This window comes from Coregonus lavaretus (genome assembly GCF_964263955.1).
Source record: "Coregonus lavaretus genome assembly, chromosome: 34".
Taxonomy (NCBI): domain Eukaryota; kingdom Metazoa; phylum Chordata; class Actinopteri; order Salmoniformes; family Salmonidae; genus Coregonus; species Coregonus lavaretus.
Window position 1 is genome coordinate 22,829,780 of NC_140021.1, and position 107,616 is coordinate 22,937,395.

The 107,616-nt window shown below is 43.6% G+C and overlaps 1 protein-coding gene across 3 annotated transcripts; it reads right to left on the reverse strand.

Annotated features, from left to right (window-relative positions):
- Positions 1 to 24,510: 24,510 nt before the first annotated feature.
- On the reverse strand, positions 24,511 to 77,192 carry LOC311109184 (enhancer of polycomb homolog 1-like). 3 transcript variants are annotated; one of them, XM_084152022.1, is made up of 14 exons: positions 77,110 to 77,192; positions 56,312 to 56,471; positions 55,314 to 55,459; positions 54,846 to 55,052; positions 54,479 to 54,627; positions 51,437 to 51,593; positions 50,826 to 50,984; positions 50,414 to 50,503; positions 49,937 to 50,085; positions 48,056 to 48,486; positions 28,453 to 28,610; positions 27,148 to 27,289; positions 26,460 to 26,892; positions 24,511 to 26,175 (listed from the first exon to the last, which is right to left on the reverse strand). In XM_084152022.1, the coding sequence occupies exons 2-14, from the start codon at positions 56,409 to 56,411 to the stop codon at positions 26,103 to 26,105; spliced, it is 2,394 nt and encodes a 797-aa protein (XP_084008148.1). In that variant the 5' UTR covers positions 56,412 to 56,471; positions 77,110 to 77,192; the 3' UTR covers positions 24,511 to 26,102. The 3 variants fall into 3 exon arrangements, with proteins under 3 accessions (XP_084008148.1, XP_084008147.1, XP_084008149.1); XM_084152021.1 differs by lacking the exon at positions 77,110 to 77,192 and adding an exon at positions 72,972 to 73,352; XM_084152023.1 differs by lacking the exon at positions 77,110 to 77,192 and adding an exon at positions 57,232 to 57,297.
- Between the last annotated feature and the right edge of the window lie 30,424 nt (positions 77,193 to 107,616).

Genomic DNA, 107,616 nt, shown 5'->3' on the forward strand with positions numbered 1-107,616 from the left:
AAAGCCACTGAAGCCTATTCTGAGAGGGGGCCTGTTTTGTGGGTGGTAGAGGGAAGGGAGGGATGGAGGGAGGAGAAGCAGGTGCTGAGGAACAGGGACTCTATTGTGGGTCCTCTCAGTCTCTTCACTCACCCTCCACTCTCATCCCTCTCTGTCTCCAACTCACACCATCACTAGGAAACAGGTGTATGTGTGAATCCCTGCCTCCCTGCCTGCCAACTCTCTTCCTCTATCCCTCCATCTCCCGCTCTTCTTTTCTCTCTCTCTCTCTCTCTCTCTCTCTCTCTACGTCCTGCTTCAGCTGTCTCGCCCGTGCTGTTCTAAAATGCAGTGTATTGACCAGTTTAAATATTGATGTTATTGCCATCATCATCAAGGTTTCTTTCTGTCACACGCAACTCCTGAATCCCCCAAGTCATACCATCCTGGTTGCATCACAAATGGCACCCTAGTGCTCTACTTGTTAACAGATTCCCCACTATATAGGGAACAGGGTGTCATTTGTGGCGCAGCCCCAAGCTCCTGTGTTTCACCTGACCATGAGCTCAATAATCCTTTTGGACCCTGCGGGCGTGAGAACATTGTCAAGGTGATAATATTGTCATGACTGCATTGTCAAGGGTAATGTGTTCTGATTGGGGGCAATAAAAGCCTATGAAAGAGCAATCAAACTTCCATTTGGGTTGGCGTTGATGAAGAGCACATGACGATAACGCTGTATGGATTCATTCACAACACTCTGCTGCGGTCAGCACACCACAGAGGCCAAGTACAATCCACCAATAACAAGTCAACACATTTAGAATATAATGCATCATTAAATTCTATCTCAATATTTATTTGTGTTATCAGTTCAGTTCATCAATTTGAAGTAGGCCTAGTGTATGTCCCAAATGCCACCCTACTCCCTATATAGTGCACTACTTATGACCAGAGCCCCATTACATAAACAATAGATTGCATTTGAGTGCATTGGAGAATGGACACAATGGAATCAGCAATGTATAGAGTCGTATTACTGCATACGGCAAGACGTGTTCCACCAACAATGAAGACATGGGCTGCATCACCAATGGTACCCTATTCCCTATATAGTGCACTACATTTGACCAGGGCCCATAGGGATTTGGTCAAAAGTAGTGCAGTATATAGGGAATAGGGCACCATTTGGGAAGTATCTCTAGTCTTTGATTGCCATCCTCACATTGCCTTTGACTGCTGGATGTATGAGTCAGATATAATAATGGCTGGGCTGTCTATTGACACATATCAACTGTGACAATTGGCTGCTGTCGTGACATGATGTGTATAGCCATGTTCTTACTGTTTGTGCATCCCAAATAGCACCCTATTCCCAATGTAGTGCACTATATAGGGAATAGGGTGCCATTTGGGATGCATCCTTAGCCTTTGCTACCAGCTCTCATGTCTTCTAAAAAGCTATGTTACAACCATGGTTACAAAATGTTTACAAAGTCATGCAGTCAACATACAGTACAAGCCTCTACATCACTGATTCCATTGTGTCCATTCTCAAATGCACTGAAATGCAATCTATTTTTAATTTGTCTTTTATTGTTGAGACACTGTCACCGTGAGGCCTTGCTGCCTAGCAACAGAAGCCTACCGGCTGCCGTTTATCAATCTTTTGTCAGGGAAATATCCTCCTCTTCCTGTCCCCAGGGGCAGATGGAAAGGTCACATCACTCTTCCACTTGTCTATCCACAGAAGATACGGAAGGAAGGTTTACCTCTGTCTGTCTCTCTGTCTGTGGGCACAAAACATCCACTTGGGGACAATGGGAAGGGCAGCCATAGTCTGGAACCCACATTGAATATTGCTCTGTTAAACTATTGTTTGACTTCGCAGTGGGGTTGTAAAATTCCAGTACCTTTCTGGATTTTTGAAAAACTTCCGGTAACTTTCCAAGCCTACCAGTGTCCAGTGGACCTCTCAATCTTGAGTCAAGGAGATGTCCTGCCTCTTCTGAACTGCTTTTACGCACAGTATTCTCTCCCAAAGAAACATAGCTTGATATACTTTATTTATCCCAGAATGGAAATAAACCTAACATCTTTTTGGAAAAAAGGCATCTAATTTGGCATTTGAGGGATGAAAGCTTCTGTTCTATCATCACCTCATTGGGATTCCTCTCACACAACACACAGCTATACATTTGTGCATTCTCCCAGATTAAGCAATCAGGACCGAGATGGATTTCCATCCCTCTCACTTTAGTGAATGCAACGTTTTATCAATAAAGCAGCTCATTTAAAGCAGGCTGAACACACACTGCAGAAGCCAAGAGTGTGAACGTGAAAGCCTGGCTATGTCCAAAATGGCACCCTATTCCCTACATAGGTCCTATGGGCCCTGGTCAAAAGTAGCGCACTATATAAGGAATAGGGCACCATTTGGGACACAACCCTGTTGAAATCTGAATTAGCATTCCATTCGCTGTTAGTCATTCTGAAGAGCCTTTTTCCATTAAAGGCATTATTGACAGAGTCGTGAACAGAAAAGTGTCTAATAATTCTAGGGCTTTTGTGCCAAATGATAACCCACTGGGCACACACTGGTTGAATCAATGTTGTTCCAATGTAATTTGTCATCATATTGTGACGTGGAATCAACGTGGAAAATACATTGGATTTGAAAAAAGTAATCAACCAGTACTATTTTCATATAATTTCAACCAGCGTTGTAAACATGGAAATTAGGGTAAAACTTAAATACATTGACTTAACCTGACTAACAGGTTGTTACATCAATCTAATTTCAAGATAATCATCAGAGCTATGTTGAAATTGCATAGAAAATTCCACATAGAAACTAAAAAAACATTCAATATTCAATATATATTGGGTGGTTGAAATCACATTTAATTTTTGATTTGATTAGACATATTTTATTTGACCTTGTTTCAATGTTGATAGTAAAATTGTATGTTTGAATCAACGTCATTGTTTCAACGTCATGCTATCAACCTAAATAAAGAGGTACTGTATATTGAAATGTGTGCCCAGTGTGTGCTAAAGTGGGAAGTGACGTGATAGATAAAATGATGAAATGGGAGTGCATCCCAAATAGCACCCTATCCCCTATAAAGTGCACTATAGGGAATAGGATGTAATTTGAGACATAGCGGGGGAGTTGGCCTGAGGGGGCTGTATTGTGAGAGGCTGTACAGTACAATACTGTAGGTTGTTATTCAATCACACACACGACAAACCAACCAACCAATTGACCTACCACCTCTCTCCCAGTTAGTCAGTACCTCTTCTGAAGTGACAGGACAGGGCAGCATCTCCCCTCTCTCTGCTTCACGAGAGAGCTGACTGTCTGACTGACTGACACATAAACACACACACACTCAAACACACACAGACACAGACAGACAAACATAAACACACTCTAATTACACAGCCACGTATTATACCGTAAACCCTATCTGAACATTCGGTACCAGTCCTACTCATAAAGCTCTCAGCTGCTCTATACAAACATACATAAATGTACTGTATTCAAACCCTCCTTATTTATTTCTAAGAAGACTGAATCGGAAAAGTAGGATCTAAATGATGAGCGTAAAAGGTTGCTGTGGCAACTGCACTTAAACAGCAGTATAAACTGAATAACACAGTAATTAAATTGTTATCCCTGTCAACTCTTATGTGCAAGAGTAAACAAGCATTTGTAATCTTCCTCACTAGTACACAATGATTGGAAAATTGACCATCTAATCATCCAGAAAGTATAAAGTTGGAGTACCTTACCTTACTCTGTCCTCTCTCTCCCTCTCTCTCTCTCTCTCTCTCTCTCTCTCTCTCTCTCTCTCTCTCTCTCTCTCGCTCTCTCTCTCACACTCACACTCACACTCACACACACACACACACACACACACACACACACACACACACACACACACACACACACACAAGCAGCAGCTACTCTTCCTGGGGTCCACATAAAACATAAAACATGACATAATATAGAACAGTAATAGACAAGAACAGCTCAATGGCAGAGCTTCAAATATTTTAAATAAATATAGAAATATAAACGGTCCTGTGCTGACAAAACCCTTAGGAAAAACGGTCCCGATTTAAATGACGTGCAGCTTATAAAGCCTTCATAAAGCCTTCATAAACACTACATACATTTGTTACAAATCATCTATAACCATATGTCATGCTTTATAAAGGGTTAATAAATGTGGCCTAACTGTGTGACATAACCACCAAAGTCAAATGTGACATAACCCACTATGTCAAACATGACATAGACCTGTGCTTTATAAAGGGTGGCATAAGCATCGCTTAATAAAGGCCATATCAATCATATTAAATTGAGGCTTCACTAAGCATTTATAACCCTGTTATGCATCTAGGTAGAGCATTGCAACACCAGGATATTGGGTTCGATTCCCGGGACCATCCATACGTAAAAATTTATTCACGCATGACTGTAAGTCGCTTTGAATAAAAGTGTCTGCTAAATGTTATATATTATATTATATTTCACTAAAACATTTCTAGGATGGCCCAACCTCTTTCCCTCTTGGGTGCATAGTCAATATTGGACCTGATCTCAACTTCCCCCAAAATGCTGTGCTGCAGGATGACACAAACTCTAAAGTGTAAAAAGCAAAAAACTGTATGTATTTTTTGACTACTTCTGTTTTTTCCACAAATTCCGTTTTCTTGGTTTTTATTTTTCCAGGTTTCGGATTTCCCCCAGTTTTTTCTGGTTTACCCCAGTAGCAGCCAACAAGTGCTCAGCATATGTGGGAACTCCTTCAAGACTGTTGGAAAAGCATTCCAGGTGAAGCTGGTTGAGAGAATGCCAAGAGTGTGCAAAGCTGTCATCAAGGCAAAGGGTTGCCAGTTGAAGAATCTCACATTTAAAATATATTTTGATTTGTTTAACCTTTTTTTGTTTACTACATGATTCCATATGTGTTATTTCATAGTTTTGAAGTCTTCAGTATTATTCTACAATGTAGAAAATAGTAAAAAATTAAGAAAAACCCTGGAATGAGTAGGTGTGTCCAAACTTTTAAACTTGGTGCTGAAAAAATGTATGCACTCAGTAACTGTAAGTCGCTCTGGATAAGAGTGTCTGCTAAATGACTAAAATGTAAAATGTAAATGACCGCTTTACACACGCTTGGCATTCTCTCAACCAGCTTCATGAGGTAGTTACCTGGAATGCATTTCAATTAACAGGTGTGCCTTAAAAGTTATTTTGTGGAATTTCTTTCCTTCTTAATGTGTTTGAGCCAATCAGTTGTGTTGTGACAAGGTAGGGGGAGGTATACAGAAGATAGCCCTATTTGGTAAAATATCAAGTCCATATTATGGCAAGAACAGCTCAAATAAGAAAAGAGAAACGACAGTCCCATCATTAATTGAAGACATGAAGGTCAGTCAATACGGAACATTTCAAGAACTTTGAAAGTTTATTCAAGTGCAGTCGCAAAATCCATCAAGCGCTATGATGAAACTGGCTCTCATGAGGACCGCAACAGGAATGGAAGACCCAGAGTTAACTCTGCTGCAGAGGATATGTTCATTACAGTTACCAGCCTCAGAAATTGCAGCCCAAATAAATGCTTCACAGAGTTCAAGTAACAGACACATTTCAACATCAACTGTTCAAAGGGGACTGTGTGAATCAGGCCTTCATGGTCAAATTGCTGCAAAGAAACCACTACTAAAGGACACCAATAAGAAGAAGAGACCTGCTTGGGCCAAGAAACACAAGCAATGGACATTAGACCGGTGGAAATATGTCCTTTGGTCTGGAGTCCAAATTGGAGATTTTTGGTTCCAACTGCCGTGTCTTTGTGAGACGCGGTGTGGGTGAACGGATGATCTCCGCATGTGTATTTCCCACCGTAAAGCATGGAGGAGATGGTGTTATGGTGTGGGGGTGCTTTGCTGGTGTGACACTGTCTGTGATTTATTTAGAATTCAAGGCACACTTAACCAGCATGGCTAAAACAGCATTGTACAGCGATACGCCATCACTTATGGTTTGGGCTTAGTGGGACTATCATTTGTTTTTCAACAGGACAACGACCCAACACACCTTCAGGCTGTGTAAGGGCTATTTTACGAAGAAGGAGAGTGATGGAGTGATGCATCAGATGACCTGGCCTCCACAATCACCCGACCTCAACCCAATTGAGATGGTTTGGGATGAGTCGGACCGCAGAGTGAAGGAAAAGCAGCCAACAAGTGCTCAGCATATGTGGGAACTCCTTCAAGACTGTTGGAAAAGCATTCCAGGTGAAGCTGGTTGACAGAATACCAAAAGTGTGCAAAGCTGTCATAAAGGCAAAGAGTGGCTATTGGAAGATTCTCAAATATAAAATATACTTTGATTTGTTTAACACTTTTTTGTTTACTACATGATTCCATATGTGGTATTTCATAGTTTTGATGTCTTCACTATTATTCTACAATGTAAAAAATAATAAAAAAGAAAAACCCTTGAATGAGTAGGTGTGTCTAAGCTTTTGACTGGTAGTGTCACGGTTTCGGCCGAGGCTGCTCCTCCTCCTGGTTCGGGCAGGCATCGGCGGTCGTCGTCCCCGGAGTACTAGCTACCACCGATCTATGTTTCATGTTTGTTTGGTTTGGTCTTGATGTTGTACACCTGTGTCTAGTTAGTCCTCATTTAGTGTTCTATTTAAGTCTCGTTGGGTGTGTCTGTGTTTTGTGTGTGATTATTTCTGTCGTGTGTTGTGCTTGTATTTGCTTATTCGCTCGGTTGAGCTTCACTCCACTGTGTTGGAGCGTTTACGCACATGTTTAGTGCGCCTTTTGTTTTGTGTCGCCTTCGTGCGTAGTTTCGCCTTCGGGCAAGTTTTGTTCGTATTTTCCTTGTTGGAATTTGAACTAAAGTCTTTTGGACTATACTTCGGTGTCCTGCGCTTGATTCCACCACTACACCCACCTACAGCATTCTTGACAGAATCACACACCATCAAGAATGGAATCAGCAGGAGCCGCAGCAGCCCAGGCGACGCTGGAGGACAAGGTCCGTGAACAAAGTGACCAGATCCTGCAGATGGGGTCCGCACTGCAGGAGGTGATCACCACCATCCGAGGCTGGGGGACTCCTCCACCGCCATCCTCCCTGCCAGAACCATCGGCCAGTCAGCCCATTCCCGTTCCGGAACCCCGAGGAGTTCGACTCTCGCTCCCGAGGGCCTACGATGGGACCGCGGCCGGGTGTCAGGGATTCCTTCTCCAGGTGGAGCTGTACCTGGCCACCGTGCACCCGGCGCCCTCGGGACATGAGAGCGTGTCCGCCCTGATCTCCTGCCTTTCCGGGAAGGCGTTGGAATGGGCCAACGCGGAGTGGAGGAGGATCGACGCGGATACCATCACCTACGACGAGTTCTCCCGCCGCTTCAGGGCGGTGTTTGACCATCCCCCGGAGGGGAAAGGGGCGGGGGAGCGTCTGGTCTTCCTCCGGCAGGGGAGGAGGAGTGCTCAGGAGTTCGCCCTAGAATTCCGTACTCTAGCGGCAGATGCAGGGTGGAATGAGCGGGCTCTCGTCGATCACTACAGATGTGGTCTTCGCGAGGACGTCCGTCGGGAGCTGGCCTGTAGGGACACCAGCCTCTCGTTCGACCAGTTGGTCGACATGTCCATCAGGCTGGATAACCTGCTAGCTACCCGCGGACGTTCCGAGGGGGGTCCGTCCATTTCACCCTCCAGCGCCTCCGAGCCGTGCCCCATGGAGCTCGGGGGCGCTGGCGCTAGAGAGCGGAGGAGGAGGAGCCCGAGGGGGCCTGTCTCCTGCACCAAGTGCGGTCGTGGAGGGCACACTGCGGCCAGGTGCTGGGGAGGGTTCTCCGAGGGAGAGGACAACAGGCCACGCACTGGGGGGGCCTCCCAGGTGAGTAGATGCCCCGCTTACCCAGAGCTTTCTGTTGCGCACTTTTGTATACCTGTTGGTTTTCCACAGGTTGCACCTCATTCCCAGCATAAGGCGCTAGTAGATTCAGGCGCAGCTGGGAATTTTGTTGATCGAAAGTTTTGTTTAGAGTTAGGGATCCCTCTCCTGCCTGTTGACAAACCTTTTCCCGTACATGCCTTAGATAGCCGCCCGTTGGGGTCGGGGTTGATCAGGGAGGTCACAGCGCCACTTAGGATGTGTGCGCAGGGGGGTCATGAAGAGACTATACAGCTGTATCTGATCGACTCTCCTGCGTACCCAGTGGTGCTGGGGATTCCCTGGTTAAGCACCCATAACCCTGCTATTTCGTGGCAACAGAGGGCTCTCGATGGGTGGTCTGCTCAGTGTGAGGGGCGATGTCTGGGTGTTTCCGTGGGGGCGACTTCGGTGGAAAGTCCAAACCAAGTGCCCGCACTGCACATTCCGCCTGAATATGGGGATTTAGCTCTTGTGTTTAGCAAAACTAGGGCGACGCAGTTGCCTCCCCATAGACAGGGGGATTGTGCGATTGATCTCCAGGCAGGAGCAGCGCTCCCACGGAGCCATGTGTATCCTTTGTCTCAAGAGGAGAGGAAAGCTATGGAGACTTACATAGCCGAATCTTTGAGACAGGGATACATTCGGCCTTCCATTTCCCCCGCCTCTTCGAGTTTCTTTTTTGTGAAAAAGAAAGATGGAGGGTTGCGCCCGTGCATTGATTACCGTGGTCTCAATCAGATTACTGTGAAATACAGTTATCCACTCCCTCTGATTGCGACCATGACGGAGTCATTGCATGGGGCGCGGTTTTTCACGAAATTGGATCTCAGGAGCGCGTATAACTTGGTGCGCATTAGGGAGGGCGATGAATGGAAAACGGCGTTTAGTACCACGTCAGGTCATTTCGAGTATCTTGTCATGCCATATGGGTTGATGAATGCTCCATCAGTCTTCCAATCCTTCGTAGATGACATTTTCCGGGATATGCAGGGACAAGGGGTGGTCGTGTACATTGATGATATTCTGGTGTACTCGTCTACCCGAGCCGAGCATATAACCCTGGTGCGACGTGTATTGAGGAGGCTGTTGGAGCAGGACCTATATGTCAAGGCAGAGAAATGTCTGTTTTTCCAGGAGTCGGTCTCCTTTTTGGGTTATCGGTTGTCCGCGTCAGGGGTGAGAATGGAGGTGGATCGTGTGTCCGCTGTGCGTAATTGGCAAACTCCAACCACTGTAAAAGAGGTGCAGCAGTTCTTGGGCTTTGCGAATTACTACCGGAGGTTTATCCGGGGTTTTGGACAGGTGGCAGCTCCCATCACGTCCCTTCTGAAGGGGGGTCCGGTGCACCTGCAGTGGTCAGCTGATGCGGACAGGGCCTTTGGGAGACTGAAGGACCTGTTTACGTCGGCTCCGGTGCTGGCGCATCCGGATCCCACTATTCCATTTCAGGTTGAGGTGGACGCGTCTGAGGCTGGTATAGGGGCCGTTCTCTCTCAACGGTCCGGCTCGCCACCTAAACTCCGCCCCTGTGCTTTTTACTCCAAAAAGCTCAGCCCGGCGGAGCGTAACTATGACGTTGGGGACAGGGAGCTGTTAGCTGTAGTTCAAGCCCTTAAGGTGTGGAGGCATTGGCTTGAGGGGGCTCAACACCCTTTCCTCATTTTGACTGACCATCGGAACCTGGAGTACATCCGGGCAGCGAGGAGACTGAACCCTCGCCAGGCTCGATGGAGTATGTTTCTCACCAGGTTCGTATTTAAAATCACGTACATCCCTGGGTCCCAGAATGGTAAGGCAGATGCACTGTCCCGGCGGTATGACACGGAGGAGAGGTCCGTTGAGCCTACTCCCATACTACCGGAGTCTTGCCTTGTGGCACCGGTGGTGTGGGAGGTCGATGCCGAGATCGAGCGAGCGTTGCGTACAGACCCCAGCCCTCCACAATGTCCTGAGGGTCGGAGGTACGTTCCGCTCGAGATTCGGGATCGACTCATCTACTGGGCTCACACGTCACCCTCCTCTGGACATCCGGGTATTGGCCGGACAGTGCATTGCCTTAGCACTCAATACTGGTGGCCTACTTTGGCTAGGGATGTGAGGGTTTACGTCTCCTCCTGCTCGGTGTGCGCCCAGTGTAAGGCGCCCCGACATCTGCCCAGGGGTAAGTTACAGCCCCTACCCGTTCCACAACGACCATGGTCCCACCTCTCGGTGGATTTTGTAACAGACCTTCCCCTCTCTCAGGGGAATACCACCATCCTGGTCGTTGTGGACCGGTTCTCTAAGGCCTGTCGTCTTCTCCCTATGTCGGGTCTTCCTACTGCCCTACAGACCGCTGAGGCCCTATTTACCCACGTCTTCCGGCATTACGGGGTCCCCGAGGATATAGTGTCTGATCGAGGCCCTCAGTTTACCTCCCGTGTGTGGAGAGCGTTTATGGAGCGTTTGGGGGTCTCGGTTAGCCTTACCTCGGGGTACCACCCGGAGAGTAACGGGCAGGTAGAACGTGTTAACCAGGATGTGGGTAGGTTTCTGAGGTCGTATTGCCAGGACCGGCCTGAGGAGTGGGCGCGTTACATTCCCTGGGCCGAGATGGCCCAGAACTCTCTCCGCCACTCCTCTACTAACCTAACCCCTTTCCAATGTGTATTGGGTTACCAGCCGGTTCTGGCACCATGGCAGCAGAGCCAGATCGAGGCCCCTGCGGTGGATGATTGGATGAGGCGCTCGGAAGAGACGTGGAACGCTGCCCACGTCCACCTGCAGCGGGCCGTCCTTCGTCACAAGGCGAGCGCCGATCTCCACCGCAGTGAGGGGCCGGTGTACGCACCCGGAGATCGAGTCTGGCTCTCTACCAGAAACCTGCCCCTCCGCCTGCCCTGCCGGAAGCTGGGTCGGCGGTTTGTGGGGCCCTTTAAAGTCCTGAGAAGATTGAACGAGGTGTGTTATAGGTTACATCTACCTGTGGAATATAAGAATATTAACCCCTCGTTCCATGTGTCTCTTCTCAGGCCGGTGGTAGCTGGTCCACTCCAGGACAATGAGATAGGAGAGACTCCTCCGCCCCCATTGGACATCGAGGGGGCTCCGGCGTACACCGTTCGGTCCATCTTGGACTCCAGACGCCGGATGGGGGGTCTCCAGTATCTCGTGGAGTGGGAGGGGTACGGCCCGGAGGAGCGGTGCTGGGTGCCGCGGAGGGACATCCTAGACCCATCTCTCCTGTCGGAGTTCCACCGGGACCATCCCGCGCGCCCTGCTCCGCGTCCTCCTGGTCGTCCCCGAGGCCGGGGTCGGCGCACGGCTGGAGCCGCGCGTCAAGGGGGGGGTACTGTCATGGTTTCGGCCGAGGCTGCTCCTCCTCCTGGTTCGGGCAGGCATCGGCGGTCGTCGTCCCCGGAGTACTAGCTGCCACCGATCTATGTTTCATGTTCGTTTGGTTTGGTCTTGATGTTGTACACCTGTGTCTAGTTAGTCCTCATTTAGTGTTCTATTTAAGTCTCGTTGGGTGTGTCTGTGTTTTGTGTGTGATTATTTCTGTCGTGTGTTGTGCTTGTATTTGCTTATTCGCTCGGTTGAGCTTCACTCCACTGTGTTGGAGCGTTTACGCACATGTTTAGTGCGCCTTTTGTTTTGTGTCGCCTTCGTGCGTAGTTTCGCCTTCGGGCAAGTTTTGTTCGTATTTTCCTTGTTGGAATTTGAACTAAAGTCTTTTGGACTATACTTCGGTGTCCTGCGCTTGATTCCACCACTACACCCACCTACAGCATTCTTGACAGGTAGTGTACATCACAGAAGACTGAAATATAACAAAACTGTTTGACATAAAAACACCAGATTTTCATCATAAAAAAAACAACCTTTATTAATGATGACATGATGAAAAATATGAATAACATTCTACCCATGAGGCCAAAGAGGGGCTTTTGATCATTGACTGTAGGAAAGGCTTGTTTCAAATGATCATCATCAAATAAAATAAAATAAATGTGTATTTGTCACATGCTCCGAATACAACAGTGAAATGCTTACTTACAAGCCCTTAACCAACAATGCAGTTTTAGGAAAAAATAACTGTTAAGTAAAAAATATATAAGTAAAAAATAAATAATAATAATAATAATAATAATAATTAAAGAGCAGCAGTAAAATAACAGTAGCGAGGCTATATACAGGGGGTACCGTTACAGAGTCAATGTACCGGGTACACAGGTTAGTCGAGGTAATTGAGGTAATATGTACATGTAGGTAGAGTTAAAGTGACTATGCATAGATAATAAACAGAGTAGCAGCAGCGTAAAAGAGGGGGTGGGTGGGGGGGGACAATACAAATAGTCTGGATAGCCATTTGATTAGCTGTTCAGGAGTCTTATGGCTTGGGGGAAGAAGCTGTTAAGAAGCCTTTTGGACCTAGACTTGGCGCTCCGGTACCGCTTGCCGTGCGGTAGCAGAGAGAACAGTCTGACTAGGGTGGCTGGAGTCTTTGACAATTTTTAGGGCCTTCCTCTGACATCGCTTGGTATAGAGGTCCTGGATGGCAGGAAGCTTGGCCCCTGTGATGTACTGGGCCGTATGCATTACCCTCTGTAGTGCCTTGCGGTCGGAGGCCGAGCAGTTGCCATACCAGGCAGTGATGCAACCAGTCAGGATGCGCTCGATGGTGCAGCTGTATAACTTTTTGAGGATCTGAGGACCCATGCCATTACAGACTCAGTCATGCCGAATCTTTTCAGTTCCCTGAGGGGGAATAGGCTTTGTCGTCCCCACTTCACGACTGTCTTGGTGTGTTTGGACCATGATAGTTTGTTGGTGATGTGGACACCAAGGAACTTGAAGCTCTCAACCTGCTCCACTACAGCCCCGTCGATGAGAATGGTGGCGTGCTCGGTCCTCCTTTTCCTGTAGTCCACAATCATCTCCTTTGTCTTGATTACGTTGAGGGAGAGGTTGTTATCCCGGCACCACACGGCCAGGTCTCTGACCTCCTCCCTATAGGCTGTCTCATCGTTGTCGGTGATCAGGCCTACCACTGTTGTGTCTTCGGCAAACTTAATGATGGTGTTGGAGTCGTGCCTGGCCATGCAGTCATGGGTGAACAGGGAATACAGGAGGGGACTGAGCACGCACCCCTGAGGGGCCCCCCTGTTGAGGATAAAGTGTGACAGATGTGTTGCTACCTACCCTTACCACCTGGGAGCGGCCCGTCAGGAAGTCTAGGATCCAGTTGCAGAGGGAGGTGTTTAGTCCCAGGGTCCTTAGCTTAGTGATGACCTTTGAGGGCACTATGGTGTTGAACGCTGACCTGTAATCAATTAATAGCATTCTCACGTAGGTGTTCCTTTTTTCCAGGTGGGAAAGGGCAGTGTGGAGTGCAATAGAGATTGCATCATATGTGGATCTGTTGGGGCGTTATGCAAATTGGAGTGGGTCTTGGGTTTCTGGATAATGGTGTTGATGTGAGCCATGACCAGCCTTTCAAAGCACTTCATGGCTACAGACGTGAGTGCTAAGGGTCTGTAATCATTTAGGCAGGTTACCTTAGTGTTCTTGGGTACAGGGACTATGGTGGTCTGCTTGAAACATGTTGGTATTACAGACTCAGTCAGGGACAGGTTGAAAATGTCAGTGAAGACACTTGCCAGTTGGTCAGCGCATGCTCGGAGTACACGTCCTGGTAATCTGTCTGGCCCTGCGGCCTTGTGAATGTTGACCTGTTTAAAGGTCTTACTCACATCAGCTACGGAGAGCGTGATCGCACAGTCTTCCGGAACAGCTGATGCTCTCATGCATGTTTCAGTGTTGCTTGCCTCGAAGCGAGCATAGAAGTAATTTAGTTAATCTGGTAGGCTCGTGTCACTGGGCTGCTAGTGGCTGTGCTTCCCTTTGTAGTCTGTAATAGTTTGCAGGCCCTGCCATATCCGACGAGCATCGGAGCCGGTGTAGTACGATTCAATCTTAGTCCTGTATTGACGCTTTGCCTGTTTGATGGTTCTTCGGAGGGCATAGCCGGATTTCTTATAAGCGTCAGGGTTAGAGTCCCTCTACCCTTTAGCTCAGGGCGGATGTTGCCTGTAATCCATGGCTTCTGGTTGGGATATGTAGATACGGTCACTGTGGGGACGACGTCATCGATGCACTTATTGATGAAGCCAGTGACTGATGTGGTGTACTCCTCAATGCCATCGGAAGAATCCCGCAACATATTCCAGTCTGTGCTAGCAAAACAGTCCTGTATCTTAGCATCTGCATCATCTGACCACTTATTTATTGACCGAGTCACTGGTGCTTCCTGCTTTAGTTTTTGCTTGTAAGCAGGAATCAGGAGGATAGAATTATGGTCAGATTTGCCAAAGGGAGGGCGAGGGAGAGCTTTGTACGCGTCTCTGTGTGTGGAGTAAAGGTGGTCTAAAGTTTTTTCCCTCTAGTTGCACATTTAACATGCTGGTAGAAATGAAGTAAAACAGATTTAAGTTTCCCTGCATTAAAGTCCCCGGCCACTAGGAGCGCCGCCTCTGGATGAGCGTTTTCCTGTTTGCTTATGGCCTTATACAGCTCATTCAGTGCGGTCTTAGTGCCAGCAATCTGTTTGTGGTGGTAAATAGACAGCTACGAAAAATATAGATGAAAACTCTCTTGGTAAATAGTGTGGTCTACAGTTTATCACTCTACCTCAGGCGAGCAAAACCTAGAGACTTCCTTAATATTAGATTTCGTGCACCAGTTGTTGTTTACAAATATACACAGACCGCCACCCCTTGTGTTACCGGAGGCAGCTGTTCTATCTTGCCGATGCAGCGTAAACCCTGCCAGCTGTATGTTATCCATGTCGTCGTTCAGCCACGACTCTGTGAAACATAAGATATTTCAGTTTTTAAAGTCCTGTTGGTAGGATATTCGTGATCGTAGCTCATCTATTTTGTTATCCAATGATTATACGTTGGCTTATAGGACTGATGGTAGAGGCAGATTACCCACTCGCCGTCGGATCCTTACAAGGAACCCCGACCTACGTCCCCGATATCTCTGTCTCTTTCTCCTGCGAATGACGGGATTTGGGCCTTGTCGGGTGTCTGAAATAAATCCTTTGCACCTGACTCTTTAAAGAAAAAATCTGTGTCCAGTACGAGGTGAGTAATCGCTGTCCTGATATCCAGAAGCTCTTTTTGATCACCTCCACTACACTACTTTGATAAGTATCAGTGGGGATTAAGAAGTGAGTATACGCAATGGCCACTGAAAAAATGTGGGTATATGGCGAATACATGCATATAGCCTCCACTGTCTACACCATTTGCCCTTTGTGTTTTACAAAAAGTGCACTCTCCTACATGAGTGCGCTGGTATTACCATTGCTGTCCTTTCCAGTGGCGTGTATTCATGGATGCCAAGGGAAGACAGGCTTCCCCAAAAAATTGACCAAGAAAAAAACGTTCCTCTCTCTGTGTTTTCATAATTGTTTTTCAATTCAGAAGAGGCTGAATGTATCTCCCCAGAGAAAGCATCCGATCGATAGAAACAGCGCCCCTCTGTCTCTGTATGTCTAGGCCATCTATCTGATGCTGTCTGGTCATAAAGAGTATGACATTGTTGCTGCCTGTAGCATTGAATGCAAGGGAAGCCAGCGAGCATTTGGCCACCCTTGAAAACAAAAGTATAAAATAATAGCCAATCAGTGTTGAGCTAAACTGAGTGAGCTATAATAATAATAATAATAATAATAATAATAATAATAATTAATAATAATTAATAATAATAATTAATCATTTAGCAGACGCTCTTATCCAGAGCGACTTACAGGAGCAATTAGGGTTAAGTGCCTTGCTCAAGGGCACATCGACAGATTTTTCACCTAGTCGGCTCGGAGATTAGAACCAGCGACCTTTCGGTTAGTGGCACAACGCTCTTAACCACTAAGCTACCTGCCGCCCTCAACTGCTCAACTGTGAATGGTCCTGGTGCATCAAAAAAAAGTGTCATGGGAAGCCAGTTTGGATTTGGCTTCACTCCTATCACAGAGAAATATGTCATTGGTAGAAACAATTTGAATTGCTGCATCTCGTTGTGTTCTTGTCCTTAGGTGGGAAGCTAGCTAGCTAGCTAAAATTGTCCCTTTCCTAAATTAGCCATGTATGGAGATAGGGATTTGGACTTGTGGTTTTACTTAATTCTCTGTACTGGCCAATGATTATAATGCAGATTCTGATCCAACCATAAAATACATTGTGCCCTTGGACTGAGAGGACGGAAGTTCAATATGTAGCTAGATGTAGAAGGCTAATGTTAACTAGCTAACGTTACCCATGAAAGGAAGTAAGGCTAGCGAGCAAGCATTTTAGCCAGGTACCCTAGGACAACAAAAAATAAAAGTGTGTACTGTATGACAGAGTCATAGACTGTCTCGTCAATATGAAAGAGAGGAGGATGGCATTGAAGTTTCTCTACAAGTAGGGTGATTCAACAATGTTTTTTCTACTTGCACAAATGCACACACACACAAATCAGAACCATAGACAGGCACATCATATTTAGCTTACGTTGATTGGACTAAATTGTTTATGGTATATTTTAGTTGTCACTGTATTCGACTAAGCATAGGTCATTTGATGATGTTGAAATGTTGAAGTTGAAATTGTGCTGGAATAGTGGAGGCAGCTCCAGTTTTCTTTGGGACTTGCAGTAACTCTCCATGGTTCGAAATCAACAGTTGTTTAGAAGTCCAGTTTTGTGATGAAACAAAGGTGTGGTTTAATTTGTTCTGCCACTGTATCTTCTTATTGTCTCGGCCTTAGGCATACATCCCGGTCACAAGGCATATGAACTAACAGGTTATAGAGCAAACAACGCAATTATCACAACACATATGTTGTAATATGGCTTTTTTTTCTGGCTTCCCAAGTGATTTTCCCACACACCGCTACTGGTCCTTTCAGCATCAGGAACCTGGTACACACTGGTCCAATAGGCCTAGGTCCAATAGGTTCACCACTGCGCAAACGTGTCTATAATAGATATAAAGACTGTTCAGGTATTAATGTTTCAAGAAAGGAGTGTATATATTTGACTTGGCGAAGCAGTTTTATGTGCTTATTGAATGGAAGCTGATAATTATGAGTTTTCTACTCCACTGGTCGTGAAGAAATTAAGAGTCCTCACCAGTGCTTAATTTGAACCGGATCCGGTACCTGTCTCGGCATGATTTATTAACTGTTTCACTGTTCGCACTGTAGACATTCTAATAAAAGCGATCAACGTTAAATCAAGTTGCCTCCTCGTTATTTCTCCAGCCTCCCAGAAAGACCATCATGGAAAAGCGTGGTGATCCTTCTGTGTAATCATGCTATCCTGCTACGCTGATTCCAGACCTGCTCTCTTATTTGTACATAGCGGTTATGGGGAGGGCCGGTGTTGTAAGTAACTGATATCGACACAGGTCTTGATAGTGGTGGTCAGCTAGTGAAGAGGCCCCTACGTAATCACGTCACGTATCGTCTTCCTACTGAATTTCAATCGTGGGAAAGCCTAATAAAAAATGGATAAGAAAAGGCAATCGAGTTTGACATTTTTCAAGTCCAAAAATCCAGAGAAAGTTGGTGAATCGAACCCAGAACGAGCCAGACAACTGTCATTGCCGGATGAGAGGAGTGAGGGGCAAACTGTTCCTGATTGCGATGCCTTAGCTAGCAGCGCTGCTAATCCTGCCAGTTCAGCATCACCACCGGCACCTCCACTAGCTAGTAGGTCTACTAGCGAGTCAGAAGCTAGTCAGACTCAGCAGGAGACCGGGAGCTGATGGTGGAGGGGGGCAGTGCGTCGGCCGATGAAGTGCTCGGAGCAGGTGCAATTAGCATTTCAAGAACAAGCAAACGTATAAGCCCTGGCTTGTCATGCAGAATTGGGCTGCACAACATGGAACAAGGTAGGGCGCTTGGGTCTAGAAACGACTGGAGGGATTAAACTAGCAAAAGAGTGGGTGGAATGTACAGTAAATTAACATCCTATGTAAAAAAAAACAAAAAAAACAAAAAAAACAAAGAGCCCCCCAGAAAAAAGGTTTTTGAACATGCCCGAACCAAGGCGCATTTGGTGGCAGCAAGCCTTGTAGACAAGGCTAAAGAGGACACCCAGGTTATAGTTAACACTCAAAATGAAAACATTCTACAGCTAGTCTTCAGAACAGCCTTAGGAGGCTAAACGTCACAGCCACAGGCCCGCTCATGGCTTTGAGCAAGAAATGGACTCTCAGGAGTTAAATGGACTTGACATGGGGGGAGTCGTTGTGGGAGGTTTTGAAAACTAGGATAGGTAATTTTTAAAAATAATAATAAAAAAAAACTGGTTCTGTACTGTGAAGTTAATCTGAATATGTACTTCATATTATCACAAAGGCAGGAGGCCTATATATTCTCATATCTGTGTTCTGCTGTAGCCTACATTGATTTATTTTATTTGAAGTTATATTCCGATATTGTGATATTTGTTCTACTGCTACATTGATGTCTTGAAAATTATATGAAATTCGGGTCTTGTAAGCCCCACAGCTGAGGTATGTATGTATGGCGGGTGTTCTGCAGTGTCGTCTAAGAATGTTGCTCTACATTGACGTCTAGAAAATTAGGCTATATGAAATTCGGACGTGTGCAAGCCCCGGAGCTATACTCAAGTATGTGGGCATACTGCAGTGACGTCTAAAATGCTTTGAATTAATCAGTACCTTGGAGAGTGCTGTCCGTTTCACCACCATAGATAGTAGGCTACTTGGCTGTTTACTCTGTCTGCTGCACTGCTACGTTGTGTTTGACACATTTTTTCTCGCAATGTGTTCCGGTACCTCAGAGCCCCCCTGATAACCGCGCTTCTCGCGGTCACTATGTGTTCCGGCAACACTGCACATAGCACATACAGTATAAGCCTGGGATATCAACCATTCAAAGTTGGCCTTAGTGGGATTCTATAGGAGTGACCTTACTGAGTAAAGTATTTGTCATCGTCACTACTTAACACAGTCAAAAAGTCATAATTATTGCTAAACCCTGCCCATTTCCACAATTTAACTTCTTAAAATTGGATTTAAACCTAACCCTAACTAATGAAGGCCAAGTTTGATGCGTTGGTCCAACAGACCTTCCGCACATTACATTTACATTTACGTCATTTAGCAGACGCTCTTATCCAGAGCGACTTACAGTTAGTGAATACATTTTTTATTTAAATACTGGCCCCCATGGGAATCGAACCCACAACCCTGGCGTTGCAAACGCCATGCTCTACCAACTGAGCTACATCCCTGCCGGCCATTCCCTCCCCTACCCTGGACAACGCTAGGCCAATTGTGCGTCGCCCATGAGTCTCCCGGTCGCGGCCGGCTGCAACAGAGCCTGGATTCGAACCAGGATCTCTAGTGGCACAGTTAGCACTGCGATGCAGTGCCTTAGACCACTGCGCCACTCAGGCACATTTGGGTGGAAGTGTTTGAGATTAGGTGTAATGTGATTAACATGACATCACTTTAGAGGGTATGCCATCCTTCAGCACAACAGGTCACCCTTTACAGTGGGGAAAAAAAGTATTTAGTCAGCCACCAATTGTGCAAGTTCTCCCACTTAAAAAGATGAGAGAGGCCTGTAATTTTCATCATAGGTACACGTCAACTATGACAGACAAAATGAGGAAAAAAATTCCAGAAAATCACATTGTAGGATTTTTAATGAATTTATTTGCAAATTATATGTATTAATAAGTATTTGGTCAATAACAAACAAGCAAGATTTCTGGCTCTCACAGACCTGTAACTTCTTCTTTAAGAGGCTCCTCTGTCCTCCACTCGTTACCTGTATTAATGGCACCTGTTTGAACTTGTTATCAGTATAAAAGACACCTGTCCACAACCTCAAACAGTCACACTCCAAACTCCACTATGGCCAAGACCAAAGAGCTGTCAAAGGACACCAGAAACAAAATTGTAGACCTGCACCAGGCTGGGAAGACTGAATCTGCAATAGGTAAGCAGCTTGGTTTGAAGAAATCAACTGTGGGAGCAATTATTAGGAAATGGAAGACATACAAGACCACTGATAATCTCCCTCGATCTGGGGCTCCACGCAAGATCTCACACCGTGGGGTCAAAATGATCACAAGAACGGTGAGCAAAAATCCCAGAACCACACGGGGGGACCTAGTGAATGACCTGCAGAGAGCTGGGACCAAAGTAACAAAGCCTACCATCAGTAACACACTACGCCGCCAGGGACTCAAATCCTGCAGTGAAAGACGTGTCCCCCTGCTTAAGCCAGTACATGTCCAGGCCCGTCTGAAGTTTGCTAGAGTGCATTTGGATGATCCAGAAGAGGATTGGGAGAATGTCATATGGTCAGATGAAACCAAAATAGAACTTTTTGGTAAAAACTCAACTCGTCGTGTTTGGAGGACAAAGAATGCTGAGTTGCATCCAAAGAACATCATACCTACTGTGAAGCATGGGGGTGGAAACATCATACTTTGGGGCTGTTTTTCTGCAAAGGGACCAGGACGACTGATCCGTGTAAAGGAAAGAATGAATGGGGCCATGTATCGTGAGATTTTGAGTGAAAACCTCCTTCCATCAGCAAGGGCATTGAAGATGAAACGTGGCTGGGTCTTTCAGCATGACAATGATCCCAAACACACCGCCCGGGCAACGAAGGAGTGGCTTCGTAAGAAGCATTTCAAGGTCCTGGAGTGGCCTAGCCAGTCTCCAGCTCTCAACCCCATAGAAAATCTTTGGAGGGAGTTGAAAGTCCGTGTTGCCCAGCGACAGCCCCAAAACATCACTGCTCTAGAGGAGATCTGCATGGAGGAATGGGCCAAAATACCAGCAACAGTGTGTGAAAACCTTGTGAAGACTTACAGAAAATGTTTGACCTGTGTCATTGCCAACAAAGGGTAATTAAAAATCCTACAATGTGATTTTCTGGATTTTTTTCCCTCATTTTGTCTGTCATAGTTGATGTGTACCTATGATGAAAATTACAGGCCTCTCATCTTTTTAAGTGGGAGAACTTGCACAATTGGTGGCTGACTAAATACTTTTTTTCCCCACTGTATAAAGCACATGTTTATATCATATTCGACAGTGGGTTATGTCATATTTGACATTGGTGATCATGTCACACATTTATGCCAAATTTATGAACCCTTTATAAAGCATGACATACAGTTATAGATGCTTTGTAACACATTGATGTAGTGCTTATGAAGGCATTATGAAGGCTTTATGAAGCCTTTATAAGCTGAATGTCGTTTAAAGCGGGACAGGTAAAACATATTACTTGCTAAGGGAGAGGCATTGTGCTGTAAGGTGTTGTTTTGAAGCTGAATTTGCTGTTTACTTGGGTAATTTGAGATGGAAGGGCGTTCCATCTAACCATGGCTCTATACAATACTGTGTGTTGCCTTAAATTTGTTTTGGACTTGGGGACTGTGAAGAGACCACTGGTAACATGCCTGGTGGGGTATGTATGTCTGTCAGCCCTGTATGTTATTTGATTATTCAGACAATTTTTAATTTTCATCACAGTAATATTTCTCATAATAACAAGACGTGATACAATCAATCTTTCTTCTACTTTAAGCCAAGTGAGACTGGCATGCGTCTTGTTGATATTAGCCCTCTGTTAACAGTGAAGGGCAAGACGTGCCGCTCTGTTCCGGGCCAGCTGCAGCTTTCCTAGGTCCTTTTTTGCAGCTCCTGACCATATAACCGGGCAGTAGTCAAGATGTGACAAAACCAGAGCCTGCAGGACTTGTTTGGTTGAACGTGGTGTTAAAAATGCAGAGCATCTCTTCAACACAGACAGACCTCTCCCAAACTTTACATCAATTGAATCAATATGTCTTGACCATGACAATTTGCAATCTAATGTAACATCAATAAGTTTAGTTTCCTCAACTTGTGAAATCATGTGTTTTTGGAACACTTCACGTGATATTTAACATGATGTTTCACGTGTTTTTGGAATACACACACAAACAGCACTTTTAACATTGTGTTTTCAATTTACAGATTCAACACACTTGATAACATTGTGTATGTTTATTTATACAGTAATTATAATTCATCATGTCCTCACCTGGGATTTGAACTCACAACCTCTTTGTTCACACCATTCCGATCTTCCTGCCACGCCACCATGTCTGTCAGTGACTGAGTTTCATATGTGAAATAGGCACTTAACCCTAATTAATTGCTCCTGTAAGTCGCTCTGGATAAGAGCGTCTGCTAAATGACTAAAATGTAAAAAAATGTAATGTTTTCACATGTTGAGCTGAAATGTTCAGTTGTTCACGTGAAACCATCAGTGGAGGCTGCTGAGGGGAGGACGGCTCATAATAAAGGCTGGAATGGAGTCAATGGAGCGGTATCAACCACATGGGAACCATATATTTGATGTGGTTGATACCATTCCATTGACTCCATTCCAGCCATTATTATGAGCCGTCCTCCCCTCAGCAGCCTCCATTGGAAACCATATGTTCACATGTATTATGTTTAGAGTTCACATGTTAACACCACCTTTTTACATGTGAGAATAACGTTTCACCTCACGTGTGAATTGCAGATTCACATGTGAAATTTGCACTTTCACATGTGAAAAACATTGTTGAAATTTTGCATCCCCATGTTGTCACATTTATTTCAGGGGATCATGTTTTCACGTGCTCAGATTTGTAGTTTCATGGTATCACGTTGACATTTTGCATCCCTGTTTTCACATTAGATCACGTTTTCACATGTAGTTTTATGTTGTCACGTTATCACTTTAACTTCACATGTGATCACGTGATCTCGCTAGGCAGGTAGCTGCTGGTTCGAATCCCCGAGACGACTAGGTGAAAAATCTGTGGATGTGCCCTTGAGCAAGGCACTTAACCCGAATTGCTCCTGTAAGTTGCTCTGGATAATGGAAACGTGAAATTCATGTGGTTTTTCTGTAAGGGCTTACTCTGTTTGGTGTCCCCAAGCTCAGCCCAGACTAGTGACTTATTCCCTAGTGTGTCACACTGTCACTGCAGGCCATCTGTATCAGGTTGACATGACACTGCAAAAACTCAACAGAAGCTCACAAACTTCCAAACATACAGACATACTTAGATTAGGGAAAAAATGCAGTATACATAAAGAAACATACATCACATAAATCACTGGTTGAGCTCTCTTGCTGAAATACAAACAGAACATCCAACAGTCAACACTGAGATCAGCCAATAAAACCCCAATGTTCCTGTTAAAAACCCACTCTTACTGAGAGCTCTGCAAAAGGCTGCCAGAGTAGTGTTTTCATAAGTGTGTTCTCCACTTAAGCACAGACAGAGGAACACTCATAGTACCATCTAAAGAGAATGGCCACTCTATTGAGTGCAATCTTCTCTCAAGGACTGCACAAGCACAACAAGTTCAACAACACCTGCTATATCTAACCTGGCTTGAAGCTCCTCAGATGGAGTTTGTTTCAGTCCAGCATAGGTGACTGAGTGTTGCAATGTGTGTGTGTGTCTGTGTGTGTCTGTGTATGTCTGTGTGTGTCCGTTGAAGAGTAGACACCCGGTGAAATAGAAAAACTCAGCACAGATTGATTTCACACCAAAACTGTGTCCACAGTGACAGCAGGGGAAAGTAGTTTTGGTCCTGAATGGTTCTGTGGCTACACCAAAAATGGCACCCGTTTCCCTATATATTGCACTACTTTTTACCAGAGCCATATGGACCCTAGTCAAAAGTAGTGCTCTTTAAAGGAAATAGGGTGTCATTTGGGACGCAGTCTGTTTACCACAGCTTCACACAATGCACTTTATTCTGCTCACATGTCAAAGTGAAGACATAACCAGCTTGAAAACAGACCCGAGTCTGACTACATCACCTCACTGGAATGAAATAGGCTGTGCCCCAAATGGCACCCTATTCCCTACATGGTGCACTATTTTGGACCAGGCCCAAAGTAGTGCACTTTGTCAGGAATAGGGTGTCATTTGGGACACATACTTAGTAATTTGGGCAAGAAAGGGGGATAATTCCCATTGCATGTAATGCTAAGTATTTGTGTTCCCAATAACAATAAAATAATGAGGTTATACTTGGACAAAAAATGCTTGGTATTTTCTTTCAGTATCTCATTGTTCCTTTCAAACAGGGTGCTAATAGTTTAGGTAATGTCACACCTGCAAGGCATGCACTCTGACTCAGGCACGCACACTAAGTTATATCCCTTTGAATAATCCGTTTTAAATGAGAAACCGGATGGCTTTCAGAGAGTGGTACTGGTGCATTTATTAGAGCTTTAAAATGTGATAATGTAAACATGATGCAACAATGCAGTATAAACCATCTTAAAATCCCCCGAACATTGCTCTCTCGCTCTCTTACACACACAGCCACCCAATTGAAACATCCATAAGCCTACACAAACCCTGTATGGCATGATGAGTTACATTATTCAAAAACGACTCGTTCTTAAAAGATTTTCATTTTGAGCTTACACACACAACCATGACATTCACCCAACAGAACACAAAGAGCCACATAATCCACATAATGACCTGGGCTTTATTGTCTTATATTATCGTAGAGTTCGGTCACTTAAAAAAAAAAAAAATGTATTATTCTTTTCAGCTTCCAGGTGGGACAAGAAAACCTCAAGGATAAATCCTGCCATTGGACTGGGCATTCAGATTCTGACAACATAGAGAATAAGTACTACTAGTAGTAGCACTGTCTTTGTGCCTTACTCTTCACAGAAGAGAGCACATGTTTTTCCCCAAGGGAAGGCACCCGATACTTGTGGTTGTTGGCCTTGCAGCCGTCTGGAGTTTGAAACGGTGAGATAAGAGGAGAAAAGCAGCCTTTCTCCATAGCTACCCCCTATTAGCATTTTTTTTCTTCTGGTCAGAAATTGGAATGATACACATACAGCAATTCTAACTGCCATTCACCTCCCTTATTACCTATGCATCAACAAGTAACAAAATAATGAAGTCTTTCAATACGAAGAAGCTTACAATCATCTTTTAACCACAAGAACAGGAGAAAAATACAAAAATAACAAATCTGTTTTACAAAAATGTGTGTGGGGTTAAAATAATTAAGGGGTGGTCTCATTGCATGAAAACAAGGGACCAAAATTATACAAAAGCAGCATTAATATTGATTTAAAAAAAAGAAAAACTAACAAAAATCAATAGTGCTTTGAATCAGAAGCATCAGATAGATGCTTCTAGGAAGAGACTTCCCTAGTTTTGTTACTTGTATCGGGATAACAATGTAAATGGAAGATCCCAGGAAGAGCTTTAACCCCGCGAAGTGAAGTGAACCAAAGCCGGCCACCACCTCCTCCACCTCTGGCTCCCCTCCCCAAAGAGTCTATCTGTATATTACCATTGAATTCCACATGATCCAAAGAGAAGTGCAGGGACCCAAATGGGGGAAAACCTGCATTGTGTTCACAATATACAAAATACCCAGGAGTCCGTAGCTACCTAACATTTACTACAGCACAGGAACCAATGAAGGTACAGTGCACAAATAAAAAAGGAAACTGTAAACACAGCACAATAAATAGATAAAACAGCAGGCTCTGCACCATGCACATGTGATGAAATTTCTCTTTGTCTATACAACTCTCACATCTCACGCTCACAAGTTTATCGCTTTTTCTTTTTATTCCCAAGTGCAAAACATCACAAATAAACAAGTTTCTGTATTCAAGTAACGTATATACAAGGGGGTATTACAAATATTTAGTTACTGTACATATACCAATTTGCCATATTCATAATTTACACAATGTCAATGTTTACTCTTATTAACAGTAACGAATACAAAAACAAAACAAACATTTAAAAAGCACGAGATGAGAATTGCAACCCATGTAGTCCCCAGAGTTGCCATGGAAACATGTCTCCGTACTCAGTATGTAGTCCGTTGTGGTGTGTGGAGTCCCGCCGACCACCCGCCTGCAGTCCCTTTTGCATTCCCAATGCTACGATGCACAGCACCTAAAGAGTGGATTCAGAGAGTAGCAGCAGACTCTCAGCAGAGGACTGGTTGGCCAGCAGAGGGTTGGGTAGCGCTGGGCCTGGCTGGTCTGTCATGGTAGCTAGCAGCACCACCACAACTCTGCTACGTCACCTCCATGGCCACTGTGTTGTCCGCTATACTGTTCAGAGCTGGCTTGTCTTGATCGTGATTGTCCCTGGAAAAATACAAGACAAACACCATGTCAAAAACTGCTTCCACTAGACCCCTATTAACTTAATGTTATCAACATACAGAGTTAAAGTCAAGGCATGGCTTAACCAATTCATTTAAAAAAAAAGAACAGATTCATCACAACCCCTAACCCTATCATTTGTGAATAGCCTAGGTCTGTGTCAAGAGTATGTTTTCATAATAGCCTTCAGTTATAGTCAGGGCATGCCTTAAACAGTATGTTATTCAATGTGAGTTTGTTAGTCTGAGTATGTTGAATCATCTCACCTGGGTCCTATGTCCATGGTAGAAGCCCCGGTGACCTTGTTGGGCATCTGACAGTTGGTGTTGGCAGCCATCTTTAAGGCAGAGGAGGGCAAGGCTCCCAGGGCCCTGGGTATGTGGCGCGTAGTGGTGCCACCCAGACTGGGGAGGGCAGGGGAGGAGGGTACACTCATACGGATGTTGTTCCCAATCAGGACCTGAGTGGTGGTGGGGGAGGGGGTGGAGTTGGCAGCGTTGCTACACAGGTGGAGGGGATTCCCGTGGGCGTTGGGTGGGGAGGTGAGGGAGGAGGCGGTGACGGGAGATGTAGTGGTGGAGGAGTGGTTGGAGGAGGGCTTGAGGAAAGTGGGGGCTGATGGAGGAGGAGTGGGAGTCTGGTTGGTGTTGGGGTGGTGGGTGTGGGTGGTGCTGGCGAGGTGTAAGCCCTTGTACACTCCTGAGGGAGGGAGACATGTACACATTAGACTATACAATACATGTAATTCATCAGTAATATGCTGTGAGGAGATAGATTAAGAAAATACATTGATTAGACTAAAGCATTTCCTCAGCTCTCCAGTCCTGTGTCTCTATTCAATTATATTTATTTGCAAATCTGGTCTGCGTCCTACAATGGTACTCTCTCTCTATATAGTGCACTACTTTCGACCAGGGCCCATAGGGCTCAGATCCCATTGGCGCTGCTGCTCACCTGAGCCTGGAAAGACCCCGTTGACTCCACTTCCCAGAACCCCCTCCTCCTTGCCCTTGAAGGCCATCAGCTGGTCCGTGGTCACCAGGGCAGAGGCAGCAAACTGGGCGCTGGCAGAGTCTAACGTCTTAGATATTATACACTGGAGGGAGGACAGACGGAGTGATCAGATTGTAAAACCACTGAGCATATTAAACATGGAAGAGTCAGTGAAACCAGTCATTCCTCTAGATAATTTCTCAGGCAGGATGCAAAGCTCCCTCAAAGCAACACCAAGGCTCTCTGGCTTCTAGGGCTGTGCAAGGGATACGAAGTAAATAAGGTGTTTTATGACGTGTCCACTGGATCAGAGCATTACATGTTTCCCTTTCATGCTGAGTGGTTATCAAAAGGGAGAGACCTGGAAATATTTTTCAAATACATTGAGGAACTATTGTCACGTTTTACATTTACATTTTAGTCATTTAGCAGGCACTATTTTCCAGAGCGACTTACAGGAGCAATTAGGGTTAAGTGCCTTGCTCAAGGGCACAGAGATTTTTCACCTAGTCGGCTCGTGGAATTGAACCCTGGCCCAGCGCGCTTAACCGCTAGGCTACCTGCCGCACAAATTGACGAAACTCGTACATGGAATGAAATAAACCAAAACGTGTTTCTCACAAGTATAGCATAGGTTGGGAACTCTGTAAACAACGTGTCCACTCCGACAACAAGAACGGTAAAGGACTGTAATAATATATTGAATGCATTGACTGAAATTACTGTAAACATTGTAGTTTTGAAATTATGGGAATTAACAGTAAATTTTGGCTACTGCTGGTCATATACAGTATGTAATGAGGAATTGATACACTCAAAGGGCAAACAATTCACACAAAGAAGTTATGAAACAATGAATGCGCACAAATTGGCAGGAGAGCGTATTCTGGAGAGAGATGTGCCTTGTGCATCTTAGCCACACTCCCCTTCTTGGACTGTGGCACCCCCACAGCTTCCTCAATGGATTAGTCCACTAGACAGGCATCTCGTGTGCCATGAATTTTTTTTTCTATTTGCGACTGCTCGACTAAGAAAATCTTGGTCGACCAACAGCCTATCGACCAGTCGACTAAATGGGGTCAGCCCTACTGGCTTCTATAGGTTTCACCATTTGTGTCAAACTCTTTTAGGGGGGCCTGCCCAGCCTATATAATGGTAGAGGAAAAACAATGAAACAAATATACACAAAGCTGTTTTGGAAAATAGTGACTTGGGTATAGTAGAGGTGAGTGGCTGGTTTGTGTATAGCAGAGGAGTGCTACTGACCTGTGTGTTGGGTGGTGGTGCTGTGGATGTTGTAGTAGATGATGGGTCTGTGTTGACCTGCTGCTGTGCCTGTTGCTGCTGTTGGATCTGCTCAAGCTGCTGTTTCTGCATCAGGGACAGCTGCTCCTGGTGCTGTTGGTACTGCTCTGCGGTGAACGCTACAGAGACAGGATAACAATGTTATACACACACACACACACACACACACACACACACACACACTGGTCACAGGAGAATGAATGAAGAGTCAGGGTTCATAAAACTGACAGATGTCATGAAATTCCTTTTCCATGACATAAGCAAATTTCCATGACCAACAATTGGCGGTGTCTATGTACTTCTAAAAAAGCAAGCACAATGTGGTATCGACACTGGGAGTCTGCTCTCTGATCCCATGTACCATCTCCTGTCGTTAACTCCCCACAAAGTAGAATACATCAAAGTAGAATACCTGTTAGGCAACTGTATAAAATGCAATTGTGTTTGTTGTCCATAGCTTATGCCTGCCCATACCATAACCCCACAGTCACCATGGGGCACTCTGTTCACAACGTTGACATCAGCAAACTGCTTGCCCACATGACGCCATACACGGTCTGCGGTTGTGAGGCCAGTTGGACGTACTGCCAAATACTCTAAAATGACGTTGAGGCGGCTTATGGTAGAGAAATTAACATTACATTATCTGGCAACAGCTCTGGTGGACATTCTTGCAGTCAGCATGCCATTTGCACGCTCCCTCAAAGCACTTTTTTAACCAGGTAAGCCAGTTGAGAACAAGTTCTCATTTACAACTGCGACCTGGCCAAGATAAAGCAAAGCAGTGCGGAAAAAACAACACAGTTACATATGGAATAAACAAAACGTACAGTCAATAACACAATAGAAAATCTATATACAGTGTGTGCAAATGTAGTAAGTTATGGAGGTAAGGCAATAAATAGGCCATAGTGCAAAATAATTACAATTTAGTATTAACACTGGAGTGATAGATGTGCAGAAGATGATGTGCAAATAGAAATACTGGGGTGCAAATGAGCAAAATAAATAATGTAAATAACAATATGGGGATGAGGTAGTTGGGTGGTGCAGTGATCGGTAAGCTGCTCTGACAAGCTGCTCTGACAACTGATGCTTAAAGTTAGTGAGGGAGATAAGTGTCTCCAGCTTCAGAGATTTTTGCAGTTCATTCCAGTCATTTGCAGCAGAGAACTGGAAGGAATGGCGACCAAAGGAGGTGTTGGCTTTGGGGATGACCAGTGAGATATACCTGCTGGAGCGCATACTACGGGTGGGTGTTGCTATGGTGACTTGCTTTGGTGACAAAACGGATGGCACTGTGATAGACTACATCCAATTTGCTGAGTAGAGTGTTGGAAGCTATTTTGTAAATGACATCGCCGAAGTCAAGGATCGGTAGGATAGTCAGTTTTACAAGGGCATGTTTAGCAGCATGAGTGAAGGAGGCTTTGTTGCGAAATAGGAAGCCGATTCTAGATTTAACTTTGGATTGGAGATGCTTAATGTGAGTCTGGAAGGAGAGTTTAGTCTAACCAGACACCTAGGTATTTGTAGTTGTCCACATATTCTAAGTCAGAGCTGCCGAGAGTAGTGATTCTAGTCGGGCAGGTGGGTGCAAGCAGCGTTCGATTGAAGAGTATGCATTTAGTTTTACTAGCTTTTAAGAGCAGTTAGAGGCCACGGAAGGAGTGTTGTACAGTGGGGAGAACAAGTATTTGATACACTGCCGATTTTGCAGGTTTTCCTACTTACAAAGCATGTAGAGGTCTGTAATTTTTATCACAGGTACACTTCAACTGAGAGAGACGGAATTTTAAACAAAAATCCAGAAAATCACATTGTATGATTTTTAAGTAATTAATTTGCATTTTATTGCATGACATAAGTATTTGATCACCTACCAACCAGTAAGAATTCCGGCTCTCACAGACCTGTTAGTTTTTCTTTAAGAAGCCCTCCTGTTCTCCACTCATTACCTGTATTAACTGCACCTGTTTGAACTCGTTACCTGTATAAAAGACAACTGTCCACACACTCAATCAAACAGACTCCAACCTCTCCACAATGGCCAAGACCAGAGAGCTGTGTAAAGACATCAGGGATAAAATTGTAGACCTGCACAAGGCTGGGATGGGCTACAGGACAATAGGCAAGCAGCTTGGTGAGAAGGCAACAACTGTTGGCGCAATTATTAGAAAATGGAAGAAGTTCAAGATGACGGTCAATCACCCTCGGTCTGGGGCTCCATGCAAGATCTCACCTCGTGGGGCATCAATGATCATGAGGAAGGTGAGGGATCAGCCCAGAACTACACGGCAGGACCTGGTCAATGACCTGAAGAGAGCTGGGACCACAGTCTCAAAGAAAACCATTAGTAACACACTACGCCGTCATGGATTAAAATCCTGCAGCGCACGCAAGGTCCCCCTGCTCAAGCCAGCGCATGTCCAGGCCCGTCTGAAGTTTGCCAATGACCATCTGGATGATCCAGAGGAGGAATGGGAGAAGGTCATGTGGTCTGATGAGACAAAAATAGAGCTTTTTGGTCTAAACTCCACTCGCCGTGTTTGGAGGAAGAAGAAGGATGAGTACAACCCCAAGAACACCATCCCAAACGTGAAGCATGGAGGTGGAAACATCATTCTTTGGGGATGCTTTTCTGCAAAGGGGACAGGACGACTGCACCGTATTGAGGGGAGGATGGATGGGGCCATGTATCGCGAGATCTTGGCCAACAACCTCCTTCCCTCAGTAAGAGCATTGAAGATGGGTCGTGGCTGGGTCTTCCAGCATGACAACGACCCGAAACACACAGCCAGGGCAACTAAGGAGTGGCTCCGTAAGAAGCATCTCAAGGTCCTGGAGTGGCCTAGCCAGTCTCCAGACCTGAACCCAATAGAAAATCTTTGGAGGGAGCTGAATGTCCGTATTGCCCAGCGACAGCCCCAAAACCTGAAGGATCTGGAGAAGGTCTGTATGGAGGAGTGGGCCAAAATCCCTGCTGCAGTGTGTGCAAACCTGGTCAAGACCTACAGGAAACGTATGATCTCTAATTGCAAACAAAGGTTTCTGTACCAAATATTAAGTTCTGCTTTTCTGATGTATCAAATACTTATGTCATGCAATAATATGCAAATTAATTACTTAAAAATCATACAATGTGATTTTCTGGATTTTTGTTTTAGATTCTGTCTCTCACAGTTGAAGTGTACCTATGATAAAAATTACAGACTTCTACATGCTTTGTAAGTAGGAAAACCTGAAAAATCGGCAGTGTATAAAATACTTGTTCACCCCACTGTATATAATAAATTATCAACCCTGTAAGCAATTCAAGACTCTATTATTATGGTGGGAGATTAAAATACCGTTTTAAATAGCTCAATGGACCGTAAAGGAAATCACACTACAAACAATCACCCTCTTAAGGAAATCATGAATGTCATGGATACATTAGAACTAGTAGAGATATGGAGGCTTAAATATCCTGATCTAGTGAGATCTACATGGCGGAGACTCAATCAAGCTAGTCGTCTTAACTTCTTATGTCATTCTCATTGGCACCAAAAGTTGAAAAAGTGTTGATAGGGGACAGAATGCAGTCGGACCATCATATAATTGGCATATACATTACTCTTACTGAATTTCCACGTGGGCGAGGATATTGGAAATGTTATCAAAGCCTATTGGATGATAACTTGTTTTTAACGAGGACAGAGGAATTCATGTCGGGAAAAATCAGTTATAACATAGGTACAGCAAATCCCCTTATTGTATGGGACACCTTTAAAATGTGCCTTTAGAGGCCATGCAATTCAGTACTCATCACGAAAACAAAAGCAATTTAGGTCAAAAGAGTCCATACTAACGAAAGAAATAGGTCTAACAGAACAGATAGATAGCAATAAAAACTGTAACAGAGGCTCTGAATAAATTAGAGGAAAAACTAAAAGAAATGGAGAAACCTATTCAAGAAAGATCAAGTGTAATATTATAAAAATAAAGCAAACTGGATGGGATACGGGGAAAAATGCACCAAATTCTTTTTAAATCTTCAGCATAGGACTGCTACCAAAAATAATTTACTGAAACTGGTTACAAATGACGGAGTCACCCATGATTCACCAAATTATATTTTGAAGGAGGAAACAAAGTACTTTAAGCATATGTTTTCGTTTCAGTCGCCTCCATCTCCTCTAACTGAAGCTAATTGTAGAGATTTTTTTCTATTGATAATGTAAAATTAACAGCCATACAGAAAGACTCATGTGAAGGTGAAATTAGAGGAAGAACTTCTGGATGCAATTAAAGACTAAGTCCGGGTTAGTCGAGGTATACCAAACCTTTTTTGATATACTCAGAGGACCATTATTAGCATGTTTTAACCACTCCTATGTAAATGGTAGATTATCTGACACTCAAGAAGAAGGTCTGATCTCATTATTACTGAAACAGGATACAAGTGGAAAATACAAAGATCCAGTCCATTAAAAAAATTGGAGGCCCCTTACACTTCAGTGTTGTGATGCAAAAATTCTAGCAAAATGTATAGCTCATAGAATTAAAAAGGTATTGTCGGACATTATTCATTCTAATCAGACAGGTTTTTTACATGGAAGATACATTGGAGATAATATAAGGCAAGTACTGGACACAATAGAACACTATAAAAAATCTGTGAAACCAGGCCTGCTATTCATAGCAGACTTCGAAAAGGCATTTGATAAAGTACGACTGGGGTTTATATATACCGTATTTTCCGCACTATAAGGCGCACTTAAAAGCCTTTAATTTTCTCAAAAAACGACAGTGCGCCTTATAATCCGGAGCGCCTTATATATGGATCAATTGGTTAATTGGTTGATCCATACTGGTTGTACACGGCGCTCAAGGTGCTCTGTCAAAATGTTTCAGTATGAAAAACCAATAAAAACAATTTAATAATAATGAAATGTTTCAGTACGACTGGTAAACTACAAAGCCGCACCACTTGCAGCATTACGGTAGCCAGTACACACCGGTATTGTGCTTACTCACAGTCCCACACCACTTGTGTGTGTATAAAGACCCCAAAATGGCACCTTTCAAGAGACACGCTTACGACGCAGAGTTCAAGCTCAAGGCTGTCGGTCATGCAGTAGAATATGGGAATAGAGCAGCAGCGAGAGAATTCAACATTAATGAATCAATGGTACGGAAGTGGAGGAAGCAAGAAGATGACCTGCGCCAAGTAAAGAAGACTAAACAGAGTTTCCGCGGGAACAAAGCGAGATGGCCACAGTTAGAGGACAAACTCGAACAGTGGGTTGTTGAACAGAGAGCAGCAAGTAGAAGCGTCTCTACAGTCACTATTCGAATGAAGGCAACAGCGCTAGCACGGGACATGACAATCGATGAATTTCGAGGCGGTCCTTCTTGGTGCTTTCGTTTTATGAAAAGACGTAATCTCTCCATCCGCACACGAACTACCGTCTCGCAGCAACTGCCAAAAGATTACCAAGAAAAGCTGGTCACTTTCCGCGCATACTGCAAAAAGAAGATCACTGAAAAGAAGATCCGGCCAGAGCACATCACCAACATGGACGAGGTTCCACTCACCTTTGATATTCCCGTGAACCGCACTGTGGAGAAAACGGGGACCAGTACGGTGTCTGTACGTACCACAGGGAATGAGAAGTCATCCTTCACTGTAGTTCTCGCCTGCCAGGCTAATGGCCAGAAACTTCCACCCATGATTATTTTCAAGAGGAAGACCTTGCCAAAAGAGAACTTTCCAGCCGGCGTCGTCATCAAAGCTAGCCCGAAGGGATGGATGGATGAGGAAAAGATGAGTGAGTGGCTGAGAGAAATTTACGTCAAGAGACCGGGTGGCTTTTTCCACACAGCTCCGTCCCTATTGATCTACGACTCAATGCGCGCCCATATCACCGATGCTGTCAAAAAACAAGTGAAGCAAACTAATTCGGAGCTTGCCGTCATTGCGGGTGGATTAACTAAAGAACTCCAGCCGCTAGATATTGGTGTCAACAGGGCGTTCAAAGCTAGACTGCGAGCTGCGTGGGAGCAGTGGATGACAGAAGGCGAACACACGTTCACCAAGACGGGGAGACAGCGCTGGGCGACTTACGCCACTATCTGCCAATGGATCGTGGATGCCTGGGCTGATATATCGGTCTCAACTGTGGTCAAAGCTTTCACGAAGGCAGGAATAATCTCTGAACTGCCAGGCAACAGCAGCGACACTGACTCGGATAATGACGAGAGGGAGCCGGGCAGGTTGGATGCCGTAGTCGCCCAACTGTTCAATTCGGACACTGAAGAAGAAGAATTCGAGGGGTTCGTGGATGGGGAACAGGGGCGGTGTGTTCAATAGGGCGATATGGGCGACGCACTGCCAAACGGGAAAAGGAAGGGATTTTTTTTCTAATCTATTATATCACGGCAACAGTAGTTATCAGTGTTGTAATCTAGACGTCTGGTCTGATCTGCCACTAAATGTCCAATCAGGCTAAAGTCGTGCTTCAAATGGCCACCCCCCCTTTTGGGGCGATTTCAGTCAGGTTGAAAATCGCCCAGAAGTCTGTCATAGACTCCCATGTAAAATCTATTTTTTTCAAATATCAGAGCTTTCAATACAATCTCTATGGGTGTCTGAGGGCTTGCACTTACGCGCTTTCGTCATACGTAACATAACCATGAACGTAACTAAGAAAAGAGCGGGTAGCCTCATCAATCAATTCACTATTACTGTCAAAATGGCAGTGCAACTCGATTGTCTCTTTGAAAGAAGTTCCTTTTTGTCGGCGAACAAATCAAGATAAATTGGCAACGAAACAATTAGGACCTCCCAGACCAAATTTAATAATTCAACAGGTTTCTACTAAAGGCGGAAAGTCCTACACCCGAGGATTTTCCAAAAATTGGTACGAACGAAAAAAGAACATTGCCACTCAACTGGATGAGGGATACAGGCTAGCTGTCCGCCGCCACAACGATGAGGTTAGTGTTGATAATCACAAGTTTACTGGAGAACTGAGACCAAGTAGAGACTTTGGACAGGGTGGATATGGTATAATAAAGGCAGTTTATTCAGAGGTAAAGATATCTGGAATCGCGTGCACGGACCCGTTCGTCAAACTCTTAGGGAGCTATACATTAAGCCCCATTACTTACCATATCAGATAAGAGAAATTGCTGCAGCTACATATATTTTACATCCTGGCCCTACATAGTTCACTATTTGCATCACTTACCAAAATATTACATGTGGTCATATATGCTTGGAAAGTGGAGATGCCATAGAACGTCAAAAAAGTAAACATTGCTGGAGACACATTGCCGTTTTGGAGAAGACATCGCGTTTGCTAGCGAAGAGATTTGTTGTGGCAAATGAACTTGGGCTGGGAATTGCCAGGAACCTCACGATAAGATATATGCATTGCGAGTCTCATGATTCTATACGTATTGCGATTCGATACTGTGATTTTATTGCGCACCATATGTCTGTTGCAGAGGGATCAGAAAGCCATGAGAACGAGTTTTGATCAGTCATGGAAATAAAAGTGCTGAAAACAAATTGGCTCCCAATGTGAAAAGATTGAGAACAAGCTATGAAGGAACAATAATGGTGTTTTGGTGCAGGTACAGCCAACTAGCGCTAAAATATTGCGATATTGTCAATACAGTATATCGTAAAGTATCACTATGTAACTCGATTTCTTTCACCCCAATCCCTCAAATTAACGGTAAATAACTGAATTGTTTGCCCCACATTTAGCTAAGATGATTAGCTAGCCAGCTAAAATGTTTTATTTAGTTAGCAGTCGCATCTACAATAGTTTACTGTCAATAACATGTCTCCAAAAATGACGTGGTGTCTCCAATTGTGTTGACATTTTACAATTGCGATGCGCATCCATGAGTATCCACTTTCTGTAGCTCAGCTGGTAGAGCACGGCGCTTGTAACGCCAAGGTAGTGGGTTCGATCCCCGGGACCACCCATACACAAAAATGTATGCACGCATGACTGTAAGTCGCTTTGGATAAAAGCGTCTGCTAAATGGCATATTATTATTATTATTATTATTATTATCTGAAGAGAGCCCCGAAACATTGTGTGCAGACATTTTATGCAATAAATGAAGTAGGTTGAATCTAGTAGTTCTGATCTTCTGATTGGTCCTGATGAGTTGGGCGAGGTCCCCTCCAGGCTACTGTCACTGTTGCATTGGCTCTGAGTCGGGTTCTCTGTCTTCAAATGTTCAGCCTAAGAGAGGGGATTTTTGTGTGTGTGTGTGTGTGTGTGTGTTTAACAGTGATGTGTGTGTGTGTGTGTGTGTGTGTGTGTGTGTGTGTGTGTGTGTGTGTGTGTGTTTAACAGTGATGATGTGTGTGTGTGTGTGTTTGTGTGTGTGTGTGTGTGTGTGTCCTCAGAGCAAGAACTCGTGAGTTGGAAGAACTGAGAGGCCTATGGCGTGGGTGTTGTCCTTGGCCACCTGCTGACAAGGCTGACAAGATAGGACCCTTTTGTCCATTGTTATTGGATAGGAACAGAACTTATAACCAGCTCCTGACCTAAATAGATCTTAGCACAACATTTTACTCAACATATCATATTCCATATTCACTATAACAAATATATTTACTACGACATTAGCAAGAACCGCCACATCCTCAGCCGGCTAATCCAGTGTGTGAAGTTTTGCGGAGTGTTTGAGTTAGCTTTGCGAGGCAAAGATGAAACTGAGGGCTCCACCAACCCTGGTAAGCCAACACTTTTGAGATCAGTCAATAAATGCTTCTGGTATTGACTTATATGCTGCCCCTGTCTTCATGTTGTTGCTGGACATATCTTTTTTAAAATGTGTGTAGGTCACCTAAATCATCAGAAAAATTGCCCCCCCTGAGAATTTTTTCAGGAGCCGCCACTGATGGGGAATGAACTGAAAAAGTGAGCTTTACGTGTTATATGTAACTGAACAATGTTGAGTTATGCACTAACGTTTGATTTAGTGGTATCAGACTGTTTCTTTTACTACGTGTTTACTGAATCAGGGAAAGGTTCCTCTCCACGTTTGGGAGAAGAGTGAGCAAGGCTGGGAGATATTGTTAATATGCACATTAACGTTTGAACAACATTACCATGGGAGTGAACGGAGTTGTCAGAACGCTTAATAAAGTTTGACTTTATCTGACTGTTTTGTTGACATTCCTTTTAGCACAGCTCCATCTAGTGGATGCATAACGCAACCCCAGTCAATTCGTTTGACTACAGTATCTTCTATTCTATGCGCCTTATAATCCGGTGCGCCCTATATATGAAAACAGTTCTAAAATAGGCCATTCATTGAAGGTGCGCCTTATAATCCGGTGCGCCTTAGTGCGGAAAATACGGTAAATGCCTGGAGCGTTTCAATTTTGGAGAATCTCTTATAAAATGGATTAAAATCATGTATAGTAACCCTAGGTGTAAAATAGTAAATAATGGCTATGAAAATTAAAATATACACATCGCAAGATATTTGGCGAAATAGACAGACATACCTATATTTCCCCTATAGGAAACAATGGGACGACCCCAGAGTTCAATTAGTAATTTTTTGTTGTTGACGTTTTAACTACCAGCAATTGGTTCGACCTGGGCAGGTCTCATTGCCAACAAAAGCGAAGCAGGCATTGTGACCTAGAACAATGGGCTGGGAATAGAACATTAGGATGGCGAGTTGGTGCCACGGTGCTCAATAGAACTAATATGAGCTGGCAGGGTGAAAAATGCCCTAAAATAAAGGCCTGTTTTTTCGTGATTACTTCAAAACTACGGCAAGCGGCTGGGACATATGGTAATATTATGAAACTGGGCTCCATGGCGGAAGCAATAAACTAGTTTTCATCAGAAAAAAAGCGTTGTTAAAAATTGCATGTGTCCAGCCTAATAATGTGACAAGTGAAATGAAGAACACAATAACAATAATAATAAGCCATTTAGCAGACGCTTTTATCCAAAGCGACTTACAGTCATCTGTGCATACATTTTTACCTATGGGTGGTCCCGGGGATCGAACCCACTACCCTGGAGTTACAAGCGCCATGCTCTACCAATTGAGCTACAGAGGACCACAATATGTTGTCTTCTAACATATTGCACAAGTTGACTGCAGGTATTTACTTAAAAAGTAGCTACAAATATTAAAATGTATAGAATAACTTCAAAGTAATAGTTTCAATGGTATTAACGGTATGAAAAACCATCCCTAGGCTATTTCCAAATACCCCGGTATACCGCACAAGCCTAATGTTAGACTGTCTTTTTATTCAGCTGAAGCAAGCCCAAACATTTTATTCTGGAAATTCACAATTTCTAGTTTTGTCATATTTATTTTAGCTACCATAGAAGTGTTTACTTTGCAGGCTGACTAGCATCTACTGAGTTGCAATGTCCCATACATTGGATGGCCAAATCAAACCTGTTTTCAAGTCACACAATCCAAAAGAAAGGCTACATCTAAATATTTTTTCCTAAAATTACTGTTTGCGATTCACAAATAATTTAGATTCACATGATTCGATTCACCACGATTGAACCTAATCCCAACTAATACAATGGCGAAGTGAATCGTTCGTTTTGTCAAAGAGTCATTTAAATGAATCATATGAATTGTTACAAAAAGTAAATCAACTTTGTATGTCCTTATTTGCGAGTGTGTGTACATTTTTCTGGAACATGACGACAACATTAATACATGCTAATAATAGCTAAACCGTTAACTAGAGCGTACAAGATACTGTATGTTTTGAATAGGCTACCTAGTTATTAGTCTGTTCCCTATCATATTTTATATGCTAGGCATACCTGCTGATGCAATGTCCGACTCATCTCTCTCCTTGAGCAACGGCCCACTCGTCTCACACACATGCAGGTGATGCGCGCAAACACAAACGGGCTAAAGTGTAATTCATATCCTGGCTGATATGTTGACAAATTATTACATTAATTTCCATACTTTCCCAAGCCTGGAAAACACCATTTAAAAATTCCATGACTTTTCCAGGATTTTCATGATCGTACGAACCCTGAGAGTTGAGGTAATATGCAGATCCTATATTTCTCCACCAGTCATAATAAAGCAAAGAAAAGCCTGCACAGTGCACACGGTAGGCTATATGCCGCTCCCATGCCTTGTTCTTTCCTGCACCCACATATACACAACGTTTTGGCTGTAATCAGCTCCAAGGCTGACTTTGTACACATGTAGCTTGTCATCTAGATAGATCAACATTCAATATCTTCACCAAGCTGGTGACTCTTCATTTGAGTCATTAGCGTGGCTGACAGAATAGAATAACATCAAAATAGCTAGCTTTCTATGACGTCAGAATTTTGTTCAGTGATAGGTCTACCGTTGTAATCAAATAATCAGACCCAGTATAATCCTCAATCTAAGTCCTAAATTTGACCCTTAGCGTGGCTGACAAAATGCATCACAATACCGTACCCTCTGACATTAGCCAGGAATATAAACCTGTCAGACTCACTCCTGTGATAATGTTTTTTTCAGTTAACTCAGTAGATCAGCCTTGTGTGACTGGTATAACAGGATACACTGCTGCTCTCAAACCATCTAATTCATTTCACACACCAAGACTGCATCCCAAATGGCATCCTATTCCCTATAAATAGTACACATTTGCCTAAATTGAAGACTAACCACGTGTCTGGCACGAGACACTGCCAAAGCAAGTTGACAGACACGTGCTAAAGAACAATTAAGGTCAACCTGAGCATGAGAAAACGAAATAGCTTATTTCCTAATTAAACTACTTTCATATTTACCTTGAATTTGCCAAATGTAATGTTATTGTTACTAGAAAGTAGGAAACAAAGTCTCAAAATAAGTATTTTCAGTCAACCAGATTTCATAGCTTTCGGCAATGGCTCACATAACTTGTTTTGGTACTCACATCCGTCCCTGTGTTTCTGACCAAGTCAGAAGATTAATGAAACAATATCAAACAAATGTTTGTCCATTGAGTGTTAGTATAGAATTGTACAATCTAGTGAAGATAGAACGCTGATTTGGACAGACAGTGTCACATCAGTAACGTTTTTCAGGAAAGGTTATTGTGGATGCGTTTTGAGTATGATGGTATGCAAACTTTCTGTGCAAAGCTAACTTTCATCAAGGGCTTAGGTGATGTATAATTGGTTTCCTTTCTCTTTGTCAGTACTCGTTCTAAGCGTAACGGATGTGACCGTTACGGACGCTTCATAACATGATCAATGACTCGCTAGTCAGCATCACTGCATAATGTGATCATAATAGAATGTTCATGCCCTTCCTACTGCTTCAGAAGTGTGTTTATGATAGCAAACAAGCAAGCGGGCAATATCTCTGTGTGTGATCTATTTCGGGTGTCCTCACGTTCTCATATGAACTGCAACCATGCGCTGTTCTGCTAACTGGAGCATTGGATGTGATCACATGGCATAATAAAGGTCTTAAAGATCCATCAGAAACGTTCACTGGTCATGCTGAGTTTACTTCTTTGTGTAACTACCGGTACCCCCAATGACAATATTGGTCTGTATCTGTGTAGTCTGCCATGCGCATGCTTGTGAACTGCAGCTGTCAAGCCTCAGGTGATTTACGACCTGACAAGAAATGTCTGTGAAAGTGCAAACCTATGCCACTGTTTTTTTTTACCATTTCATGTACCGAAAATGAAGTTCATAAGAAAGACATCAACATAATGACATATGTCAAGATATTGTACCAAAAAAAAAAATGTGTAGAGATGAGGGATGAGTCCAGCTAACTCAAATTAACAAGGGAATGAAATGAGTATCAATCCCTGAGTCTAGGGTTAGAGGTATACACTTAGTCTACAAAACAATAACACATGCTCTTTCCTTGACATACACTGACCAGGTGAATCCAGGTGAAAGCCATGATTCCTTATTGATGTCACTTGTTAAATCCACTTCAAAAATCAGTGTAGATGAAGGGGAGTAGACATGTTAAAGAAGGATTTTTAAGCCTTGAGACATGGATTGGTATGTGTTCCATTCAGAGGGTGAATGGGCAAGACAAAAAATATATAAGTGCCTTTGAATGGGGTATGGTAGAAGGTGCCAGGCGCACCAGTTTGTGTCAAGAACTGCAACGCTGCTGGGTTTCACGCTCAACAGTTTCCTGTGTGTATCAAGAATGATCCACCACCCAAAGGACATCCAGCCAACTTGACAACTGAATCATTGGAGTCAACATGGGCCAGCATCCCTGTGGAACGCTTTCGACACCTTGTAGAGTCCATATGGGTGGGTGCAACTTAATTAGGAAGGTGTTCCTAATATTTGGTATACTCTGCAGTTTGTGGGTCTATTGGGGCGGCAGGTAGCTTAGTGGTTAAGAGCGTTGTGCCAGTAACCGAAAGGTCGCTGGTTCTAATCCCCAAGCCGACTAGGTGAAAAATCTGTCGATATGCCCTTGAGCAAGGCACTTAACCCCAATTGCTCCTGTAAGTCGCTCTGGATAAGAAAGTCTGCTAAATGACTAAAATGTAAAAATGTAAATTTGAAATGGAGTGCAGTGTCATCCTTTTCGGTCTGTCTTTTGGGACCCTGTCACATCCATAACAACATTTACCTCGTGTTATTATGAAAGTGCAAATAGTTATATAATTGTTGACGTATGCAGCACTAATTCGGAATTAAAATAGAGTTTTTCAAACATTTGTGCATTTATGGATGGTTAAGATGGGACCCACGAGTGGACTTTGATAGCCTATGCAATAATTTTTCAAGATACTGGTGATTTCTTGGTTCTTTGAGGTACACTGCATTTTCACATGACAACAAAAGTTATGAACTTTAGGGAAAAAATCTTTACTATATAAAGACTTATTTTGCAGTGTCACATCCATAACGTTACATTTTCCTCTGAAGTATATATGACAATTTGTTGTTAGTGTGTGTAGCCAAGCCTTACTTTCAAAGTGGCTATTAATATTTTACCGTAAGACTTTGAGATTCAGACTTTTTGCTGATGTGTCCATTCTCCAAAAAAATGCCTGTCCATTTCCGTCACATCCAAGTCAAGACATTCTCAATCCACATCCTACACTTAGCCAGCCGCTGTGGTTTGGGTCAATACATCTTTCCAGACTCCAGGTGTGGTTCGAGAAGCGTGTAACCTCTTATTAGGCCACTCTATGCACTGGTCAAACCTTTGTCAGAACATAGGCTACTCAAACACAAATACACTTAGTGACATCAAAAGTCGACTAAGTGAACATACACACCAGTGCCCACAGGAGCACGTGCATGGCAAAATATGCCTCCCCAAAATGGTAATTTTTCCATATATTGACACACCCTGTTTGAGGCTACTGAGCTTGTCTGATGCTTTAAGCACTGCGATTAAAAATTAAGACACAAATTACTAAAGAGAGCTAGAGATCAATATAGCCTAAAAAGAAAATAACTGTTCCGACCCTTCTCCTCCCACTGCCCTTTCTAGATACGCTCCTGAAGTTGCCAGTAATGCCAAGTCGTCTTACCATTTCTACTGATCTGCATGTGTGCCAGTTATGATTTTCTTATGCACATTTTCGTGGAAGTTTCATTTCATTTATAATAAAGTCTTCATATCTCAAAATCAAATCAAAATGATATCTAAATGAAAATGCTACAAATCTAAACATAACTTTATTGCCATTGCTAATATGTATAAATAGCCTTTATAAAGCCAACAAATAAAAATATTGCAGGCAGCAGGTATAAAGAATGTAGTACTGGTGAGCCATCCCCGTGGCCTCCGCAATGGATTAGTTCACTCAGACAGGCATCTCGTGTGCCATATTTTTTTTAATAAAAATACATTTTCATATCGCAAAAAATAAAAAACTGTGCGAAGTTGATGGATATTGGCGGGACCTGGAACATGTTTTCGTACACATAGATCCAGAGCATCGCAAACATGCTCAATGGGTGATCTGTCTGGTGAGTATGCTGGCAATGGAAAAACTGGGACATTTTGTACAGATCCTTACGACATGGGGATGTGCATTATCAAGCTGAAACATGAGGTGATGGCGGCTGATGAATGGCACGACATTGGGCCTCAGGATCTCGTCACGGTGTCGCTGTGCATTGAAATTGCCATCGATAAAATGCAATTGTGTTTGTTGTCCTTAGCTTAAGCCTGCCCATACCATAACCTCACCACTATCCACGGGGCACTCTGTTCACAACATTGACATCAGAAAACCGCTGGCTCACACAACGCCATACGTCTGCCATCTGCAGTTGAAACCAGGATTCATCCATGAAGAGCACACCTTTCGAGCGTGCCAGTGTCCATCGAAGTTGAGCATTTGCCCGCTGAAGTCGCCAAACTGCAGTCAGGTCAAGACCCTTCAGTTGTGCAAACCCACATTTTAATCAGCTGACCAGGTGGCTGGTCTCAGACAATCCCGCAGGTGAAGAAGCCAGATGTGGAGGTCCTGGGCTAGCGTAGTTACACGTGGGGTATGTGGTTGTGAGGCCGGTTGGAACTACTGTCAAATTCTCTAAAACGACGTTGGAAGCAGCTTATGGAAGAGAAGTTAACATAACATTTTCTGGCAACAGGTCTGGTGGACATTCCTGCAGTCAGCATGCCAAGTGCACACTCCCTCAAAACTTGAGACATCTGTGGCACTGTGTTGTGTGACAAAACTGCACATTTTAGAATGTCCTTTTATTGTCCCCAGAACAAGGTGAATCTGTGTACTGATCATGCTACTTAAAATCAGCTTCTTGATAATCCATCCAAATCAAATAAAATGTTATTGGCCACATGCGCCGAATACAACAGGTGCAGACATTACAGTGAAATGCTTACTTACAGCCCTTAACCAACAGTGCATTTATTTTTAATAAAAAAGTACAATAAAACAAAAAAGTGTTGAGAAAAAAAGAGCAGAAGTAAAATAAAATAACAGTAGGGAGGCTATATATACAGGGGGGTACCGGTGCAGAGTCAATGTGCGGGGGCACCGGCTAGTTGAGGTAGTTTAAGTAATATGTACATGTGGGTAGAGTTCAAGTGACTATGCATAAATAATTAACAGAGTAGCAGCAGCGTAAAAATATGGGGTGGGGGGGGGGTGGGGGGCAGTGAAAATAGTCCGGATAGCCATGATTAGCTGTTCAGGAGTCTTATGGCCTGGGGGTAGAAGCTGTTGACTTGAATGTTGAGAAGTCTTTTGGACCTAGACTTGGCACTCCGGTACCGCTTGCCGTGCGGTAGCAGAGAGAACAGTCTATGACTAGGGTGGCTGGAGTCTTTGACAATTTTGAGGGCCTTCCTCTGACACCGCCTGGTATAGAGGTCCTGGATGGTAGAAAGCTTGGCCCAAGTGATGTACTGGGCCATACGCACTACCCTCTGTAGTGCCTTGCGGTCGGAGGCCAAGCAGTTGCCATACCAGGCGGTGATGCAACCAGTCAGGATGCTCTCGATGGTGCAGCTGTATAATTTTTTGAGGAGCTGAGGACCCATGCCAAATCTTTTCAGTCTCCTGTGGGGGAATAGGCTTTGTCGTGCCCTCTTCACGACTGTCTTGGTGTGTTTGGACCATGATAGTTCGTTGGTGATGTCGACGCCAAGGAACTTGAAGCTCTCAACCTGTTCCACTACAGCCCCGTCGATGAGAATGGGGGCGTGCTCAGTCCGCTTTTCTTTTTTCCTGTATTCCACAATCATCTCCTTTGTCTTGGTCACGTTGAGGGAGAGGTTGTCCACCTGACAGGTGTGGCATAACTTGGCAAAGGACAAAATGCTCACTAACTGGAATGTAAACACGTGTACAAAACTTGAGCGAAATAAGCTTTTTGTGCATATGAACATTTTCTGGGATCTTTTATTTCAGCTCATGAAACATGGGACCAACACTTTACATGTTGCGTTTATATTTTTGTTCAGTAGAGTTGCCTACCCGTCTTACACGTTTGTTCTATGAGATAATATCAGTCAGTTAACATGACCTTTATGAATTATGAAGCCTTTATGGGCTTGTTTTGATGAAATAAATGTTTTTGTTTTTTTAAATTCACAGAAAATGACATTCTGATGGAGATGATCTCCTAGAACAAAGCGCATAACATGCGAACCTCATCGGACGTTGCAAAATTGATTAACATGTATGTGTAAATCTATCATTTCACCCACACCGCTCGCGTGCGTGAACAAGCGTCTGCGTATCCAAGCGCTAAAATAGAACTTGGATCTATTTTAAACGCTCCAATAAGGAAGTCCCTTCCTTATTGGATATCAGGAAGATACAAACCCATGTTGATGCTTGAAAGACAAACGAGAGAATAATAAAAGATAACTAAAAACGAACTAGGTTTACCTTATCTGGGGATTAATCGTCTTTGTGTCATGATCACATCTGGTGGGGATAGACAAAATCAACATGTGCCGGTGTAGTGAGCATGTAAGATCTCCTAAGCCTGTGTTTAACAGACCTTATTTTCAGCGTTTATCCAAAAACCCTATTAAAAAATCCATTACTTTCCCCATAGGCTTTGGAATTAGCCTCCGCAAGTGCCTACAAAAAGACACCATTACTATTGCTCTCTATATTCCAGCCTTCAGACACCATAGCATGAAGGGTAGGACTATCAAGGCTAAACTTGAACAAGCCAAGACTCTAGCTTGATACACCATCTAGGTAAGCCTGACAGTGTTTAGCATGCAGCAGACTCCCCTCTACGGCCATCGGTCCTCTTCCGAATGTAATTATACAACACCATTTCTAATTGACTCCCGAGCCGGGAGAACAGGAATTAATGTATTCTTATAAGGAAGCAGTGTATGAATGCAGAATGTTAATTTGGTTTACAGTCAGAAGAGGCGTCGCTTTCTGAAGGAGAAAAATACACCATTAAAACACCTAATCAGGATCAGATACAGAAAAGCTAAACAGTGAGCCTTTAAAAATGCTAATTTCTCTCTCCTTCGCACCCTCCCTCTCACGGGCGTGCGCACGCGAAACAATGGTAGCTCACAATTTCATGCATGGAGACATTTTCCAATTACACCCCTCCCCACATACCACACACACACACTCACTCAAAGCCTGCTCAATTCTCTCATTCTGATTCACACTAAACCTTTATAGCTCTGCCAGAACAGAAAAACTGTATTTTCAAGAAGATAATGCTCCTGTGACGAGGTCAAAACAAACCAACCGCCTTATCTATTTATCTCAGTGTAGGAATGCTGATCTAGGATCAGATCCCCCCTATTAATTATTATTTAACCTCTTCAGGATCGGACCCTTTTTTCAATTTTCGTCTAAAATGACATACCCAAATCGAACTATTGTAGCTCAGGACCTGAAGCAAGGATATGCATATTCTTGATACCATTTGAAAGGAAACACTTTCAAGTTTGTGGAAATGTGAAATTAATGTAGGAGAATATAACACATTAGATCTGGTAAAAGATAAACCTGCGTTTTTTCTCTCTCCATCATCTTTGAAATGCAAGAGAAAGGCCACAATATAATATTGCAGTTTAGGCACAATTTAGATTTGCCACTTGATGGCAGCAGTGTGTGTGCAAAGTTTCAGATTGATCCAGTGAAGCATTGCAATACTGGACTATTTTGTATCAAGTCTGCCCAAATTTGCCAAATTGGTCGATTGATAAATGTTCAAGTACATAACTATAGAGAACATACAAAAATGATATGGTAATACAAAATGTAAGTTTACACACTCCCAGGAATGTCATACATGTAGATGGCCGGGCGGGGTGGGTGTGGAGCCAGAGAAAGCAGGGGTTCAAACTGTAGAACCCAGTACCTACATTTGAAAATAAAAATGGATTTTATAAAAAAAAAAACGATGCTACATTTTATCTCTGGGATCCTTAGGATGACAAATCAGAGCACGATTACTGAATGTAAGTACATTGTTTACTTTCAGAGGTGAATGTATCAAACCAGTTGACATGATACATTTTTGTTGTTGTGCACTCTCCTCAAACAATAGCAAGGTTTTTTTCACTGTAGTAGCTACTGTAAATTTGACAGTGCAGTTAGATTAACAAGAATTTAAGCTTTCTGCCCATATAAGACATGTCTATGTCCTGGAAAGTTTGCTGTTACTTACAGCAGTCATGCTAATCACATTAGCGCACGTTAGCTCAACCGTCCCGTATACGGGACACCGATTCCGTAGAGGTTAAAAGTCAAAACTTATCCTAGATCAGCACTCCTACTCGTAGATGATTTGTGTATACGGGCCAGGTCAAAACTTAAGTAGTGCATTATATAGGGAATCGGGTGCTACGTGGGAAACAGAATAGCAGAAATTCCTCGACTCTGAGGCACAGCAAACTTACAACAAACCAGTACTCAGAAACAGCACATACTACAATGCCTATACCTGCATTGCATAAAGCCCCTAAAGCAAAGTGGTGAGTGACAGAATCAAACACCCTTCAGTACTCTCAAGCAGGACTGTGCAGGTTACCCAATACCTGAATTCTAGCGTAAACAACAAAGCAGGAGGAGCACAACACAACTCACCGGTGACAGGTGTAGCTCCGGGGCCATTGCGGGGGAGGGCGTTAGCTCCACTCCCCAAGAGCCTGCTCTGTCCCGAGGACGTACTCTGGGTAAATCCTCTAAATCCTCTGTAGCGTGAGATGTCACCTCCACCCAGCGGGTGATGGGATAGCGTCCGCGGCCTAAAGTGCCTCCAGCGGCACGACTTAATGTTCAACAGAATCTCACTGAGGTCCCCAGATGGCGACAAAGAGGAGGAAGAAGAGGGGTGGTGGTTGTTGGGAGCATTGGTTCGGTCCGAGGTATTGGTGTCTGAGGTACTGGCAGGCGCTGCGCTGCGGAGTGGAGAGCTTGTGGGAGGAGATGAGGCTTGAAGTGGTTCGGTCTCGGGGTCTGAGTCCAGGCTGTGGAAAACGCTGTCCAGATCTGTGTGTGCTCTGTCCAGCAAAACCCTGAAACAGAACCAGAGAGACTCGTTACAATCACAGCATTGATAACACATGGCACCCTATTCACTACATAGTGCACTATTTTTGACCAGGACCCATAAGGCGCTGGTTAAAAATAGTGCGACCCTGGTCAAAAGTAGTGCATTATATAGGGAACGCATGCTGTGGTTAAAAGTATATAGACAGAATAGGGTTTCATTTGGGACGCATCCACAGACTCCTGTTTACACAACATGAGATAGTAAGTCATGGATATATTCAGAGCAGAGGTCTTCACGGATCCACCTGTACCCGAATACCCGAGACCCGATCCCTGACCGGGAATTCTAAATAATGTCACGGGTCTGGGTCAGATCTGATTGTCACGGGTATGTGTAATTTTAACTGATTATCCGGAAAGGCCCGTACAGATCCGAACGCAACTGCTGCAGTAGAGAGAGATAGACATTGTATCATTTATGCTGCTGCTCTTGCTTTTCACGAGAGTGGCGCGTGGCACGTGTAGCTTGTTGGCCAATCATAAGTCAAAGTTGCAGTAGACGGGTTGGCTGACGTCGTCACAAAAATGACGCGCACGCATCTATGTGGCCGGAAGGCATGCGTTATTATTCTGAACGGTCAGATGGCTAGCAACAATGACAAGAAGCTGCCGTGTTGGGAATCGTAGGTGGCTCCCTTCAGCTCGTTTAATTTTGTTATTGATACCTTGTTTTGACTGATGTCATGTCTATACTTATATGGCTCAAATTCACTAGCTAGCTAACCAACAACTGGAACAATGTATTTGAGAGACAAGAAGTACTTTCCCACCCGGTAACTCTCCCTCGCGCTCTATCAGCTCGGTTAAAATAAATAAATATACTTTTCTGCTGCTTCCCTCACTCTGATTGGACCGGGTCTGGAATCTGCCCAGGTCTATACGTAACGGGTCTAGTTATTCTCGTGTCTGTTTGGAACGGGTCTCTATATTTAAATACATTATTTACGCATATTGGGTCCGGGTGGGAAAGCCCCAGGTCCATTTTGGAACGGCCCAACTTTTTAGACCTGTGAAGACATCGAATTCAGAGCCCCAGGCAGGGGGTATAAGCATGATAAAATATCACAGCTGTAATGGCATGTAACATTACGAGAGTATTACAGTTCTAGCCTTCCTCAAAGTCCTGATAGCCGTTTCCAATCTGCGTGCGCGTGTTGCAGTGTGTGTCAGAAACAGTCGCCACTTGCTTAAACAACTTAAATCTCCTCAACGACATCCAGCACAGAAAAAGGATCCCCTGTCAAACGAACAGCTACTGTAACAGGCTAGTACAGCCTCAAGGTGAGATTTGGGATGTGTCCCAAATGGCGCCCTATTCCCTATAGACCAGAGCCCAAAGGTAGTGTGCTACATAGGGAATAGGGTGCCATTTGGGACACAGCCCTAGGGAGCAGTAAGGGCGTCTGAACTCACCTGCCCCCTCTGCCCGTGCGTCGCCTTGCCAACCCTACGCAGCGCCGGGGCACCGTCAGTGACGTGAGGCAGTAGCGGAAGCGAGGGTCGCCCAAACCGCCCCCAGAGGGGCTGACCCATGGCCAGTTACCACTCTGGTCCAGACGAGACTGAGGGAGGGAGGGAGAGAGAGAGAGAGGGACAGAGAGAGACAGAGAGAGCGCGAGGGAGATGACCAGGGATTGGTCATGGGGGAGAGAGAGAGCGATAGAGAGCAGAAAATATAAAAAAAGGGTGAAGAGAGAGGGAGGAGAGAGAGAAGAGAGACAAAGTGGGAAGGCTCCGTCAGTAAGGCGTTGATGTGGTCAGCAGAGCGTCGAAGAGAAAAAAGTGGCAGCCCTGGCTGTGTGTGTGTGTGTGGGGCTGGCCGAAAGAGCAGCGTATGGGCTATAAATAGAGCAGCGGAGTCACAGGAGGGCAGGCAGCTACTCTACTCACAGCGTAGTACTGACAGCCGGCCTTCCTCCGGAACGCAAAGCAGCCATCTGGGTCATTCTCCTCTTCTGCCTCAGAGGAACCTGAATGGATCTAAACAAACACGGGGGGAGGGGGGGGGGGTGAGTTACGATAAGAGCCAAAGACAGTAACAATGTGGCTGGCTACTTAGACAACAGCCATGATTGCGATCACAACTCCTCCTGCTGCTACTACTACTACAACAACAAATACAGACCAATACTTAACATTATCACCATCATTATCTGCACCCAAGTGGCACCCTATTTCCTATACAGTTGCACTACTTCTGACAAGAGCCCTATGGGCCCTGGTGAAAAGTGGTGCACTAAATAGGTAATAGGGTGCCCTTTAGGACGCAGTCATCACCACAGGTGTTTTTTTATGAGTTTACCTGTGAGAAGGGTTCGTCGTCAGAGCTGGGGAAGTCATACTGGTTGAGGTCCTTGGGGTTGAACACAGAGGGGCCAGAGTGTTGGGGTGCAGAGAGAGGAGGGATCTTAGGCTTCTTCTCGTACTTCCTCTTCGTTCTGACCACCTCAGTCTTCTCCGGCTGGAAGGAGGAAAACGATAAAAGGAAAACCGTTACACAGCAGTCTACATTATTAAACGGATTCAGTGCGTGGCCTAGGTTGGTCTAGTGGTCGAAGCCGCTGCCTCCAGATCACATATACCGCTGCAGCGTGGGTTTGAACCCATCCCACTGCTATTTCAACACACTCTATCCTTTCCTCTCTACCTCTGTCCTATTCAATAAATGAACAAACATTTTTTAAAGTTACTCCGAGCCCTATAGCATGTCCTATGGAGGATAGAGAGGCTGTGCTATAAAGGTATTCCGAGCCCTGTAGCATTTCATCTGGAGGTGGTGTTGTGATGGAGGGAGTGCTATTCAGAAACAGAACAGTGAGTCATTGATGTGCAGATGAGAGCCAAAGCACGGCGGCATGCACCAGATGCTTCTGCCCAGAATGATTGTGCCTCTCCCTGAAGACCGAACCTTACTTTAGTTTTGTACTCCTTCATGTCCATGTGGTCTTGGTGGCGGTACTGGTTGCTGTTGGAGAGGGGAATGATGGGTATCGTGTAGACGGGCTTCACCAGAGCCCTCTGGGCCAGGGTCTCTGCCATCACTTCACTGCCGTAGTCAGGCATGCCGTTCCTAGGGAGGACACAGAGGAAGAGGGGGTGAGGGCTAGGAATTTGAGAAATACCTTTTTAGGTCAAAACGTTGCACAATAAAACTGCAGGAGCATTCAACAGTGTGCAAGTAGGCCTAACCATGTGTCTCTCATGAGTACCTTTTGTACTTTGCACCGGCAAGTTACTGTATGTGAGCAGGCTACACCATTTCTAAATCAGAGAAAATACTCAAAAGTAGTGAAGGAAGTTGGCCACCTGGGTCTCTGCTATAGGAGGGCAAAACATCTTCCATCATAGAACAATACGCCAATCCAACTGTGAGTAAAAATAAAACCATCAGGTGCAGAGACACCAGTGCAGGGCAGGCTGATAACAGGCGGAAATTGAAATGTCACTACAAATCAAAAGCACTCAAGGAAAGAAGGAAAATCTAAACTCGCAGTGACAGCTACTTTCAGATGGAATCTATCCCATTCTGATATGTCATGTTTAGAAAGGCCGAGTCCCAAATGGCAACCTGCATTGTGCACTACTTTTGATCAGGTCCATAGGGCCCTGGTCAAAAGTAGTGCACTTTGCAGGGAATAGGGTGATATTTGGGACACAATCATTGAGTGCTCCACAAGGGAACAGCAAGCCCCAAAAAACAAATTAAGCAACTAACCAACAATAAGGCCAGCTTATTCTATTCCATTCTGTACCGACAAAACAGTTTGTTTTTTAATGGGAAGTGTAATGAGTGAAAGTGAATGCGCTCATTGCTTTGACCTTACTGCACAAATAAGGTGAATTCTAATTGATAATGGATGCAAAACAGAGCACTGAATGATGCCCCCAATTAACATGAGCAGCAGAGCCTTGGACTACTCTGCTAATACCCATCATACAGGATTCGTCCCAAATGACTTTGGAATTATGTTCTGGCCCATCCGCTCAAGAAGAAAATCAGCCCCCAGCTGAATTTAGTTGATCACTGCCCTATATAGTGCACAACCTTTGACCATGGCCCATAGTGTACAGTCATGGTCAAACATTTTCAGAATGACACAAATACAAATTTCCACAAAGTCTGCTGCCTCAGTTTTGATGATGTCAATTTGCATATACTCCAGAATGTCATGAAGAGTGATCAGATGAATTGCAATTAATTGCAAAGTCCCTTTGCCATGAAAATGAACTTAATCCCAAAAAAAAAACATTTCCACTGCATTTCAGCCCTGCCACAAAAGGACCAGCTGCCATCATGTCAGTGATTCTCTGGTTAACACAGGTGAGAGTGTTGATGAGGACAAGGCTGGAAATTACTTTGTCATGCTGATTGAGTTAGAATAACAGACTGGAAGCTTTAAAAAGGAGGGTGGTGCTTGAAATCATTGTTATTCCTCTGTTAACCATGCAAGGAAACACGTGCCGTCATTATTGCTTTGCACAAAAAGGGCTTCACAGGCAAGGATATTGCTGCTAGTAAGATTGCACCTAAATCAACCATTTATCGGATCATCAAGAACTTCAAGCAGAGAGGTTCAATTGTTGTGAAGAAAGCGTCAGGGCGCCCAAGAACGTCCAGCAAGCGCCAGGACTGTCTCCTAAAGCTGATTCAGCTGCGGGATCGGGGCACCACCAGTGCAGAGCTTGCTCAGGAATGGCAGCAGGCAGGTGTGAGTGCATCTGCACGCACAGTGAGGCGAAGACTTTTGGAGGATGGCCTGGTGTCAAGAAGGGCAGCAAAGAAGCCACTTCACTCCAGGAAAAACATCAGGGACAGACTGATATTCTGCAAAAGGTACAGGGATTGGACTGCTGAGGACTGGGGTAAAGTCATTTTCTCTGATGAATCCCCTTTCCGATTGTTTGGGGCATCCGGAAAACACCTTGTCTGGAGAAGACAAGGTGAGCGCTACCATCAGTCCTGTGTCATGCCAACAGTAAAGCATCCTGAGACCATTCATGTGTGGGGTTGCTTCTCAGCCAAGGGAGTGGGCTCACTCACAATTTTGCCTAAGAACACAGCCATGAATAAAGAATGGTACTAACACATCCTCAGAGAGCAACTTCTCCCAACCATCCAAGAACAGTTTGGTGACGACCAATGCCTTTTCCAGGATGATGGAGCACCTTGCCATATGCAAAAGTGATAACTAAGTGGCTCGGGAACAAAACATCGACATTTTGGGTCCATGGCCAGGAAACTCCCCAGACCTTAATCCCATTGAGAACTTGTGGTCGATCCTCAAGAGGCGGGTGGACAAACAAAAACCCACAAATTCTGACAAACTCCAAGCATTGATTATGCAAGAATGGGATGCCATCAGTCAGGATGAGGCCCAGAAGTTAATTGACAGCATGCCAGGGCGGATTGCAGAGGTCTTGAAGAAGGGTCAACACTGAAAATATTGACTCTTTGCATAAATTTAATGTAATTGTCAATAAAAGCCTTTGACACTTATGGAATGCTTGTAATTATACTTCAGTATACCATAGTAACATCTGACAAAAATATCTCATAACACTGAAGCAGCGAACTTTGTGAAGACCAATACTTGTGTCATTCTCAAAACTTTTGACCACCACCGTACTATGTAGGGAATAGGGTGCCATTTGGGACGCACACACAGCCTGCCCTGACTCCTAAAGGCGTCTCCTTGGGTTAACAAACAGCAGATTTAAACAACCAGACAGGCTACTCCTCAAGTCACAGACCCAAAATGGACGATGTGTAATCAGCCTGAAATCTAACAGCTGCAGACAGAAAGCAACGGTTTTCTTTGATTTGGTGGACCAATAATTTATACCCACAGCAAATAGCATTCTAAAGCCTAGAGAGTAACTGAGAAAACAAGTTGTTAAAGGTCCAAAACTCAGTGAGAAACCAGAGATAAATCAAGCTTTGAAGGTCTTTCTCACCTCTTCTCTACTATCTCCAGGGTGAGGTGGAGCAGCTCCCGCTTGCTCTTCTCCCTCCTCTTGATCATCTCCAGGATGGTGACGGCACGGCTCAGGTCCCTCCGCAGCTTCAGCATCTTCTCATACCCAGCCTCGTCGTTCTTACGGTTCTAAAGATAGATTTATGGAGGTACATGTAAGTAACAAGATTCTCGCTTTACTGTACTTCGTAGGCCAGTTTCCTGGACCCAGATTTCCTGAACTAAAATGCATGCCCAATGCAGCCCTAGGTTACAGCTAAAAGGACACACAGGTAAATCCAGAATGGTGTCTGGGTGATGGCTGGGGCTTTAAACACACTGCCGTGGGAACTGGCTTCAAGCCTCACCTTTCTGGTCTGCATTTTCTCGGTCCTCCTGCGGAAGGCCACGTAGGGGTCTGAGGTGCTGGATCCATCTCTCTTCTCCTGCTTCACCGTGGGGATGAGCGAGCCACTCTTACAGTTTTTTCGCTTCCTGGTCCAGTAGTCAAACACCTCCTTGATCAGCTCGTCATCCTCCTTCAGCAGCAGCTTGGCCTCCTGCAGGCTCACCAGCTGAGGAGAGGAGGCAACACACATTTAGTCACACTGTTCTTTCTAGTACTCAATAACCCACCTAGGCTAGTAATGAACACCTACAGCCTACACAAGTGCTTCCCAAACTTATCCTTACGTACCCCTAGCCGTTCCACTTCTTTGATCAAATAGGAGGAATTGCTGGGGGTACATGAGAAGAGGTTTGAGAAACACTGGCCTATGTCCTAACACTGGCCTAAGAAATGCCTTGAGCATTGTGGTGTGGTGTGGTTAAAGTACCTGCGTGCCACTGCCTTTCTCCAGCCGGTCGATCATCTCCTCAAACTGCAGAGAGGTGATCTCCATCTTCTTCTTCAGCTTATTCACAAACGCCTCATCCTCTGAATCCAGGTCGTAGTCCGGCTGCTCTGTATCCAAACTGAAAGCTGTGATAGAGAAGACGGGTCGAAGTAAGAAATAACCCCAGCAACACTTTGCAGTACTTTTAGAGTACTTCCCAAATGGCACCCTATTCCCTATATAGTGCACTACATTTGACCAGAGCGCTAAGGGACCTGGTCAAAAGTAGTGTACTTTATAGTGAATAGGTGTTACAGAAAGAAGACCATGGGAATTCTGATAAAAACATCAATTTTTTGCCCACAATCAGCAGCGCAATGCTGCCAACTCCAGAAATACGCTAAGCTTGCAAAAAGCCTACCCTCCCTTTGCATCTATCCTACATGAAAGCCCTTTAGAAAAAAACGGAGCAGACAGGTGTGTTTGTGAACTGGGGCTGAGAGGGGGTCCCCTGGGCTTACTGAGTATCCAGACAGACAGAGTGCCCCACTCTCCCACCGCCGCAGCCTGTGTGAGTGAGTGTGCTCAAACGCTTTCAGACAGCAGGACACGTCTGGGATCACACTGCTGCTATTAGAGATACCCCAGGGGCTGACACAATCACTTAAACATACCTCAGACAGAGCACACACAAGCAGCAGCATGAACACACAAACAAACTGCAGTATGTGCGCACACTCAAGACAAGAAAAACAGAAACCTCTGCCGACTGACCGCAGACAGATAGAGCTAACAGACAGACACAGCAGGCAGACACAGAGGAAGACTGACACAGGCACGGCAGACACAGACAGGAGAAAGACAGACACAGACAGGAGAAAGAGACACAGACAGGAGAAAGACAGACACAGACAGGAGAAAGAGACACAGACAGGAGAAAGAGACACAGACAGGAGAAAGAGACACAGACAGGCTACATGAATAGTAATAGTTCTCACGCTGTATGTGAATGAGCTGCTTTGGCATCTTGAAGTCCCCGGGGTAGAGGGACTCGTAGTAGGCGATGTTGCTCCCTGCTTCGGGGACGGGGATGACCATGTTGTCCCGTTTCTCCCCGTACACCTGCTGCGCCGAGATGGCCCGCTGGAGATGGTGCTCCTGTGGGGGAGGAATATAACAAAGGAGAGGTCAGTGAGTCAGTAGGCCTACATCCTCAACAACAGTGCTTTGGTAAGTTGCAATGACATACAAGGAAGATATTAAACAAGAGGTTAGTCTGGAGGACAGCTACATTAACGTAACATCGCTTTGAGATGAAATGTCATCCATATAACACACTGACTGACACCTTTATGTTAAAGGTTTCAACCATGAAGCAATTTCATTGTGTAGCAGGGCTCCAGACTGACCATTTAGTCGCAGTTTGCGACCGTTTGACTTGGCTGTGCAAGTAAAAACATTCATTGGTCACATGAATGGATTGACATTAGGCGCTCAAGGGCACTTGCCCATTGTTTTTACCTGCCCAAATATTATAATCTGGCAACCTGGCTAGATTAATGTCACTCACCAGCCCAAATGTTCATATGGCTTAGCATATGGTGTGGCCAATTACCTTCACGGTTTAGACAGAGGAAGCAGAATCAACAAGATGTGTCTAACAGTTAGCCTATACAAATCTCTTCAATACATGAATTGGCAAGGTGCCAACCAACAGGACAGAGCAACATTAACTTCAACAGGTAATGTAGCGTACCACCATCAATGCACATCATTTAGGCTAGCCAAGTGATATACCAATGATTCAGCAACAAACAGCCTTCTGCTTGCTGCCAAAAACAGTTAATGTTGTTAATCTTTTAGAACAAATGATGTACATCGGAGCAAGATGAGAGAAGCTAGTATCTGAATCACTTACGAACAGACCAGTCTTGGGTCTTCCGTCTCTCAGTTGAAGCAAATCATGATGCAACACCAAGCTAAAATTTTCTTCAATGCAAGAATAAAAACACAATTTACATCATGTTCTATGATGATAATGGCCAACCCAAGGCCAGGGACAAGCAATACTTAGAGGTGTATTAACTAGGAAGCAAACTGGCCGCAAACAGGGAGGGACCTATTTGAATTTGTCCTACAAGAAACAATGTGCACTAATGAATAAATACACTGGGCAGGGTGAGATCTTGCATAAGGAACCAATTAGAATAAGGCCAGGCTTCCCTTTGCACACTCCTCTGGCGACCCACTCTAACCTGAACCACAGGGAAAGCATCAATACAAGACTAAGATCGAATCCTACTACGCTGTCTCTGACGCTCAATGGATGTGGCAAGGCTTGCAGACTATCACGGATTACAAAGGGAAACCTAGCCGTGCGCTACCCAGCGACGCGAGCCTACCAGACAAGCTAAATGCCTTCTATGCTTGCTTCGAGATGAGCAACAGCCTAGTCCGAGCATTTCTGACCTGGCACCCCAACGGTGGAACCAGCTTACCCCTGAAGCTAGGACAGCAGAGTCCCTCCTGCCCATTTTACGAAAACATCTGAAACCCTACCTCGCCAAAGAGTATGTTAAATAATCCCACAGCACCACCCCTCTTCCACACTGCCCTCACCCACATGGACAAATGAATATCTATATATAAGAATGCTGTTCATTGACTACAGCTCAGCATTCAACACTATAGTCCACACCAAGCTCAGGACCCTGGGACTGAACAACTCCCTCTGCAACTGGATCCTGGACTTCCTGACGGGCCGCCCCCAGGCAGTGAGGGTAGGCAACAACACATCCGCCTCACTGACCCTCAACATGGGGGGGCCTCTCAGGGGTGCGTGCTTAGTCCCCTCCTGTACTCCCTGTTCACCCATGACTGTGTGGCCGCGCATGACTCCAAAGCCATTATTAAGTTTGCCAACATGACGGTAGTAGGCCTGATCACAGAGACCTGGCAGTGTGGTGCCAGAACAACCTCTCCCTCAACAAGACAAAGGAGCTGATCGTGGACTACAGGAAATGGAAGGCCGGAGTAGGTTGAGAGCTTCAAGTTCAGGACCCTGAACAGCTTCTACCCCCAAGTCATAAGACCGCTAAACAAGGCTGCTAAATAGCTAATCAAATGGCTACATAGACTACCCTTTTTTTAACCAACTCTTGCATTGACTATGCACACACACTGGACTCTACCCACACACTCGTACACACATAACATGTGCACAAATGCGCACTGATACCACACACACACACACACACAGATACACTTTACCCCTACCTATATGTACATAGCTACCTCAATTACCTTGTACCCCTGCACATCGACTGTACTGGTACTCCCTATATATAGCAATGTTATTTTTCCTCATTATTGTTATTCACTGTGTATTTATTCCTTTATCTTCATCTCTGCATTGTGGCAGCATCATGCTGTGGGGGTGATGAACGGAGCAAAGTAAAGAGAGATCATTGATGAAAACCTGATCCAGAGCACTCAGGGCCTCAGAATGGGGCGAAGGTTCAACTTCCAACAAGACAACGACCCTAAGCACACAGCCAAGACAACGCAGGAGTGCCTTCGGGACAAGTCTCTGAATGTCATTGAGTGGCCCAGCCAGAGCCCGGACACCTGTTAATTTAAATGCATTCCAGGTGACTACCTCATGAAGCTGGTTGAGAGAATGCCAAGAGTGTGCATAGCTGTCATCAAGGCAAAGGGTGGCTGTTTGAAGAATCTCAAATATAAAATATACTTTGATTTGTTTAACACTTTTGTTTACTACATGATTCCATGTGTTATTTCATAGGTTTGATGTCTTCACTATTATTCTACAACGTAAAAAATAAAGAAAAATCTATCCAGAACCCCTCAATAAACAATTGGATTTGCAAGTATACAGTGCCTTGCAAAAGTTTGGATTTCATGTAATGGACATACACAAAATAGTCCAAATTGGTGAAGTGAAATGGAAAAAAATAACTTGTTTAGAAAAATTCAAAAAAATAAATAACGGTAAAGTGGTGCGTGCATATGTATTCACCACCTTTGCTATGAAGCCCCTAAAGATCTGGTGCAACCAATTACCTTCAGAAGTGACATAATTAGTTAAATAAAGTCCACCTGTGTGCAATCTAAGTATCACATGATCTGTCACATGATCTCAGTATATATACATACATTATATATATATATATATATATATATATACACACACACATACATATACCTGTTCTAAAAGGCCCCAGAGTCTGCAACACCACTAAGCAAGGGCCATCACCAAGCAAGCGGCACCATGAAAACCAAGGAGCTCTCCAAGCAGGTCAGGGACAAAGTTGTGGAGAAGTACAGATCAGGGTTGGGTTATTAAAAAATATCTGAAACTTTGAACATCCCACGGAGCACCATTAAATCCATTATTAAAAAATGTTAAGAATATGGCACCACAACATAACTGCCAGGAGAGGGCCGCCCACCAAAACTCACGGACCAGGCAAGGAGGGCATTAATCAAAGCAGCAACAAAAGAGACCAACGATAACCCTGAAGGAACTTCAAAGCTCCACAGCGGAGATTGGAGTATCTGTCGATAGTACCACTTTAAGCCATACACTCCACAGAGCTGGGCTTTACGGAAGAGTGGCCAGAAAAAAAGCCATTGCTTATAGAAAAAAATAAGCAAACACGTTTGGTGTTCGCAAAAAGGCATGTGGGAGACTCCCCAAACATATGGAAGAAGGTACACTGGTCAGATGAAACTAAAATTGAGCTTTTTGGCCATCAAGGAAAACGACATGACTGGCGCAAACCCAACACCTCTCATCACCCCGAGAACACCATCCCCACAGTGAAGCATGGTGGTGGTGGCAGCATCATGCTGTGGGGATGTTTTTCCATTGGCATGGACTGGGAAACTGGTCAGAATTGAAGGAATGATGGATGGCACTAAATACAGGGAAATTCTTGAGGGAAACCTGTTTCAGTCTTCCAGAGATTTGAGACTGGGACAGAGGTTCACCTTCCAGCAGGACAATGACCCTAAGCATACTGCTAAAGCAACACTCGAGTGGTTTAAGGGGAAACATTTAAATGTCTTGGAATGGCCTAGTCAAAGCCCAGACCTCAATCCAATTGAGAATCTGTGGTATGACTTAAATATTGCTGTACACCAGCGGAACCCATCCAACTTGAAGGAGCTGGCGCAGTTGTGCCTTGAAGAATGGGCAAAAATCCCAGTGCCTTAATGTGCCAAGTTTATAGAGACATACCCCAAGAGACTAGGAGCTATAATTGCTGCAAAAGGTGGCTCTACAAAGTATTGACTTTGGGGGGGATAGTTATGCATGCTTGTTTGTTTCACAATTAAAAAACATGTTGCATCTTCAAAGTGGTAGGCATGTTGTGTAAATAAAATGATACAAACCCCCCAAAAATCCATTTTAATTCCAGGTTGTAAGGCAACAAAATAGGAAAAATGCCAAGGGGGGGGGGGTGAATACTTTCGCAAGCTACTGTATGTACGTATGTATGTATGTATGTATGTATGTATGTATGTATACACTCAAAAATATATGGGGGATTGGAAATGATGCAGACAATTACATTGATGGAAGATACAATCTGCAACATTAAAGCTGATCTACAACCTAAAAAAAAAATTGGTTAAAAGAAAACAATAAATAATTACTCACAGCTTCTAGACTCAGCGTAGTGCAGGGACCCTCTACTAGGTTGTTGTTGTTTATGGCACAGGCAATGATCAAACTAGCCATAGCAGGGTGATGGACAGTAGATCATTCATAGAAAGAATGTAGCCAGCTACATTTCCTATTGTTATGCTTGAAGTTAGCCTAATATTGCATTTTACCGGAGAAAAGTAGCTACACATCAGTCAGACGACTAGTGCAATGATTTCTCAGAGTGGAAAAGTGCAACTGAAGCACAAAATTAGTCTAAAGCCGAACAGAAATGACAAAAAAATGTGTGACGCGCTCCATCATAATTAGTCAAAAGTCACTATGATAATTAACATATAAATGGTGTTGTGGAATTTCTGGGGGATTTCATCTGGTTTTATAACAGTGTCTTTGCTTTCATAATCTGTATGTCTTATTGCCAAATTCTGCATATAAATATATATTTTTATCTTATAAACATAGGATGAAACATAGCAACGGAGGACTTTCACATTGGTTTGGTAGATGCTAGCGTGCAACATCACATCAGGCTTTCGCGGCACTATCTCAAAAAAAAAAAAAAAAACTCAAATCTTCCAGATATAGGACAGACACTTCAAAACCTTATTCCTTATGATTAATTTTTTGACTGTCTTTTGTGCCATTTATGAATGTGTTACTCAATGCGTTTCTATGGGCTATAGTAGACAAAGGCCAAATTCAATTATTATTTTATACTTGAAGGGGTCCTAAAATTGATCCATGGTATGACCATCTTAAAACAATTCCATATGTTAAACTTAGTACCCCACTTAGACTTTTAGAAGTTAACCACTCTCCTCCCCCTCATCTACACTGAATCTAGATGCAATAGGGTATTCAATCAGATGATTTTCCGGTTTGCCCAATCAAAACTACTGTAGAGTATCATCCGCAGGAAAACAAAACAAGTTTACCTCAGGCTACACTGTCTCTCTCGTTCTTCAGATGTCAAAAACCCATCATACATAGTCACATTGTCACTACTGCCTACACCTTAGCTAGCTAGCTAGCTAGCTTTCTACTGCATCAATCGATTCCCGGGAGAGAGGAGAGAAGAAGAAAAAAAGAGAGTAAAAGAAAATAAAAATGCTCAATTTTTAAATACTAATGTTATGCTGAGAACTGGTTCAGACGATCAGTGGTGTCAACTTATTGTTGACTACTTTTTGACACCTGAGCCGGAGAGCGTCTCCATCAGTGACTCCGCAGACAACACAGACTCAGACGAGCTAGTAATTTATGGGACCTGTGTGTGGGCACAGAGAGAGAGAGAGAGAGCACGCACAAAGTTGGGAATGTGTAGCCCATAAAACATTTGAAGTAACTTATGGGACCTGTGTGTGTGTTAGGTGCTCATATTTGCCCTAAAGACAGGTTACATAAATGTGTGTGTGTGTGTGTTCAAGCTTGCATTTCAATGAGTGCAGGTCATGTGTAGTTGGTGTTATTAAAACTGTGTTGATATTACTTGAAAATGTATTGGCTAGAATATATAATATTTTTCTGATGAAAATCATCTAGTGCTCATTGGTAAGATCGCTGGTTCCATGAACCTCTGCAAGGAAACGGTCATTTCGAAAAGGAGCAAACAAAAATAAAACGGAGGTCATCCTATTTCCTTGATAGCCAGCAAATCTGCAGACAAATATTAAAGTTCCTACATGAGTAATACAAGTTAATGTTTTCTGTTATTATTGGGGCTACAACAGTATTATAAAGTTCATGAGGTATTTATACTGAACAAAAATATAAAGGCAACATGCAACACTTTCAAAGATTTTACTGACTTACAGTTCATAGAAGGAAATCAGTCAATTGAAATACATTCATTACGCCCTAATCTATGGATTTCACATGACTGGGCATGTGTGAAAATAAGTGAATGTAGCCAATACATTCTGTAGTTTGTATGTGTACAAACGTATACACGTGCACATGTATGCACGTGTGCGCGACAACGATGCAGACAGACACCATGTAATTTATACATGTAGCCTATGTGTGTGAGAGAGAAAGAAGAACACAGGCATATTTGAATACATTTGTAAAAAGTAACTGCAAAACTTTGACTGTGTTTTTCTCAAAAACATGATTTGGTGACACTGCATGTAATGGCAAGTAACGGTCTTGATATTTGGAGTAGAGAGATCATGTTGGTCTCATTAGAAAGCTAACACTCTCCTCTTTCCAGCATGGGGTATTCAACCTGGGGTCTGTGAAAATATATATATTTTTAAGTGAGAAAATATTTTATTTTGCTAGCAACAAAATACATTTGTATTACAGTACATACCTACAGACGAAAAGAGAATAATCTTATTTCTAATGATGCCAACTTTATTACGCCACTCCTATAATTGAGCAAATTACTCATTGGCGCTAATTACACTCACCGGAGTATTGCCAACCTTTGTTTAACCAGGTAAACAGCTGATAAGAGTTTACACTTTCTCTTCTAATTATAATGTGGGGCCCCTGGGTCGCTGATTTGCCTGGGCAAGGATCCCTGGGCAAGAAGAGCTTGAAGACCCCCTGATCTAGCAGTATTAGCTAAGGCAGGTACAATCTGTAGATTCTGTCTTGTGAATCTTGGTCATGCAGAACAGAGATGGCATTGACAAGAGTAGAAACATCTGGAACAAGGCTAGCACCATACAACCCTACTGCCATTAGACTACCTGAGACACAGCTAGGCCACACAGGCTAAAACAGAAATAAAACGGAATGCAATGTAGCCTATTTTCACAGCTGATTCATTCCATCGATTTAATGATACCTGGATGCACAGGTGATGACTCCAATAAAAGTTGCTGTGACAACCAAACTGTGGCCTCCAGTAGGTGTTCAGACTCAAGCTGATTAGATGGGTCCTGGTCCAAATTAGTGGATTATATAGGGAATAAGGGTGCCATTTGGGACACAACCAATGACTCAAAGAGTCTTCTCAGTCAGAGCTAAGAGTGGTGTAATCAAAGGTAGAGGTAGGCATACATTCAATTAAATTAGGACTGACCCCATTTAGTCGACTGGTCGATTGTTTGGTTGATAGGCTGTTGGTTGAATTCTTTATTCGAGCAGTTGCAAAAATATACACTGCTCAAAAAAATAAAGGGAACACTTAAACAACACAATGTAACTCCAAGTCAATCACACTTCTGTGAAATCAAACTGTCCACTTAGGAAGCAACACTGATTGACAATAAATTTCACATGCTGTTGTGCAAATGGAATAGACAACAGGTGGAAATTATAGGCAATTAGCAAGACACCCCCAATAAAGGACTGGTTTGCAGGTGGTGACCACAGACCACTTCTCAGTTACTATGCTTCCTGGCTGATGTTTTGGTCACTTTTGAATGCTGGCGATGCTTTCACTCTAGTGGTAGCATGAGACGGAGTCTACAACCCACACAAGTGGCTCAGGTAGTGCAGCTCATCCAGGATGGCTCATCAATGCGAGCTGTGGCAAGAAGGTTTGCTGTGTCTGTCAGCGTAGTGTCAAGAGCATGGAGGCGCTACCAGGAGACAGGCCAGTACATCAGGAGACGTGGAGGAGGCCGTAGGAGGGCAACAACCCAGCAGCAGGACTTCTACCTCCGCCTTTGTGCAAGGAGGAGCACTGCCAGAGCCCTGCAAAATGACCTCCAGCAGGCCACAAATGTGCATGTGTCTGCTCAAACGGTCAGAAACAGACTCCATGAGGGTGGTATGAGGGCCCGACGTCCACAGGTGGGGGTTGTGCTTACAGCCCAACACCGTGCAGGACGTTTGGCATTTGCCAGAGAACACCAAGATTGGCAAATTCGCCACTGGCACCCTGTGCTCTTCACAGATGAAAGCAGGTTCACACTGAGCACGTGACAGACGTGACAGAGTCTGGAGACGCCGTGGAGAACGTTCTGCTGCCTGCAATATCCTCCAGCATGACCGGTTTGGTGGTGGGTCAGTCATGGTGTGGGGTGGCATTTCTTTGGGGGGCCGCACAGCCCTCCATGTGCTCGCCAGAGGTAGCCTGACTGCCATTAGGTACCGAGATGAGATCCTCAGACCCCTTGTGAGACCATATGCTGGTGCGGTTGGCCCTGGGTTCCTCCTAATGCAAGACAATGCTAGACCTCATGTGGCTGGAGTGTGTCAGCAGTTCCTGCAAGAGGAAGGCATTGATGCTATGGACTGGCCCGCCCGTTCCCCAGACCTGAATCCAATTGAGCACATCTGGGACATCATGTCTCGCTCCATCCACCAACGCCACGTTGCACAACAGACTGTCCAGGAGTTGGCGGATGCTTTAGTCCAGGTCTGGGAGGAGATCCCTAAGGAGACCATCCGCCACCTCATCAGGAGCATGCCCAGGCGTTGTAGGGAGGTCATACAGGCACATGGAGGCCACACACACTACTGAGCATCATTTTGACTTGTTTTAAGGACATTACATCAAAGTTGGATCAGCCTGTAGTGTGATTTTCCACTTTAATTTTGAGGGTGACTCCAAATCCAGACCTCCATGGGTTGATACATTTGATTTCCATTGATAATTTTTGTGTGATTGTGTTGTCAGCACATTCAACTATGTAAAGAAAAAAGTATTTAATAAGATTATTTCATTCATTCAGATCTAGGATGCGTTGTTTAAGTGTTCCCTTTATTTTTTTGAGCAGTGTATATATATAATTATGGCACGTCATAATTTCCAATCTACAATGTTTGTTTGGTTACCGTAATTTCTGTTAATGCATTCAATATATTATTATTAGTCTTTTACAGTTCTCATTGTCAGAGTGGACACGTTTGCAAGAGCGCACAACCTAGGCTACACTTGGTTTATTTCATTCCATTTACGAGTGGTCAATTTATTCATTGTGTTTTGTTTGGAGCGCTCCTGTCAATGTTGAGTAAGGACGCGCACCTGATTACGCATTGAAGTAGGCCTAGGCTACCTGGCCTGTGCGCAAATGTAGGCTTATAAATGTGCCCTGATAGTATTTCTGATTGTCTCAACTCACCACCACTAATGTGCTGTGGAGCTTCACAACTAAAAAAATGATTCACCTTAAACATTAAGTAAATGAACTCTGTTTTTACATCCATTGAGAATGACAACAGTTCCTCAATGTAAGCTATTTGAAAAATATTTCCAGCTCTCTCCCTTTCAATAACCACTGTGAAGAAAATAAAAAATAAAATGCTCTGATCCGGTGGAAACATCTTAAAATAGGCCTACCTGATTACTTCTTATCCTTGCGCAAATACAGCCGTCTGTCCGGAGCTCACTGGCATTGGAAACTGAGGGTCCAGAATATTTTATACAATGTTGCAAGTTTGTTAACGCTTTGGGCTGGACACAGTTGATAGTTGATACAATGTTTCAAGTTCCTTGCAGACGGGCCATGCATAGCCAATGTGATATATTTTGATCAGTATATTTTCTACCTGCAGGCTGCTTTGTTTCTATTTGTTGGCTTTATGTAGGCTACTTTTTACATAGTTGACAATGGAAGTTACTTTTAGATTTGTATAATTTTCATTTAGATAGAATTTGTATTAATCACATGAATGATTTTGAGATACGAAGACTATTATAAAATAAATGAAACTGTTCCACGAAAATGCGCATATGAAAATCATAACTGTCACTCAGATTGGCACTCCAAATGGAAAAGGTTGCCGACCCCTGGTGTAGCGTATTACTGGCAACTTCGGGAACATAATGGCAGAATCTGTAAAGGCCAGCAGCAGCGGGAGATGGTGTTCGAGAACAGGTTGTTTTCTTCTGGTTAGGCTATCTTGATCTCTGGCTCCCTCTTGAGTCATTTGTGTTTGAACTACTGTGCTTAAAGCATCAGACAAGCTCAGTAGCCTACATATAGGCTAGTTGATTTTATTAAAACACATAGGGTGTGTCTATATGGAGAAATACTTTGAAAGATTTTTTTCTCTCTTTGTTTTTAAAATCGGTGACAGCCCTTAATTAATTTCTTACATTAAATTCAATTGAAACAGTCCACACAGTCCTGATCAAGGCATAGTTTTGTATTAGAGTAGATCTCTGTACAGATTATAGTAGCCTAATAGTCAATTCTAGTAAAGTAGCAGGTGCACTGGCACTGCACTTCAATCATGCAGCATCTCAACATTTAAGCAGGGATGTGTAAGGCTATGTGTACTGTGATGTTAGCTAGCTAGGTGTAATAACTATGTGGAGGATTATGAAACACTGGCTCTCAGTCGCTGACATGTTCCACTTGACAGATTCCAAAAGTAAAACTGTGCGAGGCAGGCAGGGGTTGGAAATGGTTCACTACATGGGACATAATAGCCTAGAGCTCAAAGGGGATACCTAGTCAGTTGCGCAACAAAGCATTCAACCAAAATGTGTCTTCCGCATTTAACCCAACCCCTCTGAATCAGAGAGGTGCGGGGGCTGCCTTAATCGATGTCCACGTCATCTGCGACAGGGGGGCAGTTGATGGGGGTTAACTGCCTTGCTCAACCAGCGAACCAGTGATCTTTCGGTTACTGACCCAGTCCATTTACTAACCAAGTAGCCTAATTGTACAAAGATAAATCCACCACAAGACAATGACAATCAATTTGGTAGAGGTCAGTAAAGGAAAAGTCATTAGATTCAGCCAAAGTCTTTTTCGATTTCATAGAGAAAAGTGAGGGAAACTATTTCAATATTCCACAAACAATGCATAAAACATAAAAACATTGACGTGTATAAAATATGCATGCTGTTGATGCCTGTATGGTTTCACAATAGGCCGCCAGCCAGAGAGCTTTGCATTCCAGATTTAAAACCACCAGACCAGTGCCTGGTCAGGGGAAGCTAGCTAGCAGTCCACCCAGTCTGGCCCAGCCAACCAGCTCCCAGAGTGTGTCCCAAATACCACCATATTCCCTACATAATGCATTACTTTTGACCACTAACACTGTGTGCCCTGTTCACAAGTAGTGCACTATAAATGGGAATAGGGTGCCATTTAGGATGCAGCTCCAGGGTTTCCCATCCAGTTCCCACTGGTGTAAATGTGGGTCAAACATACAGCAAAGCAGCCAAGCTGCATATCACTTGAGCCCCTGTAGTAAAACAGCCTCTATCTCCTAAGTCTCTGTCACTCCAGGAAGTTACATAACAGAGAGCACAGGAGGGAGAGGTGGCTGGTGGGATTCTTCTGATAGTTAAATTAACTGCACCCCCAGTCCCTTCCTCTGTTTGCATTCACTGAGGCATTGGCCCCCCTCTGATGCTCTGGTGAGGTCATGAAGAGGCAATAACCCACTGTCTCTCTGACCATAACAGAATGCTCAAAATTGGCCAATGGGTTTGTTTTGGATTATAACCCAAAACTGGGTCAAAGTTGTTTTGCATCACACTCCCTGACAGTCTAAAAATGTGCACACACAGCATTAGCCTGAACCAGGGGTTGGAACCGGTTCAGGGAACAGAACCAATGTTTTTCAAGGTACAGAAATGTAACCGGGAACAAAAGTGATCCATACAGTTCCGTTACAGAACTGTTATTTTAAAAGCATGGAAACCGGGTAATAACGTTCCAGGCAAAACGCTAAACAAAGCGCATATGCAAAGCCACCACTGTCACTCAAACGTATTCCAGTGTCTGCCTGCAAGCTGAAAATATTTACCAGTGTGTGTTCATGCTAAACTTGCACCTCCCCCCTCCGTAGCATAGGCTACTGTACTGACTTTTCAAGCGTGATTCAGAATACACTTTTTTATTAGCTAGAGAAGAATGGATTAACTTGTTCAATGCTAGTTAAGGATACTTTAGGTATAGTTCACATTTCACGTTAGATTTATTAACTCCAAAAGGAAAGATGTGTTTTTAATTCTGGTTCAAAATTCCTCCATAGAAGCCGCTCCTCCTAGGTATAATTCTGTTGACCTAATTCAGATAATGCATGTCTTAACAAGATGCACCGCGCTTCAAGCCTCCTCCTCAACCCGCTCTCACTCTCCCCCCACCCGCAAAATGTCAGTTGCATCTTGCACCATAGGCGGCACTTGTCTGTCCATCACGCATGTAAAGAACTAGCTTGCCTGCTCTATCCGCACTGATTGGTGAAGTAATTTAAATGAGCTAAATGTAAAAAAAAACTTGATTGATTACACAAGTTAAAAAAGGAACAGAAAATAACGATATAAACTGGTACTTTTTGGGGGTTTCGAACTGGTTCAGAAATGTATTTTGCTGGTCGGAACTGTGGAACGGAACATAAAACGTTAGTGGTTTTGTTCAGAACGAAACGCTGGAAAATCATGTCGGTTCCAACCCCTGGCCTGAACACTCAGATCTAGCTAAATTACATTCCGGAGTCTGGCTTCATTTTACCCATAGATTGTTGCTACTTGCTTCCATAGCTACCTAGCTAATAACTAGCAACACTCCTACTCTGAGGTGCTTTATGAATACTGGCACTGGCTTCTAAAATGCTTGTTTTTTGTCAGCGGTAGTTAGCGTGAATTAAGAATTAGACTATGGTCAAACTTCCAACAACAGACCCCATCTCTCCTTACTCCTGTCACTTTGAGACACATGGCTAAGAAAAGCTTATGTGCACGCCTCTGTATCAGAAAAGACAGACATGCTTGTTTTTCTGTTCACAATCAAAATGATTGACTAGTAGTTTGTGTTGCATGGTATACCAAAACGTCAGTACTTTTTCAATACTATAACATGAGAAACAGTTTGGTACTAGAATTTGTGTTACTTTGGGTACTTCTGTCAAATGTGTCTCACGTCAAACAGATTGAGAGGATAGAGTCTAGAAATTTGTCTGAATCTTCTCAAGGGGGCAGTAGTAAGCTAGCTACTTGTGCTTTCGCAAGCAGCTGACAGCGCAAGCCACTTTTGAGAAGCAAGAGAGAAAATGCTGACAGCATGGCTTCTAACGAAAACATCATACCTCCACGCCCGCAGCTTGCTGACAAAACTGACTCCAGAAGCAAACTATGGAACTTTGCTTACAGAACAGATGAGGACCAGTCCACCGAAACAACTATGCAAAAGGTGTTACAAAGCAGTGCAGCGCAAGGTTTAGTTGCAAAACGGCAAACTATTTTAACCCATGATATCTGCATTAGAGGTTAACACAGGAGTGAAAATTCATTCCTGTCCTGTCTTGTAAAAACAAACATCCCATACTGTCCTGATCCTGCAACAGTTCTATAACCCTGGAACTTTCCTGTCCTATCCCGATAAAAATTCTGGTCCCCATTTTTACACGCAGAAATAGCTTCCTCCATTAGCTGCTCCTCTGCAGCATTGCATAAGTGGAAACCAAGACTGTTCTCAAGGCAAGCCTGGTTGTAGCTAGATATGTTTGAGTTGCGACTGGGACAATTTTAGCATTTTAGCTAACCCTAATTCTCCTAACCTAGTCAAAACCGGCAGAAATGCCCTGAGAACAGTCTCGGGCCCTGTGTAGCTCAGTTGGTAGAGCATGGTGCTTGCAACGACAGGGTTGTGGGTTCGTTTCCCACGGGGAGACAGTATGAGAAAAAAAATATGTATGCACTCACTAACTGTAAAGTCGCTCTGGATAAGAGCGTCTGCTAAATGACTAAAATGTAAATGTTTCCACTAATGCAATACAGCATTAGTAGTCATAGCAACTGCTCCGTTTGGCTGCTCAGCGCTCACGAGACAGTTGCCTGTACACTGCTGATAACCACATTACAAGATTTTGGCAATGAAGGCAGCCCTTGTACTTACTCAAGAGTTGGATGAACTCATGGATATTGGACATGTGTAATTGTGTACATTTCCATGTGCGTCTGAGGTAAAGTAGTGAATGACTACAACTGGAGCAAGGACCGAGGTGCGAGCCGACGGAAGGGGGGAAATTACCATTTATTTTTTATTAAACGGTGCACTATGCAGAAATCGCCCTGCCATTTCCTGGTTGTTAAATTAGTTCGCCTAATTTCAGTTTGTGTGACATAACAAGCAAGTATAGTGTAGAGAATCATTGTACCCTTTTCCATAACCAAAAACATTGTATTTTCAGCTGGTTGAAGCTGGTTTACAAAAGCAAAACAGTAACTTAACAGCTTCTACCCCCAAGCCATAAGACTCCTGAACAGCTAATCAAATGGCTAACCGGACTATTTGCATTGCCCCCCCCCCCCCCCCCTCCTCTTTTACACTGCTGCTACTTATCTATGCATAGTCACTTTAACTCTACCTACATGTACATATTACCTCAATTAACCTGTGCCCCCGCACATTGACTCTGTACCGGTACCCCCTGTATATAGGCTCACTACTGTAATTTTACTGCTACTCTTTATTTGTTTTTATTTTTTTACATATCTATTTTTTACATAACTTGTTTTTCTTAAAACTGCATTGTTGGATAAGGGCTTGTAATTAAGACGGGAAGCATAGAAATAGCACAAATAGAGCAGAGCTAATGCTTCTTAGACTTGCTTTCAATGAGAATGACAGATCTATAACTCATATTTTTATATGAATTTGGTCAGGTCGCCCAAAAAGTTTCATATTGCAGCTTTAAGTAAACTATTAGACATACACAGCTTTTTGTAAATATTTTTTATGAAATGCTCCACACAAAAAAAAATCAGTGTATAACTATTCCTACACTGCCCGTTCATGTGGACCGTCGATCCTGACCTGACCCCTACTTGACTCTAGAACTTGACCCCCCCAATTCTGCTTGCTAGCAGTAGCCACTAGCCAGCCAGCAGCCCTGGGTGGAGCATTGCACCCTGGGAATCATTATGCTGTGTAAAATCCATCATATGGTGTGTAGACTACTGCAATATAAAAGCTTCAGAAATTAGCTTCAATGTGTTTGTCATTTTGGAACTAAACTATTAATATAATACATTACATTATTTAGCTGTAATGAATAATGATTCATAGGTCTAATGAATACCATTTGACCCAATATGGCCATAGATTCGCAAATTAACCCGGATATGTATCAAATTACATTTTAAAACAGTTTAGATTTAAATTGTAAAATTATTTTGTATTCTCCGAGTCTCAGATAGGGTTTTGCATAAGGAAAATGTAAGATATTCTTCTGTTATTTCCCTGCATAATGCGGCAAATACTGTGTCCAAAATAAGTTTTTTTTTACTGCAGTAATTTTGCGGTGTAAATGCAGTTATTCTGCATCAACACACCAGTTGACTGCAGTTACTACACTTTTACTGCAGTTTCAAAACTGCACTATTTTTTGTAAAGGTAAAATGAAGTTTTATTTTTGAAATAAATTAAATAGAATATAAGATGTGTTATTTTAGTTGTTTTACCAGTTAAACATAGTTCAATGTGTAAAAAAAATAAAAGCCCAGTGGTTATTCTGTGACTTCTGCTAATACCCTCTCTTTTTTTGCCGTGGTATCCTTTCGGTACAGAGTATGATACTAAACCTGGTATCGAAGTCAATTCTGGTGTCGTGACAACACTACCAGTAGTGGCACAGGCAGAGGCGTGCATGGTCGATTTCACCGATCTATCCAAATGTGTTGCCCATTCAAAACATACTGAGAAAAGACATGTTGACTCAATGTCTCCCCCTGGTATTTGTTCATCGTAAGGGCACCACTTCAAAGCCCATCCCCAACAGTCTTTGGCAAAGTGAAAGTCAACAAAATGGCGGATGCGAAACTAATCACGTGACCCCTTTGTGTTTTACAATGCAATTCCAATTGAAATAAGTGGACAGAACACGGCTAACGAAGCCAAAATCGAAACAATACACGGTTAGGATTACATTAACGGGAAAATGTAGGTGTAACACGCCAATTTCGTAGCTATCTACCGTGTTCACGGAAAATAGACATGGCCGCCATTTTGTGCAAAGTTGCGCAGGCAAGATAGCGACGCCCCCCATATTGTGAAAATGTGGAAAACATCTCAAATATGAATCTGACAGCGATAAAAACATACCGATTCTTCCTCTTTCTCCATCCCAGTTGGCATTTGCGGTACTGCCCGATTGATAGAGGCATATTCGTGCAGGTCTGGCAAGTCCTCGCAGCGGAAGACGGGTAGAGGCTTGGTAGCGTCCAGCGCCCGTGCCCGAAACGACAATTTACTCATGTTTTTTTATAATGTAAGATGCAGCATTAATCTAACCGATATCCTAAGGTTCACAACAATACTGCTTTGAGTTCTCATGGATGGATCTGTGATGTTCGCCAGAAGTCAACCGTTCGATTGGTAGTAGGACTGGTATATGGAGATGCGAACGGAGCCGGGAAGGCCCGGATTTTGATCGCTCTCTGTCGGTCTCTTTTTTCCGAGGCTCCGCTCTCCCTGGTTCAATACGCCATGGCCAACATGGCGGACATTACAAACTCTTGCAGCTCCCCGTTCGCTCATAGCGGGCCAACCCCCAGTCACACAACAGCCATTCCCACACGGTTTTGCACGCGTGCGCGCTCGCGGAGCCCCGAGGGGAGGGGGAACTGGGGGAAGCGGAGTACTCACACGTTCCCTCGGTAGAAACTGCCTGGAATGAATATTCACATACTAGGAGAATCAGCTGCAAACCAGTGCGCGCTAGCGGCGAACGAAATCACTTGCTGTAATGTGTTTTTTTATTCCACAGCACAGGGCGACAGACAGCCCTGGCGCGATGATTAATAGTTTGCACAAAACGCAGACAATAAAAAAAAACTGGAATACAATATAACTTCATTTGAACTGTAAAACAAACTAAAGCAACTATGCACGAACTCTAGATGGGATACTTGAATAAGTTGTATGTTAGATAGTTGTATACCAAGTGCAGAAGACTGTTGTGAAAATAATTTGCAAACTAAATATGAAAAGAAAATCACGATTCAGTGTCCCAAAGATGAGTGTACTGTAATTATATGGGACCCATGTGTTAGTCAATGTCGCCCTCTTGTGGCATAACCTAAAAGTACTGCACTGTTGGTTATTTCCTACTTCAACCTGTGTTCTCTATCACAGCTTTCAGTTTGGATACAGATCAACCAGACTACCACCTGGATTCAGAGGATGAGGCGTTTGTGAATAAGCATAAAGAAGATGGAGATCAGCTCTCTGCAGTTTGAGGAGATGATCAACCGGCTGGAGAAAGGCGGTGGCACACAGGTACTTTACCACAATGCATTATGAAGCCTCAAGGCACTTCTTTCAGAAGAGTAGCCAATATCAAATCAAACGACTATCATCATGCTGCTGTTGAGCTGTAATCAGAACATTTTCGACCAACCTTTACTTGCTGATACCTCTTTCTCGATTTGGAAGGCACCTGTGTCAAACGTGTGTCCAGTTGCTGGTGGTATTACCAAAAACATAATTTTCAAAAAATATTAAAATTCCCTTTTTGCACTGCATGGAGGTTCCTCGCCATTTTAGCTGTCTGAGATCTCGCATTTCCCAACATCTTTGCAGGAACTAGTCACTTATAAGCCCCACGGCCACATGTAGAAGAGGTATGACAGCGCGTCACAGTGTGACCCAAACACAAACAAAGATTTACACACACAAGATGCCATTTCTCACTCAGTACAAAAAGTGGATTTAATCTTTTGGAATAGTTCCTCGTTATCGGAGTTCCATCTGCAACTGGACACATACGTTAAGACACCGGTGCCATCCGAATTGAGAACAAAGAAAGTATCGGCAAGTAATGGTTAATCTAAAATATCCTGATTATTGCTAGCAGTATTATGCTCTACCTTAAACACAAGCTTTAGAAACCTATGCCGCTAAGGTTAGAGTTCACTTGGCGATCAGAAGATAGGATGTAGGCCCAAACCTCCTAGAGAGCTACTTGGCATGCAAGCACACGCTCCAACCTAGCTCTCAAACCCTTCTCTCCATAGGGTTTTCAGCGGTTACCTTCGCCGATGGCTGGCTCAGTGTGAACTACAATTCCGACCCTGCGTTTTAACGTTTAGAAACGTCAATCATTGCTTGCGAAACGGTTTTTGAAACATATGTCCCTTATCTTTAATATCAGCGAGAAATAATATTTTCTAAAAGGTGTGTAGTAATTTAACATTTCGTTATTTTGAAAATGATATCTTGCTGATTTGAAAGATACATTCCTTATGTTTCCAAAACCATACCACAAGTGATGCATGGTAACGTTTAGAGCAGGGGTGTAAAACATGCGGGACAGATCCAGCCCGCAAGGGGGACCAATCCGTCCGCAGGTGGTTTGAGTAATAAAAACAAATATATGAAATCAATATGAACTCAATATACTTAAATTACTAAAACCAAATGGAAACTGTGTAGAAATGATAATGGACCTACATTTATACAGTTTCTTGACTGTGTCCAGCTTGCTAATAAATCACAAATGAAAGCTAGACAGTCAGGGAGAATTTAAAATGTTAAAAATGATGGATAGGACTATTTTTTTGATAGTTGACTGCGAGGAAACGTAACCAATTTTCAATGTGGCCCTCCGGACCTTGTTGAAGAACGAATGTGCCCCCGGTTTAGAGCAACGTCGGGGCACTTAACGGGAAGAAGATACCTTCATCAATAGGCGCTAAAGGTAGTTAGCATCTATGAATGGGTTAGCGCCAACCCTGCTGTAACACACCCAATTCACCTAATCCTGATAACAATTGATATAAAAATCAGGTGCGGATATTTGTTCCTTAAATAATTATCTGATTTAACTTCTGAAAGACTACCTTGTTGTCCCACAGGAAAGTGGCTACAAAAATGCTATGGGATTTTCCTGTAGGCATTTTCCTGCAGGATTCACAGGTTTTTTTTCTACGCTCCAATTTATTTTAAAATTGCACCATCAAACATTCCCAACAGCAAATGGCTCTTGCTAATGTAATAAAGTAGTAAAGTATTGTTAGTGTTAAAGCTCCTGCAGTCATCCTATTTCCCAAGTAAAAATAGCCTATGACCAAAATATCACCCATAATATTTGTACGCTATTAAAATCCTCAGAATAAGAATCTTCTCTCATCTCTACCTATCAGGAAGCCTGAAAGAACAGGCTGAGTGTGTGGGGAGCTTATATTCATGAGCTCACCTTGATTGACAGCTCTTTGAAACACCCTTGTGGTCGTTGCCAGGTAACAAGGTAAATAATAGGCCACATGTCATTCCGAGCCTAAATGGTATGTATGCCTTTTCTCTACAAAATGCTCTCATGGTCAGCAGAGTTGATCATTGACTGTTGGATATCAGACAAACAGCAGCAATACACAATTGCATTTCTATTGTTTTGTAACTAAATTACAGAACAGTTCACTGATACACACAATAATTTGTAAAGCCAGAGTCACCTTAGAAGCTTAGACATAAGAGAATGTACATGAAAACAGCATACAATAAGTCTACTGGACAATTTATTGGTGCCTCTCCATTAACATTATAAATGACTATATTCAGAATTGTATGTATTGATCAAACATTTATTTGATCATTTACAATAGGCCAGCATAGCCGAAATATTGATCAACATGAACACTCATGAGAAAACGGTGAGAAATAATGGTGTGCAGGACCCATTGATTCGAACAATTTGTAACTCATATCTCCAGTCCGAATGCTTAAATTAATTACTAAGGCTTTTGGAAATATAACCAACTACAGAGATTGATGGGGAGGGGAGTGGGAGAGGAGGGGGACCTTCACTAACTTTAAGCATCAGTTGTCAGAGCACCTTACCGATCACTGCACCTGTACACAGCCCACCTGAAATTAGCCCACCCAACTAACTCATCCCTATATTGTTATTTATTTTGCTCTTTTGCATCCCAGTATCTCTATTTGCACATAACTCTTGCACATCTAGCATTCCAGTGTTAATACTAATTGTAATTATTTTGCACTATAGCCTATTTATTGCCTTACCTCCATAACTTGCTACATTTGCACACACTGTATATATATTTTCTGTTGTATATTTTCTTACTTTGTTTTTTTTACCCCATATGTAACTCTGTGTTGTTGTTTTTAATCGCACTGCTTTGCTTTATCTTGGCCAGGTCACAGTTGTAAATGAGAACTTGTTCTCAACTGGCTTACCTGGTTAAATAAAGGTGAAATAAAAAATAAAATAAAAATGTACCCCGCTTCAATCAAGCAGGCTTCAGTCACCCACTTGGCTTCAGTCACCCCCAAGACTGAAGCGGGAGACAAATCCAGCTATGGCCTCCTCCTCGTCAGGCCTCTTGGATCAAGGGTGACCTTGTTGAAGAGGAGATCCAGGAGCATGTCTGCGTAGCCTGTTTTTGAAAAGATAAACGTTTGTTAAATATGTAGTGAATTTAATTTCCTTTTCTGATTTATACTATCAATTTGTTAATGTAGTGTTCTACTCATTCTACAATGTGTTTTTGAAGTACTCAATTTGAAATATGCAATATTTGTTTGGGCACTTTTTTGTGAAACTTTTCAATGTTCGTATTTTTGTGTGCCTGAAAATGATCAATTAATGCAGATTTGAAATGAATAACTGACTTCGGTCTTCAGACTTCACAGCATATCCTCCTTCTTTGCCTTGGGAAAGCTGTTTTTGTATTGCTGCATTTCTGCTGTGGTTGCCTGGTAAGCTGTGCAGACACAGTAGATATTGAATAGAAAATGTATTTAATTAGTTTGATGATAGTGGAAAGACAAGGAGCTGGAAAGTCAAATAACCCCCCCCCCCCCCAAAATCATAATGATTAGACCCAATGACACAAACTACATCAACTGTAAGACAACAACCCACACAAGAGTGGTAAATGGTAAAGCACCCTTTACTGGTTCTAACAGCCGACCAATCAGCTTTCTGCCGACGCTTAGCAAACTTTAGGAAAAAATGGTGTTTGACCAGATACAATGCTATTGCTCTATAAACAAATTAACAATAGACTTTTCAGCATGCTTATAGAGAACGGCACTCAACATGTACTGCATTGACACAAATGACTGATTGGTTGAAAGAAATTGATAAGAACATCATGGGAGCTGTCCTGTTAGATTTCAGTGCAGCCTTTCATATTATTGACCATAACGTGTTGTTGAAAAAACATGTGTTATGGCTTTTCAACCTCAGCTCTGAATTCATATGGCAATCTAATAGAACATAGGGTTTTCTTTAATGATAGCTTCTCTAATGTAAAGTGTGGTGTACCGCAGGGCAGCTCTCTTGGCCCTCTACTATTTTATATTTTTACTAATGACCTGCCACTGGCATTAAACAAAGCCTGTGTGTCTATGTATGCTGATGATTCAACCCGATACGCGTCAGCAACCACAGCTAGTGAAATCACTGCAACCCTAAAAAGAGTTGCATCAGTTTTAGAATGGGTGGCCAATCATTCTGTAAGTTCTAGACTTCAGCTGAATCTGCTAATAAATGTGGCTGTTGAGGAGACTAAATTACTTGGTGTTACTTTGGATTGTAAACAGTCATGGTCAAAACATATTGAATAGGGATGTTAACGGTTAACCATTAATTAGTTAGCAGCCGAAAATACATTTAAATTGGTCTATATGTTAATTTGCATAATTTTGTGGAATTAAATTGGTGCGTGTGTATTTTCGTTAGTCGTCATGCATTTTTTTTTATCACGCGCACAGCATAGAGCCTAGTTTGAGGGGCGGAATAGTGAGGCCATCCTCCAAAAGTGAGGAAAGGAAGGGTTCAATTCTGGCTTTACTGGCAGAGGGCTACAATGAGCGTCATGTTGCTTTCATCCTTAACATTTCAAAGACGGCGGTTCATAAGAACAAGTTCAAGCAGCAGACATTGGGGACAACAAAGCTACAGACCGGCAGAGGACGAAAACGACTCTCTACTGACCGGGATGACCGCCAACTCATTCGAATGTCACTCAACAACCGTAGGATGACATCAAGTGACCTACAAAAAGAATGGCAAACGGCAGCTGGCGTGAAGTGCATGGCGAGGACGGTTCGAAACAGGCTCCTAGGGGCAGGGCTGAAGTTGTGCAAAGCTAGAAAAAAGCCCTTCATCAATGAGAAGCAAATAAGAGCCAGGCTGAGGTTTGCAAAAGACCATAAGGATTGGACCGTAGAGGACTGGAGTAAGGTCATCATGAGTCCAATTTTCAGCTTTGCCCAACACCTGGTTGTCTAATGGTTAGACAGAGACCTGGAGAGGCCTACAAGCCACAGTGTCTCGCACGCACTGTGAAATTTGGTGGAGGATCAGTGAGAATCTGGGGGTGCTTCAGCAAGGCTGGAATCGGGCAGAGTTGTCTTTGTGAAGGACGCATGAATCAAGCCACGTACAAGGTTGTCCTGGAAGAAAACCTGCTTCCTTTTGCTCTGACATTGTTCCCCAACTCTGAGGATTGGATTTTCCAGCATTACAATGCACCATGCCACACAGCCAGGTCAATCAAGGTGCGGATGGAGGACCACCAGATCAAGACCCTGTCATGGCCAGCCCAATCTCCAGACCAGAACCCCATTGAAAACTTCTGGAATGTGATCAAGAGGAAGATGGATGGTCACAAGCCATCAAACAAAGCTGAGCTGCTTGAATTTTTGCACCAGGAGTGGCATAAAGTCACCCAACATCAATGTGAAAGACTGGTGGAGAGCATGCCAAGACGCATGAAAGCTGTGATTGAAAATCAGGGTTATTCCACCAAATATTGATTTCTGAACTCTTCCTTAGTTAAAACATTAGTATTGTGTTGTTTAAAAATGAACGTGAACTTATTTTCTTTGCATTATTTGAGGTCTGACAACACCACTGCATCTTTTTTGTTATTTTGACCAGTTGTCAAATACAAATAAAAAAAGTTGGAAAGCAGACTGAAACAGTTTTTCATCTAGGATTTTGCCTGTGTGTAGCTCTATTCTGTTTATTTTTATCCCCCTCCCAAAAAAACTCCCTAGTCCTTGCCGATGACAAGCATTCCCATAACATGATGCAGCCACCACTGTGCATGAAAATATGAATAGTGGGACTCAGTGATGTGTTGGATTTGCCCCAAACATAACGCTTTGTATTCAGGACATGAAGTTAATTTATTTGCCACATTTTTTGGCAGTTTTACTTTAGTGCCTTATTGCAAACAGGATGCATGTTTTGGAATATTTGTATTCTGTACAGGCTTCCTTCTTTTCACTCTGTCAATTAGGTTAGTATTGTGGAGTAACTACAATATTGTTGATCCATCCTCAATTCTCTCCTATCACCGCCATTAAACTCTAACTGTTTAAAAGTCACCATTGGCTTCATGGTGAAATCCCTGTGCGGTTTCCCTCCTCTCCGGCAACTGAGTTAGGAAGGACACCTGTATCTTTGTAGTGACTGGGTGTATTGATACACCATCCAAAGTGTAATTAATAACTTCACCATGCTCAAAGGGATGTCTGCTTTTTTTTTTTACCCATCTACCAATAGGTGCCCTTCTTTGCGAGGCATTGGTCTTTGTGGTGGAATCAGTTTGAAATTCACTGCTCGACTGAGGGATCTTACAGATAATTGTATGTGTGTGTAACCGAAATGAGTTAGTCATTCAAAAATCATGTTAAACACTTATTGCACACACAGTCCATGCAAATTATTATGTGACTTGAACTTATTTAGGCTTACCATAAAGGGGTTGAATATTTATTGACTCAAGACATTTCAGCTTTTCATTTTGTATTAATTTTTAAAAAATGTCTATAAACACCATTAAACTTTGACATTATGGGATATTGTGTGTAGGCCAGTGACAAAATCTCAAATTTGATCCATTTTAAACTCAGGCTGTAACAATAAAATGTGGAAAAAGGGGTGTGAATACTTTCAGAAGGCACTGTATATCATACCTTTGCCTGGAAATAAAAAATATATAATTTTATTCAACATTCTGGCTTGTAGAGGACGTGAGAGGAAACTTTCCTGATTCAAACACTCATTTAGCCCTACGTTGAATTGCATTTAATTCAACGTAGGGCTAAATGAGTGTTTGAATCAGGAAAGTTTCCTCTCACGTCCTCTACAAGCCAGAATGTTGAATAAAATTATATTTTAACGTACTTTACCGGCTGTGCGGTTGGTCCTTTTGGCGGTAGGAATGAGACAATATATACTGCGTTCAGATTTCTATCACATGAAGCATGCGCACAAGATAAAAATACATGCACGAGACACATTCATACTTGCCGAGCTCGTGCACGTGTTTACATGGCTTACCGGTAAAGTACGTTAAAATATCATTTTATTCAACATTCTGGCTTAGAGGTTGTGAGAGAACTTTCCTGATTCAAACGCTCATTTCTGCCCAACGTAGGATTCAATGCAATTCGACGTTGGGTTTCCAGATAAATCTCACCTGTACAGATGGGAGGGTGTGATCTCATGCTGAGAACGTACCCGATGCTTATCATCCATTTGGGAATGGGAATAACTCTATAGTGGCCTGGGAAACAGAGACCGAAAATAAGGTGTAGTAGTTGTTTTGATGTCATTGTGTATATGTTGTCCCAAGGACCTCAAACCTATACCCTCAAATCTGGACCTCGAAGCAAGTTCCACTGCTTTTTTCCCCAGTATTCCCCTCTAATCAGGGCCGGATTTAGACCAGGGACACCAGGTGGGTGCAATTAATTAGGTAGAACAGACAAACAGCAGTATTTCTGACCTCGTAGGCCACCTCCCGAGTGGCGCAGTGGTCTAAGGCACTGCATCGCAGTGCTAGCTGTGCCACTAGAGATCCTGGTTCGAATCCAGGCTCTGCTGTAGCCGGCCGCAACCGGGAGACCAATGGGGCGGCGCACAATTGGCCCAGCGTCGTCCAGGGTAGGGGAGGGAATGGCCGGCAAGGAGGTAGCTCAGTTGGTAGAGCATGGCGTTTGCAATGCCAGGGTTGTGGGTTCGATTCCCACGGGGGGCCAGTATGAAAATAAAAAAAGAATAATGTATGCACTAACTGTAAGTCGCTCTGGATAAGAGCGTCTGCTAAATGACGTAAATGTAAATGTTAAGAGATGTCCCAGGAACATACCCATGTTCGGAGTAGTCCTGTAGTAGTCACTACAGTCACGGTCCGTACTATCCGGAATCCTTGGGACGTCCCTACCCTAAACCCTAACATAACCTTTTAAAACTTCAACGAGATAGATTTCATGTAGCCAGGCCATGAGCATCAGTGCATGAGTTTCCACTAGCCAGTCAATGAGACAGCAACAGCACATATAGAACAATGACCCAGATGTTTCACTATGCATAAATCTGAAGCATCCAAATATGGTGATGAGAAGAAGCCCAGGTGGCCGGCAGTGGGAGAAGATTGGGCAAGATGGATTTTGGCCGACATTCTGCAAATGTTCTCATCTGTGAAACATTTGATCTCTATACAATTCTGTTATGAACAGAGTGGACTACGTTTTGTAGACTTTACCCTTTGCCTAAGTAAATTGCGTTTAGGAGCGCAAGGCCGAATGGAGTTATTGCAAATGCGCATTTCAGAGTAGGCGTTTTCTAACGGAAATATGCAAATACATGCTAGAACGCGCCAATAGGATCTTGCTAGATCGGCTCTGCCCACCTCCTTGCTTGTTTTGCCCACTATGAATAATTTCCTCCCATTTGAATTGGTAACGACAGGCTGTGGTCTACCTTGGGTTAGTTAAAAAAAAATCTTAGGCAACAGCGCCACCACAAATAGTCCACGAAACCTCAATGATGGCCAAGAAAATGTAAACTAAACGAATGTTACTTTGCTGTCGATAATAAAACTGCGGACAGAGAGAAGACCATTTGAGGAAATGAGCTGGCTGCAACCAGATTCCAGACACAAATGGGAATCAAATGTACCAAACGTTTCAGCTAACGTTAGTTAGATACGGACACAAAATGGTAGCTACAACATACACTAGCTAGCTAAAGTTAGCTAGTGAGATTTGGTCGCTTGACTTGGTTACGAAAGGTTGGCTAATTTGTAACTAGCGGTCATCAAAAAGTAGATAGCATGAGTTGACTAGTTAACAGTAGCCAGCCAACTTATTTTCGAGTTCCGCCCACGATAAAATAAAATCTGCATTTACGAACTGTTTTTCAATACTTGACCTCAGCGAATATGGTCACACAGTCCAGGCAGATGTTGGGGCAACGTTAATGTTAGTTATTGAAATTATTATCAAATAGTTTTCCTCAAGAACGAGAGCGGTTGCTAGCAGGTAGCTATCGTTAAGTATGTAACGTTATAGCTACAATTTTAACGTATATAGATAACGTTAGCTAGCTAACGTTAAATGATACATTTACGTAGCTGGCTAGATTATGGGGAAGGACATTTGATTATTTTATACCAACATTGTTTTATTTAAAACAAGGGTTGTGATTTAAAACAACATAGCCAACGTCTAATTTTATTGGCCAACTACATTCAAAAACGTGTAAATTATTAAATTTGTTATTCAATGTAGCTAGAATAGTTACAAGGTCTAAGAAGGACACAACAAGGAAACTTACCAGGGAGGATGATAACTAGTCGACATGACGAATATTCCAGCTAGCAATAGCATACTTAGCTAGCGAACGTTATCCATTACAAACCGCGCATAGTTCTTGCTGGGTTGGTAGCCATACCTCAGTGGTTGGTACAGCTATCTTGCTGGCTAGCAAGCAATCCACAAACACTACGCAGTATTTAGAATGTAGCTACATTTTATGTGTGTTGTTTCAATAGTTTGCTGTCAACGACGAGTACTCGGAAGGGATAGCTAGCTGTTGCGAAAAATCAGTTCATCCAAAAGGTTACTTACAGTTGACCAAGCCATAACTTTGCATTGGCAAACAGACGGTTTGTGATTGGACAGCGAGTGGCACCAATCACCTGTAGAGAGCTAGGGGACGATGAGCTCACTGGTTACTTTACTTCAGAGGACCTAGTAAAAATAATTATATATATATATATAACTAGTAAAAAGGGACGGATATTAGATTAATTTCATATTCAAATTAAAGTCAATAGTAAGACTGTGAAATTACCGAATGAATTGTAATACATTTACATTTTAAACATTTATGGCTCATCTGATGTAAATTCCCTTCAATGGTGCTAGACTATGCACATGGATCATCTGACCATTAAATCTGACCCGATAATATGAATTTAGTGTGGAAGAGTATTATTGGAGAAGTAGTGTAGTGTAGACACATTGATCATGTACCAGACATACACAGTGACAACATTCCTTCTGAAATACATTGTTGCAGTGTGATGCAAGGGAAAGGAGGGGGAGGAGAGCTGGTTTGCCTCTCCCTTCACATGCATGAAGAGATCTGTCCTGCTTTAAGCTGCTTCTGCCTGCCACGCTTTGGATGGGCTAATGCCCATCAGACACAGATGAGAGAGTTTTGATTATATTTATTTGACCATTTTAAAACAATACAACTACACATGTGGATATAGCACAATGCCATTAAAATAATCGATGATGACACAAACAATTAAAACATACATATTTCCATTGTGGTCCTCATGTAAATACATGAAGAGAAAATATACACAAGATTATAACATGAAAACAAAATACATCTCGTCAATAGGGAGGAAACCATAAAACAAATAAAATAGATTACCAAGTAACGTTCATTGAAACAATTATACTTTCTTTAAGCCTGTGCAGTTTTAAAGCATTTTGCCCATAAACCATTTCTTGAGGTTTATCTTAAAACTCCCTAGCGTGGGGATGGATTTTATATGGTTTAGTACACCATTCCATTCCTCTGCACCACTTTTTCCAGCCATGCTCCTATAGCGCAGCGGTCTGATAAGCTACAGGACTGTTTTGCTAGCACAGACTGGAACATGTTCCGGGATTCTTCAGACAGCATTGAGGAGTACACCACATCAGTCACTGGCTTCATCAATAAGTGCATCGATGATGTCGTCCCCACAGTGACCGTACGTACATACCCCAACCAGAAGCCATGGATTACAGGAAACATCCGCACTGAGCTAAAGGGTAGAGCTGCCGCTTTCAAGGAACGGGACTCTAACCCGGACGCTTATAAGAAATCCCGCTATGACCTCCGACGAACCATCAAACAGGCAAAGAGTCAATACAGGTCTAAGATTGAATCATACTACACTGGCTCTGACGCTCGTCGGATGTGGCAGGGCTTGAAAACTATTACAGACTACAAAGGGAAGCACAGCCGCGAGCTGCCCAGTGACACAAGCCTACCAGACGAGCTAAACCACTTCTATGCTCGCTTCGAGGCAAGCAACACTGAAGCATGCATGAGACCACCAGCTGTTCCGGATGACTATGTGATCACGCTCTCCGTAGCCGATGTGAGTAAGACTTTTAAGCAGGTCAACATTCACAAGGCCGCAGGGCCAGACGGATTACCAGGACGTGTACTCCGAGCATGTGCTGACCAACTGGCAAGTGTCTTCACTGACATTTTCAACATGTCCCTGACTGAGTCTGTAATACCAACATGTTTCAAGCAGACCACCATAGTCCCCGTGCCCAAGAACTCTAAGATAACCTGCCTAAATGACTACCGACCCGTAGTACTGACGTCTGTAGCCATGAAGTGCTTTGAAAGACTGGTCATGGCTCACATCAACAGCATAATCCCAGAAACCCTAGACCCACTCCAATTTGCATACCGCCCCAACAGATCCACAGATGATGCAATCTCTATCGCACTCCACACTGCCCTTTCCCACCTGGACAAGAGGAACACCTACGTGAGAATGCTATTCATTGACTACAGCTCAGCATTCAACACCATAGTGCCCTCTAAGCTCATCACTAAGCTAAGGATCCTGGGACTAAACACCTCCCTCTGCAACTGGATCCTGGACTTCCTGACGGGCCGCCCCCAGGTGGTAAGGGTAGGTAACAACACATCTGCCACACTGATCCTCAACACGGGGGCCCCTCAGGGGTGCGTGCTCAGTCCCCTCCTGTACTCTCTGTTCACCCATGACTGCATGGCCAGGCACGACTCCAACACCATCATTAAGTTTGCCGATGACACAACAGTGGTAGGCCTGATCACCGACAACGATGAGACAGCCTATAGGGAGGAGGTCAGAGATCTGGCCGTGTGGTGCCAGGACAACAACCTCTCCCTCAACGTGACCAAGACAAAGGAGATGATTGTGGACTACAGGAAAAAAAAGAGGACTGAGCACGCCCCCATTCTCATCGACGGGGCTGTAGTGGAACAGGTTGAGAGCTTCAAGTTCCTTGGTGTCCACATCACCAACGAACTATCATGGTCCAAACACACCAAGACAGTCGTGAAGAGGGCACGACAAAGCCTATTCCCCCTCAGGAGACTAAAAAGATTTGGCATGGGTCCTCAGATCCTCAAAAAATTCTACAGCTGCACCATCGAGAGCATCCTGACTGGTTGCATCACCGCCTGGTATGGCAACTGCTTGGCCTCCGACCGCAAGGCACTACAGAGGGTAGTGCGTACGGCCCAGTACATCACTGGGGCAAAGCTTCCTGCCATCCAGGACCTCTATACCAGGCGGTGTCAGAGGAAGGCCCTCAACATTGTCAAAGACTCCAGCCACCCTAGTCATAGACTGTTCTCTCTGCTACCGCACGGCAAGCGGTACCGGAGTGCCAAGTCTAGGTCCAAAAGACTTCTCAACAGCTTCTACCCCCAAGCCATAAGACTCCTGAACAGCTAATCATGGCTACCCGGACTATTTGCACTGCCCCCCCACCCCATCCTTTTTACGCTGCTGCTACTCTGTTAAGTATTTATGCATAGTCACTTTAACTCTACCCACATGTACATATTACCTCAACTACCTCAACTAGCCGGTGCCCCCGCACATTGACTCTGCAACGGTACCCCCCTGTATATATAGCCTCCCTACTGTCACTTTATTTTACTTCTGCTCTTTTTTTCTCAACACTTTTTTTGTTGTTGTTTTATTCTTACTTTTTTTGTTTAAAATAAATGCACTGTTGGTTAAGGGCTGTAAGTAAGCATTTCACTGTAATGTCTGCACCTGTTGTATTCGGCGCATGTGACCAATAAAATTTGATTTGATTTGATTTGATTTGATAGTGGCAACACTGGCTCTGGTGTGATGGCTATGAGAGTCTCAAATGAAATTAAAATAACCAGACAGGTAACTGGGGCCAAGGTCATGTATAACTTTTTTAAAAACATCAACAGTTTGATCTGCACCACCCGGAGATCAACTGGAAGCCAGTTCAGTTCCTTGAAATGATTAGGACCATTGGCCGTCCTAGGGCTGAGCTTGAGTATAAATTCTCATTTGTTTGTTTAGGGCCGTTTAAAGTTTGTACTTAAGATTTTTTGTTATGCCACTGAACCATTAGATACAAGCATGGCCATAGTGGCCTGTATCAGAGATGTTGACAGGGTCCTCATAGTCTCTATATCCAGGAACTTGGCTACCCTTGCCAGGAACTTTGTCCTGGAGTGAACTTTCCCAATGACCTTCAGAGCCATGAGTTCACCGTTCATGTGTTGGTCCAGTTCACATCCAAAGTATGTAACAGAGCATTTTTCCTTCACCTCTACACCATTACACTTGACCGAGAAGTTGGAGGAGTTTCTCACTTTGTGTTTGGAACCAAACAGGATACATTCTGTCTTGCCTAAATGCAGAGACAGTTTGCTGTTGGATAACAACTTACTGACTTTAGTCAGTTTGCTGCATAGGGTCTTTTCAACGATATCCTTTTTCTTATGTGAAACCAAGAGGGCAGAATCATCCAAATAAAGGAACAGAGGGCATGAACAGGCAGAGTCCATATCATTTATGTACAGTCGTGGTCAAACGTTTTGAGAATGACACAAATACTAATTTTCACAAAGTCTGCTGCCACAGTTCTGATGATGGCAATTTGCATATACTCCAGAATGTCATGAAGACTGATCAGATGAATTGCAATTAATTGCAAAGTCCCTCTTTGCCATGAAAATGAACTTCATCCCCCAAAAACATTTCCACTGCATTTCAGCCCTGCCACAAAAGGACCAGCGGCCATCATGTCAGTGATTCTCTCGTTAACACAGGTGAGAGTGTTGACGAGGACAAGGCTGGAGATCACGCTGTCATGCTGATTGAGTTAGAATAACAGACTGTAAGCTTTAAAAGGAGGGTGGTGCTTGAAATCATTGTTCTTCCTCTGTTAACCATGGTTACCTGCAAGGAAACACGTGCCATCATCATTGCTTTGCACAAAAAGGCCTTCACAGGCAAGGATATTGCTGCTAGTAAGATTGCACCTAAATCAACCATTTATCGGATCATCATGAACTTCAAGGAGAGAGGTTCAATTGTTGTGAAGAAGGCGTCAGGGCGCCCAGGAAAGTCCAGCAAGCACCAGACCGTCTCCTAAAGTTGATTCAGCTGCGGAATTGGGGCACCACCAGTGCAGAGCTTGCTCAGGAATGGCAGCAGGCAGGTGTGAGTGCATCTGCACGCACAGTGAGGCGAAGACTTTTGGAGGATGGCCTGGTGTCAAGAAGGGCAGCAAAGAAGCCACTTCTCTCCAGGAAAAACATCAGGGGACCGACTGATATTCTGCAAAAGGTACAGGGATTGGACTGCTGAGGACTGGGGTAAAGTCATTTTCTCTGATGAATCCCCTTTCTGATTGTTTGGGGCATCCGGAAAACACCTTGTCCAGAGAAGACAAGGTGAGCGCTACCATCAGTCCTGTGTCATGCCAACAGTAAAGCATCCTGAGACCATTCATGTGTGGGGTTGCTTCTCAGCCAAGGGAGTGGGCTCACTCACAATTTTGCCTAAGAACACAGCCATGAATAAAGAATGGTACCAACACATCCTCCGATAGCAACTTCTCCCAACCATCCAAGAACAGTTTGGTGACGACCAATGCCTTTTGCAGGATGATGGAGCACCTTGCCATAAGGCAAAAGTGATAACTAAGTGGCTCCGGGAACAAAACATCGACATTTTGGGTCCATGGCCAGGAAACTCCCCAGACCTTAATCCCATTGAGAACTTGTGGTCGATCCTCAAGAGGCGGGTGGACCAACAAAAACCCACAAATTCTGACAAACTCCAAGCATTGATTATGCAAGAATGGGCTGCCATCAGTCAGGATGTGGCCCAGAAGTTAATTGACAGCATGCCAGGGCGGATTGCAGAGGTCTTGACAAAGAAGGGTCAACACTGCAAATATTGACTCTTTGCATAAACTTAATGTAATTGTCAATAAAAGCCTTTGACACTTATGGAATGCTTGTAATTATACTTCAGCATACCATAGTAACATCTGACAAAAATATCTCATAACACTGAAGCAGCGAACTTTGTGAAGACCAATACTTGTGTCATTCTCAAAACTTTTGACCACGACTGTAGAGCAAAAAAAGCAAAGGCCTCAAAATGATCCCCTGGGGGACACCACCGTTTATCTCCTTAGTATCAGACAGTGTCCAGCCCACATCCACCCTTTGGACCCTATCAGTAAGGTATGACCACCCATAATAAGGAGTTGGTGCAAAACCAATTGCTTTCAGTTTGTACAACAAAATATTATGGTTCACAGTATCAAATGCTTTTTGTAGGTCAAGCATGACCTTACCACAGAAGTTTCCCTTGTCAATTTCTTGCTTGATAAAATCTGTCAATTATAGTTAACAAGTGTCAGTAGAATAGGATTGTCTAAAACTGGACTGAAGGTCATATAAAATGTTATGGTCATCAATGTACTTTGTGATCTGTGCATGGAGTGCTCCTTCTAAAACTTTTGACAACACACTCTAGATTGACACTGGTCTGTAGTTCCCTTGTTCAACTTTGCTTCCTTTCTTGTATAAAGGAACAACTCTTGCATGTTTCAACTCTTGTGGTACCTTTCCATGTTGAATGGAAAGATTGATGATGTGTGTTACAGAAGGTCCAATACGATCAGCAGCATCACTCAGGATTCTAGCTGGGATGTTATCCAGTCCTGTGGCTTTCTGTTTGTCTAGATCTTTAAGCATCTTTGTAGCATCTGAAGTTGAAACCTGGGAAAATGCAAACTGCCCTTCGGAGATGCCCTTGCCTGAATAATAGGTTTGAATATGATGGTTTCCAAAGGTGCCAGAGCATTCTGGGAGTTGGTCAACAAGGTTGCTGGCAATAGTGGTGAAAAACTCATTAAAATTATCAGCCACCTGTGCTCTGCCAAAGGTTACAGTACCATTAATGTTCAGTCCAATGCTGTTTGACTTTGTTTTTGTCTTTGTTTTGTGCTAGTGCCTAGGTCCTTGAAAGTCTTCCAGAGCTCCCTGGGGTCGTTTTTATTGAACTGTATTCCTTAGGTGTTTGTATTGAGTGAAGGACTCTGGCAATTTTGACCTCTTAAAGTATTTTAGAGCATTGTTTCTCATGGTGATGGAATGAAGGATTTCTCTACTGATCCAGGGTTCTGTCCTTTGTTTGAGCCTCATCCCTTTTAGGGGTGCCAACTTGTCCACAGTACTGAGAAATCTACCTTTGAACAGTTCCTATGCTCTATCAACCACCTCACTTTCCATAACATTAGACCAGTCTACCTGTCCTAGCAGTTTATTAAATTGTTCTTTGTCATAATTTTTGAGGGATCTGGTCCTGATGGTATTGTGCCAATTTACCAGGTTCTTTTCACTTTCCTAGTGCAATGTATTAAGAAATGGTCACTAATTCCATATGCAATTACACTACTTTGGGATATCTTGTGATTATCTGATACCATATTGAGATCAATGGCAGTCTGACTGGTGTCAGTGATTCTTGTAGGCTCATTTATCAACTGAGTCAAACAGAAAGTTTAGCAAAAGTTAGACAAGGCCTTATACAGGGGGCAGTTCATGTTCAGTACATCAGTATTTACATCACCCAGTAGAATCACTTCAGAGTTTAGAAAGTCACAGTTGGCAGAACACACATTTTAAAGGATCTCTGTCACGTATGTTAAGAGACGGGTCGGACCAAGGTGCAGCGTGAAAGGCGTACATGTTTATTTAACTAATAAACACGACACAGTAACCAAAATAACAAACTTAACCGTGACGGTCCAAAGGGCTAACACACACAAGCCTAAACAGGAACACAACAAGATCCCACAACACAGGCAGGAAAACTGGCTGCCTAAGTATGATCCCCAATCAGAGACAACGAGCGACAGCTGCCTCTGATTGGGAACCACACCCGGCCAAACATAGAAATACAAACCTAGAATATTCACACCCTGACCAAACTAGCTAGAGTTCTATAGGCCAGGGCGTGACAATCTCTTAAAAGTCACTCTGGTCTGGAGGTCTATACAGAGCCCCTACAAAGATTGGTTTGCTCTTAGGTAATAATATATTCAGTCAAACTGCTTCCATGTGATCATGGTTTAAATCAGTTCTAATTTTAAAACCAATGTCTGCTCACACCCCCTCCTCTCTGATTTCTGCCCTTTCAGGTAATTAGGAAGCTTACTTTAAAGAATTGCTCAATCATTCTCCACTCTCTCCTCAACAAAGGAAAGGATATCAAATTCTAGTCAGCAAACAGTTTTTGTGTTTATGGTCAGATGCTGCTGTGCTATTATTTTGCTGCCAGGACTACACTAAGGGAAATCAAGGTAAATCAATACCTTTCTCATAATAGAGGTCTAAATAAAAAAATAAACATAATTCTCTCCCCTTTCACAATTTCCTATTACATTAAATACAGGAGGATAGTTCTATTGAGAGTCTAGAGCAGGGTTCTTCAATTCCGGTCCTGGAGGGCCGGAACACTTCTGTCTTTTATTTCTACCTGGTAGTTAATTGCACTCACCTGGTGTCCCAGGTCTGAATTAGCCCCTGATTAGAAGGAGAGGATGAAAAACAGAGGTGTTTCGGCCCTCCAGGACCGGAATTGAAGAACCCTGGTCTAGAGAATGATAAAGCACATTGCAGTGGGTGGCAGTGAAAGGTTGTTCTACATGTTGTCCTCGCCCTAGGCCAGAGGAGACAGGAGGAGTGCTATGGTCAGGGAGTCAAGAGCTGTGGAGAGTGTCTGGCCTCTGGACCACACTGTGCCTGGTGTAAGGAGGAGGTACTGTAAGCTCTTGTAACAGAAGGTTCAGTCATCTGGCCTGTGACCTGAAGATTTGTGCTAATCTAATGCCTATGCTTTAGGTCAGTGGACTAACACAAGCTTCCAGTTTACTACTTGAATGACCTTTGCTACTTAAATTATTGCAGTACGTTAGTCTTAGAAAATATTACTTTTTTCATATGATGTCCAAATAGCATGATACTTTGTTCTACTGTTCTTCCATGATGTGTAGAGTTTCATAGAACCAGGTCAGCACACGTGGGAGCATTGTGACACTGCCAGGGCTCTGCTGGAGAGAGGCTGCCTGGTGGAGCACCTCGAGAATCCCAGAGGTTCCACAGTCCTCCTGGAGAACCAAAAGGTCACCTCCAGACCCCAGGATCAGAAACACCAGCCCAGGCTGGACCCCCACCACATTACCCAGCTATAGCCCCAGAGAGTCCTGCTGCACCTGTGCCCTGGTAGGCAGCGGATCTCCCCAGAAACCTTGACTCACCAGAGGGGGGCCTGTGTGAGGTAAAGTGAGGTTGGATACACACCCAGTAGGGGGTAGAGCTGCAGTGTTGGATTGTTATGTTGTTTTGTCTGGGTTAGTGTATGTAGGAAGTGGAAGTCCCATAGACAATAGATGAAAGCTATTAGATGAAAGGAATTGTGTTACCTTAACTCCTTTTGGGATAATTTTTAGACCAATCGGCTGTGCGTATTAATGGGCCTCCCTCTTTGTCCTTCTCGCTCTCTCTCTCTCTCTCTCTCTCTCTCTCTCTCTCTATCTATCTGTCTCTCGCTCTCTTCTCTCCCAGGAGGATATTGACTGGAGGAACGTCACCCATCTGCTTATGTTCTCCACTGATGCAGGCTTCCACTTCGCTGGAGATGGGAAACTGAGAGGGATCGTTCTGCCCAACGATGGGAAATGTCACCTGGAAAACAATGTGTACACCAGATGTCACCTCCAGGAACATCTATGCTCTATCCAGAACCCCTCAATAAACACAATAGGATTTGCAAGTATAACAGAGTTCCTAGGCTTAAACTCAGCGGGATAACACAGCCTTGTAGTGTGCATGCAGGAAACCCTGGTTTGAATCCAATTGGTCACATAAGCATGTCTCTAACAAAAGACTTAATAGTAGTATCTTCCTTTATACTCTTACAGTAGCTGGTGTGAGAGGATATTAGGGAGTGCCAGTAAATCCACACAGTACAGACTGCAGAAGTAGCAGACAGACCGAAGTCAACGGCAGTGAATTAAAGGTCAATAAAGAGGATACTGACAGGCACTTCCTGATTTGAAACAGCTGGGGCTACCATGGAATAATCCTGACAGAGCCTTTTATCTCTTAAGCTAAGTCTGTGTGTTTATGTCTCTGTGTGTGTGTGTGTGTGTGTGTGTGACATGCGTGTGTTTTATTGAGCCTCCATCCACACTGTGCTACTGAGTGTGTTACAGACTATTTCTGTTTGGATAAGTGCCCACCCAGGGTGGGGAATGGACGTGTGAAATGTGGACACCCTCACTCCATCTAAATTTGATTTATTTATCCCTCTTCAGAGAAGGAAATTTAATGTTTGTCTGAGTGAGTGGGGGTAGAGATAGAAATAGAGAGAGTGTAATGTCTGTCTGTCTGTCTTCCTGTTAGGACTATCCCTCTGTGACTCACCTTGCTGAGAAGCTGAGAGAGAAAAACATCCAGATCATCTTTGCTGTGACCGAAGACGTCACGTACCTGTACGAGGTAGAAACCCATCTTTGTCTCCTCCTCGTCCTCCTCCTCTTCCTCATCCATTCCTCCCTCCCTCCAACCACAACATTACACAAAATCTCTTTGTCAGCACAATACAGTATATATAGTTTAACAGCATCTCCTCTGTATTTTATCAAGATGGATGTGGTGTTATTTGTATTATTCTGGCAGGGCCTGAAGAGCACCTTCCCTAAAAGTGCAGTCGGAACGCTCTCCAACAACTTCCAAAACATCCTGCGTATAATAGTGGAGGCATATAACGTAAGTGCAGCAGAATACTCCCTTCCTACACAGGTAATTAGTTCTGTGTGTATGAGACTGCTGACAGACTGCTGTAACCTCCTTAGCTACAGAGGTTAACTATCACACACACGCACACACACACACACACACACACACAAACACTCCTCCTCAGCTAAAAAGTTAACTCTGTTAATGACCGCAGGCCCTGACCTCTGATGTTGTTATGGAGAAGAGTGAGCTGCCTGCAGACTTCCAGATATCATATATCTCCCACTGTAAGAACAATGATGAAGAGCTGCTGGAGAGAGAGGACCAGGGAAGGAGGTGCTCCAATATCTCCATTGGTGATGAGGTGTGTGTGTGTATGTGTGTGTGTGTGTGTATGTGTATGAGAGTGAGATAAATATATCAGGGCTATATAACTATATTCAGGCTCTTTTCACATCTCCCGTCTAGTTGAAGTTTAATGGGACCATCTCTGTCCCTCCATGTCTGTCTGGTACCAGTATGGGACAGTCCTGTGTGGTCATCAAGCCCCAGGAGTACGGTGAGGAGCTGGAGGTTCTACTGAAGCCGATACATGACTGTCCATGTCAGAGGGACAGGGTCCCACACAGCCCAGGCTGTAGCCACGGCAACGGGACCCTTGAGTGTGGAGTGTGCAGGTAAGGTTCTGCGTCCCAAATGGCATCATACAGTGACGGAAAAAAGTATTTGATCCCCTGCTGATTTTGTACATTTGCCCACTGACAAAGACATGATCAGTCTATAATTTTAATGGTAGGTTTATTTGAACAGTGAGAGACAGAATAATAACAAAAAAATCCAGAAAAACGCATGTCAAAAATGTTATTAATTGATTTGCATTTTAATGAGGGAAATAAGTATTTGACCCCTCTGCAAAACATGACTTAGTACTTGGTGGCAAAACCCTTGTTGGCAATCACAGAGGTCAGACGTTTCTTGTAGTTGGCCACCAGGTTTGCACACATCTCAGGAGGCATTTTGTTCCACTCCTCTTTGCAGATCTTCTCCAAGTCATTAAGGTTTCGAGGCTGACGTTTGGCAACTCGAACCTTCAGCTCCCTCCACAGATTTTCTATGGGATTAAGGTCTGGAGACTGGCTAGGCCACTCCAGGACCTTAATGTGCTTCTTCTTGAGCCACTCCTTTGTTGCCTTGGCCGTGTGTTTTGGGTCATTGTCATGCTGGAATACCCATCCACGACCCATTTTCAATGCCCTGGCCGAGGGAAGGAGATTCTCACCCAAGATTTGACGGTACGTGGCCCCGTCCATCGTCCCTTTGATGCGGTGAAGTTGTCCTGTCCCCTTAGCAGAAAAACACCCGCAAAGCATAATGTTTCCACCTCCATGATTGACAGTGGGGATGGTGTTCTTGGGGTCATAGGCAGCATTCCTCCTCCTCCAAACACGGCGAGTTGAGTTGATGCCAAAGAGCTTGATTGTGGTCTCATCTGACCACAACACTTTCACCCAGTTCTCCTCTGAATCATTCAGATGTTCATTGGCAAACTTCAGACGGCCCTGTATATGTGCTTTCTTGAGCAGGGGGACCTTGCGGGTGCTGCAGGATTTCAGTCCTTCACGGCGTAGTGTGTTACCAATTGTTTTCTTGGTGACTATGGTCCCAGCTGCCTTGAGATCATTGACAAGATCCTCCCGTGTAGTTCTGGGCTGATTCCTCACCGTTCTCATGATCATTGCAACTCCACGAGGTGAGATCTTGCATGGAGCCCCAGGCCGAGGGAGATTGACAGTTCTTTTGTGTTTCTTCCATTTGCGAATAATCGCACCAACTGTTGTCACCTTCTCACCAAGCTGCTTGGCGATGGTTGTAGAAGTTTACTTCAAATACTTATTTCCCTCATTAAAATGCAAATCAATTCATAACATTTTTGACATGCGTTTTTGTTAGATTAATTTGTATTTTAAGAATAATGACTAAAGGATTTCACCCCAAATACAGTATAAATGTTAGAATTATCATGTAGTGTCAACCCACTAACAGAGGGGGCGGTACTAAACATTCAAGGGTGAAGGGGAAGGCGGAAACTGTTTAGAAAAGCCACCTAAAGGTGGGTGGAGTCAAGTTCAGGAGGTATAAAACGGAGTGTATGTGTTTTTGGCGTCAGAGCTCTCCATGAATAAATATACAGATAATACTTGTGGGTTGTGGACCTTGAATCATTGACGATTAAAACCAGAGCCTTACAACCTCTGGTAATGATTCAAGCTTAGGTTGAATTAGAGATAGAAATTCACATGACAGATTGGTCCTTTGAGCGGAGCTTAAATACGTCTTTATCGTTCTAAGGACACCGAATCCGTGCACGGCCGGGTGATTGCATCCGTGGAGAATAGTCCTGGCCTTCGACGTTAAGGTTATAAACAGGCCGGTGATTACTCTTATGAACGATAAAGACGTTAACAAGTTTGAAAAAGCATTTAAATCCAAACTGCAAGGAAAAGGTCAGTAATTTTTATTCATGGTTTGGTGAAATGATTTGAACTTGTATGAGAATAGTAATTCTTGTGGAGGGCAGAGAATAGTTACCAAAATCTCAAAGGAAGTAATAATTATTATGAAACGGGGAGGGTCCGCAATTGACCCTAGGTAAATAGCTATTACCAGAATAATCTAGTCCGAAATGACAAGGGGTGAAAGGCCATCACCAATGTAAACTAGTTTTTATTGAGACTGTACTGGGTACAGTACTACGATAAACAGGGAAAGGGATGATTTTCGTCGTGTGCTATGGATAAACAGGTCAAAAGTCGCGTATACGACTGGGGATTTGCTAGAACTCTGTGTGTTTCATGAAACTAGAGCAGTTACGACCTCTAGGTCACAAATAGGTTTAGCAAATGACTGTATAATGTTGTGTACGTGTGAGACTTGAGAATCCATCAGTATACGTGATAATTGTTTCAAGGAAGGAGCTAAAAATAAGTCGCGTGAGAAAAAATGGTTAACTGACTCTTTTCATGAAACCGGAGTTTTAAATAAAAAACTCTGGGTTAGGGGTTAAATAATTTTAAATGGTTAATTACAAAAGCAGATCATACATTGGCTCAAGAGACGCACTAAAATAATAGCTCCTAGAAGAATAATTCTGGGAATTATTACTAAAGGGGGGGATTTCTTATTTTTCCACCATGGGAAATCTTCTAAAGAGGTCCGAGAATTAACGGGGGATGAAAGATATATGTTAGGAAGAGATCGAAGAAATATGTTTTATGGATCCATTTGGGAGAAGAGGTATGAATTTATTGGGCATCTCGAAGTAAAAAAGTTAGAAGTTATATGATTAGGCAGATGCATGTAAAACAGATTTGAAAAAACAGCGAAAGGAGGGGCTACAGACAGCGAGTGTTTTTTTTAAGCGCGAAAGTGCTTTAACGGTAACAAAGGAATATTTAACCATCATGACTGCAGGGGTAAAGAAAAGGAATAGGACAGTCAATTTTTTGGTTCAATGGGTAAAATGTTTGAAAAAATGATTCGTGTCAATTAAGAATTGGCTAAAAACACCACGAAGCGATTATTTGAGAGGTACCTATAAAATTCCAACGATGCATATGTATGAACTTTCTCACTCAAACGTAGACGTACGTCATGAGTGAGAAAGTAGAGAATATTTACATTTGTATTTTTGGTCATTTGGCAGACGCTCTGGTCCGGAGCGACTTGCAGAACCAATAGAGGGTTGCATTGAACTATTATGTTGTGTTGGGCATTTGAATGGCATAAGGTGAAATATGTGTGTATGAGGGAATTCAACGGCGGGTATGAATGATAACCGGATACTACTTAGTATTTGGTTGGTTAAATGCTGAATAAGAGATTTGAGGCGTGGTTATGGGGTAACTAGGAAGACGCACTTATTCAATGGGGAATGGGTGTAGGGAGAGAGAGTTTTTACGTGTATTAAAAGTTGCATTAGATAGCTTTAGTAATATTCTAGATAGGTCTATGAAAATATGTTACAAGTACGAATGACATTATTTCCTAAGAAGGAAGATTGTAGGGAAGTTTCCCACGCCTCCCCCATAATGTAGGAAGGAGCAGGAGAGGGGGAGGAGGTGAGAGACAGTACATAGTTCAAATGGTAGGAATGTCATTAAGTGTATGCTGATCAACGATATCAAGCATTTGTTTTATTGATTGGGGCCGAATCAGAGAGAACTGTTAAAGAGATTGAATAGCGAACTGAAACGGGTTAGCGGGAAAATACAAATAGTTGGAAAATTTTAAAACGATAATTTATTTCCGTTACAGGGAAGCAAGTGGCATTGGCTGTTGTGCTGGGGGAATAGCGCCAGCCTGTGGTGGGTTCTGGATTTGTTATAAATAAATTTATATTTTAAACTAAAGTGATGGAATAGACTACAATTATAACATCAGAAAAAGGACACAATATAGTTATTATAATTATTATTGATAGTTATTGCAGTTATTAGCTCCTGAGTGGCGCAGTGGTCTAAGGCACTGCATCGCAGTGCTAACTGTGCCACTAGAGATCCTGGTTCGAATCTAGGCTCTGTCGCAGCCGGCCGCGACCGGGAGACTCATGGGCGGCGCACAATTGGCCCAGCGTCGTCCAGGGTAGGGGAGGGAATGGCCGGCAGGGATGTAGCTCAGTTGATAGAGCATGGTGTTTGCAACGCCAGGGTTCGATTCCCACGGGGGGGCCAGTATAAAAAAATATATATATATGTATTCACTAACTGTAGGTCGCTCTGGATAGGAGCGTCTGCTGGGTGACTAGAATGTAAATGTATTATCATTGATTCAGTAATGATAGAAGGGTAGAGAGGAAATAGGCAGGTTAAGGGTAGAGTTAGATAGAGAGAAAGAGGCAGGAAGAGCTAGAGAAAGTAAACACAGAGTTTAAACACAGAGAGTTGAGGAGATGTAGTAAGAGCTATAGAGGGTGTAGTGCACCCTAAGACAGGAACAGAGGGGTTCAGGAGGGATTTGGAGAGTCTAGCAGCAAGCTTTAAGCTAAACACAGGGGAAATTGAGAGGGCAGTCAGAACCCTAGTTGGGAAAGATTGGGCAGCTGTTCGGGGGCAGTGGGTTTCAGGGGATGCCAATGGAGCAGTCCTACCATGGGCAAATGATGGGCAATATGTTGGGAAAATAACTGAGTTGTGTAATAATTTAAGGGAACATTACCATCGACATGCTGACTTCTCCAAAGTACATGAATGTAAACAGGAAGACAGTGAGACCATCAGCCAAGTGGCATACCTGAGCCTCCCCAGGGACAGGGAAATGATACTCCGTACCATCAGCAGCTAAAAAATAGCATTCCTTAGTGGAATGAGACCAGAAATAAGCAGGAATATTAAGAGGACTTTAGTGGGATGGGGAACTACTTCGTTAGCCGAGGTCAAGAGATATGCAATCCATCATGAGCGGAATAGTAGACAGGATAGAGTAAGAAAAAGAACATACGGGAGCTGAGTATTTAATGGCCACTAGGGGAAATAGCTGGTAGAGGTAGAACTCCAGAATAGAAGGGGAGAGAGATTTGCTTAGGGGGTGGATCAAATAATTGATAATGGATCATTTGAAATGAGATCACATGTAGCAGATTTAGAGTAATCAATTAAATAATCATTGTATACTCGAGGAATTTTGAGTGATTTTATGGATTAGTTATAAGGAATTAGATTGATACAAACATTATTCATGGGTTAGGACTGGGGATATCTGTATCATGTTTTGTGTGTACTACCATCTTTAGATTACTGATGGTAATTGAAGGTTAACAAAATGTATAACCAGGAGAAAGAGATTAGCTTATCTCATTGGAATGTTGCTAAGGGGAAGCAGTAGTAAAGTTAGGTCATAAAAGGGAGCTACAAAATTAAGTTGAGCCTGGCTATCTTTGATTGTTGTTTTTCAATTGGGTTTTTCAAATAAAAAAACAACACACCCAGCATGATGTTTATAAAGGGTTGTTATGTTGAATTTAGGGGATTTTCAGCAGTTCATGGGTGGTGTTTACTATGCTGTAGGATGGAACGGTTTGTTGGGGGATATTTGAACCTAAATTAATGGAATAAGCTGCAGTAATCAGAGGAATGTACAATCTAAGGCGAGACAACTATTGCCTAGATCATTGATTTAGCAATAGGATCAGGTAGATAGGGACAAAAAAAAAAAAAAAAAAAAAATAGATGAAGAATGATGAGCTTTTTGGTAAGGATAGACTGCTGTAAAGCTTGGGTACTCCATTATGTACTGCATACGGGTAAATTAAGTGATCTTATGTATGGGAAGGCAATGGCGGCCCATGGTAAAATCATTTGGAACTCTAGGGAGGCATACATATATCAGGGATGTTACCCAAATGGTAGAGAGTAAAGAGGGATATGACATTGGTCGTGATTTAAAGATGATGTTTTTTTTTTGGTGGGCTATTAGAGATAACTGGGTTAATCACGAACATAGAGGTTTTTATTCTTTGTTGCTAGGCAGAAGACTTAGGTGACCTAAATATGGACTTGTCATGTCCAACAATCAGTCTTCAGGTCAAGCCCGGGAGAGCCGGGGTAGAACAGAGGTTGAACTAAACATAAGTGTTTTTACAAGATAAGAGATTGATTGATTGGATTACTAATTGATTCTGAACTGAATGAAAGTCGAATTTAGCCGCCATAAAAGACAAAGGAAGTGGGAGGAGCAATAAAGAAGCAAAAGACAATCTCAAAAATGAAAGGCATGGCAATTGGTTGATAAATTACCTAAGGGAATGTTTAGGTAGGTGGTAAATATTGACACATGAGCAGAACTATGTGTCAAGAGGGGGGAAGAGGCTAATTGTAGGATTAAATAATATACGAAGGAGAGGACAAAATACTTTTAAAAAACATTTTTTTTTTAGATACAGTCTAAAAAGAGAATGCAGTCAGAAATTGTTAGATTAATCTGAACATGTGTGAAGATAGTTTATTAACCACACCCGTATGTCAGAGGTTTTGTGCCCCACAGGTGAACTAAAGGAGAAGGTGACCCACTATCTAACCAGGTGACTGGTGAGCATCCAGTCACTAGAAGGAAAACTGGAAGCAGGCCTGTTGGGAAGGGCCCTATCAGGTTATGTTGGTCACCGCCTTGGCCATTAGAATAGCAGAGAGAGGAACCTGGGTCCATGTTACCCACTGCAAGAAGGTAAGACCACATACAAGCACCACTTAGCACACGCAGAGTTGGCGAGCAGAACTGGGCCACAGGGTCCGGGGGTCACCTCTGTCAACGAAGATCTCCTACCCAGACCTATCATCACTGTAGTGTGTTCCTAGGGTGTGAGTATGGGGTGGTACCGAGCAGAAGGACTCAAGACAGGAGAGGGTTGGCGGTTTTTGGGAATATGGGTGACCCTGAGCTGCATCATAGTCTCGGCAATAGTCTTGGTATGTCAAGATCCACCACCACCTCGCACCAATTACGCTATGGCCTTACCATTATTAAGAAATAAAAGGGAAGCAACCCGACATACTGACCGTCAAGGACGAGTGATCTACAAAATAGGGGTCAGAGAAGGGTGGGGAGTAAGATTCAAAATTAGGATCAGGGATCTTATCAGGGCAGATAAGCAAGCAACGTGGGATTATAAAATCCCATTGTATTTATGTTCAGCTCCCTCGGCGGATTGTTCCTGGGCTCAGGTATTTAGACATACTGGGGGACGGAGATATGAGACGGGGGGGGGCTGGACGTCCAGATGGAGGATAAGAAGGTTTAACGACATCCCCACGGAGATGGTAGTAACGATAGTAAAGGTCACTAAAGAGGACATGAAAAGAACTTACTGGGCTTGCGCGGACAAATACGGATGGGATACTTGTCTAAGATTACATTTGATGGAGTCAAAAGATATAGAAAGCACAGGTACTGTCATTAATCCACTAACAGCAATAGACCGAGTAAATCAGTCAAGGGATGACGGAGTCAATTCGACTAACCCGTCCACTATGAAAGATTTTCTCCTCCAAGAATGGAACCAAGGGGAAGTGGAGGGGGTCCCTGATGAGAATCTGGTTAAAGTGGATGAAGTACACCGCTTGGGCCTTGGGAGAGACCAATTGTTATGCATGCTCCATTGGGCGACCGACAATGTTGACCGCCCCAATGCCAAAGGCAATGTTTCCCTGTGTATTAGACCTGGAGTCCAATCAAAAAGAGCCAAATTGCACAGGGATTGGGCTGGCAAAATTGACATACTCGGCCAGCCCACCTAGATTCACTTTAACTCCTGGCGAATACCAGTGTTACAGACATAGAAATGGCACCCGTAACTTGGGTGATTTTGATGGCTGTAAGGAGATAATTAATGTGACTGATTTAGATAAGGAAGGGAGGGAAAAAATTAGGAGCCTAACCATCCCTCTGACTGATGTGTGGTGGGCATGCACTAACAAAGGGAGCATTCGGCAGACATTACCAGAGGGATGGGTGGGTACTTGTGCACCAGTATTGTTGGTCCAACCTGTAAGAATTGGTCATCAAAGACCAGTGACAGGAAGAATAATTAGGAGAAAAAGAAATACAAGTCAGGAAGGAAATAGCCCAATTTGGATAGATGGTATAGGCATCCCCAGGGGTGTTCCAGACTAATACAAAGCTATGAATCAAATATGGGATAGTTTTACTACAACATTTTTCTGGTGGGTGACAATAAACAAAAATATGGATTGGATAAATTATATCTATTACAACCAACAACGATTTATTGACCAGACTAGAGATGCAGTAAAGGGGATCTCTGAGCGATTATCCGCCATCCCGCTCATAACTTAGTAGAGGTTGGTTCTAGATCAGGCAGAAAGGGCCGGTGTCTATAGAAAGATAAGCCATTGTTGCACATTTATCCCTAACAACACCACACTGGATGGGACAGTCACCAGAGCTCTTACATAATTAACTGCACTAAGTGAAGGATGAACTGAACTCAGAAGTTAGTACATTGTGGATAGGGTGGTTTGATGAAATATTTGGTAAATGGAAAACCCCCTAGCAGCCACCATCTTAGGAGCAGTCAGTGTTTGTATGGGTATTCTTGTATTATGTGGTTGTTGTCTTGTTCCCTGTGTCCGAGGATTGGTGAGTCAGGCGTTGGTGAAATGCAGTATCTAAACAATGATGAGAGATGGACTGACTCCGGACTCTGACCAGGGGAATGTGAAAAACGATCCTCCAGGCTTGGTGGATGACGAGGATTTGGACCCTGAAAGACCGCAATTGGATGAAATGTTTATTAGTTCTGATGTGATCTCTGAGATTAATCATGCTTGTAAAATACATTTATCCTGAATGTGGGAATATTTAGTCAAAGGGGTGGATTGTTAGATTAATTTGTATTTTAAGAATAATGACTAAAGGATTTCACCCCAAATACAGTATAAATGTTAGAATTATCATGTAGTGTCAACCCACTAACAGAGGGGGCGGTACTAAACATTCAAGGGTGAAGGGGAAGGCGGAAACTGTTTAGAAAAGCCACCTAAAGGTGGGTGGAGTCAAGTTCAGGAGGTATAAAACGGAGTGTATGTGTTTTTGGCGTCAGAGCTCTCCATGAATAAATACACAGATAATACTTGTGGGTTGTGGACCTTGAATCATTGATGATTAAAACCAGAGCCTTACAACCTCTGGTAATGATTCAAGCTTAGGTTGAATTAGAGATAGAAATTCACATGACAGTTTTCTTTGATTTTGTTGTTGTTATTCTGTCTCTCACTGTTCAAATAAACCTACCATTAAAATTATAGACTGATCATTTCTTTGTCAGTGGGCAAACATACAAAATCAGCAGGGGATCAAATACTTTTTTCCCTCACTGTATTCCCTATATAGTGCTAGTTGCAAATCCCACCCCATTCAATATGAATGACGAGGTCATCATGTCTCTTACAGGTGTAGGGAGGGGCGTGTCGGAACGTTGTGTGAGTGTGAGAAAGTAAAGCCGGGCAAGGGGGATCATGGGAGACCTGTGTTGCCATGACAATGCCTCAGAAGAGTGCCATGGGTATGGGGAGTGTGTTTGCAGAAAGTGTTTGTGCCATAAAAGGCACAAAAATCCCACCCTGCATGCTTACTATATGGGCAGTTCTGTGAGTGCAGTGACTTCCGCTGTGACCAGTACCGGGCCTTACCATGTAGAGGTAGGCGTGTGCTCTCTCTCACATCTGACATACAGTTGTTTTCTACTGCTTTACATAGGCAGGTCAAGTGTAACATTGTCTTTGTAATGCTCAGTGTGTGTGTGCGTGTTCGTTCGTCTCTGTGTGATTCACGGTGGGGCAGGTGTGTGTGTGGTGTGTGCCAGTGTCTTCCAGGGTTCAGTGGCAGTGTGTGTGAGTGCCCGCTCAGCACGGACACATGTTTGTCCCACAGCGGCCTGGTCAGTGCTGGGAGGGGCGTCTGCAGCTGTGGTGCCTGTCTTTGCCAGGACGGACGCTACCAGGGCCCTACATGTGACCTCTGCCCCACCTGCACTAGCGCATGCACCTTGCACAGGTACGGAGTGGCAGCCAAGTTAACATTCATAACTGACATTTGCAAGAACAAGTACATACATTGGAATTTGACTGCAACGAGAGCTCTACACTCACACTTTACTTTCTCCTACTAGCACTGACATTGCTGATAGCTATTTTATTGAGGAAAATGTTACTTACAATAGCTAGGTTTCCATCCAATTGGCGACAGATTTTCATGTGAATATTCTAAAATCTGCATATAGACAATATGGGCATTTTCCCAGAAGAGATGTGTTTCCATCAAATGGACTTGTTGCGGATAAAAGGCTGTGTGTGATGACATAGTGCACATAAAAATTCATTTTGCGGTTATATTCCCATGTACTGAATAAAAAATACAAGTGAAATGGGGTTCCATCACATTTTCCACTCTACTGATGGTTTTCTCACAATAAATGTTGCGTCATATAGCGAGTGTGCCCACTCTGGTATTGGCATGTGCAAGCCAACAGCTTGCAGATACAGTGTGGGTATAGCCTACATGACGAGATCATTATTTGCCAAACGGCAGCCAAGCATAGATGATCATGTCACCAGAATAAGACCCTCGAAATTTATTGGAAAGGAGCATCAAGCTCATCACCTCGCACTTTCACCACCTTGTGAAGTTCATCATCATTTACTTGATCTGTAGCATAATAAACTGCATGCTTTCCAGACAAGTCGTAGTGGGAGGACCACACAACATGTAATTGCGTGACTCCAAGTTTACTTCGTTATGATGGTTATTATATCAATATTTGCGCATAAAAGCGATTACACAGACATTTCTTTCATAATTCATTTTACCGACTGAGATATTTGGTTGTCTCACCTAGCTATCTTAAGATGAATGCACAAACTGTAAGTCGCTCTGGATAAGAGCGTCTGCTAAATTACAAAAATGTCAAATGTATACATACAAGTGTTCATTAAAGGGAGACACATCAAACATTATACAGATAATCACATAGCATAGAAAAATCCAAGATGGCGTAGCAGTGCAGTCGTGTTTTTGTCGTGTGTCTGTAAATAGCCTGTAAATACCCTGTTTTTTTGTATTTTTCGTACATATTTCCCTATCAGACTTTTCATCCTTCTACAAAATATACTTTCCTGCAACCCGCCTCACTCAATGTGGAACGGATTCTATTATTGACTTACCTTTTATCTAGAATCTCCAGTTGAAACTAGCTAGCCAGCTAACTAGCTACTTGCTATTAGCCACAGTTAGCGGTATTTCACCCAGAACATTGGATTTTTCTGCCGGAATAATTTAATCACTGGACATTCATCACTGGATCGCAACTAGCTAGCCGCAACCGAATGGATGTTGCTGTTTGGCTAATCACCACTGCCCCCGATGCAAGCACCAGTTAACCTCGAGCTAGCCTAGAGCCAGGCCCATATCCCGGCTATCTACCTCTCGGTCTACCGGACGGGAGTAGCCAGCTAACTAGCTACTTGCTATTAGCTACCGTTAGCGGTTTTTCACCATTGTCCGTGGCCTGCACCACCTACCAGCCAGCTCTAGCCTGGACTATTATTCGGCCAGTCTGCACTGTCTGCACAGCGCGTTATCGACCCAGAACATATCGGTTTTTCTGCCGGAATCACTGAATCACTTGACCTATAACACCGGATTCATCGCTACCAGCTAGCTGCAACAAAATTACCGTTGTGGTTTGGCTAATCAGCCTGAGCTAGCTTTGAGCCAGGCCCATGAGATGAGCCAGGCCCATCTCCCGGCTATCTACCTCTCTGTCAACCGGACGGGACCACCTAGTGTTGACACGGAGCCCCGCCGATCCAACACGACTGGTCTGCCGACGAAATCGTCTGATGTGGTTACAACAGGCTTCCCGTTACGACGTCGACCACGAAGATTCCATCTGCTAGCCCCGGCCCGCTAGCACATGCTAGCCGTGCCCTCTTGCTCGCTAGTGCTTTAGCAGCCCCCAAACTACCTCCGAACTATCCTATTGCTGTTCACCGGACCTTATGATAACTCAGCTATACAGCTGATGCCTGCTGGACTATTCCTTTTTACGGTACCACATCCTGTTTATGTTTAGCCTCAGCCCAAACTGTGTCGCCATTACCAGCTGTTGTCTTAGCTCTCTCAAATTACACCTGTGATTGCTTTATGCCTCTCTCCCATGTCAATATGGTTTGCTTATTGCTGTTTTGGTTATTTCTTATTGTACTATTTCACTGTAGATCCCCCAGCCCAGCTAAACCTGCCTTAGATAGCTCCTTTGTCCCACCCCCCATACACGCGGAGACCGACTCAATCGGTGCCTCCAGTGATGCTATCTCTTACATTGTTACCCAACGCTTAGGTTTACCTCCACTTTACTCATATCCTTCCATATCCTTGTCTGTACATAATGCCCTGAATCTTTTCTACAACGCCCGGAAATCTGCCCCCTTTATTCTCTGTACCCAACGCACTAGAAGACCAGTTCTTAAAGCCTTTAGCCGTATCCTTATTCTAGTCCTCCTCTGTTCCTCTGGTGATGTAGAGGCTAACCCAGGCCCTGTAGCCTCCAGTATCACTCCTACTCCCCAGGCGCTATCATTTGTTGACTTCTGTAACCGTAAAAGCCTTGGTTTCTTGCATGTAAATTTCAGAAGTCTCCTTCCTAAGTTTGAGTTATTCACTGCGTTAGCACACTCCGCCAACCCTGATGTTCTAGCAGTGTCTGAATCCTGGCTTAGGAAGGTCACCAAAAATTCTGAAATTTCCATCCCCAACTATAACATTTTCCATCTAGATAGAACTGCCAAAGGGGGTGGAGTTGCAATCTACTGTAGAGATAGAGCCGTGGTGTCTGGCTCCATGGTGGTCCTGGGTTTGGTCTTTGTACTGCTCTGGAAACTACTCACCTCCATCCACGACCAGAGAGAGTTCACCCGCTTCCAGAAAGAACTGGGAGGGATGACCTGGGACATGACGAGTCCTGCCAGCCTTGCTATACCCTCTGACCTCAGGCCTAGGCTCCGTCCCAAATGGCACCCT

What these genes read in the sequence shown, in the direction of transcription:
- LOC311109184 (XM_084152021.1), bottom strand. Translation starts at nt 73,124, where the DNA reads ATGAGTAAATTGTCGTTTCGGGCACGGGCGCTGGACGCTACCAAGCCT. An exon ending in CTGGAGATAGTAGAGAAGAG is followed by an intron (nt 51,594 to 54,478) that starts GTGAGAAAGACC and finishes TGTCCTCCCTAG; the next exon opens with GAACGGCATGCCTGACTACG. An exon ending in TGAAGGAGTACAAAACTAAA is followed by an intron (nt 50,985 to 51,436) that starts GTAAGGTTCGGT and finishes TCCTCCTTCCAG; the next exon opens with CCGGAGAAGACTGAGGTGGT.